The 137487-nt window shown below is 32.4% G+C and overlaps 13 protein-coding genes and 2 long non-coding RNA genes across 25 annotated transcripts; 8 read left to right on the top strand and 7 right to left on the bottom strand.

Annotated features, from left to right (window-relative positions):
• The first annotated feature begins 2323 nt into the window (after positions 1–2323).
• LOC106669824 (E3 ubiquitin-protein ligase TM129) lies at positions 2324–4890 on the top strand. The gene is made up of 6 exons (XM_014399602.2): positions 2324–2766; positions 3397–3634; positions 3690–3920; positions 3989–4145; positions 4206–4339; positions 4547–4890. The coding sequence occupies exons 1-6, from the start codon at positions 2529–2531 to the stop codon at positions 4683–4685; spliced, it is 1137 nt and encodes a 378-aa protein (XP_014255088.1). The 5' UTR covers positions 2324–2528; the 3' UTR covers positions 4686–4890.
• A 153-nt stretch (positions 4891–5043) lies between these two features.
• On the bottom strand, positions 5044–8883 carry LOC106668753 (CCA tRNA nucleotidyltransferase 1, mitochondrial). Of its 2 annotated transcripts, XM_014397794.2 has the most exons (4): positions 8773–8883; positions 8411–8712; positions 5853–6126; positions 5044–5797 (listed from the first exon to the last, which is right to left on the bottom strand). In XM_014397794.2, coding segments are annotated over exons 1-4 (1308 nt in total). In that variant the 5' UTR covers positions 8775–8883; the 3' UTR covers positions 5044–5067. The 2 variants fall into 2 exon arrangements, with proteins under 2 accessions (XP_014253280.1, XP_024083576.1); XM_024227808.1 differs by having other exon boundaries at positions 8411–8870.
• Positions 8884–11666: 2783 nt separating this feature from the next.
• On the top strand, positions 11667–19460 carry LOC106668746 (telomere length regulation protein TEL2 homolog). 2 transcript variants are annotated; one of them, XM_014397773.2, is made up of 12 exons: positions 11667–11776; positions 11884–12059; positions 14886–14971; positions 15037–15158; positions 15230–15372; positions 15431–15561; positions 15634–15718; positions 15787–16060; positions 16118–16287; positions 16359–16489; positions 16562–16720; positions 16829–19460. In XM_014397773.2, exons 2-12 carry the CDS (start codon positions 12028–12030, stop codon positions 19213–19215), a joined length of 3720 nt encoding a protein of 1239 aa, XP_014253259.1. In that variant the 5' UTR covers positions 11667–11776; positions 11884–12027; the 3' UTR covers positions 19216–19460. The 2 variants fall into 2 exon arrangements, with proteins under 2 accessions (XP_014253259.1, XP_014253268.1); XM_014397782.2 differs by having other exon boundaries at positions 11682–12059; positions 14886–14965.
• A 3492-nt stretch (positions 19461–22952) lies between these two features.
• On the bottom strand, positions 22953–35921 carry LOC106668926 (attractin). The gene is made up of 19 exons (XM_014398128.2): positions 35643–35921; positions 31458–31661; positions 29823–29951; positions 29036–29406; positions 28890–28969; positions 28348–28483; positions 27592–27904; positions 27206–27502; positions 26964–27134; positions 26717–26906; positions 26519–26650; positions 26244–26430; positions 25997–26164; positions 25777–25920; positions 25563–25712; positions 25336–25500; positions 24851–25269; positions 24675–24789; positions 22953–23689 (listed from the first exon to the last, which is right to left on the bottom strand). The coding sequence occupies exons 1-19, from the start codon at positions 35879–35881 to the stop codon at positions 23556–23558; spliced, it is 3744 nt and encodes a 1247-aa protein (XP_014253614.1). The 5' UTR covers positions 35882–35921; the 3' UTR covers positions 22953–23555.
• Positions 35922–37081: 1160 nt separating this feature from the next.
• Positions 37082–41583, top strand: LOC106668934 (BTB/POZ domain-containing protein KCTD9). Of its 2 annotated transcripts, none has more exons than XM_024227827.1 (6): positions 37082–37290; positions 37352–37473; positions 39814–40444; positions 40499–40694; positions 40754–40887; positions 40940–41020. In XM_024227827.1, the coding sequence occupies exons 1-6, from the start codon at positions 37243–37245 to the stop codon at positions 40964–40966; spliced, it is 1158 nt and encodes a 385-aa protein (XP_024083595.1). In that variant the 5' UTR covers positions 37082–37242; the 3' UTR covers positions 40967–41020. The 2 variants fall into 2 exon arrangements, with proteins under 2 accessions (XP_024083595.1, XP_014253626.1); XM_014398140.2 differs by having other exon boundaries at positions 37083–37290; positions 40977–41583.
• A 524-nt stretch (positions 41584–42107) lies between these two features.
• Positions 42108–45025, bottom strand: LOC106668914 (WD repeat-containing protein 54-like). Its single transcript, XM_024227828.1, has 4 exons — positions 44690–45025; positions 42924–43104; positions 42419–42864; positions 42108–42353 (listed from the first exon to the last, which is right to left on the bottom strand). Exons 1-4 carry the CDS (start codon positions 44906–44908, stop codon positions 42222–42224), a joined length of 978 nt encoding a protein of 325 aa, XP_024083596.1. The 5' UTR covers positions 44909–45025; the 3' UTR covers positions 42108–42221.
• LOC112127223 lies at positions 44998–47397 on the top strand. Its single transcript, XR_002910466.1, has 2 exons — positions 44998–45074; positions 46268–47397. It is a non-coding gene; the product is annotated as an uncharacterized LOC112127223 (long non-coding RNA).
• A 564-nt stretch (positions 47398–47961) lies between these two features.
• Positions 47962–67742, bottom strand: LOC106668901 (C-terminal-binding protein). Of its 4 annotated transcripts, none has more exons than XM_014398071.2 (10): positions 67414–67742; positions 53288–53520; positions 52413–52639; positions 52086–52335; positions 51913–52012; positions 51577–51717; positions 51312–51515; positions 51029–51234; positions 49301–49343; positions 47962–49234 (listed from the first exon to the last, which is right to left on the bottom strand). In XM_014398071.2, the coding sequence occupies exons 2-10, from the start codon at positions 53495–53497 to the stop codon at positions 49227–49229; spliced, it is 1389 nt and encodes a 462-aa protein (XP_014253557.1). In that variant the 5' UTR covers positions 53498–53520; positions 67414–67742; the 3' UTR covers positions 47962–49226. The 4 variants fall into 4 exon arrangements, with proteins under 4 accessions (XP_014253557.1, XP_014253566.1, XP_014253548.1 ...); XM_014398080.2 differs by having other exon boundaries at positions 49301–49305; XM_014398062.2 differs by lacking the exon at positions 49301–49343.
• Positions 67743–71217: 3475 nt separating this feature from the next.
• LOC106670082 (macrophage erythroblast attacher) lies at positions 71218–75987 on the top strand. Its single transcript, XM_014400098.2, has 8 exons — positions 71218–71420; positions 71475–71660; positions 71716–71920; positions 71976–72159; positions 72227–72318; positions 74588–74738; positions 74880–75072; positions 75129–75987. The coding sequence occupies exons 1-8, from the start codon at positions 71382–71384 to the stop codon at positions 75228–75230; spliced, it is 1152 nt and encodes a 383-aa protein (XP_014255584.1). The 5' UTR covers positions 71218–71381; the 3' UTR covers positions 75231–75987.
• A 2738-nt stretch (positions 75988–78725) lies between these two features.
• Positions 78726–91595, bottom strand: LOC106667799 (casein kinase I). Of its 4 annotated transcripts, none has more exons than XM_014395994.2 (9): positions 90890–91112; positions 90478–90621; positions 90376–90411; positions 83705–83811; positions 83072–83437; positions 82926–83004; positions 82675–82749; positions 82233–82593; positions 78726–80417 (listed from the first exon to the last, which is right to left on the bottom strand). In XM_014395994.2, the coding sequence occupies exons 1-9, from the start codon at positions 90929–90931 to the stop codon at positions 80389–80391; spliced, it is 1239 nt and encodes a 412-aa protein (XP_014251480.1). In that variant the 5' UTR covers positions 90932–91112; the 3' UTR covers positions 78726–80388. The 4 variants fall into 4 exon arrangements, with proteins under 4 accessions (XP_014251480.1, XP_014251472.1, XP_014251462.1 ...); XM_014395986.2 differs by lacking the exon at positions 78726–80417 and adding an exon at positions 81544–81675; XM_014395976.2 differs by lacking the exon at positions 78726–80417 and adding an exon at positions 91378–91595 and having other exon boundaries at positions 81938–82593; positions 90890–91147.
• Positions 91279–95951, bottom strand: LOC106667821 (isocitrate dehydrogenase [NAD] subunit beta, mitochondrial-like). Its single transcript, XM_014396022.2, has 8 exons — positions 95822–95951; positions 95695–95757; positions 95536–95637; positions 93179–93502; positions 92953–93117; positions 92669–92878; positions 92450–92605; positions 91279–92367 (listed from the first exon to the last, which is right to left on the bottom strand). Exons 1-8 carry the CDS (start codon positions 95861–95863, stop codon positions 92284–92286), a joined length of 1146 nt encoding a protein of 381 aa, XP_014251508.1. The 5' UTR covers positions 95864–95951; the 3' UTR covers positions 91279–92283.
• Positions 95952–97786: 1835 nt separating this feature from the next.
• On the bottom strand, positions 97787–105810 carry LOC106667787 (4-hydroxybutyrate coenzyme A transferase). Its single transcript, XM_024227829.1, has 8 exons — positions 105270–105810; positions 102521–102673; positions 100867–101015; positions 100389–100479; positions 98723–99127; positions 98507–98644; positions 98300–98431; positions 97787–98242 (listed from the first exon to the last, which is right to left on the bottom strand). Exons 1-8 carry the CDS (start codon positions 105436–105438, stop codon positions 98058–98060), a joined length of 1422 nt encoding a protein of 473 aa, XP_024083597.1. The 5' UTR covers positions 105439–105810; the 3' UTR covers positions 97787–98057.
• Position 105811: 1 nt separating this feature from the next.
• LOC106667829 lies at positions 105812–108249 on the top strand. The gene is made up of 2 exons (XR_002910468.1): positions 105812–105974; positions 107087–108249. It is a non-coding gene; the product is annotated as an uncharacterized LOC106667829 (long non-coding RNA).
• Positions 108250–109797: 1548 nt separating this feature from the next.
• On the top strand, positions 109798–115039 carry LOC106670466 (TGF-beta-activated kinase 1 and MAP3K7-binding protein 1-like). Its single transcript, XM_014400853.2, has 8 exons — positions 109798–110064; positions 112986–113229; positions 113495–113627; positions 113692–113929; positions 113993–114146; positions 114222–114321; positions 114377–114560; positions 114631–115039. The coding sequence occupies exons 1-8, from the start codon at positions 109971–109973 to the stop codon at positions 114789–114791; spliced, it is 1308 nt and encodes a 435-aa protein (XP_014256339.1). The 5' UTR covers positions 109798–109970; the 3' UTR covers positions 114792–115039.
• A 2421-nt stretch (positions 115040–117460) lies between these two features.
• LOC106669352 (histone-lysine N-methyltransferase NSD2) lies at positions 117461–130621 on the top strand. Of its 2 annotated transcripts, XM_024227815.1 has the most exons (21): positions 117464–117769; positions 120050–120162; positions 120548–120852; positions 120920–121311; positions 121463–121614; positions 121692–121801; positions 121874–122276; positions 122340–122728; positions 122974–123083; positions 123145–124190; positions 124260–124584; positions 124735–124941; positions 125003–125131; positions 125204–125511; positions 125570–125698; positions 125775–125920; positions 126019–126327; positions 128093–128303; positions 128364–128583; positions 129718–129872; positions 129935–130621. In XM_024227815.1, the coding sequence occupies exons 3-21, from the start codon at positions 120560–120562 to the stop codon at positions 130088–130090; spliced, it is 5190 nt and encodes a 1729-aa protein (XP_024083583.1). In that variant the 5' UTR covers positions 117464–117769; positions 120050–120162; positions 120548–120559; the 3' UTR covers positions 130091–130621. The 2 variants fall into 2 exon arrangements, with proteins under 2 accessions (XP_024083584.1, XP_024083583.1); XM_024227816.1 differs by lacking the exons at positions 128093–128303; positions 128364–128583; positions 129718–129872; positions 129935–130621 and adding an exon at positions 126435–126892 and having other exon boundaries at positions 117461–117769.
• The last annotated feature ends 6866 nt before the right edge of the window (positions 130622–137487 follow it).

The following is a 137487-nucleotide window of genomic DNA, read 5'->3' as shown; positions in this document are numbered from 1 at the left end:
AGAAAAATAAGTAATTGTGAAATTTTGTAATTAGGTTGGTCAGTTGTAGCTTTATCATCTCTGATCATCCTGGTTACCTATTCTCTCATTGGTCAAAAATGTGTTTTTATAATTTAGTAAAATGTGAGGTAAAGAACACTGAAGAAAGTGAGATGCTGAAACATGTCTGGCCAATATGATATTATTTTAAATTGTGATTATTGATTGTGTAAAGGTCTGAAGATTTTGTTGCAAAACTGCTAGCAACATTTTTTTCCTCTTGGTAAAGTAGGAGTGCCAGTGTAGAGGAGAAAGCGATACAAAGTCAATTGATAAGATTGACCTGTATAATCATAACAGGAACAACTAACATGCTGAACTGCCACAATGGAAGTGGCACCAGGTCTTCCACCTCATTATTGAAAATGGAATGACCCAGACCTAAGAGAAAGCCACCACAAGAACCTAGAGAGAATAAAATTAAATGACAAAGCTATCTGAAGAAAAACTCAATTTGATCTTTACAAATAATTGTAAAAACCAGAGATTTTCAGAAGATTAAAATTTAAAATTTAAAATGAAAGTCTTCATATTGTACACAGATATATCCAGAATGGGAAAAAGTAAAAGCAAGAGTAAAAGTACTTAATCCCTTCTTAGTAAAACTATGTCAGATAATGAGATAATAAGAGGCTGCATGCTCAAAATGGAACTAATCATAGATAGGGAAAGAAATGGACACAAACTGGATTCACCAGGTGCAAAACAATCAAAAACACCAGAATATCAATAAAAACAAAAGTCCACTTCTCTCTCAGAAGATAAGAGTTAAGGAATATAATAAGCCTTTATATTGGCCATTACCAATTTTAATGCCACCTAATAAATAAATAAAATTATGTCCTTGTGATTGCAAAGCATAGGCTAGAAAACGATTCAGCCTCTTCAGAAATATTGACGCTTAAAGAAATAAGCAAACAGGAACCCTAGAAAGTAGTAAACTATCTTAAGTTAAAAAGGGTCACACCTTTTTTGAAATATAGAAGGGACAATTTCACAATAGAACTTTTATGTTGCATTGGAAGAAAAACAGAACAACCAATGACCCCTAAAGAAGGAAAAACAAAAAGAAGAAGCCAATAAAGAAACTATGTTCCTTATACGTATGTACCCAAGATATTTCTAATGCCTCGGAAAAAGTAATTAAGTGGCCCTAAAGTACAGGTAAAAAAACAAGTTGGCATAGTGATATATTTGCGTAAAAAGTGCAGCACTCACAAACATAAGATAAAAATATTAAAGCCCAGCAAACAATCAAAAATATTGATCTATAAATAGTACAGACAGAAAGACAAAAGTTAAGTAAATCCCTCTCAGAAATTGTAAGCCTCTTCACTGACCATTGCACATTAAAATGTAAAAAATGTGCAAAATCAGCAAACCACTTTACAATACATCCTTTGTACCTTTATCAATTAAAAAGGCATAAGATATACTGGGATTCAAATCCAGAAGTGCTAGTGTGGCAAATACGAGTTGGATACCTAACCAATCCGCCACCGCAGTTCCTCCCATGGCACAGTAATCCCTAAAATTCCTAAACATTGAAATATCATCTCAAAAAATGTGCATAGCCAAGAGAGGTAAAAAGAAACATAATAATTGGAAAATATTATATGTAAATTTTAAAGCTTTATTTAAAATTAAAAACTGCCATTTTGGAAAGACCTAATGTAATTATAAAAGTAGGGGACCGCGGTAGCCGAGTGGTTAGCATGAGAGACTCTCACGCCGCGGTCATGGGTTCGATTCCCATCGTCGCCTCTGGCCCTTTTTTACCGATAACCCCCAATTTGAACACACAAGAATTCGTACTATGGCTAATATGCAAGATCATAAGGCCAATAAAAAAAAAAAAATTTTTAAAAAATAAAAGAAAAAAAAGTAGAACTTGGTAAGTTGCTCAACTTTCCAAGTTATGAGTATAAAGTAGGGTCATTATAAAATTCAATTAGATTGTAGCTATCAGGTAAATCTTTAAATGTTAAGAGGCTACAGATGCAAAAATCTTGATTTTGTGTCACAAAAAGTTAAATGACTTTTTTTAAATATTGTATATGTATTAAAATCTTGATGTAAGACAAGTTGCTATTTAATGTCAAATTTGAGTTATGTTCTGCTTTTCCGCAAATACACACACTATCCTTTTAAACGTTACAAATAGAGGTATAATTGAAATGTTTAATAATATATAATATTGGTTAATTTATTCTGCAATCTTGACATCACGAACTCTCATCCAGGGGGCCTCGTTGCGCATTGGTTCCACGTGTTTTGCCCACATACAAGGTCCTTCATCCTTGCTATAGTTGTAGCTTATGCTTATCTATAGTTATACTTCACGGTCACAGTTCTAAACTTTACAGTTAACAGTTTGCAGTGGCAGGTTACTGATGGTTGACGAACTGCAAATGTTTGTTTTACAAGTCTGAAACGTTATTTGGACACGTAGTGGAAATGAGTTAAAACAACGGAGAGTGCCAGGGAAAATGAGCCAAACCTACTCAACCAACTATAACGTACTAGCTACACCCACGGCCCTTTATACACTCTTCTACTTCATTGTTTCGATATGCTTCGTCCTGAGGACGAGGGAATTTGTGTTTGCCGGGCTGACAGTGGAAAATCTTTTCGACTTCTTCCTCAAAAATGAAGACATCGACTTTATTGGCTATCATGCTAAGAGGACGGTCATCACTCTTTGTCTTCATTCCTTACTCCCTTTAGGTGAGCCGTTACAAGGAGAAAAATATTCAGAATGTAACAAAAAAAAAGAAAGGCATGGTTCTATGAAAATGTCCTTGAACTTTGGAAAAACATTTCCCCTGAGCTTTTTTCTATTTTCCTGGCCCCCATGCTGAATTGTTATGAGATCACTTGTTGGGTCTGTCTTCACTCGCTGGTTTGTTGAATTACTCAAATTCATCATTGCGACATCTTCAGTGAGGTGAAGATCAAACTTGTGCAGTTCAGCATGAGTTCACTGACTCGCAGACCAACACCCATCATCAACTCTAACTGGGTATAGCTAATAGCTTTATCTGGTAAACATTACTCTATTTAAAAGTAGTTAAATCCCATAGGCAGCGGTAATAAATAAAATCAAAGTTCCTCACTGAAGCTGGCGAATGCCAAAACACATTTAAGTAATTCAACAAACCTTCGAGTGAAGACACCCAATAAGTGACCGTATGCCAGTTCAGCATACCAGACCAATACCCACCATCACTCTTTTCCTGTCCCCTTACAACTATTAATTCATACACACATTTAGTTAATGTTGTTTTAGCTTATAATTAAATTTTTTAAAAATCACTCCTTTAAAAAAAATGACTTCCAAAATCAATTTTTTTACAGGTTATTTAGGTGGTGCTGCACTTTTTGCCGACAAGAATCTGCTGTACCAGGACAATATTTGGTTCACAGCGTTTTTCCTTTTCAGCATTGTATTCCCATCATTGACATTTACCACTGCATACTATTGGACGGTGAATGAGTTCAACAACCATCCAATTGTTAAGACCCTTAAGCAATTCTGTGACAACCGCACATCATGGAAAGCCATTGCGGCACATATCGCTCGCGAATACCGAAGGTACTATTTATATCGCTTAATAATTAAGCAGCCTGCTCACAGTCCTCTCTTGCAGAGTGGACAAGATAAATCTTCAGACGAGCACAGTCTGCAGGGTCGTTGTGACAGATAACTGGATTATTAAAATTTCCCCTTATTCTTTGGACATCGCGCACCAAAGAGATTCAGTTTTGGTCTTGTGCACGACCGATACCCACGTATTATCTCATGAAGGCAATGGTTCTGTGCAATATGTCAATATTGAAGTAAAATCAACAAGACCTGGAATCAATTCATTTTTTATAAGGTAACCCATTTGCAATATTTTAACAAGACTGTCGATTAAGAATATATATATGTATATATATTTTTTAGATGTAATGCATTAGACTTCAATAATATACAGAATCGGGTTCAGATACCGATTTCTATTATAGAAGGAATTAAATTTCATAAAACAAAGATTGAACACTTTTTGGATGTTTTCAAGGAAACTGTAGAAAAAAATCCACCCTATAGCCCCCCACCACAGGTAAACTTTACTTCCAATCTATGTTTCAATATAAATGTTTAATTATTATTATTATTTTAGCAAGAATTGGAAAATTGCATCGGATGCATGGTGGCTCAACCTTCGGTCAAATTGGTTAAATGCTGCAAAACTCCTGAACCTTGCACAAACTGTTACTGCAGGCCTCTTTGGTGTCTTGATTGCATGGGGAAATGGTAATTACCTGAAATCAATTGCATAAATCTTCCTGGTCTGTCTGACATGTTGAGGTGTTTAACTTCTTTTGTCAAAAATTACGCAAGCCGATCACTAAATACGTTGAAACGCAACGTACCTGGTGGTCAAAACCAAGTAGAACAGACAGACCAGAAGATCATTGATAATCCAACTACCTCAATAGCTCACAATAAAATCCTTATTAGGTTTGCCACTCGCCAAGAACAGGATCATCCAGAAACCTGGCTCTCTTCCGTATGCACCTGTCCTGTTTGCCGATCGATATTCTGTGTCCTCGATGTATGCCCGATTAAGTTACAACATGAAAATCAAAGTGAAACTTGAAAAAGAAATTTTGAACTTCTTATATCTCTACATAAATTCTGAGGACTTTTTGCTACTTTGTTTTAATTCAAATCAAATAATCTCATATATTGTTAAATTTGTTTAACACAACTTATTTATATATAATTATCTTATTGATCATAAAATCATACTTTTTTATCCCTCATAAAATATCTTCTTCAATAAAGGTATAAATTTATTGTAACCCACGCAACACTACCAAACTATATAAGCAACCAAATCAAAGCAAAAAGACAGTATCTATTAGTTTTTAATAAAAATAAATAAAATATTTTTAAAAAAATTATTTTGTTTTTTGAAGGTTAATACTTTAATAATGAGGTTTAGAAAATTAATATCATATAAAAGTAAATATTTATTTTCAAACTGCTGATTTTGACAAATTAATTTTGTGTTTGCCTGCAACTGCAGGGACATTGTTTAATAATGTCTTTTTATCATATTTGAAATTACTATCTATCCATATTTGCCGTAAGTCTGTTAATACTTTTCCGACAGATTTTCCATGAGGGACACCTTCTTTTTTCAGATCGACTCCGCTTACAGGAAACTTTGGAATCTGCCAACATTGTAATTCTGAGAGAAGATCTAGGTTGCACTTGTATTTAAAAAATTCAATGAGTTGTTTTGACAGCTTGTCACTTTTCCCTGATGCTTTCAAGACCATCTCCTGGTAGTAATGAAATTCGTTTGGGGTGTCGCGTTCTTGCACGATCAACATCGACAACTCCTGTTCAAAAAGTGAAAGCCTGCACCTTTTGTGGAAATTAAATACGTCCTCCTCGTTATACAGCAGGCTCGATATCAATGAGATTGGATGAAGATTAAAATGTTTACCCATTTCATATACTTTTATCATTTCTGATACGTTGGGCTTCTCAGGCAGCCCGATATATTTGTGAACACCTACTTGGATCATTTTCTGTACAATTGGTGATACAAAGTTTCCTGAAAGGATTTTTGAAACTTCTTGCCAAATCCTTTCTCCACTTATCTTTTCGAGTCCTACAACATTTTCACTTATTGCTTTTATGGTATCTTCATTGTGATCATTTGGTAGCTCTGCTATACGGCCATAGAAACGAAAATACCTGAGATTATAATACGATTATTTAACTTCAATTATAATAACATAATTTCAATTACCTTAAAATCCTAAGATAATCCTCTTGAATCCGTTTACGAGGATCACCAACAAAAACAACCCTCCTTTTCAATAAATCATCATATCCGTTAAAGTAATCAAACAGCGTTCCATCAACACCAAGAAACATTGAATTAATTGTTAGGTCTCGACGATTGGCATCTAACTCCCAATCCTTTGTGAACTGTACCTCAGCGTGACGCCCATCAGTAACCATATCTACTCTAAGGGTTGTTATTTCAAAGTTCTCATCACAAATCCTTGCCGTTATTGTTCCTTTAAAAAACAAAACATAATTTACTCACAAATACCTTTTAGTCAATAGTTGAATATAATCAAACCACCAGAACCTTAGGAAGAAGGTTTAATGAAAAACCATCAAAGAGATTGACTATTCAAAAATTTATTTACAAAATCCAATTTTAAACGTAAGTGGGAGAATTTACTGTGTTCGATTATTTTCCATTCTTTCTGGAATAATTTTATTAAACTTTCTGTGAATCTGTGCATGAAGAAAAAATCAAAATACTGTTTTCTTTCTGCCAGGTTTTCCTCCATTGAATTTTTCTCATTTTCTTTTTCCTCTCCTTTTTGCTGTTAATACTACTTTTACCATTTACATTTTTGTTGTTACAATATATCTTCTTCTGTTTTCTTATGATATTTTTTATTAATTGTTTTTACATAATATATCCAATACTTCTTTTAAATTATTTTTGTGGTACATAATACCATCACTTAATACTAATACTTTTTTAATTTAATTTATAGCCATACTTATTTTTTGATTAATTGGATGTGATGAAAAGTAGTTTAACAAATGTATTGACCGATTCCAAGAGACTAGAAGTGCCAATAGGCCTGGAAGTGGATTTCATCAGATTTCAACCCTGAGGGAGGACAGAAATATTGGCATTACTGCAAGACGGAACCTTTCTGTAATGCCTGTCAGATCCTAGATGAAGTACAAGATGTTTTGGCAAGGCCTTTATCAAGTTGGCCTAACATCATATACCTTTTTGAGACAATCTGCAGCAACAGCAACAGATCGCCACCAGCAACTCAGGAGAATATGTTGCAGTGAGCACCTAAATGAAAACACCAATGGGAATGCTGTAATGTTTACAAATCAGTCGTGTTTCTGTTTGTACAGTGATAGCAGACGCTGAAAAATCTACGGAACAGGGGATGCATACAATGCCCCAGTTCGTGCTCATTTCAGTGTAGAGTCTGGAGAAGGTGGTGTAATGATCTGGACTGAGATTTACCCTGGAGTACGATCTGGATTCCATATCGTTGAAGGCAACCCCACCGCAGTCCATTATGCCCAAGAAACTATCGAGGAATACATCCCTCAAACCAGGCGTCATTGGCAAGGATTTTCAATTTTTGGATGACGCCAGACCTCATAGAGGCAGAGTTATTCATCAATATATACAAAACCTGTAAATTTCTGCCCCTTCCCCCTTGTCTCCAGACCTCAATCCCATTGCACACATGTTGGATGCATTGCAAAGAATTTCGATCACCAACCACAGCCAATTGACCTGCAACAACTGAGTGCAGCATTGCAACATCTATGGAGTGAAATTCCTCATGAAATTAGTGACAACCTTATTATGCCTTACAGATGCACAAATTTTTAGTTAACAGGGGACATTATACAAGGTATTAATTGTAAAAAAAATTATTGTATCCAATAAACAAAATTGTGGAATTAAAGGCTTTTATTTTGTTATTTTTCAAAATAACTTAATTAAATTTTCTTTCAGTAAAAAGCAATAATTTCTAATAAATTTTAATGCAATTTACAATAAAAATAAAAATGATAGGGAAAGTAAATACTACAAAATGGCAATATACCTATTCATTTTGAGCAGTTTATTTGCACGGACTCACAGAAAGTTTAATAAAAATATTCCAATAAATGGGAGATTTTATTTGTATTTTAACTTACCTCTAATCCTTTAAAACGGACCAAATATTGTTGTAAAATGTAGTGGAGGATTGTCTAAGAGATAATTAAAAAATATTAAGGGTGGCCACTTTTTTTTTGCATCTCAGTGTTTAATGTTTTTTCTTCAAAATCAAAATGTAATGTAGGAATTTCTATAACGTGTGGTATTTAGTGACAATCAATTAATGATTATTTGGAGATCATGAGATGAGATACGGTATGACGTAGGTTTTAGAAAAACATTTTGTTTATCGTGCTAACGTTTTGATCTTTATTGAGATCATCTTCAGAACTGAAAGTGAGTGTTTTCTTTCGAGTGTTGAGAGTGCTCTGAACACAACACTCAGCAATGACACATCTACGAAAACTTGAGTCCTGAAGATGATCTCAATAAAGATTGAAACATTGTCAGGATAAAAAAAAATGTTTTTGTGAACCTACATCACACCAGACTGCATCTCACGATCTCCAAATAATAATTTCTATAAACCATTATAATTAGTGGTCTCAGTGACCAAATTACTTCTTTCAATTAATCAATCTTTTTATGTAAGGTTTTGGTTGAAATCTCTAGGTTAGTAGACAATAGAAAAATTTTCTTACCATGTTTTTCCCCTTTCATGTTGATCATCCTAATTTCTTCCTTGTTGAAGAAAGTCTTCATCTGGTCCGGAGTGGCGGTTGAAGCAAAATCAACATCTTTTGGAGCAATGCCGAGAAGAAGATCACGAACAGCACCGCCTGCGATCCTAATCTCGAAGCCGTTTTTGTCGAAAATTTCGACCAACTTTTTGAAACCGTCCGTAAAAAGGGATTTGAACTCTTCAGAATTCACTTTCATAGTGAACAAAGAACGTATGACCGGCTTGCTTTTCAACACGTTTCTTAGCAAACCTGGTAAAATCCTGAAATAACAGATTTTAAATTGGACACTAGAAGACCACACTTTTGGTTGACCTTCTTACATAGCCAGTCGAAGGAAACAAAGACCGGGATCTTAACCGATGTGATAACAAAAAATTCAAGAAAATTTCAAAATATAATATCATAGAAGGCTTTTTACTGTTAAAAACTTTATCGATAAAACGTAATCGATGCAACTATTCAATCTGGTTATAAAATATGATCTAAAATAATTATTGACGTTTTGAATAATGCTCCAATAGTTTATATATTGTTCATAAAATATTTCAGATTATACTATCTTCTGCTAACATATCTCACTTCCGACTTTTCGTTATTTACTATGGATAGGGTAAAAGAGGCGGCCATCTATTCCTGAGTAGATGTATTGTTTTTCTATTTTTTTACTCTCTGTTCAGCTTCATGTTGTTAGTCGACCTCAATAGCATTACCAGCGGCTCCTTTATGTAGGATCTTGCGACTTTTCTTCTCCTAGTTTCAAGAAACTACTACAGACCCTCACAAAAACAGAATGTGTTCTGCAGGCTTTTCTTCCTGACAGTATCTGCACAGTGTTCCTTCTGTCAGAACTCCTATCCGATGTACAGGTGGCAATGTCAGGAGTCTAATGTGTCGTTCCGGAACAACAATCATATACGAGGAAGGCATACTTCCACAACATATGTAACAAAAGTGTTGACAACGCTGGTGTAATCTGTATGCCAGCAGCTTGGAAATTCAAATTTTCCAGTTTTTCACAGTTGATTTCTCTTTAAGATCTGCAGGGTAATGAACTGGTTTCTTAATTTCTAATCATCCTAATTTGCTTATCATTATTGTTTAGTCTTTCAGACATGTTTTGGCCATCTTTATAGTTGACCTATGTGTTATTTTATTGTATGTGTCCTTTTTAAAGTTTGTCTTGGTCTACTTATCCTTACTGTTAGGTCCCTCATAACCATTTCAGCATTCTACCATCTTCATTATGGCTATTTTTCCAGGTTTGATATGTAAGACGTGTTTCAGTGAATCTTCAGTAGTTGGTCTATGTTATTTTATCATATGCGTCCATTTGATAGTTTCCGAAACAGCTTATTTTTAAATCTTCTAATTCTATTTTTTACATGATGAACCAGTAGTTTAGATGTTTCAAATCATCTTAGTCTAAGGCTGTTAGATCCTTCATAGTTCATACCAAGCCTCGCCAGTGCTCCTTAGTGTAGAATCTTGCTTGCTGTTTTTCCTCTCCTAGTTGTAAGACTGCCTATACGTTCACAAAAACACAAAACGTGTTCCAGTCTCCTCTTCCTTCTGGCAATGTCTGCACAGTATTTCTTCTGTCTGTATTCCTGTGTGGTGCATGCGCCTTTTTAGGTGACAGTGCCCTGTCAAGAGTCCAACCAGAATCCCAGTTCGGTTGCAGTTGCTTTCAAGTAATTCCTTTGTAAGTTTTGCAGATGTTACTTCTATGAATCTCTCTGCATACCTCATTCCTTGGGTATTGTAACACCAGGTTTTGAACATATTGAGGATCCATTTTTGTACGTTCTTTTTTTTTGTGGCTACATGCCGCAATAGGGTTCAGGGCCGAGAAACTTTATATTGGCTCTTTTTGTGGTCATTTCCACTTTCTCATTGCCACTATGCCCCGAATGCCCAAGGACTCATGGCAGGATCAGGTCATTTGTGTCACTGACTTCTGCCAGGGCTTCCAAACAGTAACATACACTTTGTGCCTTCATCTCGCATGAAGCTAAGGCCTGGCCTTAAGTGCTGCCTTCCAGTTAGAGAAGATGGTCTTTCAGGTGTTCCTAGCCTTATCCTTTAGTCAGTTTTTCCAGTGCTTGAGTTTTTCATCCTCAAGCCAATTTTCCAGTTCCAACTTAAGCACACATTCTGGTGGAATCAGTTAGGGTTCTGTCCCATGAGTGAAAGTGCTTCCCCTTTTTTGGCTATTCTGCATAACAAACTATTAAAGTATTAATGGTATTAATAGTAAATAAAAAATATGTTACAAGACAAATTACAGTAATAGGTATGATATTTTTATTCAACGAGTTAATTCAAGTTGCAATAGGTGTCATGTTTTGTTATAAATCTCTCTTTTAACTTTTTTTAAATTCTAGCAGGAATGTAGTTTAATTGATTAGCCTGGAATTGGAAGTTTTGTAAGAATATTTAGTACATTTATGATAGAATAAATAATGTGTATGCTCAGAAGGACCCTTCTGTGGTGTAGGAATGCACAATACCAATGAGCCTCAAACAGAAGGATACAAATAAAATGAGGGAACAATGGAACTCGCTCATTGTACACAAACAATCCAACAACCTCCTAACAAACTTTAGAAGGGAAGAGGTAACAGAATGTATTAAAGGAAGCAGGAAAAGACTGAATCCTAACAGGATTCTTATCAGGACACTGTAAACTAAATGGACTTCTGAAGAAGAGAGGCAAAAACCAACACAGCAGACACCTACTAAGTACTAACAAACTGTGATGTTACACTTGCCCACATAGGAAGTGTTTGGGACGTACGACGTAATAGAAGAGTGTGTGTGGTGAGTGACCGTTAATAGATAATTATTCAGAAATAGAAGAGATTCAACCAGGCCTACTAATAAAGTTCCTTGATGAACAAGGAATTAACGGTGTCTTTTAAGCAAAGAACGGGGTAACAATAGCTTTAAAGGGCGCAGTATAATACACCACCAATTACTACATCTATCTATGCTCAGGAAGAAACCTAGCCAATCTAGGCCCTAGATTCTAGGGTATGCGGATTGCTGATGTGCTCAATTTGTTGAACAATAGGAAAGAGAATTGGATATCGTTCTCATTTTTCATCAAATTTGAAATTATATTAAATGGTTAAAAATAATTGTTTGTCAGTAATAATTAAAGGATTTTATTATGTGAAATTGTGGGCGTATTTCGATCAGTGTGCTTTCGGCTTTCATTTGACGTAACCTGTGTTTCGTTAAGTTGGAATTCCGTCAGCTGTTACTTGTCGTCGTCCGACCGTCAAATCCAACCTCCGTAGAGATTTCACCTTCGTCTCGGCCGTAGTTATTTTTTTGTTTTCTTTTATTTTTTTACCTTTTTTTCCTTCTCGGTCTTTTTGTTCTTCTTCTCACCGGTGATATTTGCCTTTTCGCCTCTGTTCGAACAGGAATTCGTACCGCGGGGGGTTTTCGTTCCTGGTGGCCTCTTAGCCGACAAGCCCGCTTTTTAAATGTTCCCGGATTCGAAGGACGTCGGAAATTCTTGATATTCCCAGATTTGCCTTGTACCCTAAAACGAAAACTGTGCGAAAATGTGGAAAGTGAGGGAGCTAGCGGACCGAGTGTAAGTATAAAATATTTATATTTTATAATAATTCTAATTTAAAAAAAAATCCATTTTGACAAGCACGGAAAACTAAGAGTAAAAGCGTTTTGATTTTGCAAGCCACTCGCTCATTATTAAAACCCTAGATTAACATCAACAAAGACCATAAATACGATAAATAAACGATATTTTCATTTTATTTGATAGAAAGTTACATTTATGTGTATATACATTATATCATAGTGGCCTAACATTGCCATATTGTGCATAAATGACGTGCTCTAGAATTTATTTTTGTGTTTAGGTTTGAATAAACAAGTGAGTCAAAGGTGAAAAACACACAATTCATTTGGTATTATAATCAACAATGTAAATTGTTCTATTGTTCTTGACAGTAGTTACTATTCTATTTTATGCGTTGAGTATTTTCTTGTCACTTTTCTTCACCTAATGCACTGGTGCCGGAATCCGAACTGGCCGATCTTTATCTGATAAGTGACACACGTGTAACATGATATCTCACATGATCATGCCTGGTCTTATCTGTTTTCAGTTGGTCTGTTTGCTATTTTGTCAATCGTGTCCTTTAATGAAAGTTTAGAAAACTTGAATGGCCGGAAGGTTGCCTGGGCACAAAACAGCCTCTAAGATCATTAAAAGTTCATGCGGGGCTTGGCAGACCATAGAGGAATGGAAGATCAGTATGATAGGAGGCGATCAAGCGAAAGGAAATTTTTTTTCTCCATTTTTTTCTCGTTTTTTTTTTCTCTCCTTTTGGAGAATTCGTTGATTGCAAAGGGGGGAGAAGTTCTCCCAACTATACTTAATATTGAATTATGTACTATAATTATTTTTTAAACAATGAACATTATGGTGAGGTCTGCAAAATTATAATCTGACAGATACATTTCTCAATTTTTTTCCATTTTTTCCAATTTTTTTCTATGAGTTATTTAATCAGTCTTGTCCTTCATTAAAAATTTAGAAAATATGAAAGGTAGGAAGTTTGTCTGCTTGCATTTACTTTCCTCCTTTCAGAGGCGATTAAGCAAAGTAAAAGTTATTTCTCTATTTATGCTTCATTTTTTCTGAGAAATTCAGTGTATGGAATGAGGGGTGAAGAGGTGACCCCCACTTATATAATAATGAATTATTTGCAATAATTGTGTTTTTAAACAATAAACATATTGTGAATCATTGTGATGGGTCTGCAAGGACAATTGCTCATGATCAACCTGTCCTGCCTATTTCGATTGCCAGATACCTTTTTTTCCATATTTCAGTCTGTTTAAAAAAGAAAAGAAAAACAAATTCCAACCACTAAAGACCGTTAAAAGCTCCTAGCGCCTTGGCACACCGTGCAAGGAATGGAAGATCAGTGTGATTGGAGGCAATCAAGTGAAAGGAAAATTTGTTTCTTTATTTTTTGTCATTTTTTTCTATCTTGAAGAATTCCTTGTGTGCATTGAGGGGTGGAGAGGTCACCTCCCACCTGTAATAATGGATTTTTATCAATAATTATTTATTTTATTTATGTTTAAATAAACATTGTGGTGAGGTCTGCAAGGTCCTGAACCTGTAACTTGATTTCATCTTGGCCTGTCTTTTTTTATTTCTCAAATACATTTCATTATTTTGTCAATATCAGTAAATGATTTGTATTAAAACTGATGAATTTTTGATCTTGTTTAACTTAGTTTACACTAAAATGATGCATATGTACTTGAGTGAATCTTTCAAATAAAATAGATGCGTTCAAGTGAATTAAATGGAGTTAACATACATACATATAAAACATTCAACATTTGTGGTTTAAATGTTCAAGGTTTTAGCTCTTGACAGGGTTTCGCAACGTTTTCAACCACCACAATATCATTGAATCAAATGATCAAAAATAGTGATAAGACATTTTAAAAGTACAAAAAATCCCATAAAAAAGATTAACTTGCAATAAATGTTTTTAATTTTAGAACAAACAGAAAATTAAAGATAACATATCATGTGATTATCACATAACAAATAACAGGAGTTATACATTTGCTATGCAGTATTAAATCAATGTAGAAAATTGGAATAAATTTGTCAAAACTTGAGTAATACATTGTTTATATCTGATCATCCTGATGCAGATGTACTTGGCATTTCACCAAACATCTTCAATGTATCTGTATTCAGAATATTAAAAACTCATATTTTAGTTACTAAAATAAATAATAATTTTATTTTAATTAATTATACTTCTTTTCTAAAGTCTTGATTGAGATGAAAAAGTTAGTGTCACGAGCGGGATTCGAACCCTCGACCTTCAGCTTAATTACATAATTTTATTTAGAGAAATATCAGTAGATTATTATTTTTATTTTTATTAGACTGTGAGGCGTAGTGATAAGATAAACATGTGAAAGATCCGATAACTATAAAATTGTCTATTTAATAGATTATCTATATGATCTACTTAGCAATGAACTATATTGTTATAGTTGATAATACAGTGTTATATTAAAGAAAAAAATAAAATAGCATTCTTCATAAAAAATACAATAAAAATAAGATAAAATACAATTAATGAAACCTTAAATTTTAAAAACAGGAATATTTTGAATTATTGAACAACAGAAAGTCAAAGATGATATGTTTGTTATTGGTATAAATTTGCCAAAATTATAACAAAAATTAACTTCACTAATAGTTAATATTTTTTTAATTTAATGTTAAGAGATAATAAAGCAGCTTTACAGACCTTGACATAATATCTCATAATTGAACACATTCAATCATTCAGGAAAATAAATATTGTGTTACCTACTGTTTACACTCTAAAAAAATATCGGTTTTATATTTAAGGACCAATGTTGTTATGAACTATACAGAAGTAGAGGCTAAAGTTAGAGAAGCTACCAATGATGATGCTTGGGGTCCCACAGGTAAGGGTAAAACATTGATACACTTTTTATGTAAACAATGAATGCAATTTTAATTAAATATGAAATTCTAGGTGCATTGATGTTGGAGATCGCTCAAGCCACGTTCACATTTGAGCATTTTCCCGAAGTGATGACAATGCTTTGGAAACGTATGCTTCAAGACAATAAAAAAAACTGGAGAAGGACTTACAAAGTAATATTTTAACAAACAATGTTTAAAATTTAAAATACTTATTATTATTAATTTTTTTTTGTTATTTATAGAGTTTACTTTTATTAAATTATCTAGTGAGAAATGGATCTGAAAGAGTTGTAACATCTTCAAGAGAACATATTTATGATTTAAGAGGCTTAGAAAATTATGTTTATGTAGATGAATTTGGTAAAGATCAAGGGATCAATATTAGGTGAGAAAAATGGCTAGTTTATTTGAGACAAGTTAAAAATTTATTATCTTTGTATTAGGCACAAAGTAAAAGAGTTGATAGATTTTATTCAAGACGATGATAAACTTAGAGAAGAGAGGAAAAAAGCTAAGAAAAACAAAGATAAATACGTTGGACTTTCTAGTGATGCAATGGGATTGAAAGGCATAGGTAATTAATTTTTATTTAATTAGTTTTGTATTGCAAGGAATTCACTGTGTTGAATTTACATTTTCTCCACAGGTGATAGGTGGGATGGTGGTAAATGGGGAAAGGAAGAGTATGATTGGGCAGACTCAGATAAACGAAAAGACGAATTTGACAACAGGTATGAAAGTGAGAAAATTTTTATTTTAAATTACAAAATGCTAAAACAATATTTTGACTTCAAAAAAGCGATGAGGGCGAGCGTTACGATTCAGAAGGTGAAACACCAATGCCTCGTGCAAAAGAATACAGGGATTCTGAAAAAATAGACGAACCTAAATCACTTGATGACATAAGAAAGTTATGGTATATGAAAAATCATTCTAAACAAATGCCGACTAATTCTCCGTCACCACCGCCACAACAGCTTCTCCATTCAAGCAGTAGCAGTAGTAGTAGCCCAGCAAAAAAATTAAGTCCTGTTAAAAAGATCGATCTAGGAGCTGCTGTTAATTACGGAAAGGTAGGAAGACGATTAAATTGTTTTTCTTCAATTTTTATCTTATGTTTATTATTTTAGTCTGAAACAACGACAGAAGCTAAATCAAAACCAACAATCGAAGATGTCCTTGGTGATGATCTGTTTAATCCTAGGCAAGATCAAACAGCAGACAACGAATTTGGAGATTTCACAAATGCCTTCCCCGTTTCAACAGATTCAAATCAAGTCAACCCTCTGAAATCTTTAACGTAATTAAAAAAAATTTTTTTTTTTTGCAATTAATAACTCATTTTATTTATATTGTACTGAAATTTAATAGAAATCCAGTGCAGACGGAAAAAGATGATTTTGCCGATTTTACTTCTGCCTTCTCAAACGAGCAAGCTTTAAATAAACCCAGCCTTGAAACAACTCATTCACAGCCAGTATCATTAGTAAACGGCACTACTTGTTAGTATTTTATTTTAAATTTGTATTTTTTCATCCCTTTAATTTAACTTTTTCAATTATTTATTTTTCTAGTTGAAAATAAAGCTCAATCAAATGCCGATCTTTTGCTTGGGCTAAGTGTCAGTCAGACTTTGAATACATCTACATCACCAGCGTTTGGCATATTAGACTCTCAACCCCAGTCTCTTCCCGCAGCCATGAATCCGTTGGATTTCTCTGCACCACCTTTAGGTATGTTACCTCTTTCTTATTCTTATTCTGTCACTTCATTTCTTCATCTTCTTCTCATGTAAATACTTTTAGAGAGAGAAGATTTTTGTTCTTTTGTAAACATTGCAGTTAAGGAGTGCGAGCTCAAGAAGATTGGACCCAAGTGGTTGGAAGGGATGAAAGCTTGTCAAAACCTGGATGAAGCAAAAGTCTTTCTAGTCGATATTCTAGAGTTTTTGCCTGGCCCTTTAACCGAACAGAAGCTAATTGGTTTAGATGTAGAATGTTTTGACTCAGAAACAATTTCCTCATTTTACAATAGAGTTTTGAATATTGTTTTAAATCTAAGTGGTTTCAATGAAAATGATATGGTTTTGAAGTTATTCGTATGTGAGGGAGGGTCTTCCTCGATGTTTAGTACATCAATGGGCATTTTATTAGACCATTTTAAAATAACACCAAGATTGTGCAAAAAATCCGATGTTATCCTTGACATATTATTTAAACTGGTCTATTCAGAAGCATTTGTGAGTTGCTTGTGTCTGCAGTGTTTAAAAGAGAACAGCACTGTGGATTTAGTATCGTGGGAAAAATTGGTGAGAGTTTTGACAAATCTACCGGAAAAAATTTTGAATATCGATTCTAATGTTGCAACATTTTCTAAAACTAATTTTTCAAGAATTTTATATTCTCATTTAAATAAAATCATGGATTTATTGTTTAATACTGGAAATTATACAAGTATAGATACTAGGCCACTCGCTGTGTTTTTCAGTAGACTTATTTTTAATTTTCAAGATGATGAATCTGTTGAAGTGTTTATAAGATCGATGACTAAATCATCTGAGGAAAAGTACGATTTTGATGTTTATTTCAGTACTGTTTTGCAAAATGTTGAAACTTCATCTGTTGAAAAGGCTGCATTGGCAATATTGAAGTTTTCCAACAATCCTGTAAAACTTTTAAGCCAAGACCTTATGAAACTTGAAAATTGGAATTATGTAATTTGTAAAAAAATTATTTTTTATACTTACCATTCTAATGATGTTATATCGTCAAATTTAATAAAAACGTTAATGGGTTTTAGTATGTTGAAAAACATTTTACTCGAGCTGACGGGAATATGGTCGGACAAATCGGCTTTAATTCACACTTCATATGAACAACATTTGTATATTACAAAATTAATGCTTCTCTCTATTAAACTAATAAAAGATGACATTGACGAAGACGTTAATTTTAAAAATTCATTAATATCAAATTTGTTGAGAGGCGTACCTGTACATTTAGAATCAACCGTGGATAACGTTAGGGCAATTGGGATGATAACTGCCGAAATCATGCTTTCCAATATTAAAACTGAATCCGAAGAAAAATTGGAGTTTGATTACAGTGGAATGAAACCGAATCAAGACGAAGTGATTAAATATCTCAAAGAATTAGATTTTGTCACAAACAATGTTGAATGTAAAAAACAAAGTTTCACAGAAATAATAGTAAAAAATGAGAAACACGTCGAACCTAGTTCTGAAGGGTCTACAAATGATCAACACATCGATGATGAATTTGAACCTTATGATGTTACGAATGATGTTAAATTGTCTGTATATAAACGACCGAAATACCTTCGTGATCTTATTGAAGGCCTTGGGGAGACAAAGGATCACGAAATATTTGTGGAAAGTCTTAAGTCAGCAGAAGAACTAATATATAAACAGTTACCAAATGATGATGTTTCTCTTGCTATCCAGTTAAGCCAGATACTTTTGTGCTTACAGCAGAATTTCCACTGTGACAATTTTGAAGATATGAAGTTCAAAGCTTCTGTTGCAATACTCCTTGTTTATCCACAAGAAATAGCGGAATACTTATGTGCCCAGTTTCACGCAGAAGTAGGAAAATACTCCATATCTCATAAACTGTTTGTTTTACAAGTTTTATCAACAGGGGCCATCGAGATGTCCAAGCCGAAAATGGACGCCACAGAGAGTTCTGAGGAGAATAAATTAAGGTCGAGAATAATCGGTAAAACTAGAAAAATAGCCAGTCCGACTGTAATTCTCAAAGGGAGTGCAAACCGTTTTGTTAAATGTGCTGGGAGTTTCTTTTTTCCGTTGATTCGAGGCGATGGCGGTTTTAAAGTGCTATACCGACCGACTCAAGACAGTCACGATGACACTACACTTCTCTTAGTATCACTTTTAAAAACGCTCTCAGTGATTTTAGTGAGTGCGGTGAATATTTCCATAGCGAGCAAGATGGGCCGTGAACTGCTTGAATCAACTTGGAATTTGAGGTACCATTCCGAACCGAAAGTGAGAGAAGCGATCATTTCTTGCATTTTAGCCGCTGCACTCATTCTACCGTCTGATATGGACTACTTCGAAGATCTGACCGAAGCTAAAATGTGGCTAGTCGACATAGCGAACAAAGAGGTCGAAAAATCAAACCAAGTGTTTGCTGCACAAACTGCCATTTATATAGACAATAAATTTAATTTGGAAAATCTGATTTAGTCTGTTAAGTTTTTATTTTTATTTTATTTACTTTTTTTTATTGAACTGCTGAAGATAAATATAATTTTAAGTCCTACAAAGTCTACAGTTTTTTTATTTCTTTCTCAACACAATTTCTACTTTTAAGCGTGGTTTCTTTTGACACAGCAAATTGAGAATTGTTTAAATTTCAAGACAGTTTATCAGTAGTAATTAGCAATAGGTGACCACAATGTCGATGCCACACCAGTAAAGACTCTGTTAAAATGCAGGTGTTGGAGACAGCGGGATCTTAAAGCCCATGAACACCACAACTTCTACTGGAGCTCTAAATAAACCGCCTACTACACAGGTTGAATTAAAAGTCTAATAATAAGTCAAAAACAAGAATCAATGTTTACGTTTGTATGATGTTTTAGGTTGGAAATACTTGGAGTAATACAGGTAACCTAAATATAGATTTAGAAGGATTGAGCCTTACTAATAAGACTGGACGAGGTAAAACAGTACAATCACCTTCAATAAACCAGATGTCAAATCCATTGTCACCTACAACTGGTAATTGTGTTAATAATTTGAAAGTGTATTTACCCTAATGTTATATGTTATGGTAATGTTCTTGTTTTCAGGCTCTGTAATGTTTGGAGGAACAAACCGAGGGTTTCAATCTCCACCTAATAAGACGCCGTCTCAAGGTTTCATGTTTCAAGACTTTACCAGCTTTAAATGACTAACATCATAACTGGCACTAAGTTTGTCACCTGTATGAGATTCATATGGCTCAATTTTACGTATTTATAGAAAACAAGGAATGAAAAAAAATCCTATTTGGAAAAAAAATGTACATAATTAACATTGCGCTATTTGATCTTCCAGTCACACATGAAATGTTGTTTTCATTGCAAATATATATTGTTAAGAAATTATGATCGCATGTTGTTTTGTAAGTTATTTCAAGAAGTGTATATAACGTCATGATTGTCCATCATTCCTTGAACAAAATTCCTTTTATTTATCTTACAACGTTAGATTTATAATTGATTATATTAGCAATAATTCAGTATTAAAATAATTTGTTTCTGTTATTAAATGTGTATAATTTCTTAATTATTGTTAATGTTTTTATTTAGTTTATCTTTTTGAAAAAGTTTTTAACACTTCATGAAATTATAATAGTATGTAAAAACCATTTAGTTTAATTTTAGCTGGCTACACAAGCGAATTAACAAAGTAATCTAAGAGCTCATAATCAGTCGTATAAACCAATATTACCAATGACGACTTACTAATCATTGCACCTTTTATTTTTAGGTTCTATCGTAGTGATGATCAAATATTAAAATCTTAATTTGCGACTTTGGTTGTTTATTAATTAATCATTTAAAGAAATTTGATGCATTTCATATAAAAAAAATAAAACGAGAAATTATTTTTATTTTGTTTCAATGGTGAAATTGTTAATAAAACTGGTGGTGGTTCAGTTCATTCCTGTTTTATATGTATGTTGTATATTTACAGAATATATAAATATATATCTCCTTTTATTTTCAGTTTACATATTCATTTATTTTCTATTTATTTATTTTTGCTAAATGAAATTATTTAGAATATTGGACAATATCAAGCCCAAATACTTAGACAATTTTATTGATTACATGTGTCAAATTAAATATTTTTGGGGCACAGTATTATTCCTATCTATATTTTTTTTTAAATTGTCTCAGTTCTTAATACTAGAGAAATTTTTAATAAATAATTGGTAAGTACACATGCACGTATGAAAATACAATAAAGCCAAATTTCTTGGTATAAAAAATAAATAACAGTAAAGTGGGGGTGTCGGTGGCCGCAAAAGTTTAAGCTTTGACTTGCACTCACCACAGTAAAGGTCCTGGATTGCCCCTTTATTTGAACTCAACATACAAATGAGCTTTTTTCAAAAACACCAACACCCCGAGGGTTCATACAACCTCTTAGTTAAAATACCCTCGTTAAATTTAAAAAAAAAAAAAAAGGCAACTGTTAAGGTTTTGACTGCCCATCATCTGAAGGTAAAAGTCTCAGGGTTTGAGTCCAGTTGCCTTGCATTTGATTTTGAACACGTGGCCTTTTTTTTCAAAAACGGCTCCCTGGGGGGTTGATATGACTTCTGTTGTGAATTCCTGACAAACCTTAACCCACGAATTTATATTTTTGGGTCAAGATCATATATTCCTGCCTGTTGAGAAATGTTACTCCCTGAGTCCTATTTGACAAATATTTTGGGTATTTCCCTTTCACGGCTTTATAAAGAGAGCAAGTTAGACCATTCGATAGAACGCTTCATGTAAAACTACGAGGTCTGGCAACCTTGTCTTAATTTCTTTAAGAAAGACATCATAAATGTCGTAGTGCATTGTATCACCTTACTTGAGTGAACAAAACATAATAAAGGATGTATTTTAAGTGTAAGTTTGTAAATAATGTTATGCAGAAATTCACTCGTTTCGTGGTACGCTTGACCAAGTAATATCTTACAATTAATTAAGGTTTTTAGTTGAGATAAAAAAGTCAATGGCACGAGCAGGATTCGAGCCCATGATCTTCGGCTAGATACGCCGCTGCTCTACCACTTGAGCTATCGTGACCTCGATCCACTCGGACACTAACTTCCCATCTCAACCCCACCTTTTGAATTTTCTCTCCTTTTTGCCATTTTTCAAATGTCGTGTAATCTATTTGATTCTCGGTGACAAATGACTAGTTATGCAGAAAATAAATAAAAAATTATATATAATAAAGAAATTGCCCTGTATCGCTTCATAAATATAGAGAGATCATTTGACAAAATGTCATATGCTATCGTTATCATATGCTTTGACTATACAAGGTTATACCCAATGCCAATTAGCCAAAAATATAACTTGGGAACAAAAAGCTTACAATACAACCAATGAGAGGATGCTCCCAAGGAGCAGTACTAACTCCAACCTTATGGTTTCTGGTGGTGGATGACCTCCTACATAACCTAAACATAATGGGGTTTGAAGCTAACGACATTGCTATTATAAATAGAGACAAATTTGATCAAACTCTGGTCGGACTAATGAAGTCTTAAATTTAACTTTAATTGAAAAATGGCAAAAAGGAGGGAAAATTGGAAAGGTAGGGTTGAGATGGGAAGTTAGTGTTCGAGTGGATCGAAGTCTCGATAGTCGATAGCTCAAGTGGTAGAGCAGCGGCGTATTTAGCCGAAGGTCGTGGGTTCGAATCCCGCTCATGACACTGACTTTTATATCTCAACCAATACTTTACATAGAGTAATTAATTGAAAAAAGTTATTCGGTCAATCAGACCACTGACTCTAATGGACTTAATTAATTTAACACTGAGTTGGTGAAAAGATAATGGTCTAAATATAAACCCCTCAAAGCAATAATTGTACCATTCACCAGGAAAAAGAAGCTTAATCTTACAAACCTAACAAATTTTCATTTCCTGTGTTTTAAACAAGAGAAATTTCAATATCTTAAATAACCATGTGATATGGGGGCATCAGTGGTCACAACGGTTAAGGCATTGACTGGGCATATTGTCACATAAGAATCCAACGACCCTCCATTTGAACCTGACATACTTACAAATGAAGCAATGACACCATGAAGTTTTAAATAGCCTCACAGTTGAAATACCCCCATAAAAAAGTGATATAAATCACTGAATAACCTGCTGTTGAATGGATTAAGGAATAATAATTGGGCCGAGCCCGACACAGTTGATAAAAGATGGTACATTTTTAATAAAGAAGATGAAAAATGAATATTTAATTCAGGCATAAGCAGACTTCTAGATCAAATTTCTTTCTTCTCTGAAGACTTTTGTCTGGTTATTTTTTATTTATTTGTAAATAAAGAAAGAGAAAGAAAATGCATATTTAAATGTAATATTGTTTATCTTTTTTATTTTGTTTCAATAATAAAAACTAATCATAAAAAAGTATATCGCGCTACTTATGAATTATGTATATCACATAGATCCTTGTTAATAAATAACGGATCAAAATAAATTTCTCTCACTCTCTCTCTCTCTCTCCCAATTTTCTTTCTTTTTTTTCTAATAATTGAATTGGAATGTGTTCAAGAACTGTTTAAATATTAAATTAAATTGAACATGATAATAAAATTTTAAACAAAAGAAAACAATGGGACTAAAACATTCAAGATTGGAAGACTAAAACTTACATACAAAAGAAAAAATTGGCAGTGTAAAAAATTTGTGAGCTATTTACAAAAGAAATAAAACAGTTTAAAACTGATGTCATTAAAAAAGTTACATATTAGTAAATTAAAAATGTGATTTTTTTATAATATATACAAAAATGATTATATGCAAGAATCAGGATGTTGGCTAGAAACTGTTTTCCGTGACTTTCCTTTTGTATCACCTTTAACTGCCTCAATACTGACTTTGCGAGGATTTCCAAGCGTAACAAGAGCAGATGCAATTGCCAATCCAGCTTTGAACAAACAAGAACAATATAATTATTATTTAACAAACAAAAAAGCAACAGAAACTTTATGTATATATTGAGATGTGGGCATTAGTTTTTCGTTTTTTCCAATTTTGATTTTCTTCCTTATAAAGGCCATTATTACCTGCTAGCCCAGTTGGTTCTGGGGTGAAAAAATTCCTATTGAATGAGACTATTAAGCTAGAAGGCAGGATGTTGTCTAGAATGAACTATGACATGAAAGCAAATAAAATTCATTTTAGGCATTGCTTGCTAGTTGCTGGCAGTCCGATCTTGGTCATAGAGCAGCAAATGTCCGTTAAAATTTATGTAGAATTTAAAATGATAGTGGTTCCAATATTTTCATAAAGACCAGCCTCGTTGTGAAATGCCTACAAGCTTAATAGTTTCTGTTTTCATTATTAGAAATAATGAAAATGATAGTGTCACTGTCCTTAGCCCACCGGTCTTCAAGGAAATTTGAGATCACTTGTAAAAACTTAAACATGTCTATCTATAGGCATATTTAAGGTTGTTTTGCCCTGAATGACCTTTAAATGGGTCAAAAGATTGGCAGTAGCAACGAAATTTGCTTTCTTCTACAATCCAGTGTTTGTAAGCTTAAAAGCAACATCTTATTAGAGGACAAATTAACTATGGCAGATTGTCAGAGAAATTTCATGTACATCATACAACGATAGAAAGAAGAATCCGATCTCTGGGTTATGCTATGAAATTGAATGAATGAAAGGAAGACTGTGCGTAGCTTGTGTCTAGAACAACATTGAAGGAAAAACATTTTTACAAAAAGAGAATCTTTTTAATACCACAATGTTGGCAGCATGTTATAGAAAATGATGGAAATTGTGTTAAGGATTAAAACTGAAATAATAAAGTCAAAATTATTAAAGTTTGGCTTTTTTTCTAAAAAGCAAAAAAAGCTTATGCCCACATCCAATATTAATATTAGCTTAGAAAGTCAAGACTTCACCTGATTGTCCATATGGAGTAAACGCTCCTCCACCGGTTGGAAGTCTGACTAGAAGTGAAAGAACGGCTGCACGATTGCCAATGCAAGGCTCAAGAGCAATTGGGCTTGGACACTCCTTAAAAATAAACACAAATAAATTCTGACCCACATGTACAGTTAAGAGCGACCGTTAATACCTTTTTTGCGGGAGAAGGAGAAGTTGGAGTGTTGTCATTGGATGACTTATTTCTTTTTTCAATTTCAACTAATACTTGAGAAAAGGGGCGACTAGCCATCTGTTCCATTTCAACAAACATACGCTGCCGCCTTCTATACAAGTCATACTTTTGTTTTATTTTCCATAAAAATATGGCTACCAAGAGTAACAAAAGGAAACAAGAAGAAAATGTTATAAAGAACTGTTGTAAATTTAATTTAGGATATTGTGAGAATGAAATCTGAATCCATAGAGGCGGCTGGAAGTCATAAACGTAAACATAAAATGTTGTCAATGACACATTTTCAACTTTGCCAAACTTGTGATCATTTTTGTTAAAACGAGTCCTGAAGTTAGAACAGTTGTGATTAGATACAAATGGCTTTTCAGGTTGATTCACTAAAAATATTATGACAGTCAATAAGTAAAATGATGCAAATTATTGTATTAACTTGATTTATTAACCTGCTTTTATAGTTATGTTCATTTTAGCCATAACTGAACATGTTATACTAAAATCAGCATCAACATCTGCTTTTGTAGGCTCATTTTTAAAATTGATCTGTGTATAATGTCTATCATCTTTTTTCGATAAGTTAAAAGTAAATTGGTAGTCTATTGTCAAATCATCTAAAATAAAAAATGAATCACAAAAATTTATTATAAGGCAATGTGCCAGCAAAATAACTTACAAAAACATGAGCCGTGATTGGTAGGATCACCATGATAATGATTTGGACCATCACATTTTTCACAATGGTCTCCAACAATTCCTTTGGTCGTGCAGTAACATTTTCCAGTATCAGGCACGCACAAAGTGCCATGATTGTTACATTCACAGGCTAAAAGTTAACATTTAATATTTGACGTAGCTTCAAATACTTTAAGTTGAAATAAATAACGTACGAGTACAGTTCCCTCCGTTAACTGGGTAGCCGTAATATCCAGGAATACATGTTTCACAATGTTCTCCATATGTGAGATTAGCACAGGGTTGAATGCATACGCTGCTGTTGTTAGCACATGTACTGTGACCATTGCATTGGCAACCTTTCAAGACAATAGGTTATTTTGAACAACAAAATTACACTTATTGAGATAAAAATGAGTTGAATATAAATCTTACTTGGACAATGTGTGAAGTACCAATGGTTTTTAGGACAAGTTGGAGGAGGATTATTACCCCCAGGTAAGCAAATACCTTTTCCTGTTCCTGTACCATCATCACACCAACCGCATTCTGGAGCATCTCTACATTCTGAGCACCATTTATGAGACGTGCAAGCGGATTCACCTACATATTACAACTTGTTAATTAGGTAAACCCATGCATACTTCTTTTTTAATATATAAATAAGGATTAGATGGATAACCTGGTGTGAGAGGGCAGCGACTCCTCTGAGTTGACCATTCTCGACATTGGCCGTAAGGGAAAGAAGCAGTATAAGCATTTTTATCAACGCATCTTTGTTCGTTGTGGCACCAAATGCACTCCTCCTGGGTGCAATTTAAGCATGAAGTTAATTCGCTACAACTAGGCGCACAGTGACTGACCGATTCCTAAAATTTGTTTAAAAGCAAAAGTGTTTAATTATATTGTGTGGTAATAACAGCAAATCGAATTTACTCGATTCACTTTTGGAGTTACCGTATTATTAGCTAAGCATTGATTATATGTCTTCCAATGACAGTTTGGCTGCACAATACACGTTTGACAACTGTGATGGATCGGACAATTAGACCCTTCTTCAACCAGACATTCTGAGCTTAATGTTACTGCCTATATTATCACGACAAAAACCAAAACGTTACTGACATGAAAAAAAATCAAATTGTTTTTACGTACCCTAACTGTGTTGTATGCAGTAGCATGTGGGGGTATCGGTTGTTTGCAAACATTATCATGCGTACAACTGTTTAAAAGGGGACACCACCCACAGCCCAAGGATGTATGAACACACGATATACAGTCAGTCAGCTGGTTGCAAGTTAACATATTAGCTGCAACTGTGGATCTACGTTCTGGTGGACATCGGCTGTAAAAATTAATTTTTACTATGGTTAAATGGATTTTAGACTCACAAAATACTTACTCGTAATAACTTTCATCTGGATCAAAATTAGGATTGACAAGAACCTCCTTGGATATATCGAGAACCGAAAAACATTTTGCCTCTTTTCTGTCCCATATGCATTTAATACCTGGCCTAGTGTTTAAACAAGCTATCATCGTGGTCAGGCTTTTACAGTTTCCTCCTGTATACCTAAAATTTATTGGTTTTTAATTAAACTGGGAACGAAATATTTGTTTATGACAAAAACAAAGAAAAAATACTTGAGGATATCATTGAGCATTTGTCCATCAAATCCCCCGTATATATACAAGGAATCTGAAAAAACTGCAGCAGAATGACCAAATCTTGCTAGATCAGCAGTTAATGCCGATGGAACATGAAGAGGTGACCAAGAGTCACATATGACATCATAAGCGAGTGCTTCAGCCGAATAGCACTTAGCACCCTGGGATTGCGATGTGTCGTTATGTGTATTTCCACCAAATACAATCATTAGTCCATTAAGAAATGTGCCAGTGTGTAAAAAGCGTGCTGAAGGGCCATTGCTCAACAAAGTCCTACAACACAAATTAATTTTTTATAGAAATAAACTATATAATCCAGTTTTGTGTAACACATACGATGAACTCTAAATATAAAATCATACCAAGTATGGGAGTCAGGCTCGTAGGAATACAGTCGATTAGAAAGAAGAGGAGTGGCAGGTGATTCTGATATGAAGCCACCGTACACGTAGATTTTTTCAGTGAGAGAATCCCAAGCACTAGAATGCCCATAGCCTGCTTTTACAGGGAACCCTTTCGTCTTGACTATGCTCCATTCTCGAGTACCAAAATGGTACTCCTGCACAGTGTTCAAATAACCATATATCGGAGAATGGCCAAATATTACAACCATTCTCTCCAATTTCCGTTTACCCATTACAAGTGTAGCTGTATGTCCTGCCGACTTTAATGGACCTGCAATATATCAAAAGAGAAACAATTTCTGATTTAAACAAATAAACTGATAAGTTGAATTAAAATCAAAAGTCTTATAATAATAGAAAACTCATTGCAATACTTAATGAAACATGATTCTGTTCCAGTTAATTAATTTTAAACTAAATTAAAACTATCTCCAGTATAATGATAAGAAAAGAAATGAATGAAAAGCTACAATATTTTACTTGTTTCATAATTTATTTATTTGGAAGATGGAAAAATCAATCATTCATAATTTGATTCTGGATACAAATTTTTATGATATTAATGATCACTCAATTACACTTAGGAAGAATTGCGAGACGAAAAGATAATAAAAAGAAAGGATGCAACAAAAATGTTTTTCCGGTTTTTACATTATATTCAAACTTTGATATTTTACTGGTCAGTAAAACCAATAGAATGGATAAAATGCCTACCACAGAGGGATGTTGTGTTGCATGGTTCAGCCCGTACAGTGATGTTCTCCCACGACTTAGCACTGACATCAAAAGCCCAGAGTTCATTGCAAACCACTCCACCATTTTTAACCCCTCCATAAATATAAATCTTGTCCTGTAATAATAATAAAAAAATTACAATGGAGAATCAAATTACAATTTTTGAGAACAGAGATTAATATGCATTCGCTTTAAACAAAAGTTAAATGTAGATAAGTACTTTCTCGTGATAATTTAAATATTACACTTTATTAGTTATTAATTTAAACATATTGTTAATTATATTTCAATGTTACCATACTGTATGAACATGTTATATAATAAAATATACCCACCAACAAAAAAATATAAACAAACTTGTAACTTTTTTGTACTATCCAGGTTAATACAACAAAATACAACTTTAATGAACACAGGGAAATTCTTTTTTTGTTTTTTCTTTTTTAAATACCAATTGCCAAATGTAGCATATTTTGTTTTCTTTCTTATCAAAAAATTGTAAACATAATTATTTTACTTACTCCAAAAATAACTGCTGAATGACCATATCTAGGAGTAGGTGCCGTCTTACTGTCCATGTGATTGGTTTCCCATACATTTCCTAAAAACATCATGATAACATGATTATCAATCATTTTTAACAATTTTTCTAAACTGTAGTACATACCAGTAAAATCGTATGTGTATATCATGTCGGAAGTGTTGTAAGACTCCCCTCCAATAATGTGGAGGGAATCTCGCCAAACGACAGCTGTGTGCGATGCTGAACCTTTTGGGAGACTCCCTCGGGGAGTGACAACCTCCCAATACCCATGGTCGGCAACTTGCGAACAGTCTTCACCGCGATACTTAGGATTACACTCACATTTGTGTTTGTCGGCTTGACACCTCCCGTTTGAGAAAGAACAATTATTTGGGCATATTTTAGTATCACAGGCTTCACCAGTGTAAAAAGCATCACAAGTGCAAACCCCTTCAAGACAAACACCGTTCCCAGAACAATTTTCACTTGAAATCCTACTGGGGCAGGAATTCAACCTGGAACATTTTTTTACACCGTAATATTTTCTTCTAGAGAAATTAAAATGTGATAATTTTGAAAAACTGGATAAGTTCGTTATTTATCTACTAGGAAAATTGATTAATGGTATCTACTTCCTCTATGAATATTTTTGCTGACAACCATTAATTTTTTTATCATCACGATCATTTCAGACAATTTTTTTTCCCTTTGTAACGTCAGAAATAATAAATAATGAACTCCATTGCGATTAAAAGGGTTTTTATTTTTAACAAATATTTGTCAAAAAACTACAAATCAAGCATGCATGTATATGCATTTACATTAGAAAGAAACTTGCAATTGTTATGTTCAATAGTAAATGATGAAATAATTTAAAAAAATTAGTTCATAGATAATTAATTTATGACTATTCTAAAATGTCCATAATTACCTATATGATATGTTGAAACCTGACATGTTATAAGCGACATCGCTATAAAAATGTATAAGTGCATATCCTGAGTTGGCTACTATTTCTGGAATCCTTCTAATTTTGTAATCACCTTTATACATTAAACCACTGTGAAACAAAAACAAAATACATTTAAAAAAAGATTATTTTCTGTTTTTAATAGCTAAAAGTTATATAATTACTATTTAAAAACGATAATGTAAAAATGTAATTATCATATTGTTTTGCAATATTTGCAAACAAAAATAGAACAGTTCTACTTTTATCGTACACTTTGGATTTTCTACAATGAAAACAGGGAAATTATTATTATTTTAAATGCTGAGACATGCCATTTAAGAAATCTCAGGTGGACAATGCTAAAAAAAAGTAAAATAAAAATTTAAATACAACAAAATTTTAAAAAAATACATTTTTCGTACGGGATACAAAATACTTTTGTTTTCTTTTTTTAAATAACCAATACTGTGAGTAAAATGTAAGCTTCACTTTTTTTTCACTTTCATTGTTCACTCCTCACTTCTGACGCAAAACTAAGCTAATTTTAGCAACACATGCAAAGTGACTAAATTGAACTTATCTGACTATTAATATGTAGCTGGTTTTGCTTAATTAGAACCCTACTTGATTGTCGTTAAAGTCGTTTGTTATTCAACAGTACAAACATTTGATATCTCACAAAAAATTAAAAAGTAGTAGTAAAAAGTCCCTTGACTAAGTAAAAATGTTTGGAATGTTGTAAATAATTAATAAACTGAGTTAAGGATGAAACGTTTTTATAAGTATAATGGTTATTTCCATCCAGAAGGTTTGTTATAAGTGGAAAATAAGAACAATTTTTTTTTTGTACTGAGTGGTAACTGGATTCAGCTGGATACCGAGGTGCCCTCGGCAGTGCCAGCAAGAGGCTGAAGACAGTCAGTCCTGGGGGCTTTAGGAGCTCAGCAGACTAGTCATGACAGACGGTGCAAGTGAGAGGAAAAACCCGAAAAAGTTGGTCTCCTGAAGTTTGGCTATTTTAATTTTTTATTTTATAGATTTGCTTTAATTTTTTTTTTTTTTTTTAAATTAATAAGTATACCATTTTTATTTTCAACTTACTAATATAATTTGTATAATTTTATTTTATCTTATTTTTAGGTTCACTATTCGCAAAAAATAGTATGACACCCGATTTGTTATATTTTTTATATCAAACCCAGAACAAACTTCTGCACCGAGCTTCAGGCACCCATAATTATCTTTGGTCTGTTGTCACAGAACCAGTGACAGGTTTTAATTAGTCATACAACACAGCCATGTGTGCCTTTGTTGTACAAAGTTTCCTTTGTTTAAGACAAATACGGACTGAACAGACAATTGTATGACTGTATTATAAACAAACAGGAAAATAATAGAATTATATAAGTACACAATAAGTTAACAAAAGACAAAGTAGTAATTGGAAAATCTAAATTGGTAAATATAGCTGAAAATCATATTAAACTGAAATTTAAATAAATAATAAAAGCAATCAGCCAAAATATACTTTTAACCAACTTGTCTCATTAATTCTAACTCCTATAACAAACAAGGGAATAAATTAATTTTTTTGGAATATATTAACAAACTTACCTATAAACAGCTAAAAGGGGAGAATGGACTGAATCACCATCATAAATGTAAAGGTGGTCCCACCCACACTCTGTAGCAAACTCCTCAATATGAAGACGAATGGAAGAGTTTGGGACCGCGCTTCCGTCAATGAGCCAGGAGCATTTTACATCAATCGAATAGTTACCGATGCCATCGTGAATGTAACCACTAGTGCCTGATAGTCTGTGAAACAAAGGAAACAAAAATGTAACAGAATGAATCAAACATATGCAGTAGAACCCTTTTTAACCAAACTAAAGGGGGGAAGGTGTTTCTGATAACACAATTTTTCGGATAATCCATGGAAGCTGTTGGCATGCGGTAAAAAGTGTAAAAAACAAATTCCAATTGAAACTGAATGATCCATGTGTTTTACATACAAATATGAAGTTCTGTGTAGCCAAAATGTATACCAGAGAAAAATAATTTCAATAATTTTTTTGTGATTAGTTAGCTTCTTTGTCTTGCAGTTCTGCACTTTGCAAGTGTATTCATGAACTTTAAATTTAGATTTTACCCACTGTTGATATCCTAACATCATAATTAGCGGCTAGTTAACCAGGTTTCAGTTAAGCTAAGTTCGGTTAAAAAGGGTTTAGCTGTACTTTACACATCATTTTATACTGTAATGAAGATTATTATTATAATATATTTTTTCATAAATGTAAATTTCATTTGAATTTTTGATCATTTCCTACCTACTCTGGTCTACCTATTCTAACAAATTTTGGCATAATAAAATAAGATCAAGCTGCAGGTTCATCACAGAGTGTGACAATTCACATAAATTTGGAAGTATTATAATAAGTATTACACTCTGAGTGCCTGGTTTGCCTAATTAAGCTGTTTTGTCTATATGGGTGTTCCAACATTGTGCCATCGATATAACTAAGTCTGTCGGGTAAAAGCTGCAGCAGGCTACACCACAAGGCTTAAAAATTTAAATATGTTTGTTTATTGGAAAGGTGAACAAGAAAAATGAACCATATTGTGTCAATTCGGCTGGAAAGAAAATAAAACCATAATCTGTTGTTTCAATTATTATTTTATACAGCGTGATTATTTTTGATCATTCTGATCTGCCTAATAAAGTTTTTTGTCATCAGATATTCTGCATTTTCCTCTCTTCAGTAGTTGTTCTGTCAGGTACAATCAATCTAGAGGTTTATTGCTCGCATGACATAGCAAAATTTATATAGCTGTCATCTCTGATCCTCCTGAGCTGCGTAATATCGATGGTTTTAGCTGCCAAACATATCTCACTCACTAACTTCAAAGTTTGACTACGTGCCCAATAATTTTATAAAATGAACTTATGGTCTTCACTGAAGATTAGAGAGGCTGAAATGTGTCTGAAAAACCAAAACCATTAAAATGGGCTGACAAAAATAAATGGAAAGGACCAAACTAAAGGTTTATCAGCCTGCAGATCCCAAGGGAAATATCACAAATTATATTGTGTCAATTTGGCCAGAAAGCAACTAAAAAGAGAGAAAAAGAGCTGACTAATCCTGTTGTTACTAAGATAATCATAATCCTTATTTTTTGAACAAGTTTCTCAGTAAATTTAATATGAAAAGATCTTAAATAAGTTATATCACCCTGGTCTGCTTAATTAAGTAGTTTTATATATCAGACTATCCAACATTTCGCCATTTTCAATAGATGGTCAAACAGGTTAAACGATGATCCGATACAGATGCTACTTATATAAATGTTTATTAATTTTAAAAAAAATCACCAATGAAAAGGAATCATAATTATGACAATTAGGCTGGAAAATTAGTTAAAACTTATCCTCTTGTTTCAATTATGATTTTTTAAAGCTTGATTATCTCCGATCATACAGAGTTCCCTGATGTCAACGGTTTTGCCAGTCAGGCACGTTACAGCATCACATCATCTTCAGTGTTTGATCTTGAATACAACAAACTCGTATCAAACATCTGCAGTTAATTATGAGGTGTAATGTACACTGATGGATAAAACGAACCAACCTTAAATTTTTATGTATTTAGTTTTATTCATATTTTGCAAACAAAAAATAGGTTTGGTTGTAAAAATAAGACATTTAAAAAGAAAATTTTATTAGCTAATTATTTTTAAAAAAATAATAAAATAAAAAAGAGTACAGAAAAAAAAAATTAAAAGAAACTTTTTGTCCCCTTTAATACCAAGTATTTACACCTCTGGCATGAATCATGTTGTTAAATGCCTTTGCATTCCTTGGAAAAGATTTCAGATAAAATCCTGAGGAATTCTTTCCCATCATCAAGAATAGCAGTTTCCAACTTTTCTAGGGTGTTATAACCTGGGTTTAGCTGTGTACTCGTCGCTTAAATTGGTCTTAAATGTGTTTGATTGGGTTCAAATCTGGACTTCATCCTGACCAAACCAATCACTCAATTCCAACCTCATTCAGGTAGTGCTTTATGCTATGCATGCTTTATAGGGCCTGGCAATATCCTGCATAAGCAAGAATCTCTCACAAATGTGGGGAGGTGGGGTAATGATACTACATATTGTAATTACATCTGCGATGTTTGAGATCTTCCTCATGCGGGCATCCAAAAAAATGACTGCCCGGAACATCAATGACCCATCATGGAATGCCACAAGAGGAACTATACAGCATGGAGTCTACCTTTCTTCTGAGTGTCTCCATATGAAATTAGGCTCGCATGAAGTTTTGCTAAATCTCACCATATCTGTAAAAAGAACTTGTCCCCAATCTTTCTATGTTCAATTCATCGTAGAACACATTCGTGAGAATTAAAGCTGGGACATTTTCTGAGGTGTGCAAGAGCAAGGTATTTTCATTGAACCTTCTTCTTACAGTTCTGGAGGAAGTCGAAACATTTCTGACGACATCAGATTTCTTATCCCATTTCCTGTAATGCTGCAGTTTTGTAAGGCCTGATGACAAATGAATCTGTCGTCTCTCCCATCTGTAGACCTAGGTCGATCCTGTCCTGGCCATTTAGTATGAAGCCAAGCCCTGTTTTTCTGAAGCGCCGAAGAACCCTTCTTATTGTAGAGTAATCTACTGTCAGTCTTCTAGTGACTTCAAACAGACTGTATCTTTTCACTAATAATGTTATGACCCTGACACTATCATACCCTCAAATGCCTGACTGGAGCCATTGTTCAATTCTTAAAGGTTTAAGAATAAGAATAATATCAAATGAAATCAATGAAGGAAAAAGATAAACTGAAAGTGATTTTTAGGCGTAGTAGAATGGAAAGGCATAATGCTACTTTTTGCGCAAATTGGATTAATCAGTTCAAAAGTAAATAAAAGAAGTAAACAAGGTATTATTTATTAGAAAGATAATGGATTTAATTTTAAACTAAATAAATTGAGTGTGGCGTTAAATTTGTACATTGGTGTAATTTTCAAAAACCTGTTTGAAACTGTCTGAAAAGTTGTATGTTATTCTTACAGGATTATCGCCCAGCAGCATTCTTATATCAAATTTGTGTATTTTTAAAAATCTGATTTTACATTTTGATCATACATTTGTATCGTTCGGCCAACGTTAATTCCAATCAGTTATATTTATTTTGTTTAATTTCTTAATCCTTTTTTTCACTGCTTATCAGAGTCTCTGAGACGACGATTTTATGTAAAGGAAAGCTCAAATAACACAGCAGATCAAAGTTCAAAACCTACAGAGAATCCAGAAACGTCCAATGTTAAACATGAATCCTACGAGAATTTTTTTTCTCTAAAATATAGAAAAAGCATGGAAACTCTCCATTCAACACGTCAAAGCCGAATAATGGGAAATTTATCAGTTTAAAATAAATAAACAAACCGTACAAAAATACTTTAGTCGTAAGACTGTCACGATAAGAATATTAATTAACATATATAAAAAAATCAAAAAACAATACAATAAAAAAGTGACAACGAAAAGGGCGAGAGATATATAGACTAAAAATAAACTAATAACAAACTATCAGGTCAGAAAGAGTTCGAGATTGGAATAACTGGCGAGCAAGGTACAATCCGAATGTGCTCTGGGTACACATAAAACCGTGCCATTTGAAAATAATTCGATTAAAAAAGGAATAAAACATAAATGAGTATGTAAAATATATTGTTTGTTGTTTATTTTTTCTAAGTGGAAAGTTAAAAACCTAAAGGTGTGGGATACTGACTTGACTTTTCCAGTACACCACTGACAGGAAGCTCCTCTCCAGCCGTCAAAACAAACACAAGTACCGTTTACACATTCACCGTTAATACATCGAACATCCGAACATTTAGAACTTAAAGCTAGATTTATAAAAAACGAATAATAAAACGTCACTACAACGAGAAATATGCGGAACTTATTGAATTTCCGTCTGTACTTGGATTTGAAAAATAATAAAAACATTTGGACAAAATTTGACATCTTTCCACGGTCATTTCCGCGAATGGACTGCCTGCCTAGGGCATCGAAAGCTTAAGCTTTTTAGTTAGGATTGACGTCACAGTCCCAAGCGACGGGCGACCTTATCGATAACGAGGAAAAACTAGCTGGCCAATTTTCAACAGGTTTGTCAAACATTATGTTCCATTCGGTGAAACACAAATTTGAAAGAACAATTACAACGTACGAGGTACAATTTAACAACTACAAAAGTTATTTATCCTGAAGAAATACTACCCTAGCGGTAGTGTCATCTACTGATAAGGAGGAGACTCGTTTCAAACACAAATAAGCCCTAAACAAAATTCTAAAAAATTGTTAGTATTTTCTAAGGCAAATAGTTAGATAAGTGTTTTTTTCTTTATGATAACGAAAAGCCATAGAAAAGGACAAGGTTGACATTAACATTCGGCCCATTGCCTTGCTATTGGACAAGATTATCAAAAAAACCTTTAAGAATCGAGGGCACTATTACTAGCTGGCCTCCTAATAACTTCAGATATTCTCAACATTTTTCATAAATCATGGTTGCTGCATAGATATTTAGCCCACTGTCATTGAAATCACAATAAAAAAAATTAAATAAGAGATAGCCTTGATCAGCAGAGAAGCTCTTGAGTACTAAGGGCACACAATAGGTGCTGACAGTGAACCAGAGTCATTCTCCTCCTTATCAAAATAGGCCATACATGACTGACATATGCCATAGAGCTGAATATTCTTCGCTAAATAGAATTTGATGCAAATCTCAGTTTTGGACTTTTCTTTAAAATAACAATTATATGATTCAACTTTTCACGTAAGCAGGTATAACTATTAAATATATGATTATATTGTAGTGGGAAATATTTTTTGCAATACATTGATTTGATAGATTCATTAGATAAAATTATATTAACTTATATCTAGTAAATAAAAGTAAAAATCAATAATAATATGCATATAATTTTCCGTATTGTCAAACTAATAGTTGTTGTAAAATATAAACTTATACATATTATAAATTTGCCCGTAATTACACAAAATTATTATTTTAATTACGTACTTATTATATAATTTATTTTTTGAATGAAAGGGTTATTTATTGTTATTTAAGGTAAATTTACAAGTTTTTAAATTTTGGCGACGAGGAAGTCTTAGGTCGTCCTTAATATTTTCACAGAGCACTTATCAGCGCTACAGTCACTCATAAACGGCACTCACCAGATATCTGGCAATTATTGTAGATCGTTTTCTCCGAGTGAACAGTGCATTGTTTTAACAAATCAAAATTACATACCAGTCGATGGCTTTGAATCAGGCTTAGAAAACAAGCCAATCCTTGCTTAATTCTACATACTAAAATGAAAAGGGTTATCGTATTCAAGAATGGAAGTGATGTCGATGGAAAAGTATGTTTTCAATTTCATTTTTAAAATTGATTACAATCCTCTAATTCGAGCGTTTATCTAGGTCCTTTTGGTCACCCATTCATTAGACGAGCTGCTTAAGGCTGCTGGGCAAAAATTCGGCATCTCGGCTAAAAAGATATTCACTCAGAAAGGGGGTGAAATTGACGACATCAAATTGATAAGGTACATTTTTCAAAAATTTTCTGATTTATTTATCTACTGTGCTTATTAACTTAGGATTATTTCTAAACCTGACACTGCAACGTTTTTGTTTAGTCATCAAATTTTGCCAACATGCCTATTTAATTTTATACTCATCAAATTCATGCAGCATATAATTCTCTAAACTGAGACTATGGTAACATTTCTACTCAGCCCTTTTATTCTATTCTACAAAGCATTCTGTACAATTAAATTAGACTAGAGAAGGAATGGCCTCTGTATGACATATACATTGCGACCAGTATTGGTCTGTTGTGCGTTTCCAGTGTTGTCTAGAGCCTCATTAAGCTTAAGCCTTTTTACCAGATCCCAAAGCTTTTTCAAGGATCCGTGTGTGTATCCTTCAGGTCCGGGTTTTTTCTCTTCCTGGAGTAGGAATCTCAGCCTATTTAAGCCTTCACACCAACAAAGGTCATATTCCAGTTGTTCTTATTCCTGGCTGTTGCACAGGCTTGTTTCTGCTTTTTTCATCTATTATTCTAGTCTTAACACATCCTAGATTTAGTTCTCCCAATAGTTTCTGCATTAATTTCTGATCTTTTGACTATCTTTTTTGCACTCCTGTTCTTTTTTTTCTTTTTTTTACAGTGGATACCAGGAACTGGAGGAGGTCCCTTGAGTACTGCAGTTGTATAGCTTATTGTACTTTATTCCTGGTTCTTCTTGGTATTTTTTGTGAGCTTACAACACACATGAATTAAGTCCCTAGTGTGCCAGTGTTCTATCGAAGAAACTCATTCAGGATCACTGATATCCGAGCCTGCCCCAGACCTCCCATTGATGAGTGCCGTGCCAATTTCTTTCAGTTATGGCCATCGATCCCCTTAGGTGCCAGAAAAAAGTCCAGAGGTGGCAGTGAGGATCGAACCCACAACTGCTGGATCTACTAGCCTGTGTCTGATGCCTTAACCGCTTGCTACCGCAGCTCCCTTCATTTCCATTGATCATAGGACTTTTTTTAATCTGTTGTTTTAATCTATTTAATCAAAATTAAATCTAAGACATGTTAGGACTAGAAGGATAGGTGAACTGCTAACAGGCACTTCAGTTCTCATAGGCATATAGGCTCGGAACGGCAGTGTGCAGATATCGCTTTGTCCTTTGTTGGTGTGAAGACTTATTTAGGCTGAGATTCCTATTTCTTGGAGAGGAAAAGCCCTGACCTGAAGGATACACATGGGAGACCAAAAAAACATTTGGGATCTGGAAAAAGCCTCAAGCTTAACGATTGGCAAGTTATCAATGAAGATGTACTATAGACCTATAGTGATCTGCATGTTGTAAAAGGCTCAAGACTCCTCTAATCTTCTTTCTAATCTCTAAGCAATCTTCAGAGGCTCACGTTGCAAACCTCACACATAGCTGATTTTCTATTATAATAACATTGATTATAATATTTTCACCATTTACCTACCTTTTTGTTCATACTCACTGAGTGAGGTAGTCACTGGATTTGACAGGTTAACTGTGGACACTTGTGGAATGGTATATTGAACAGGTGCAAACAGTAATTATGTAGAGTGAAACAAAACAGCAGTCATGACAGCAAAGTCTGGGATGCCCCAGTCAATTTTACACCCATTGATGTAAAATCCTAAATAAATATCATAAAACATGTATAGTAGTATCATAGGTCCTGACAGACAAATTTAATTTTGAAAAAATTGTGTATAATTAATTGAGTAATTATACATTTAACAATAAGCTGAGAAAAGTAATTAAAAAGGTAGTATTAATCCAGAAAAATACCGGTCCCGCTAGTGTAGTACAATCGTTAATAAAAGTTTTCTATATGAAGCCACGATTTGCTTACAATTGGAATAAATGGGAAGTTTGTGGCATGGGCGACCAAAGTCACGGTAGCTCAAGTGGTAGAGCAGCGGCGTGTTTAGCTAAAGTCGTGGGTTCAACTCCGGCTTGTGACACAATTTTTCATTTTGAGAAAATTGTGTAAAATTAATTGAGTAATCAAGAATTTGTGTGAATACGTATAACTATAACTGTATCAGTAGACCTTAGAACCTAACTTCAGTGAATAAATTGGACAACACTGAGCTAATATAATAATCATGGTCTACCATGCGGAGAGGTGATTCTCATGTTTTGTCAACTGAAATATGATTCTAATTAACCGTTTAATATATCTTAATAGAAAAGACTACAATACAGAATATTATGGATGTATATTTAACAGGATGCTGTTTTAAAAATTTGTAATTAATTGACAATAACAATTATTTTTGAGTTATGAAATTTATGTTCTTGTTGACATTCTTGAGAGGTAATGGTTTATTTTTTTAGGGACGATGATATTCTTTACGTATCTGGTGGCGAGGGTTTCATTTCTCAAGTTGATTCTGTCAATAACAAACTCAATAGCCTTTCACTCCAGCAAGAATCCTCAAATGCCGCCATCATTGCGGCAACAGTTGAAATGAAAAAGGAGAACAAACATCCTGGACATTGGATTACACTGAATGTCGGAGGAAAGTATTTTACGACATCAAGAAGTACACTCGTCAGCAAAGAGCCGAACTCGATGTTGGCCAGGATGTTCGCAGAAAGAGAATCTGGGTATTTCATGAGCCCGAGCAATGTCGACGAAAAAGGAGCATACCTCATTGACCGCAGCCCGACTTATTTTGAACCTATATTGAACTACTTGAGGAATGGACAGCTTGTATTTGATAACAACGTTAATCCTGAAGGCATTCTTGAAGAAGCTCGTTTTTTTGGAATCGATTCAGTAATTCCACACCTGGAAAGCCTTGTATCTGCTGGACAACAGACGAGAGACAATCTTCCTTTAACAAGAAGAGATGTAATAAATGCCTTGATCAAGACATCATTTAACACTGAACTGAGATTCCAAGGTGTCAATCTGGCTGGATCTGATCTTTCAAGATTGGATCTCAGATTCATCAATTTCAAAGTACATACTTTTATAATTTTAAATTAAATTTTTTTAATGTAAATTTTTTTTTAGTTTGCATGTTTACACGGATGCCGAATGGTGGGTGCAAACTTGAGCTATTGCTGCCTTGAACGAGCCGATCTGTCTCATGCAGTATTAGAAGGAGCACAACTCTTAGGAGTGAAAATGCTTTGTGCCAACTTGGAAGGAGCTAATCTAAGAGCCTGCAATTTTGAAGACCCAACAGGAACAAGAGCAAACATGGAAGGTAAATAAGTAAAATAAAATCTTACTTTACATTAAATAATTATTTTAATTTTTTTTCAGGTGTCAATTTGAAAGGAGCAAATTTGGAAAGCAGCAATATGGCTGGTGTTAATTTGAGAGTAGCTAATCTAAAAGGGGCTAATCTTCAAAATTGTGACCTACGAGCAGCTGTTCTTGCTGGCGCAGATTTACAGGTATTTTTTTTTCCCTTTTATACCAATTATTTTATAACAAGCGTAAAAAAAGGACAAAGTTATCAAAACTGCTACTTGATTTTTTTTAGAACTGTGACCTTTCGGGCAGTGATTTACAAGAGGCGAATTTGCGTGGAGCTAATCTCAAAGACGCTTCCCTTGAGTTAATGCTGACTCCTCTCCATATGTCACAGACTGTTCGTTAATACCATTTCCCTCTTCAATGGGAAATACATTTATATGTCAAGTGAATAATAATCATTTTGGAAATGTATACATCTTACTTCCTATTTATATTGATTTGGCTGTGTCATATAATTTATGAATTTTTGTGATAATAGTCTGTACTTATATAATTGTACTTATTTATTGTTGGCTAAATATCTAATTAGAGTTTTTATATATTTTTTGGTGGGGAGGGTATGGTATGGAAAGTATTATTTTTTGCTGAATACTGTGATTATGGTCTTTTTTTTAATTAGACTTACTGCTGATTGGTTTTTAACTATTCAATTTATGTAAACTATTACGCATTTGATTTTGAGACAAATAAAATTGAATTTATGCTTAAAGTAGAAAAGTAATGTAAACCATACATTAAAAATGTATTGATTCATTATTGATCTGAGATGTAGACTATAACTGATTATCTTGCATTTTAATTCACTGCAAATAAACACAGACATTTACTGTTTATGTTTAATAATTTCTACATTTTTCCTTAAATTTTTCTTTTAAATTAATTTATTTATTTATCGATTTTTTTAATACTCATAGTAGTTGTATGTTTATAAATTGGGCAGGAATTGTTGTGTGAAAAAAGGTGGAAATCGAACCCTCAACTGCAGGGTATAAAAGCCGACATGGCCCAACCAACATGACAATCATTCAGCTACCGCGGTCTATCAGAAACCTTTTATTTTATTTTTTTAAATAATATTCTGCTTTGCTTTTTTATACTATATGTTGAACTGGCACTAGATTCATCTCACTGAACATCATACAAAGCGGAACCTCCAAGTGTAGACTGATCCAGTGCTAATTCAACATGAAATGTTTTTCTTATTAAATGTTCGTAAATTGTAACTTTTAAACAATTTTTAAAAAAATTAAGAATCTTAAGAAAAATGATCTTACATGATCTTGTTAAAAGAAGACTATTGTAAACTTGGAATTAAAAATATAACACCGTTTTATTGGGACCCAACACTGAAGATGGTAAAACCAATAGAACAAACCAGTGAATATAGGCAGACTAAGACTGATCAGTAGCGACCAATTTTAAACAAATGCTTAAAAGTAAAATTCCAAACTTTATTTAACTGTGAAATCTTTTACATTTTGAAGCATTGAACAAGATTACTGTCATAAATAGAAACTGCAAATATAGAGCCCGATAAGGTCAGAAATTTACCTCCAACTAGCATGCAATCTTTTACCTGAGAAGAGAATTTATGCACAACCGACTGAAACAAAACAGCCCAATATGTTTTAGTCAGAAAATGTTAAATTTTAACATGGAAATACTTACAATATTATCTTGTTTGACAATTTGCCAGATTTTAGCAAAGGAATCTTCAGATACAGAGAGGACAAAGCCAGATTCTGGAGCGACGTCTATTGCCGTTATCCACTTAGCATGAGCGCAGACTTCAGCGGAGAGTGTGACCTCCCTCCTGTTCTCGTTTATCGAAAAGAGCCTTATATGGCCGGAGCCGTATCCTGTAATAAGAATGTTCCTCCATATCTGTATACTCGTGCATGCCGAGCCATAGCTGGCGATGTTCGCCCATTGGATCATTTCTTCCGGCGTTATTGAAGAGAGCACAATTGATCCGGCATCATCGCAAGAAGCCAGAAGTTCCTTACAACAGGCCAAGTCCGCTATCGGCGAATTGTGCATCTGCTTTCTGTCTATGAATATCAAGTTTCCATCGTCGGCAATCCCAAACATCCTGAGAACACCGCTATTATTACCTATTCATTTTTAAAACGGTTAGTCTGAGCTTGGCAACGCAATGATAAATTGACCATACCGACACAAACGTAGTCTCCCGGAGGATTAGCTAGGCCCCTGGCAAAATGTTCTCTATCCTCTGGAGAATCATTGCAAGCATGAGAAAATCTCAAAGCAAGAGTACTTGAGTCAAATATTTGAAGGCCTACAGTTGAAGCGACAACAAGACATGCTTCATAATTAAGGTAACACCACATAACCTAGTTAAAATGTTATTTTAAGAATTCAACATACCATCTCACAGGCGATTCTGATTATTAAATTCATTAGAAAACAGCAATTTTATAACATTAAATTTATGAAACTAGTACCCTGAGAGGCAAAACAAGTTACCTACTTATTTATGATACTTATATTTTCAAATACTCTTAAGGACAAAGTTATAAAATATATCACAAAATTATTTTTGTACTCTTCCAGTAAATTTATATTTAATTTCTTAAGTGTTTGGATTGTTTTACTGTCCTTGTGATAGCTCATTCTAAAGGGGTTTATGCAAATGCTGGTTATTGTAAGCAGCAAATTGAACTGCTTTTCAAAACTTAAAAAGATGCATGTAGTGTAAGCATTGGCACTGACATTTACAAAAATAAAGTCTTCAATAAATTACACAAAAGCAACTATTACAATTCATCATCAATGTACAGCTGATAGAGGCATGCATAAAGTTGAATGCGAGCGGCCAACCAAAAAAAAATTACAAGGGTATTGAAACTACGAAGTTATATAAACCCTCGGGATGCTGGTGTTTTGGGTTAAAAATCGGTACCTTCACATTAGTGATGAGTAGATATATTTGACCTGCCTCAGGGCTAAGATATAAAGTTGATACATAAATTATAACAGAGACCAACATTAGAAATGGATAAGATATTTGCACATCTACTTTCATGCACGATAGACTGCACTGGTCATGGTGCACAAGTCATAAAGAGGCTGGCTCCTACATAATCACCTACTTTTGATGACAATGCAATTAGACAAATTAAAACCATTTAATAATTAAAATAAAATTTGCTGGACAATAACGTCGACATCAGAAGCTTCCAGAATGCCCTGCCTAACGTATTTCACCTCCATCTCCACAGCTTGTCTAAGAGCTATTCAAAGTTCTCAGAAAAGAAGACTTAACATGCTCAGTCTCTTTTGAAATTTTGAGCTGTGTGAAGTTCTTAACAAATGGCAAATCTTCTCCACCGAAGGTCCAGCAGGAGTCTTCACCTTACAGTGTGCAATCCAACCTTTTCCAGTCAGATGCAGATAAACTTATATCCAACAGAGATATGGCCCAATAACAAATTAGTGATCAGAGCTAAGCTTTCTCAAGTACCAATTCTTCCATAATGACATAAATCCCCTTGTACAGTTAGTTCTTGTATTCTGGAAATGTTGAATAATGTAGGTAGTAAACTTCTGCATTCAATAACGCTACATTTTTAACTAAATCTGTGGTACATAAAAGCATATAACATAAACATGCATCTCATGAAAGAGCTGAATACCAAAACAATAAGTTAATCTGCATACTCACCCCACCTTTATTAATTAATAAGGGGTGGTGATGATTTAAAGAGTATTATCATAATCCAATTATTAAGGGTTTGTTTATTATTTGTCCTAATCCTTTAAAACCGTAGATATGATTTTGTATTATACTCAAAGATTTATGTAATACAAAAATAAAACATGGGAGGCAACTGTTTTTGCCACTCAGCGTATGTTAGATTAAACAAATGTGTTACGAATATTTTTTACATAAAAATAGAAAGTGTTTGGAATTAATACCTGGGTTACAGTTGCGGAATACCTATCAGCACTGTCAGTACAAGATATGTACTGCGAGTTAATGTCTTGCGACCTTGTTGGAATTATGTTAATATATCCGCTATGTATTACGCCTATCGCTTCTGAAGATCTCGAAGGGTCCAGGAGTTTACAGCTCAAATTGTTCGGCAGGGCTGAAGCAGTTGCCACAAGCAGAAGCGTCTTGTCTTTCTCGTACATTTCTTAATACAGAAGAAGCAACTAAAAACGACACTCGAGCAGGTTTTGTTTAGAAGCACAGTCTCCATAGTTACTTGTCATATCAAACAAAGCATAGTTAATGGCAGTTTCTTAATAAAGATCACGAGAATTGTTGCTTGCAACTCTTAAATGGGATTAAACTAAGGTGATATAGCATTTTTCAAATTAAGATTGCTAGTATATACTGTATAATTATATTATATTTTTAATAAGAAATAAGATACCTATTGGATAATAACAGTAGGTCAATAAGCTAAATTTTGCAGTACTCAATGAATAAAGAAATATAATTTAATACGATGATTATTCGGAGATCTCACCATCATGCTAATCCTCTAGCTGTTCATCATTATTACCAATTTTTTATTTCCTTGTCCTTGCCCATTCTTCTCTTGTCTAAAAAATATCTATAAAAATTATAGTTATTTTATTCCTTTTATACAATACCATTCTGATAATTTGCATCATTTTAACAACGCAAGAAAAAGATAAAAGCGGTAGAAAAAATAATAGTGGTAACGATTATTTGGAGATCGTGAGATGCAGTCTGGTGTGACGTAGGTTTTAGAAAACATTTTCTTTATCGTGCCAACTTTTCGATGTTTAGATCATCTTCAGGGCTCAAAGCGTTTGTTTCCTGTGTAATTGTACCATTCTTGTGTGTCGTGGTGAGAGTGACACTAATCACCACACATAATTTAATACATTATATGTATTATGAAACAGAAAAATGTACTGTAACATTTAAAATAAATAAATATCTAATTATTACATACATGTTTTTGTAATGTAAAATTATATATACAGTTATTCAGATATCGATTAACGGTCACTAATCTCTACACATTATATATACACTAATCATCATTGAAAATTAATAGGACTAAACTTTTGAAATATATGAAATTTGTCTCATTTTGAAAACTCTTTTTTTTAAATGAGGATTTGTAATAGCAGAAATCATATCAATCCTCGGGGTGGAGGTGTTTTTAAAAAATGTCCATTTGTAGCATAGAACTGCTGTTAAAACTGAACTGCAGTTCAAATGCAGCTGCATTTTTGAACCTTTACCTACTATGATGAGCGCCATGTCAACGCCTAAGCCATTATGACGCCCCCTTTGGTTTGTCTTATTTAAAACTGACAATTACACTCGAATTTCGTGTTAAATCTTCTGTAAAATTTGAAGAAAAATAAATTATTAACTGATATTAAATGTTATGTTTATTATTTTATTTAGTTAGCATTAAATTTGTTTACAAAGTTATCATTACAGGAAGTACAAAAAATTTGAACAACTGCCATTTTGCAAAAGTAAGTAAAGTAATCCCTGTACAGGAGGGCTTAAAGTCCGTCCAACTACTCATCGAGTCACGGATGAAGGCTCAAACCACTTAACAATTCAGGATTGGAACCAGATCTGCTAGCCTGACAAATCCTAACCACTTGCCCACCTTGGTCTCCAAAGCTTGAGTATATTATTTGGTCATCATTATGAGAAGTACGAAAATGTATATAATGTGGATTCACAACTGCAGCAGTACTACACAAATAAAAGTATAATTTGTAATTACTACAGAACAATTACATTATACAAAAATAAGGTAGAAGGAATCATACGTTACCTAATCCAAACTACATTTTACACCACAATTCATTTTTTTATTCGGTTATTTGTCTTTTAACCTATAAGACCCGGAACGCCGTGTAGTAAATATTACTGGATCGACTTCTGGTTTTTAAAGTAAATAACATATAAAAAATAAAATAAGTATGAAATTCAAGGTCAATAACGATGTAGGAAGTATGATAACAGTGAAAAATATGGTCCAAAGTGTGGGACTAGGAATTAAAAAAAAAATAAATTACTCACAAATTTACAAGATTGCATATATTCAATGAACTGTCATCCTCATATTCTCTCTCAAAGGTATATCATTTATATATATTTTAAATTTAACAGTTGTTCTTTTTTTTCATGTTTACATATTGTATATATATATGTATACACATACATACATAGCATCATCAAAATGAAAGTATTATCATACATACCCCATATGTACTATTAATTGTTCTACAGTAGTTTCTTTTTTTCTTCTTTTTCATCAATTGTAATAGCTAAGGTTTTTTTTTCGATACACATCTATACACATATAAACATGTATATATGTATATATACATATATAGACGTATGTATATATGTATGTTTATATATTTATAGCATGTATAAACCTAAGAGAAATTAAAAACTACGCACTAAACTTAATTATTTAAAAAATTATTTATATTTATTATTTAAAAAAAAAAGAAAAGAAAAATAAAAAGCTGAAAATTAACACAGGAGTTTTGAAATTTAGTAAACAATTTTTTTCTTTTTACATTAAAATGGACAATTTTCAGGGCACAGTCAAATGATAACATTTTACATCAATTAGCAAAAAACATTTTTCATTTTGAGAGAGAGATAGAGAGAGAGAACCATTAAAAATAATTAAACATTGTGTTTGGTTCCTCTCTCTTTTTTCCTTTTTGTTGCCATTTTTTTTCTTTTTGGAGTGCCCATAATAACAAAAATAAAAAATAAATCTCACAAAATTTAAAAATAATGCCTCTTGAAATATTTATAAACCACATATCAGACTGACCATTATGTAAAGCATCACCGATAAAAAATAATAACAATAAGCTTATTTATATTTGATATATATATATATAATTTTTTTTAATACAAAAATTGTTTGTTTCATAAATTGTGTAGTTTTAAAGAAAATAACAAAACTTAAAAAATTGGACACAGAAAATTTTGTTTGCCCTTTTTAAATAAACGTTCAAGATTTTTTTGTATTTTTTTTAAATATTTTCTTTGTATTATAAATATTTATGATCACCACAGAAGTGTTTCTTTTCAATGTTTTCCTCCCCATCAGTTTCACTCTCTTCTTTCTTTTTGCCTCCATAAGTCCTTTTGTGTTTTCCACTTACACGTTATGCTCACTTTATCTTTTAATTTATAATAAATAAACAATAAATAAAACCCCTGTGATGTTTATTTGAAAGTATTTTACTTGCGCCTCACCCAAATCTGAATATACAATAATAATAAAAATACAATTCCGACAAAACCTAGGCTGGAATAAATTTTCTACTTATATACAATACAATTCAAAATTATATAATGGGAACCACAAAAGCTGATTTTGTTTTTTTAAATATCTATTTACTTTTAGTTAGTTTTATGTATATAATTATTATAAAATAGGTTTTTTTTTTGTTGATTAAGTAAAACCTTTTGTTGCACCCACTATATCATATACATATATTTGTTTTAGAAAAACTTCATAACCTTGTATACTGCCAGTGGGTTATGTGTTTAATAGCAGGATTTTATTTTTTTAAAGAATACAGGGATATGATACAAGTATTTTGTTGAGAGTTACAAGGTTACGAAATTTAATTGCCATCCCAAATAAACCATCTAAAGGAACAATTATATTAATGATAAATGTGATATATATAATAACAACCGAGGTTTGCTACTATCGGTGAAAAAAAGTTAAAATGAAAACCATAGTAATTAAATTTATTACAAGTACAAAATATATTAGAGGCACATTTTATGGAGTTATTTTACTAAGTACATTTTCAAATATTTCTCTTCTGTAGTATGTCAATTGTAGTGAGAACATTTTTAAATTTTTTTTTTCTTTTTTAAATGCGATTCAAAAACGATTTTAGGAAATTTCAAGAAATTAAAATGAGAAATTTTCATTAAATCGTGTTTTCATCACAATTATTATATAAAAACTTGTGACTAGCTAGCTGTTTATATTTGTAATGTAGTCTGTTTCGTTTTTTTGAAATTACCTAAAAATAAAAGATAAAATGCCTTAACTTTATAAATTTGTTGCTGTCCTCTTTTCATAAAAGTCTGTACACCCTAATAATTCTTCCTTCTTTTTCTGTTAATATTCACACACAGCAGACAAAAGACACACACTGAATATTTGTTTTTTATGATATTAGAATCATCATGCTGCAAACTGTTATCACTTTGAAGAGCTTAAAGTTGTTCATACAAAAAATAAATTAAACAAAAAGAAAGAAGGAGAAGACAACGACGAAAAGGAAAGAAAAGAATAAAGTTCTTTCCCCTTTATACTACTATAACTTCACTTTTCACAATCTTCTTGTAAAAGAAATAAACTCGTTCACAAGCCTCTTCAGGGTTTCAACTCTTCAATGGACTTCAGAGGGTTCAGGTTTCACCACATGGTGGTTTGTTGGATCTGCACTGCTAAGAGGCTGAAAAAATATAAATATTTTAAACATACATTTAATTTAAACGTATTAAATAGATTTATCAATTACCATATCTTAAACGAGAGAAGTCCGTTACATCAATATTTGTTTCCTGATAAAATATTATAATTTTTTTATTTAACATCTTAGAATGTTCTCTATGTTACTGAATTTACTATTCCGTTCTACAATATGCATATCGCAATAAATTAAATTCTTCTCTCAAATTTAAAATGCCTTTAATTTTCTCTAAGATGCTTCACTTATCTCAAAAATGGATTTTTGTTCTAAATCAGACTACATAATTCATAAATAATTCACTCAGTGATATTCTGAGTGTAAAGGTGAATTTTTGGGGAGGGATGTAATTTCAAAGTGGTATTCATGTGGTGTTACTGTTATTTTCTATCCTCCAGCAACTGGAAGAAAATTAGCACTATTTATGTAAACGTCACTGGTAGAGGTTTGGTGCCAAAAATAACACCTAAAACTGTGAAAACCATGAAAAAATATACTGTTATCAAAATTTTACTCGTGACCAACAGAATCGGTCATGTCAAAAATAATTCCAATATAATAATCGTTTTGCTGGTTTACCACTGGAGCCAAATGATATTTCTTTTGCTGAATGATATTCTCTAGTGCTATACCTATATGTTTTGATGTATTGAATCAACTCTGGTAGCATTCAGCAATCATTCTACAAATTCTGAAGAAATAAAAGTACAATAAAAAAAATTATTTAGTAAACAATTATTACTTCTCAGAAATGTTCAAGGTGACGTTTTTCCACGTATAGGTTTATATAGAACTTGTAAGAAAGCTGAACATGATTTTCACACTATTTTCAGTTTTGTCCAGATTTAGAATATCCCAACTTATCTTACATTTATAAATCTTATAAAATTAAAAATGAAAAGTTAGAGAGCAGCTACATAACCCACACTTAATTTTGTTATAAGGTAACACCAACTCATTGTTAGAGATGAGAACAGTTTCTATATATTTTATTATTACAAATCAGAATCCTATGAATCTGAAAACTATATTTAAAAATGGGGAAGCAATTACTAACACCACATTTTTTATTTTATGCTTCTTCAATTCTTTGCCATCAGTCTAAATTTGTTCAAGTATACTGCATTTAAGCATAATGGATTTACATATGGTTTAAATTTTAAAATATATTTGTTTCATAATGTATTAATAGTGTTGACTTTTAGTGTTTCTTACAATTTGGAAATTTCAAAATTGCTAATAAATCATAAATTAAATGAAAGAGGATAATGAATAATGCAATTTTCTAGCAAAATTAAATGTGTATTTCACAAACTGTCGAAACTTTTGTAGGTAAATTCCTCTTCTTATGTGTAATTTAGATTATATAAATGGTATAACTGTCAATTCTTTCCAATTATTGGTTTTACAAATGGATAAATGTGTATACTTCAGTTTAACCACAAGAATTTAAATCCCTAGAATTCATCACAATTATGACCAAGGGAACAGTATAGCACGTTTTAAATTTTATTGTTCTCAAATTGTGTCTAAACGTTATGACTGAACTTATAAAATTAAAAATGAAACATTTAAGTTTTATAAATATATTTTTATGTACAAGGATTTTGCAAGTATTAAAGTAAACGTGGGTAATTTAATTGGTTCTGCTGTTTTGATGGCATAGTTATTGGAGAGAAAAAGATTAATTTCAATGGAAATGCACATAAACAGTATTCCCAGAATGCTAAGAACCACTGGATATTAAGAGTATATCAATTGATTTGATTGAATACTTACAATATTGTGTGGAATCTGCTGCTGAGGTGGTGGTTGCTGGGGTTGTGTGGGAGGTTGAGGAGGCTGGGCTGCGGAATGAGGTACAGTATCATGAGCTGTAGTTGAGTGGGCTTGCTGTACCGGAAGTGCTGACGCTACCACACCCGCACCTGAACCTGCACCTGCTGCTGCAGCTGCAGAGGAATAATAGCCACCGTTGATGCCAGCTGAAAATCATACAAGTAAGAACGATTCCTTTTAAAGTAATCGTACTGGGATTGAAATATTCCCTTACATGACTTACCGTCAGGTGCGGACACGCCTGGGTACCCAACAGCAGTTGGGAAGTATTCTTTGTTCACACAATTTCTGAGGCACTCTGGTATGCGACCAACAATCGCTCTCCTAATTTCTGAAGCGGCCATCTCCCTGAGCTCCGTACACGATGCATCAGAATAGAAGGCTGCATGTGGTGTTACAAGAAGATTTGGAGCATCCTTTAATGGTCCTGTAACATTTTATATTGTTATATTCTTGTTTTGCTATGTTATTAAATGGCAATTTATTACGTTGGTCTCCTTGGAATGCATTATAAGGCTCAGATTCATGAACATCAAGAGCCGCAGCACGTATCCTCCCTTGCTTCAATGCAGTTGCCAAGGCTTCATCATCAATCAAACCACCTCTAGCTGTATTCACCAAAAATGCTCCTAAAAATACTCAGTTGATCAGACTAATGTTACATTATTGATTAATATTATTGTTTCAAGTATTATTTTAATTAGAAGTGTTACACTATTTTGAATACTTGAAACGGAACTAGAACACAATAAATTAAACAATAAACACAAGAATTTTAATTTTTAGATTACATACATTGTTTAGATTTAATTATTATTACTAACCTGGCCTCATTTGCTTGATTGTAAAGTCATTAATAAGGTGGTGATTATGTTCATTCAAAGTACAATGAAGCGAAACACAATCTGATTGGAATAAGAGATCCTAAAGAGAAAAATAAATTAATAAAAATCTACAACTTAAGAATGATAATTTACTTAGCATAAAGCATTATTACCTGTAAGGTATAAACCCTTGTAAGACCCAAACTTTTTTCAATACCATCCGGCAAATATGGGTCATAAAAAATTACATTAAAACCAAAGGCTTTTGCTCTGAGTGCTACTGCTGAACCGATCCTGCCGAGGCCAATTATGCCAAGAGTGTCACCCCGGATTCTTGCACAACCTTGTGCGGCTTCCCGTACCTGTTCAGGCCCTGTAAACTTTTTGCCTTCCCGTACCATATTTGCTAACCAATATGTCCGCCTACAAGACAAAAAGATTATTTAAAAATATATATATTAGACCAACATGTTATTAGTATTTATTTTTAAAAAATTCACCTGTAAAGATTGAGAATAAGACATAAGGTTGTATCTGCTACTTCTTCGACACCATAACCAGGAACATTACAAACAGCAATGCCCAATTCACCAGCAGCTTTGACATCAATGTTATCAACACCACTTCCTATTCGAACAATGATCCTAAGGGTTTTAAATTTTTCCAAATCTTCTTTCGTTAGAACTATGGTGTGCCACATTAAAGCTCCGACAGCTTCATTTAATACCTAGAATATATAAAATAAAAACTCATACTTGAAAGTAGGTCGTTGACTTCTTAAAACAAAGTTTGCGTATCATTCTAACAAGTTTTAGTATATTTATACTATGCAATGAATCTCAGAAGTTATATATCATGAATCGTCTATGATTCACTAGCAAACATTTCTGCTCAGGTTCTGTCCCCTGCGCTTAATTTCATCATAGATTCCAACTGAATAAGTAAAATTTATTAATTTCATTGTTTTAATTGGTCCTATTGCTAAACCAGAAGGTTGAGGGTTCGAGTCCCGCACTAATCTTTTCACCAAAACCACACTTTACATAAAATTATAAATCACTGAATAATTGCTTAGGTTCAGCAATAGGACCAATTAAAACATAATATAATAATTACTTGAAAGACCAATACTTTGCTAACAGCTCCCTGTGGCCTCTTCAAGTTTGTCGAGAATCCAAAACGATTAAACATAATTTGAATATGATGCAAAAAAGAGGGGAATTTGAAAAAAGTTGTAGGTTGAGTGTGGTATCTCGGGGGTACAGAAGTCACAATAGCTTAAGTGGTTAGCACAGTGATGGATTTGAGTTTCTCATTTGTGACACTAATCTTTTCATCTCAACCACCCTTTACATAAAATTATAAATTTAATTACCTTTTCATGGATCTCAGAAGTAGACTGAGCATCACAGAATGCAACTGTGGCTACATCTTTAAGTATCGGCATTTCAATGGAACAGTCACGCCCATCGAGGAGGGCGACAAGTGGTCTCGTCTGCATGGGCCCATTCGCAATGGGACCTCTGAGTGCATCTAACCTTGGGCGTTTGGCCAGCATTTTCCGCTTATCCATTATATCACGCATTCATCATACACCACTTATTGTCCCTGAAAAAGAAATATAATAAAACAAGTGGCCAGTTGGGGCAATAGCTTCATTCTACTGTCAGAATCATAGATCAAAATGATTTATGAACGTGGAAAACGGATTGAGAATAACAAAGTAAACTGTAACTGTTATTCATTCATGACAGTTTTGTTTTCTCATGCTGTTATGGGTTATTTTAGTGTCCTATCCTGACTCAACACAGGGTTAGATCAATGGGTACATGGGATCACGATGAGGGCTTAAAACAGAAATTAACTTTGGACTGCTTTGACGATAGTGCACAAAACAAAGATGTGTCGATGACCTGGCAGTTCTTGTGAAGAGAGGAAAACTCCAGCTAATTCTTCCGCTGTAAGTTTGTTAAATCTACGCATAACCATTGGTATCAACAATATATCTAACTATCAACAAAACACAAAGTTAAGTTTGGCCAAGATTGGCTGTTAAAACTGCGTGGTCTAGTTTTTTTTTTTTTTTTTACTGGGCATCCTGAATTAGCTTTCGAGGAATCTATAAAAAAAAACATAAATGACCATATGACGGAACTTCACCCTCACACGTACAAAGTAATACAATAATGAAGAAATATAATACAAAATAACACAATATTAGGGTTTTTTTTTTTTTTTTTTTGACTGAGAAGTACTGTAACTGCAAGTTAATGGCCAATGGTTGAAGCTTTAATTCCAGCACGTGCCCCCACCTTTCATATTTTAATTACTTTTTTATCATCCTCTCAATTAATAATTTATGGTTTTGATGTCAAGGCCTTCTTTTAAGCTACCAAGAAGAAAAATCTGTGAAACGGTTTGGCTGAAATTTTGATCGACATTTACAATGATATATAAAAATATAGTTTTTGTGTCAATCTAAAATTGTGATTAACCAACATGGAATTGTTATGGTTGGATAAATAGAGCAAATAAACAGAGATATAAGAAGAGATTAGTCTTTGATATAATCCATAGTACTTTTGTAGTAAACAATTAAACGTTTTCACAAAAACATTTTTATCTGAGATCACTTTTAAAATCACTAATTACTATCAACAATAAATTCATTTACCAATTCCAGTCTTCAAAATATTACCTTTGGCTTCATTGAATTCTACAATATTACTGTTTATACAATACTACATGACTTTAGTCAATACAATTCTGAGACCCTAGTCAAAAAGATTTATTTAACATCGTCTCTTTCAACCCATTTTAAAATTCTGGTCACACATCAACTTTTCAAATAGTAAAAGTGGATTAAACAAGGGAGCAATCGCTAGGATAAAGTGAAATCCAGAAATAATGCACCTGACAGAAAAACAAAAAAAACAGCAAGAAAGGCAAATAAGGATGGCAGATCACCATTTTATCATTCAGACTCAACAATTTGGAGACATAAAATGTTTTAAAGTAAATTTTTGTAGATGGCATTGTAAAACTGCATTATTTCTATGGGAAAAATGTGTTCACATTTATATATAGAGTGTACCATGAACAGACGTCAATATTTCAGGAGAAATTATAAATGTCATATAGGATTAAAAAGTCCATAGTCTGATTCTCAATTGTATTCAAGATATTTCATTCCAAATTAACGTTTAATTGCTAAAAATTTGATTTTTCCGTTAGATAAAGTTTAAAAAAATTACATGAACACGACAATTAATGGATGACAAAAAATTAATAGCTTTATCCCTGGTAAAGTGCATCACATTTAATCAATTGAATACTGAACAATATTCAAATTCTTCTTATCTTCATATAATATAAATCTTTATTGTAGTTAACAAAAATAAAAATGCCAGTAATGCATGCTTTTTAATATTAATAAACTGTATGCTAGATGATAATGGGTTGGAAATAAATAGTTCCACAAAATCAAATGAACACCATCAAAAAACTTGTATGCTAGAAATTATCTGTTCTTGCAATATTAAAGTTTTTCAAAAGTTTAGAAATAAGTACTCATGGTAGTTCTGTTAGAAATTAATATATTTATCTCTGGGAAATATTTAATCATTTGAATGCTAAAAAGTATTTAAATTCTTCTTATCTTCATATAATACTAATATTTAAATTATAGTTGCCAAAAAAAATTGCCGGAATGAGCTGTATGCTAGAAATTATTTCTATTCTTGCAATATCAGCTTTTTTATGTATATGATAGTTTAGAAATAAGTGATCATAATTAGTTACCATGCAAATCAATAGATATGTCTCTGGTAAAGTCCATCATATTTAATTAATGCTGAAAAGTATTTAAATTCTTCTTATCTTCATATAGTACAAATATTTAAATTAAATTGGCCACTAAATTATTGGCCAATAATGAACTAGAACAGTAGGAATAATTTTTAATTAACTGAATACTAGCAATTATTTCCATTCTTGCAATATTAACGTTTTTTATATGGGATAGTTTAGAAATAAGTGCTCATGGTAATTCAGATGGAAATTAATAGATTTATCTCTGGCAAAGTTCATCATATTTAATTAATGCTGAAAAGTATTTAAATTCTTCTTATCTTCATATAATACAAATATTTAAATTATAGTTGCCGAAATTGGCCAATAATGAACTAGAACAGTAGGAATGATTTTTATCAAATGTATGCTAGGAATTATGTCTGTTCTTGCAATATTAGCTTTTTAGAAGTACTCAGGTTATAAGTCTCATAGTTGGTTTCCACGAAAATTAATAGATATCTCTGGCAAAGTACATCATATTTAATTATTTGATTGATGGTCAATATTAAGTCCTTATCTAAACTGGTTGGTAATGAAGTACAACAGTAGGTTTGATGTTTAATGAACCATCTGAACTGTATGGTTCTGGGGTTTTGTACATGTTGATCAAACTGGAGGGGAGTAATAAGTCCATAATTTATTTTGACTGGGAAAGAAGAATCACATAGTTTTACAAGAAATTAAGAGACAAAAGCCAATATATGGGAATCGTGGTGTTTAAAAAGAAAATGGTGATAAACTGGTAGATATTGTGTTGAAACAGTCTAAAGTTTTGGAGGGGGATGCTCATAAAGAGGAGTAACTAAATCAAAGTTGCTCACAACTTGTTCTCTAGACTTGTGCTCGGGAGTGGGGCTGAATGAAACTGCGTCAAAAGGGGGAGGAGGCAAAAACAGGGAAAGAGGAAACTTCTTAAAACTAACTTCACTCTAACTGGGAGAATGAGAAGAGAAAAGAGGGAAAAGAGGAACGGGTAGAGATGGAATGGAGAGAAGGGGGCAAAGAGAGTGAAGGGCGCCGCGCAAAGTTGCAATCATCAAGAAGTTGCTTTACCGCCCCCGCCCCCGTCCCGTAACAATCTCAACATCATCCCAGTCGCCCACACCCGCCGAACGGCCCTGACTCTTTAACTCCTTTCTCCTTATCTAACACCAATAGTCCTATCGCCCTTTTTTTCTCTACATTTCACCGATTTGACGAACTATTAAAGACGAATTATTAAAATAAAATAAAATAAAAAATACGAGGCACCTACACAAAAATAAAACAGTTTGGCCAAAGTTTCAAAGTAAAAAATCTAAGTTCATATTATTCAAATGTCTATTGTGTACATTTTTTTTTCTACGTCCATTGCAGCCATCTTAAAAATCATTGATATTTATTTCGCCACTACAAGATGTGGACCTTAATGTATGCTAAAAAAAATAATAAAAGAATTGCAATCACTTGCCATGCTTCAGGGTAGTATTGCACCTTACAAGTGAGTTAGATTTATTAAGTGTGGTTGTATACAGGCTTTCGAAATTGAAATTTCTTGGATAAAAAATATGCAATTAAAGCTAAGTGTCTGTTTGTTAGGTCCATTATTTTGCATATTTTTTATCCCAGAAATTTTAGATTTAAAACCTGCTGACAACTGCATTAAGTCAACAAATGTAACTCCGTTCTAAGGTGCAATACTGCCCCGAGGATGGCCTTATAAAGGTCGAAAGTTTGGCAAGTGATTGCACTTTCTTTTATCTATTTTGACCGTACACCACATAGTAACTAAGCAATAATTTAACTGAGTCTAATTAAAGAAAAAAACATCTTTTCATTATCGTAATAGTAACAAACAATAAACAAAAGTTGAAGTTTAACTAACGTAGAAAATTATTTACTTTACAACGTTGTTTTTAACTATTTTCTGTTTCTAAACATATTTCTTTATGGAAAACACAAAGTAATAATGGGTCAAGCAAAAGAAAAAAAAAAACATTTTCCATTCAAACAATTACAATAATTAACAAAAGTTTAAGTTGATATAACGAGGATATATCAAGTTTAAGAATTATGAATTATTTATTTTACAAAGTTAGGACTATTCTCGGTTCACGGCAGCCATTTTGTTGTTCTTCATTCTAACTGCAGAACAATAAAAGATTAGTTCGAGTAAAACTTTTCCAATTATAATAACCAGAAACGTTATAACGATAATTTCAAATATAAATTTAACTATATAATTTAATTACATGTATGTAATCGTATTTACACTATTCCTAACAAGTTAGATTCGGACAAAATAAATAGTGAACGTCTTCAGTATTTTTTTTTAATTGTTGCCGATGCATTTTGGGGCCAATCTGGCTTCCCTCTTCAGGGCTTGTTGGAGTAATAATAAACTTGATTTAGAGTTTGTTATTAAGGCTACAAAAAAAAGGCAATCAAGCAAAAAAGAAGGAGTTATATTCCTAAAAATGCTCAGTACCCGGCAACTGTATGCAAGTTTCTTTTCATTTCCGACACGGTTGTGTTGTGTCCACATGATCGGATTAAGTGAAACTATTAGCAATTAAAATAACAAAAATAAAGAAGTCAGTGGTTTAAAATGTAGAAAATAAAGGCGAATATAACAGAATTTGTAATGTTCACAAGTATATTCAACCGACTGACAAGTTCCGTCTAACAGCAATTATATTTTATTGACTGAAGTAAAACAAAAACAAACAAAAAACACATTTCTTGCTGTAGTAATTAAAATAACAACAAACAATTAAAGAAAACTTAATGGTTTAAGTGAAGGTCCGCTGTTTTACAACCTTTCTCGGCAACGAACTTTCAAATCCCCGATTTTCATTTCAGAAACAAATTAAATAAATAGTGATTGGGGATGTGGAATAAATATTTCTTTTTGTAACAAAGACAATCACAATTCATAATAATTTGCTACAATAAAGTATATTTTCAGTTATTATTTTTACAAGGTTCCGAAGTTCCTATGCTTCGTACAAAACATAAATAATGTAGGCACGGGTCAAGCAAAAATAAAACATTACTTTACTGTTTTAATAATTAAAACAATAAACAAACAAACAAGAAGTTTAATATGTAGGCACAAATAAATTTATTTTACATTGTTTCTATTTAATCTAGGTTCCGAGCGGCCATCTTATAAAGTTCCTCCTCTTCATTCCAAACACAAAGCAATAATGGATAGGGTCAAGTAGTTTAGATTGGTTAAACGAGAGACTTCAGAACAGTGGCCGGGGTGGAAGCAGATGCAAATAATTGGCTTGGCTTAACAACAGGCAAAGTTCCTTTTATTTAAGATGCCCGGGCAGGTGAAAGGTTTCTTAAATTGGCTCGCCAATTTGCTTTTATAGCCAGTTTGAAGAACTGTCGAATCCCATCGAGTTTTGTCCACAAACAATTAATTTAAGTACACAGCATATCTTTTCATTTCACGATAGGTCACGCACATTTGTAAAATTCATGTTCGAATTATCAATTGTCTATAATCTGTTTAGACACTAAGTTCTAAACGTATAAAAAGTTTCATTTGAAAGTATAGCACGTATAGGAATGAGGTAATGCTGACCAAGTACAATCTATGGCCAACCTTTTCTTTGTACAACTAATGCAAACAGGTACACTGTAAGGCAAACTTTTCAAGTTCTGACGACGTCTACTTCACTTCACAAGAAGAGATTGACATAAAATACGACCTGGAAGGACAGTGTCCACAGGATATCGATTTCCCCCCACTGCCATCTCTTGAGCTATCTTCTACTCTACTCCGATCTTACAAAGCTCACTAAACTGGTCTCGATCTTCAGAACTCCGAGTGGTAATTTATTGTTCGTTAAACACATACACGACCCATTAGCCCCACCAACAATAAATATAGGGTACTGCCAAGATTTACCAACTTGTGGCGGTAGTGCTGAAGTTTGAGCCAAGTTTAATCTCAATCCATATTCAACGAGACAATAAAAGTTTGATTCAAACTGAAATTTCACATACCAGCATTCAAATAAGCAAAGCCAGCATTGGATTGGATCTAACTTTAATCAAAAGACACATAATATGCAAAGAATGTTGGGCATGAACTTATATTTGATTGACCAATTACCACAATGAAATATTGAAGCTACATGTGTATTTTTCTAAGAGCTTATAGCATTTCCATGGATGTTAGAAGTAATTTATATATAAACTATGTATACACAAAACAAATGGTAAAAACAAGTAGTCTTAGCAATAAACCTAGGTAACGTTTTGTTCAAATATACAAAAACGTCTGGAGAGGGAGTGGATTTTATATAAGAAAAGGAGAGGAAGTGAGGGAGGGAGAGAGAGAAGAGAGAAGAGAGAAGAGAGAAGAGAGAAGAGAGAGAGAGAGAGAGAGAGAAGCGAACGAAAGAATTAGAGCAAGAATAAAAGAGAGAGGAAAGGGAGGGAAATGTGTAGATTGAGAGATAGGTGATATTAGTGATGATGATGATACTAGGTTAGATATCAGCTAACTTGATCTCTTGTAACTCATTCATTTTAACAATTTCAACCCCAAAAAACACTCACTTATCATCAGTGCGTCAGATTCAATCAATACTAGTCAATTGTTAATATGAGAGGAATAGTAACGGTTCAATACAGCAAGAAGGGTCCCAGGTAACCGGAAATATACCGTTACTTGACTGGTGTTCGACACGTGTGAGCAAACTTTCACCTAGGCGCATAACAGAAATTTATAGTTTCCTTATTCCGTTTTATTTCACATTACACACCATATAAAAACCGAATACATCGTACAGTCGAATGTTAAAGTATTTATGCACATTGAGTTGAAATATTTGATAATAGTGGACCTATTGAAAAATAAAAAAATCAACGTTGATTTTTTTCTTTAATCGAGTTCTTTATGATCTCCTATAAAATAAATATGACATTTTTAGTTACAATTGAGTGAATCAGTTGCCCTCTAATGTTGTACAATATAAAAATGATTAGTCATTCCATTAATCTTTTTATCAGAGATAATTGCTTGTATTAGTAATTTGTACTGTTTTATCACGTGTACTTCATTTTTTCAAATCAATCCCATTTCATTATACATTTACATGCTAATTTATATATATTTAAAACAACAGGATATTGGGTTTCCAATCATATCGTACAATCTCATGTCGTTATCTCCATAGAGGTAAAATACAATCCCTCAACTACAATAGGCAGCAATACAAAAAATTTAAACGCCTGGGGTGATTTATTTTATTTTATATTATTCAATTTATAAAAAGGGAGGCATTAATGCGTCAGAAATTTATTGGAAAGTTGTCCAAATTCGGAATAAATAGACTCCGACTTTATTTAAAGTTGTAAAAAGAGTTTTATGAAATATCAGACATTCCATTGAGACAATTAATAGGGCTAAACTTCGCCAATTAAAAATTTTCGAATGAAAATATAAACTTGCAAAAGCTTGAGCGGGGACGGTCAATTTGTTAAATGTTATTCAATTAAATACTGGTAGCTGAAAGCATACTGAACATAGTACGGAAAGTTCACATAATTAGCTCAATGCATTTATGAAATTCAAACTTTAAACGTTAGACAATGTGTAAGGATAAACACTGATGATTATGTAATAAAATGTATGAATCTAAATTTACATGTTTTTTCCACATAAATTGCCAATGAAAATAAAGAGGAAATTAAGTCATATCGTGTTTGAATCATGACATAAGGTTCAACTAAAACCCGTTATTACATAAATTAATCGTTTTCCATTCAACAAATGTTTAATTGATGGCCTGAAGGGAATAGCTCAGAAACATTTAAAATATAAATATTCCTTTAATGTTATCGTGCATTGTTCAATGTTAAATTTTAGGCTAATAACTCGTCAAATTTTAAACAAATTTAATTTTTTATTTAGTGGTTAGAAAAGGCGTAAGTCATAGCAAATCGTCAAAAACTAGGCCTAATAAAAGCTATATTGGAAAAATGTAAGCCATCCAATTAATTAACTTAACTGTAGTTATTATTTGCATAAGTAATTTAAATATAATTTATGAAGAAAGATTAACAACGTGATCTTATGCGAATTTTAACAATATTTAATGAACTGTAAACTTTCTGTAAGTATTTGTTTCTTTATTATAACGTATATATTGATTATACCATATCACACCCTGAGGTTGTCATCTATATAATTAAATAGTTTCTGAATTTCAAACTGACACTATTGTCTATTTTAAATTTTTATTTAGCCACTTTGCAATACAAGAATAAATTAAAATTTTGTAACAAAAAACACCCTGGCAGTAATTGTTAAATAAGTCGAAAAACTGACTTTCCCTATGACATGGCTTTGTAATTGAATCATCTCATTAAAGCAGAGTACACCTTGACTGCATTAAAAGTTACACTTTGTACCAATAATGGGACAATGTAGAAAGATGATTTTATTTCCTCTACGCTTGATATTGGAACTTTATGCTAAATATGTGATGATCGAAAAAAAAAAATCACTATTTTAAGACATCTCATCTCTCTAAGCAGATAACGATAAAGATATCCAACATAACATACCAGTAGCGCGAGAAAAAAAACCTTAAAGAGAGTCTGCAAAGGTTAGTTTTTATGTTCCATGCAAAGGGACATCAAACACCGGCAAATATTCACTCGATGAAGACCCAATAACCCTACAACTTCGTAAATTTATCATCTTGGAACCAAATAGGAGTAAAGTGTATACAAACGACGACTTCAATTCATTGAAAATCGTTCAAGACCTCCCATAATCAACAGAAAGACCCAAAACCCAAAATCTAACTACTTCAAATAAAAGTATATTACAATAATAAAATTATCTTCAGAACAACAGGGAAAACAACACCAATTAAGTGAATGCAAAGTACCAACTACCCACCAATTAATCAACGGAAAATTTTAAAAATTCAATAAAAGACTGCTAAATAAATGAACCAATTAATAACATAATTGGACAACTTTCTATGCACTTTTTAAGTCTAAAGACGTATTGTGAATTATCATTGTGTTAAGCTAATATGTCATAATAAATAACAATGTCATCATCAGATGATAAGTGTTATTATGAGTTGAAAAACATTGCTTTTACATAAGTAATTATGCATAAAATTCATAAAGGAACAGTATAACGTTTAGACGATAATGAAATAGTAGCGGGTTTTATGGTATGTCCTTTTATATATGAAATTTGTAAAGTTTTCTCGTTTGGTCTCTCTTTGGTTTGATATGAGAGAAGCATAAAACGCTTTAACATAAAGCAATAATTTTGATAAAATGATACAATATTTTACAGTTGTCGTCAGATAATGATAATAAAGTGGTTTGAGACGTCCTAATGACAATTGTGAAACATCAACACTTTCTTGACAATTATTTAAGTTTAAGAAGACCATCATAGTCGTAAGAAGTGGACGTCAATAAAGTTTCCCCAGTTCGGCTTGAGTAAACGGAGTAAGTCGGGGCCGGTTGGTGGGGGTTTGAAAGCAAGTGGATTGGATGCACCGAGAGACCCAACAGTTAGTTTACCAGTTGGGTCCGTCCGGCAATTCGAAAGACTTAGCGCGTCGGACCTTTCTCCCCCCACCCGACCCAACAGAAGAATACCCCAATCTAGTGAAAAACCGGCCGGTTGAACCTGAGAACTCTTCCCTCTCCTCGGCCATCTAGCAACGCACGCTCTTGCCTCTTGGACATGACCGCCATTTGTACAAAACCGGTCGATATGCTGTGGGCGGAAACGGAAAGGCAGATGTCTCCTGCACGACTCCCCTCTCACCGGCGGACAATAGTAGCATAATTTCGATCGCTGGGACGTTTTTGTTTGGAAAACGGCAACGCTACGAGAAGAATGATAAGTTTTTCCCCATAGACAATCCTGGGGGAGAAGGGAAAAAAATTTGCACAAAGCTATGATCAATGAACTAAAATCTCCTACAAACCATGACCAGCGGTCAATTTTGGCATTTGAAACCCACGTTTTGGTTAAATATGTCTTATTGAACATTTTGTGTTAACATGAAAATCCTGGCCTGAAAAACCCTAAATGTTTCACCCATTCTGTCAAACATTAAACTTTGGAAAAAATTCACCATTCAAGTTGGCAATAAAGACAAAATAAAAAATAACTACCAAAGCTAATATATCAGTAATTATATATTATATTATTATCAATATGAAATAAATCGCTTAGAATTATCCAATAAATTTATAAAAATAATAACAGAAACATTTACTCATATTAAAAAAAAAATTACACAAACCACTTGTTTCTGTTAGGAATTTAAGTAACTGAACAAATAATTATGGGTTTTTTTCAATGATCTAAGCATCATGGAAAAAGCGATTGCAGGATTTCACCAAAAAATTCGTACAATATTCAGCCTGAAATTTGAACTTGACAAATGGAAACTTGTGTTTCTAAAATGTGCCAAAACCGTAAGGTTCTTTGGGACAAAATCCATTATAGGAGTAATTTATTGAGCCTACAGAACAATTGATAAGGACAGGGAAGTCAATCGAACCTACATAAAAAACACGAAATAGACAATATTTACTTAGTAATAAAAGCATGACTACAAAGTGTGAAAGTGACTAAACTTCTACTATAGCACCTCCCTTCCATTCCCTTGCCATTTATTGAAACGCGAACAAATTAGCAACTTTCACAGTAATGAAAACTAAACAAACCGAGACAGCCGGACTGAAAATACGCCCAGCTTACCCAACTGAAAAAATAAATTAATGCGGACACAATTTGGCAAATTGGTTACGAAACAAGATTTGAGCTATAATGACTGACAAAACTTTTATTACAAATTAATTAATTAAATTTAAAAAAGTCAGAAACTTACAATCAAGTAAATATTACAAACATCATGGGCTTAGGTTTTAAACAGAATTAATCCAATAATAATACATCTATTTTTTTACTTTTTGTTTTAACTTTTTATATCATTTGATTTGTAATGTCCTTAATAACACTATTATCATTAAAAAGTTTATTGCTCCATTATATGACAGACGTTAGTAGAGATATTTTGTAATATTTCACAATGTAACGATATTGCTACTCAAATTGACAGATAAAAGATGGAAATTATAAATTAATTGACAGATAAAAGATGGAAATTATAAATTTATTATTCAATATAAATATGTTGAATTGCCGGCATAATTTCATTTTGGGAAGATTTAACAAACTTTTCAACAGCGGTCAGAAAGGCAAACTTTAATCGAGAGAAAAGTTAATAAATTTTATTTTATAGACTGTTAATGTTAGATAAACGAAGAAAAGTGTATTGATTCAAGCTCGCGTAGAGTCAACTATTACGGGACTATTACGGCTTATTACTCCAGCGTTTTATTAGCAAGTTTGTCAATAAAGGATTAAGTTAAAATAATGGAACCGTATTTAGTAAAAACAAACAAAAAGGGCGTTATTCAATCAAACAAACGATAATTAAAGGCCGATGGTGAAAAAATGCATAGTGCATTTCGGGTGTCAAAAATAAATGAGTCATGACGTTTATTTAGACCGAGAAGATTGGCGAGTGTTATTCTCAATTTTAGACGAGAAACACAAAAACAGAAAATGGGAGGTGGTCAGAAGGGTTGATTTGATACAATATACTGTTCATACATTATTACGACAAAGAAACAGAAACGCTCAGGACCTGTACAGACTAATCGACGACAAGGATAACACAGAAAGCCAGAAAAAACATTAAAAATCATCACTTTCAAGACACAATTTCAGTTTGAATTTCGAACAAGCTAATAAGACAATATTGAGAAATAATGCGCGCTAACATACCTTCCACCCACAATGTAACAAGGCGTACAATAAATATTGACTTCTAGGGTGTCATATAAAAAATGAATTAAGTAAATTAAATAAACGAGAACCGATTTGCCATCGCTTGGGATTTCCTATGATTGTAACACGATAAAAAAAAAGTTCCAATACGATAATTAAAAATCCTAATCATGATCAAATTCCACGATGAACTTAGATTTATACCTGTAATAAGCAATATTCTTACACATTGGACGATATTTAACAAAATGTTGTAAAACAAGGAATTGTATTATATTCCGTGAAGGTATGGTGGTGTTTTATTTAATAATTACTCCATTATGTTTCTGCACCGTTTCAAAAATTGGTGAAACAGTTCAAAAAAATAAAGGAGTAAACATGGAATTGAACAGAAAAACGATTCTTGTTTGATTACTGGAAATTGCTTATAATGAATTAATGAAATAAATAAAAATGAAGAAATGAAGTTATGGTGTGTTTTGCTTAATGATTACTCCTTTATTTTTTCTGAAATGTTCCACCAGTTTTCCAAATATTGGTGGAGCAGGTCAGAAAAATAGTCTCATGGAATAATGGATCAGCAAAACGGTTCCTATTTTTGCGTACTGACGAACTGGTTGAATTTTTTCAAATTTGCGATCATTTGATCACTGTAAATTATTTATAATGAATAAAACAAATTCACTTTCGTTGAAAATTATAATAAATGAAATTAAATAAAAATAAATAAATGAAGGTATGGTAGTGATTTGCTTATTAATTATTCCTTTATTTTTCTGAATTGTTCCACTAGTTTTTCAAAAATTAGTGGAACAGTTCAGAAAAATAAGGAGTGAACATAGAATTGATGAGCAAAACGGTTCTTAATTTTGAATATTCTCGACCTATTGGAATTTGTTCCAATTTACGATTTGTCTACTGGAAATTACTTATAATGAATAAAACGAATTTTATTTTTGTCGAAGATTATACTAAATGAAATTAATTAATAATAAATAAATTAACAAATGATGGTGTTTTGCTTAATAATTAATTGTTCCTTTGTTTTTCTGAACTATTCCACCAGTTTTACAAAAACTAGTGGAACTGTTCGGAAAAATAAGGAGGGAACATGGAATTGATGAGCAAAACGGTTCTTAATTTTACACATTGACAAACTGCAGGAATTTTTTCAAATTTTTTGATCATTTGATCACTGGAAATTATATACAACAAATAAAACAAATTTTATTTTTGTTCAAAATGAATATAAACGTTCTTTTTAACGGAAAATTCCATGTCAGTCTTTGAGACTGAACGAACGGTAAATATGGAGCTTTCGACTGGGGGGGAAAAAACATGAGATTGTAATGTACATAAGATAACCTAAAAAAGTAACCTTATATATGCAAACTAACAATGAGAAAAAAATTATTTCCAATTCTCTTTAGAAAAGGGTGATTGTGAACTAACAATTAAAGAGTTTTAGGTTATCAACAACTAACAGTTTCATTATTTATTTACAAAAACAAAACCATAAAAGAATGCTGAACGAGCCGAGTTTTAAAATTAATCTTGAACTCGCCGGTCAAGGTATCAAAAAGAAATAAAACGAATGTATAGTCGGAAAATGGAAAAATTTTAATAATAAATAATAGGTTTATAAGAGTTTGAGTATGGCGTGTCTAAGACAGGCTTTCCCACTTTTCAACGGAAACTTGTTTATAAGGATCTTACATGAAAAGTGAGTTAGTAAACGTGAATAAGAAGTACGGATGGTATTTGGTTTTAAGTCAGACGAAAAATACGATATCACTTACCTCAGAACTGAGTGGAAAAAGGGTCGAATGTAAGCCACGCTGCTGTCTGTCGGTCAACGGCCGGTTCCTTAACACACAACTTCCCAACTAAAACTATCCCTTTCCCAGGATAAGAAGGTGAAACGAAGAACTCGCGCCGGAATAGAGGAGAGCCGGTGTAAAGTCCTGCACTCTCCGGTCCTGTTTGCTATTTCTCCTCCGCCTCGGCTTTACAGAGGAACGTTTTCGACTTCGGACGAAACGTTACCACGGCGTTCGGGTGCGAGTCCCCTTTACGATTTCGTTCAAGATGGCCGCCAATCGTCTCGCGGAATAACGCAGTGCGCGATATCCTACGAGACCACTACCCCCACTACTCGAAATCAACATTTAGGTGTGTACAATTGATGAAAAAAGTTTAAATTTACAAAAAACAAAGAAGAAAATTAATTAAACAATTAACATTAAAAGAAAATAAAACACTGAAATAGTTTTAAACTGTCAAAACGAAACCCGAAACGTTGTTAACAAAATCTAACTCAAGTTTATAAATGCCGGAGGGGCGACGTCAAAAAAACGAAGCAAAACAAAAACGAAAAGAAAATTATTTCTCTCACAAAAAAAAACTATTTCAACAATAAAAAAAGTTTAATCCTATTTCATTCATGCTATTCCATCTTGCTTATACAAAATTCATTATTGAATTATTATGAAGGCATAAAAATGAATTACGTTTAATTAAACTTTGTAAAAACTTGAATTACCATTATTTCCAAGATTTAAACGTCAGTTGAACGTAAAATAAACAGTAAATGTGTAAATATATACTGCTAGTATGTAAATGTATATTACTGCACTTACAAATATTATTGATTTTTTTATGTCTTGTTCGACCCGAAACTTCCCGCTTGAGAACTAACAAATTTGAATTTTAAGCTGAGGCCGGGAATCGAATTGCATAAAGAATGTAATTTATCCTTTATCCTTATTACATTACGGGAAAATTTCCAAATAGTGCAGCCTTACAGAATAGTTAACATAATAACATTTATGTGCAGTAAGAAATACATATAAAATTTGTAAACAGCCAAAAATATGTCAAGTGCAAAGTTAAAAGTAAGTATGGTACATAACACAAAACAAAATAGAAATTTAGTAGGAACAGCACAAATTATTTGTATTTGTATAGCTTCAAACTACAGCAGGCTTGAGAATCATCCACCCTGGGTGTTGGCAGTCCAGGGTCAGACCTCAACCTTATCCATTCAGCCACCGAGGTTGGGCTCCTGGGAGGCGGGTACTGTCAACAACCAGGTCAATTCAGCTCCCAACCCATCCAGTTCCAAACCTATTCATACTCGCGTTCATGTTTAAATACATTTACTTTTATTTATATACCATTCTTTAATTAGAGTGATGAAGTACTCGATATTCCTCCATCACCCTTTACACAAATTATAAAACTGACCTAATTGAGGGTCGATGGGGTATTCAATATTTTGCCGTCGGCTATGTCACATCATACATTCATGCAAATTCACTCTCAACACAACCTTTACTCATATTATACAACTATATAATTGAGGGTTTGCCGTCGACCCTCTCACATCACATTTTCATGCTAATAAATACATTCACTCTTAACATAAATTATTTATTGCACTATTATTATTGCAAATTATTATCACACTTTATTCAAATTTATTTATTTATTATAAAGGCAAAAAATCAAAATTATACAATATTATAATTGGTCAAGTGGACCAGCGGATTAGTGAATTTAATGAATTATACAGTAGTTACAAATATACTCAAGAGAGATAATAGAGAGATTCATTATGAAAAATAAGTAGTTAAAGAAACAACTGAACTAGACTTACAATAAATAACAAATAATTGGAAGTATGAATTATTAAATAAAATATAGCTATAAATATATGTAGTTAACATAATTGACAGAATACAAACAAAAGTTAACTGAATAAAAATAATTAACAGTAATATTCAAGTTAACTAGCATAATATAGTAATGAATAGAATTAATAAAGCATTGTAAATAGTGATTTATAATTTTATGTAAAGTGTGGTTGAGATGAAAGCATTAATGTGATGAGCAGGACTTGAACCCAAGCCTTCTGGTAAATACACTGCTGTTTTAACCATGCTGTAGGTTGAGATGATTAGTTGGTGTCTTGGGAGTACCGAAGTCACGATAGCTCAAGTTGTTAGAAGAACAGTGGCATATTGAGGTCGTGGGTTCGAGTCCCGCTCATGACACTAATCTTATCATCTCAACCACACTTTACATAAAATTATAAATCACTGAATAATTGCTCTGGTTAAGTAATAGGACCAATTAAAATATAATAAAATTGTAAATATTAAACAGGGCTATGTGTTTACAGAACATCAATGAGATCTGAACATATATATCTTGAGTGCAGAAATTAATTGATTTTTAAAAATGCTAATATTATCTTGGTATGAGAGATGTGGATAGGCATTTTGTGTGCATTAATATATTCATGGGATTTTCTTTTATGTAATTAATCTTATGGTCACAAATGAAGAATATTTTGTTTCCAGTATGAGAACTGGGGTACATTGAAGTTTAATTTAGAAAGTAATTAAAGAGACTCAATTTAATTATTTGTGCGTTAATAAAGGAAAATGATGTCTAGGTAAATTATTCTCTTTTCTAAAGTTAGGATACCAAAGGAATCCAAAATATTAGTCATATATAGCCTGAGGAATTTTAAGTTTATAAGCTGCATATCTCAGAAATTTATTCTCAACCTTTTCTATTTGTTAGTTTTATTTATTGTTATGTGGGGACTAGATTACACAGGAATAATCAAGATGGGATCTAACAAACGAACAGAAAAGTATTTTTGACATAGGTGAGAATTGAAATTCAGCTAACTACTGAAAATGACACCAAGATCTTTAATTTCAGAAAGTTTTGTCAAAGGAGCATTACCTATAGTATAATCATAATTAATAGAGTAGGGTATACGAATACTACCATACAACATTACATTTCTAAATATTTAGCACCGTTGAGTTCTGTTGACACCATTCAAGAGTAGTAATTAGGTCAGACTGGAGATCAAGATTATCCTGAAGGGGTTTGATGGTTTTATAAAGCTCCAAATCATCGGCATAAAAAACCAATCCTAACCACTTATTGGGTCTGTCTTCACTCACGGGATTGTTGAAAAACTCAAAAGTGTTTTGGCATTGCGCCATCTTCAGTGAGGAGTTCCTCAAACTTTTTCCTGAGTAGTTCAACTAACTCAGACTCAAAACAGACCTAGTAACAGTAGCAACCAACAACCAGGAAGCAAATATTGGAAAATAACTACTGAGCTTACCCCAGGATGTCATTCCAGGGTTACACTTCTTCTAACCTCTCCACTTCTTGAGCACAGCTTAGCTGTATAAGAAAGAAATGTGCAAAATGGGCACTATGATCATGTCATTAAAAAAGACTGAATAATGTTAAGCCGTTGAACATAATGTTCCCAGAAAAAGCTGACATACATAGTCATAATCATAGTAGCTGATATACACAGTTTTAATTATAGTAGCTGACAGACATACTCATAACCACGGTAGCTGACTTACATAATAATAATCACAGTCGCTGGCATACATAGTCATAATCCTAGTAGCTGACATACATAGCCATTTAATTTTTTGCCAGTAATTTATAGTTACACTTAGCATGCATGATCTTTAATGCTTAAATACATATTGAAAAAAGCCACAAAGATGACAGAGCACTCTGCTGTGTGTATCTGCCCAATGAAAATAAGTGGTGGTAAGAATAGGAAGCATCATCACATATGTTTTACATCAACAAATACATAATTTCAGCTGCGTCAGCCATTGAGTCCATTAATCTGCAAATGACAGCATTCGACTACGAGAAAAACTGATTCAAAGAATTATTTCTGTTAAGCAGTTTGAAAGAGAGATATCAGGAAATGGCAGATATCAAGGCTTTAGAGCATCCAACCCTTAAGGTAAACTTTTAAAAGGTCAAACGGAATATAAATAAATATGTATATTTTCTATAGGTGCCTTATGAGATCTTAAATAAGAAATTCAGAGCTGCCCAGAAACAACTCGACAGAGAAGTGTCTCACGTTCAATCTGCTGCTGTTGAGGTTGATAAAGGTCTCTCGGTGGATAACTGTGCACCACATGACATCGGAAAGCTTCTTGGCGGAATGGTCGAGAAGCTTCAAGTACTCAAAAGAAAAGTAATAAGAAATAAAAATAATCATATTTTAAAATAATTAATTGATTGAATGTTAGGCGGAAGAAAGTATTTGTGAAGAACTTCAAGCTGGTTATGTCTGTAAAAGGCGTCTTGAGCATTTGAAAGAGCATACGACTGGATCTCAGTGGTGCCGTAAACGTCTTGACCGTATGTTAGTCGAGTATTTTCTCCGTAAGGGTTATTATAGCGCTGCTTCAAGCCTAGCTCGTGCTTCCGATCTGCAGGATCTCACTAACATCGGTACATCTAATCAGTAACAATTATAAATAATCATTTGAACCACTTTCCTTTGTAGATGTGTTTCTTGTATCGAGAGAAGTTGAGAAGTCTCTTATGAACAGAGAGACCTCGAAATGTCTCGCTTGGTGCCATGATAACAGGTCAAAGCTGAGAAAGCTCCATTCGACAATGGAATTCAATCTCAGGGTGCAAGAGTTTGTAGAATTGATCAAGGCTGATCGGCGACTTGACGCTGTAAAGTTAGTGTGCCCATTTGACAAATTTATCCCTTAAAAATATAGTTTATTACAGCTGGCATTTTTTCAGACATGCCAGAAAATATTTTTGCTCGTATGAAGAAGACCAACTTGTGGCAATACAACACTGTATGGCCCTCCTTGCTTTTCCTGTCACTACAGGTATTCTATATTATTACAGTAATTACTAATAATATAACAATAACCAAATATAGGACTAGTAAAATTGGAATTTATTATTCAAGTAGGTTTACATTTCAAGAGTTATTTTATTTTAGTTTAGCTATTTTCACTTTTGGGCAGTGCGCTCACTTATTTTTCAACCGGATGCAATGTAAATTTTATAAGCTGCCTTGGCCACCCTAGTTGCAAGCATAAATTCATATAATAAGCATACATGAATTACGGGTTTTGAAGACGAGAGAAAGAAAATATTTTATAATGATTATTTGGAGATCGTGAGATGCGGTCTGGTGTGACGTAGGTTTTAGAAAAAATTTTCTTTCTTTATCGTGCCAACGTTTCTATCTTTATTGAGATCATCTTCAGGGCTCAAAGTGTTTGTTTTCTGTGTAATTGTGTCATTCTTGTGTGTTGTGTTGAGGGCACTCTCACACTGAAGATGATCTCAATAAAGATTCAAACATTGGTATGATAAAGAAAATGTTTTTTTAAAACCTACGTCACACCAGATCGCATCTCACGAACTCTGAATAAGCATTAACTAATGGTCTCTAAACACCACACATATTTTATAATTTACAGGCAACTGTCTAAGACGTTTCTCATTTATGAGCTCGTGCATTATCCACTTGGCATTACATACTTAATTCTCCTATGTAAATAGAAATGTGTTGTTGAATGTTGATTAACAGTGATAAAACAATAACAAATCAAAAACATTAAATTTTCTGGTTAATTGGTAGATTGTTAAATTGCTTGCGTATGAGGTATTTCTATTGCTTAGTAGTTCTCACCTTTCCTTCTGATCTAAAATACCATTGGTTTCAGTTGCAAGGACATTTGCTTCATTCATTTTCCTGCGAGTCTTGGAACATAACATGACATTGTTTTGCATTCCCAATTTGTTTAGCTTGGTATTGTAATAAGGACTTAGACTTCTCATGGTTTGCTGTTGTTGTTGATAGTTCGTGGTTTGAGTCTTGTTTGCCCTGCCTGCTCAAATTAGTCTTTGGGGCTATTGACATCTAGATAATTTCAGCCCCCAACACTACAAATGTTTGAACATAATTCCCATCTGAAAACACATCTCGTTTTGAGAGTGTGGATGAAAACATGTCCTTAGGAAAGGACCAAGCTCCCCTGGGATTTCGAGTGTATTCTCCCAGAGAGCTTTTGTGTCCCCCCCAGCTGGATAACGCTGAGAGCCCTTCTGGAAACCTTGTAAAAGGATAAAGTAACTAATAGAAAGGATTAACTTATTGAAACTCTGAGACATGCATATATTCATATATTCTGTAGTATATCTGTATAGTATAGCACTGTCTCATGACAGCAGTGATACAAGGTTTAATGAACCCTCCATCCAGGAACTTGATAGGGTCTGAAGCATGATGTCCTCGTCACAGATATGACACTTTGAGGAAGGCCTTCGATTTATCATGTGCAAGTATAAGCTGCACATGCCATAATCAATTGGTAATCACGACAGTAGTGTGAAACTCTTTATTTTTCCAACCCCAGCCTCAATAAACAACGTTTTTTTATTAAGAGTGGAAAAGAGAGATCCTGTATCATCCACTTTTAAACATTATTGTTGTGATCTTTTTCAATCAATTTTGAATGTGAAGACATTTTAGATTCATTTATTGCTATAACTATTTTCAACCATCTAATTAAAATTAATTATAATAAAATACCAAAATGTTGAATTTATTTATAGTTGAAAGTAAGTTTTAAAAAAAATCAATTGTCTCACCTTTAGTTAGTTGTTTCCATGCTTCCTGGATGGGTTATTATTGCTGCTTTAGTCTGTCAATATTCAGTGCTTGATCTGTGCTATCTCCTTTTTTGTTTTTACATATCAAGAAATCCCAGAAATCATCAAGCAAAGGCCAATGAAAGTACATTGATGCAAGCACTTATGAACACTCCTGTTTCACTTTTTATAAATATGTAAAAGTGAAACAACTGCTAAAATAACCTACAAATCCAGTACTGAAGATGGAGAAATGCTAATATATATCTGGCAGGGAGATAGGTATATCAGTAGCAGATCAGAAATGAACAAACTACAGGTTCATCACTTTAGAGGGTAAAAGCTTCAACAAGAAATCAGAAAGGAACTATTTTACACACATAACACTTTTCTATAAAAATATTTTATTTATTTTTCAATTTTTACCATCCAGTTCTTTATTTTGTTTACAATAACAAATATGTACTATTATCTCTGTTAAAATTATTTTAGAGTTGTCGCCATACAAGGAGCTTTTGGATGATGATCGTTGGGTAAGTTTAGTGGAGCAGTTCAGGCAGGAGAACTACAAACTCTTTCAGCTTGCTTCACAAAGTGTATTCACAGTTGCTCTTCAAGCAGGACTATCTGCACTTAAAACACCATATCCTTTTCTAAACATTTACGATTATTATGTTTTCAACGGTGTAAAAAGTAGAATTTTTATTTCAAATTATTTGTATCTGTAGAATAATTTGAAATTGTAAGATTGGTATGAATCCAAACGGTCCTTAACAATAAATACTCAGTGCTACGGCAGTTCCGAGACGCGGAACAAGTGCTGCCCAGTCTGTCAGGATTGGTTGAACGTTCTCGCTGAACCTTTGCCTTTCGCCCACTGTTCACACTCCCGTTTAATCTGTCACATATCGGGTCTGCCTCTGGACGAACACAATCAGCCCATGGCTCTGCCCAATAGCCGTGTCTACGGGCAACAGGTATTCTAACAATTGTAACTTTCAAGTTCAGAATTATCATTCCTCGTTTTTTCCAGTCGCTGTTACAAATGGCGTCAGAAAACAATGGTCAGATCATCTGCCCAAGGACTCAAGACGTGTTTTCTTACCAGAAAGCAGAAAAAGTTTATGTCATGTAATAATCATATTGAAAATTTAACAGTTAAAATTATAGAAGTATATGACTTTTTCATGAAAATGAAACATTCTATTGATTTTTATATAAGCAAAGATTAATAAAGTTTAATCTGTTCAATGATTGCTTTAATATTTATACCTATAGAGTTTTTATAATAAAATATTGTTTCTAAAATGTATGTAGGATCATAATTAAACCATAAAAGTTCCGTAACAACAATAAATATAATTAATCCACCTTTAATGAGAGAATTCTCATATATTTATTATCAATTAACAAAATATTTTCACAGACAATCCAGCTTTGCTTCTTGTAAAATAAATTGTTTTATATACATCAAATATACATCTTTAAAAATAAGTAAACAATGAAGAAGTTACAAAATAGTTTATACTGTTAAATTGATAGTGTTGCTGATACTTTAGACAAAGAAATGTAAAATATTTTTAATCCTACATTTGTATTTAACTTCCTGCTTGTAAGGTGTGAGTTTATTACTACTATTATTTTTATATAAGGGAGTGATTAAAAATAATAATAAGGGAGTGATTAATTAATAAAAAATATTAAAAAAATGTTTTCTATGATACCAATTGGTAAATTAAACATCAGAACTGCTATTTATTAATTAAATATTGAATTCTTTAGTAACAAATTGTGAATTATTATGATGAACATTGGATAGTCTTAAGGACTAACAAATTCAGAATTATGCAATCTTCTTCTATGTTGGTTTAAATAAAAACCTTTTACATCAACATTGCAAAAAAAAAAAATTGAAAAGCAAGTATAGCAATCATCTTGTTTCTGTCAATTTGCCATCATCAGTGGCTTGACTGCATGTTTTTTGTTAGTAATATCCTTTGTGTGCATAAAAAAGCATATAATTAATCCATAAAGACACTGAAAAGACAAATAGTTACCCCCTTCAATTTCTCCCAATGTAGAAAAATGACATAGCTGACCAAATAACACTCAGACCACTGAATGTGGTGAAAAGCTGCAAGATACCTGACACGCAAAATCATCAAGAATAATCAGGATGATTGTAGACCACCCAAACTGTGCGTTCACACTTTAAGTAAATATTAGGTTATTAACTAATTGATGTTTGCCATTTGTTTATTGATGTTTTGTAAAAGAATTTTTAAAATATTTTGTTATTATGGTTCATATAATTGTTAATGTTTTAATATCCAAATTGGTATGAATTTTAGGTTTATCATTTATATTTAGTTTTTTTTTTATATAGTTATCAATAACAAAATTTATATATTAAATTTCCATAATAATATATTTAAAAGCTTTTTATTTGATTTTATAAATTTTATCGCATAATTGGCCAACTAGTTAGTAGGATTTGATTATTTTTTTAAATAAGTGTACCTTCATTTTGTAATCGAAAATTGTATTTTTAACTTTTCAATAAAGTTTGTATAATTTTATTTTATCTTATGTACATTCAAACCTTTAGTTTACCTCATTGTAAGTGCAAATTATATTTTCAGAGTTTGTTATTCCCAGGAAAATAGTGTGGTACCTGATATTTCAAACCCAGGGCAAACTTCTTCTTCAAGCTTCAAGCACTCTTAATTATCTTGAGGTAATGTCACGGAATTCATTACAAAGGTTTTTGAGGTAATTCTGTTTGGAAGAAGGCATTTGGCAGCAGAATTGTGCCTTGGCATGCCAAGATTGCCATATTCAGTGTGGTCATCTGAGCTGTTATGCTATAGGGTTATGAGCAAAAGAAAAATGTTTATCAGAAATGTTTTTTCTTGCCTCTCCTTTACATGCTTCACCTTGAGACCGAGCTGGACACCACGTCATCTACTTAATGAGTCTCCAACTTAATTATAGTAAAAGTGGCTTCTTTTTTCCTTTTAAATGTAAAATAGCTGTTATGTAGTCAAGATTCCTTTAGTGTCTTATTTATAATTATCAAAACTATATTGTTAAATAAAATGAACACAATCCAACCCAATCATATTCAGATAAAGTTGGTTTATGATTTCTAAAAATAAATAGGAAGCTTAGTCATCTCACATCATCTGCATATCTGGTTATCTATTAGCCGAATTTCATTTTGTTATCTTCAGTGGTTCTGTACAGTGTTGATTTATTTAAGCTCAAATCTGCACGTGCACACTTGTACAGAATTGGGCCTATCACTTCTCGCAATCCACCGGCAATTCTAGCCTTTGTGATTTACAACAAATTAACATAGGCATTGAGAATTGGTGTAGGCAGTCAGACCTCAGTGTGTCCAGCCACTGAGGTTGGTATCCAGAGGCTATCAACAGCTATGTCATTTCAGCCTCCAACTTAAAACGTCTCTGATTCACACATTAAACCTATTCTTTAATACATTTTTTCCTGTTTCCATGCCATTCACTCAGGGTGATGGAGCTCTCGATATTCCTCCGTCTCCCTCTACTCATATTATATAAATAATTTAATTGAGGTTGTTGGTGTACTCAATATTGCGCCATTGGCCCTCTCACACTACATTCACACTAATAAATACATTCATTCTCAACATAGGGTCATGAAATTATCAGCATTATATCAATAAAACTTGGGTTGTTTCCTTCAAAAATACCAAGATACTCGCTGCACTGCTCAAGCACAATTAAATACTGGGTGGCATTCCTACATGCTCTCTATATGGAGCCTAGAAATGACATTCTTAAATCATGTGGGCCACCTGGAGCAATCTTTCTCTACATGCTGAACACATACATTGGCCCAAAAGTAAGTGTCCATGTGTCAACCTTGCATAACTTATTCTCAATCGGATGATGATGACCCTTCTTCTAGAGTGAGATCCTTTAAGGGGCCAGTGGGTCTGTATATCCCTTTTTATATTCCTGTTTTGTTTATATTGAGTTAGAATTTTTTTTTTGTAACTACAGAGGACTTTGGTGCAATGTGCCTGACAGTTAAAACCACCAAAATTATGCAGCTAAATATAAGCTTCAAGCAAATGGCCTTCCCTTACACATTTCACATATATGATCTAGCTCGTACAAAACGTCAAATTAAATTTCAGAAAAATTTGCTGATGAATTTAAAAAAGAATATTAGTTTTATTTGTAATTGATTATATGAGGTATAAAAATGTAAACAATCATGTCTTAAAAAGGTGTAATCAGTCAAGTAAGAATCAGAAAAATAATACACAATGTAAAATTTATACAGTAACGCCTTATTCACAATTTAAAGAGCATCAATCTGTTTTTAATACACCTTGTTTATGAATTCATCCATTCGAAACTTCTTCTTTCCATACAAAACATTAATTTGAGAAAAAATAACAATTTTTCAATATTTATTAGCTCTTATAAATAAATTGTTTATGTACCCAAAAACCAAATACACTTACATATTTTTCTTAAAATAATTGTACAAAAATTAAAAGTTATATTAATTGTACAAGGATAACTGTGAAATAAATTAATGAGGAATTTGAAGGGGGAAAAAAAACAAAAAACAATTTAGTTTTGCCCGTCCCTCATATATTTGCTTCTTTTTTCTCAATTTTTGTGTACTCTTTTCCTTTCCAGTCACAAATTACAATACACAAAGAGATCTAAGGATTCCAGAAATGAATTTGGAAACTCCTATTTCCATCTATTCAAACAGGGATAATAGTTGCACAATAAAAATTAAATACAAGTTTTTTTGTTTACGTTTGTTTTATGTGCATGTGTACATCACACATACAAAAATGCACACATATACACCTAAGAAATGTTATTGTTAATTGTATTATTATGTATTCATAGCACATTATTAATATACAAATATTCATAGAACATTTAGATTTGATCAACTTCCAAATCCACTTCCCTCACTTTTTAAACATCTTTTAAAAACATTGACATTTTTTGTTTTAAAGATGGGGTTGTTATTTCAGAACAGAAAGCTTATTTTCTATATACGTAAATATCATAAAACTACATTTAATAAGTAAATTAAAAAAAAGAGAAACAAAAATAACTGGCTTAAAGTAAAAAAGGAAAGTAAATCTTAATCTATATATATTATGATAAAGCTACCAACAAACAGTGTTTTAGGAGAGTATTAGAGTGCAAGTGTAGATGAAACAGAGAGAATAAGCAAAATTAATACTATTTAAAAACACCATCTTATGGTTTTCATATAATTTTAAACAAAAATACCATCTTCTTTTGAAACATCAATCAACCCTACTTGAAATTATGAGTACAAACCATTCAAATACCATATTCATAAGTTAACAAAGCAAAATGTTAATTACACATTTTTCATAGGGGAGCAAATAACATTTTGAAATATAATAAAATTTGTGTTTAACTGTAAGAATGAAATAAACGAAGCTTGACGTAATATCACGTTTGTCAAGGATCAAGTAAATAAATAAAAAATAAAAGTCAATTATAAACTGATAAATTCATTTGCATAACCCACAGGTTTCTTACCATATTACTTTAATGCTATACATATTAGCCTTACATTTATATATTTTTTCTTTTAAGTTAACATCTAATTTTTTAACTATTTACATTAATTAATGAAGGCTTTATAAAAATGTTTGCCCTCTCCGTTCTTTTTTTTAAATACATTTTTATTTTTTTCCCTTTTTTGACACATTTTTTAACTTTAATTTTTTTTTAAATTTTGTTAAATTGGTATGGAAAAATGAACGCTATTTGACAAAAAACTACAATCTACAATTCTGTTTTAAATCTAAATAGACAAACCTTTTAATAATAATAATAATAATAATGTAATAATAAAAAATAATAATGAAAAGGAAGGTGAAGTAATTTTAATCCACAATTGAAGTTTTAGGCCTTTTCAAAGTGTATTTGCTATATGAATATAGTACTAAATGATTGTGTACATGGAATCAAAATTTGGCCAGTGGCAAAAGGGCAATTTTTCATACTGATATCTGAATTTTTGATTATTTTATTTTATTAATGTTATCCTTTTTAATTTGAAGTAGGTCCACTAGAAATTTTCCAGAAAACCGTATGAACCAACTGGTATTCCATACAACTGTAACATATCAATGGTTGCATTTGTCTCGCCAAACTTTATGGTACACCATAATCCTTTCTCAATCCTTTTCCTGTTGGGTACCAAGTGTGGTCGCTCTACGGCTGGTCTCTTCATAGTGCTCGCATCCCTTCACGTATTCCTGATGAGATAATATAAAACCATTGTAAAAACACATTTTAAAACAATATTTACACACAAAAATTTGCCTATTCTAAAAGAATTAACAAATTATCCTCTTTCAAATAAAAGTAAGGTTCAATGAACTCAATATAATGGAGAAATCTTGTAAAATTTCCTCATAAAAATTAGACACATGCACACGCAAAAAGACTATAAATTTGGAGATGTTAATGTCACAAAAATGACTCTGACCTTGCTTAGTCAGATCAACGATTTAAACATATACTGAGTCAGTCAATTCATACGTAATGTAATATGTAAACAGCGTAAATTATGTGGTAAAAGTTATGTTGGTTAGTTTTGTAATTTTTAAAAATTAGATCATACACACTGATCAAGGCAGTTATCAATTTTTAAATAATAATTTTATTTAGGAGTAAAAATAATTATTTAATTCATTTCAAGTTTTTTAGAAATATAAATTTATTAAAAAACACGCCTTTTGTTAATTTTAGTCTTTACATGCAAATAATATATTATGTAATAAACATTATTGTATAACACAATATTAGTTACTAAGCACAGTGCTGAGGAACTGTAAACACAATTATTGTTAAAGCTTAAAATATAAAACTTAGGTTTTATATTGCATTTCTAAAGTTTCATATAGCCCGCCCAATTTCCCATTAACCCCTTACTAAAAAAGGTTGAAAATCAGCAGAATAAATTAGTTTGAGGAATTATTTTCATTGTAATATTTAAAAACAACTTTGTAAAAGTTAAAGAGACACCCAATGTTAATGTATTTTCTTTTTTTAAATCAGGCAAACAAAAATCAAGGTTCATCGAATTCCATTAAAAAAAGTAAAAGATCGACATTTTAACATAGATGAAATAGAATAACTTTTAAAAACTGTGTTTTTAAATTCACATGTGTCAGAAAATAATAACAAAATTCAGAAAAAAAGTAGTTCACGTAAAAGGTCAAAAAAAAGCTACGATGGATGGTCTTTTGTCCGTGAGATTTCTGCAAGACTATCACTTTTGACCGAACTGATCGTATATGATGTTACTAATAAATAATTTCAAAGGCAGAGCTTTGGACTACATTCACGATTCCTTATTTAAGAAGAAAAACTAATTGAGACAGTTTGAAATTAATATTTAATTAGATTCTAATTAAGAGATTTTCTAATATATCGGGAATTTTTTCTTTGGATTCTTCGTTAAATGCAACGACTCTCTCCTGTGTAATGTAGTTCTCACATTTGCCTCACCTGTGGATGGGTAATTCTTCAATAATCAAAAATTATTTGTAAGAGGAAACTAAAATGAAAACTAAAAGCAAAAGAAGAAAAAAAAAATGAAGAGGAAATAGATTTCTTAGAGACTAAAGAAATCTAAATCCATTTGAATTTATGGTTATATGAATTTTATTCACAAAATTTTTTTTGCGAAACGTCTAAAATTGTTGGCATCAATTCAAAATTGGTTTAAAAATTGTGTTACATATTTGTTTATTTATAAAGTACAAAAAGCGAATTTTTACAAATTTTATTCAAATATAAATAACTTGTTTAGCTTTGAATAATAAACTCATTACTCAACTAGTGTTTAAACAAAAAAATAAACTAAGCAATAAAAATGAAATAACTTTTTGCCAAAACTTTTTTTTTTTTATTGTGAAATGTTTTAAACTTTAAGTATTTTTTCATTGTAAATTATGTTTTAATACAAGAAAACTCTTAAGTTAGAGTACTGTGATGGGAGGGGTGTCGCTTGCTGGTACTAGTAGGTTTTGTTTCGTTGAGCCATCGTATCACCGATCGCTCACCTGGAATCTGAAGACCCGACTGTGTTTGTTGCGGGGGCTGAGCTTGTGCACCTGCTCCTCCCGGCTGTGGTCCGGTGGCACCACCATTTCCTCCTGCCCCAGCTCCACCACCAGCTGTCACCCCCGCTCCGCCAGCACCAGCACTGCCAGAAGGAAGCAGGGATACGGCAGCGGGAGGTACCCCAGAGCTATGCTGATTCTTTTGTTTCAGCATTGTCCAGTCGAATGTATAATCGTATTGGTGGTTCAGCGTCCTAAACAGTATTCTAAACAACTGTCTAAGGTACATGTAATCGGGAGCCTCTTCAAATCTCAGCCCTCGGCAGTAATTTAGATACATGGAGAATTCAGCAGGGAAACCCTGTAAACACAAAAGAATGTTAATGTGTGATTTTTTTCATTTTGACATATGAAATTTAAAATTTTGAATTGCAAAACTTACTTTGCATAAAACTTCAACAGGTGTTGACATTTTCTTTTCACTTATTTTTTCGTATTTTTGTTTCTTTGTTGCAGCCTAAAAAATTAAGTTATATTGAAATTTATGTAGCATTAAACTAAGTAAACCACTTAAACACCATTTGACAATAAAACAAAAAATTGAAGTAATTTTTTTATAAATAATAATTTTGAACCTGTTTGGCCTTTATAAAACAACCTTTTTCACAATGTATAGATTATCATAATAATTACCTTAAGACCCTGCCACGGAAGGCTGCCTCTGTTGAAGTACATCATTACATAACCCAGTGATTCCATATCATCCCGACGGCTAAAATGAAATTTAAAAACACTCAATTAAGGACAAAATCAGAAAATTAACATTAACATAAATTTACCTTTGTTCGATACCGAGATGTGCATTAATGGAAGCGTACCTCGCGGTGCCTGTAAGGTTTTTATCTTCTCTATAACAGATGTGCGTTCGAGTTCTATTTTCCCTGAATTTTTTCGCAAGGCCGAAATCAATGAGGAACAGTTTATTGCAGTGACGACCTATGCCCATTAAAAAATTGTCTGGCTTAATGTCCCTATGAATGAAAGACCTCGAGTGAATGTATTCAATTCTGCCGATCATTTGGTCAGCCAACATGAGGACGGTTTTGATTGTGAACCGTCGCGAGCAGAAGTTGAACAGATCCTCCAAGGAAGGGCCTAACAGGTCCATAATTAAGACATTGTACTCTCTCTCTTGACCGTACCATCTAAAACAAATATTTTCACTCCAATACATGTCTACGTATAGGTTAGCAAAGTAGTAAAAATCACATAAAGGCATTAACAAAACAAAGTTTAACACTTTCTAGCTGCTGATATAGAGTATAGAATACAAACATATTCTAGTTTAAAAGTTTCTATACAAAAATGTATTGCTACTTTAAAATAAATATAATTTCATCTTATATCTAAAAACTAAACAAAATTCATAATTTGTGATCATTCCATCATTTGAACAATGACTTCAATTATACCTTATATGAGGAATTCCTATTCCTCCTTGAAGTACTTTGTAGAGTTTGCTTTCATAAAGCAGTTGAGGGTGTCTTGCACGAATTGGCTCTACTTTCACTGCGACCTCCTACAAAAGGGGAAAAAATCAAAATGTTATTTATTCCTGAAACAAACAAAACGCATTCCTTAAAGCTATACAAAATAAGCGCATTGAAAAAATTACCAACTCATATTTTGATTAAATTTTTATCAAAACGGCACTATATACTTTGTCCTAATGGTTAAAATAAATATATTTGTTTGAAATAATATCAATAACAGGGCATATTTTTCTTTATTACTTTTTATACTTCATCATTGATCAACCAACAAGTTTATTTATCACTATTGTTATGGTGTCAAGGTGATGAACCTGTAATGTCTTTGACTGTCTCGCCTGTTTGTTGGTACAGTTGAAATACTAAAATGCAATCTTCAGATTTCATTTTCATTTCATTCCTACCAGCAAGGGTAGGAAGATTGAAAAATTAAACTAAATAAATAAAATAATTTATGATATATAACTAATAAATTGACTAATATATATATTATATAGAACTAATATATATATTTATATATAAAAAATAACAATATATTAAATTTAATTTTTTGGAAAGTCATTTATGTTAATAGAAAATACTTATCTTTCTTTTCTAAATTTAACTTAACTTTAGATTAAACATCTGATAGAGCCACTAACTAAATTCAATGCACTATTATCAAATTCATTATTTATTTTAAAAGAATTTTGTATTATCAGTTACTGTTCTTTCATAACAAAACTACTATCAGGCATTTTGTTTACATACAGGAGAAACTTAGCTACTGATCTTACATTTATAAATTTCATATATAATACAGTATTAAGTGACATATAATAAAGAATTAATACTACAATTAACTTCTTCTTAAATATAATATTAAATCTTTTTTTACAATTCTGAGGTGAGTTAGATTTTAAGGCTTTCTTATGTACTGCAACCTAACTAAATCTATTGCAAATTTACTCTAATTTTTAGGCATAAATCATGGAAACACTTCATTATAGTAGGTCCAACATCGCACATTTCTTTAAGTTTCCTGAAGTGTCAGTTCTTTATTCTGATTCTGTTGATAAATTCAATAATTTTTCAAGTTCTACTTCCTCTTCTTATACAAGTTTATCAAAACTAGTTTATCTCATTCAGTCCCATCATATCCTGACAAATATCAATGTGACTTCATTACTTTTAAACATTGTGATGTGTTAAGCACTCTAACTAGCTTCGAATTAATGATATTTGATCATAACACTCTGAACACTTCTTTACTATCCTTATCCTTACAACTTCAAATCCTAACAGAATAAGCATAACAGAACACTGTTTTACTCTTTTATGATATAATCTAACATAGTACATCTAGATGCACTAACCTACAACAAAACAGGAAGAAGTGTTTTGGGATGTATAATGCAACAATAGAAGAAATTCAACCATTGAAATCAGGCATACTAATCAAATTTCTTGATGTACTAGGGCTCATCCGAGTGCTATAGGTTCAAAGGGTACAGTATATTTCTCACTCCGAATACTAAATCTACATCAACATACAGGGACTAAATTCGATTTCAAAGACCTTAGCTCAGAAAATAGGTGAAAGTGTCCCAGGGGTTTTGCAAAGGAGAAATTAGTTGTTTTTACCGACAGGAAACTCATTTTGACCAACTTTGTATTATTTATTATCATTATTATTTTTTATCTTATAATACAAGCTATTTACAATTTGTATTTTAAAGATTCATCACATTTAAACCATGAGATATTTTTTGACCAACTTCAGGACTGGCTGAGACAAGGAGTCTGTCAACAATTAGTCATTTCAAGATAGTGAAACTGTTGTATTTGATCAAAATTTTACGGAAAATGCAAGGGTGAGGATTTTCAGGAAGATACTCATTACCATACTTTGTGGTGTTGTTCTCGGAGGGGATTTTGCAATGTGAAAGTAAAAGGCGAGGTTCTTAATTCAGGTAAGGGAAAACAACAGGATGAAGATATACAAGTACAGTATGATGGAGTGATGTAAACAAATTTATAATTTTTTGCACATCCAAATGAAATTATTTTATTAAATTTGTAGTTTGGTCATATCCAATCTTGGTCTGCCTGATGTTGGTTTGATCTGTGAGATCCATTTCAGCATCTTCAGTTCTGGTTGATTTCTATGTCGTTTTTGAAGTACGGATTTTGATGATCAGAAACGATCAAACTACAAGTTCATCATCCTGTAAACTTCACGGATCTCACAATTTAATTGATAATAATTGTTAATTTATTTGATTCCCCTATTAAATTTATACTCTTTAGTGTTCTTACAACAGATCACACGTAAAGTCAAACTAATAAAAAATAAAATCGGATGAATTAGGCTATCAGGTTATAAAAGACAAATTTAGACAAAATGAAATTTAATCTTTCTGTCCACAATTGTTTGGTCTGTGGGAAATGTTTCGGCATCTTTAGTGTGTGGTTGAATTCTATGTCAAGTCTTTGATCACCCAAGTGTGTTCTGATGATCAGAAACGATCAAACTTCACGTTCATCATCCTTCAGACTTCATGGATCCCACAATTTAATTATCAAAATTGTTAATTTATTTCATTACCCCATATAATTTATACGCAAAAACTTCTTACAACAGATGTGTGAAGTTGAACATTATAAAAAAGAAAATCGGATGGAACAAGTGTGTAAACCCTGTACAATTAAACGTAACATTTTAAAAAAATATGGTTAATATGATATTCTATGGACAATGTATATTACATAAATACTATTTTTTATGTACATTAAAGGTTAGAAAGAGTCAGTGTCTTTATGAGCTTGCACTCCACAACCAATATTGGTCCTTATCACGTTAAGGAATATATTTACTGTACGTATAAATATTAACTGATAAATTTGTTTCGTTCTTAAAAAATAAATATGTTTATGTAAATATAACAGGGAAGGAGGGGTCAAGGAGATGTGGATGTTACAAGTGTAGTATATTGAATGATGTGAACAAATTAAAATGTTTACAGCTCCTCTTGACAAAATTATTTTATTTTTTGTAGTTTGGTCGTTTCCAATCTCGATCAGCCTGACCTTGCCGGTTTTGTCTGTGAGCGTTTTAGCATCTCAGTCCAGTGTCTGGTTGATTCCCTTCTCAAGTCTTTGATGGATCAAGTATGGATTTTGATGATCGGAAATGACCAAATTACAGGTTCTTACACCAAAAAAAAAAAAAAAATCGGATGAAACAGGCGTATCATGTTACAAAAGACAACTTTGGAGGGGAAAAAAAATATGGACCCAACAAGTACAACAGTGTCAGTTCAACAAGAGTTCACCGACTCACAGACCAACACCCAACATGAACTTTAAAACATCTTGTCGCTCCACACCCTATACAAAACAGGTTTAAAATTTAAAAAATGTAGTAAATATTATAAGCTCTTCTGTGGACAAAGTTAATATGTGAAACAAATCACAAAGTTAAAAGGAGTCGGCCACTTTAAGACCTTGTGCTCGACCAATATTGGTCAACATCATGTTATAAATATTTAATGATAAATTGTTTAGTTTTTAAAAAATAAATATTCAACATGTATATATATAATTAAAAAATTATTACAATGGGGAAATGAACATTGAAATTTCACCCTTTCTCTAAAATCTATTTTATAAAGTAAATTTTAATATTTTTGTTAATATTAAGCAAGAATAGCCAAAAGTCGTATTTTTTGTTGTGATTCCTCTACTTCAATTTAATTTCATTGTTAAAAAAGTGTCCGATTTCACCTTTAGGGCCGACTTATTGTACATATTGGACGTATCTATGTCGTGTCTACCGTCCAATAATTGAGGGGCAATTTTTTTTTATTGTATAAATAATTAATAATTATTTTTTTTAGTTATTTTGTTCGTTTAAAAGAGAGAGTAAAAGAGAACGTTGATGGTAATTGTTCGAGTCAAAATCTTTAAGATATTATTTCGGAAAGTGTTTCTTTATTAAAAATTCTGTCGAATGCGTTGAAAGAGAGAAAGAAGTTTTAAAAAACACGAGGTGGCCGACTGGGCGAGATGGGCCTTTTGAAAAGTAGGTCCCAGATTCTGGGGGTGAGGAAAAGAAAGTGCGTATTACAGCATTGTATGACTAATAAGTGTAAGGGAAAGAAAATTGCGCTGTGTTAATCAATAAAACATTTCTAGGTTAAATTAGGGCGAATTGTGTTGCCGAGACAAAAGCAGATGTTGTGTTGTGTAACAAAAAAATGATGAAATGTCGTTTCTAGAATATAAAATAAAAACTCACTTCTCCGTTGGCGATGTTGATGGCGAGATAAATATCACCGAAGGATCCGCTTCCGATCTTCTTCACAAGACGATATCTTCCACCGATGACAAAGTCTCCGGAGTACTGTTTCGACGTCAAAGACATTTCGTCCCAAAAGAAACTCGACACACAAAGAACCGTCCCGTTTTACAGCCCCGTTCCAATTATAAATTACAGTTTATATTTATATAAAAGAAAGAAAAGAAAAGAACCACAAACAAAATAAACACCGTGGAAACTTTATTTTCATTTATTTTAATTCACCATGTAAAAACAATTTTAAAAAGAAATCGATATTCTTGAGGAATTTTTAGAAGAACCCGATTATTAGACGAAAACGAGACGGGACGACATTTTAGCTAGGGGAAAATCCACTGCACACTGGATCCGTTAACTCACAATTCGCCTTTCGAAAGGGTTCCACTCGTCCTACCACCAGGAGAGTTATCGACGCACCCCTTTTACGCACATCCCGCCCAAAACGCAAAAAAGGAAATAAAACAATTTCTCTTCATCCCATTTTTTTTCCTTTGAAAGTTTATTTTTCAAACTTTTTTGAATTTTACTCTAATAAAACAACACTCATTTGTACATATATATACAAACCAAATTATTCTTTAGGTTTTTCAATGTTGTCAACAAATTTACAAAAACGAAGTCGAGAAAACCAAATTCTACTTATTACTCCAGTTAAAGAACATCTTTGTATATCTGAGCAGACTTTGAAATCCAATAATAATAAACAATAAACCAAAAGTGACATCTATTACAATAAAACACAACTGAAAAACTTAAAACTGTTTCCACTTTGTGGTTTCAATTTCTACAATATATGGGCAAAATACAATTAATCATTAATGTGGCTGGATATCATAGGATAAGGCAAAAAATAGACTTAATAACAATATAATCTATAAACTAGGTCAAAATTATTACAATTTTACCTTCCTAAAGAGAGAAGAAAATGGAATTTATATTAACATCATGTTAAAGATATTGTAAGGAGATTGTGAAATTGGATGGTTACAAACTATGAGAATGAACCATAAAAGCGACATATATTCCAATAAAACATTCTTGATAATAATCCATTTAATAATTATTTTATCTTTGTTTATTTGAGATTTTGAAATGGAAAAATAATACACTGCAAAAGTGACATCTATTCCAATAAAACCAGACTAGAAAATTTAAAATTGGTTGAACATTTCCACTTACTGTGGTTCCAACTTCTACAATATATGGACAAAAACCCTCATTAAAAAAGAAAGGAAAAAAAACTACGTTCAAATTATTACAATTTTACTTTCCTAATGAGAGAAAAATGGGATTTTTATTAACATGTTGCAGATTATTATAAGAAGATAGCAAATTTCATTCCAATAAAAACTGTTCCACTGTTTCCAAATTCTAGTTAATATTCCACTTAAAAAACATTTTATATTTGTATATATGAACAGATTTTGAAACCCAATAATAAACGTGACATATATTCCAAGGAAATATGACAAGAAAATTGTTAATTGTTTCAATATTTCCACTTTCTATGGTTCCAACTTGTTCAACATATAGACAAAATACAATTAACACCCATATAATCTATGAACTAGGTTCAAATTATTACAATTTTACCTTTTTAAAGAGAGAAGAAAATCGGATTTATATTACGCATTTATAAAAATGTAATAAACAACAAAATAACCCACACACTAATCACAGTATATTCATAAAAAAATAATCCAATACAATTATTCAAGTTTTGTTAATTGTTACATGCCCAAAATGTTCACTCTATCAATATTGACTATTTAGGAAACTTTATTAACTTAAAATCTAGCCTTAAAACCCAGTTCTTTTTTATTCAATAGGTAAAATACATACAGGCAAACATCTAAATGGTAAAATCTGTGTGACAGACAAAACCAATGGGAATATGCAAACCAGACTAATTGGAGACTTTCAAGCAGCTGTTGTTCAACATAAACCTTCAAAAAAAAAATTTTTTTTTTGCTTCAGGACACTTTAAACAAAAGTTCACTTCATATGAAAAATCCAGCACTCAACTGCCATCAGCATTATGATAATTAAACGAACATACTTCATCAATATATATTTTTTAGTGATTAAACTTATTATATTATAAATATTATATTCTTGTGCGATCATTATATTATATGCAATATCAAAACTATCAATCAGTGACATTTTAATATGCATTCAATTAAACTAATTGTAACTTTATACTGTACTCTAAAAAGTATTGCTGATTTTTTTATTATTATAACATACTTACTTGAATACCATTGATCGCTTTCCCGTTAAGTACACCCTTGAAAAATCATTTGTTAAAATAATTGCCTTTAGAACAATTAAATAATAATTCAAATTTGCTCACATCTTTTCCAACATTTGGAATTGCTTTCCCCGAGAATACTTGGCCAAAAGAGCCACTCCCGATTTTTTTTTCTAGTTTGTATATATATTTTGGGTTACCAAAAATCTTGTCTGGAATTGCATCCCTCTTTTCCGGTGAAGACAACTGAAAAACTGATATTTTTTAAAATCTGTTATGGTTTAAGTATTCAGTATTTAGGGATTACAGAAATATTTTCTAGACTCTTTCTGTATGTTTTAACAGAAACCTTTTCAAACTTGTTTAATTTTACTATAAAATATCCAATAAACTGAACCAGTTTTTTTAGTCCTATAAATATTCATAATTCATGTGTGTAGTGTGGATTTATTACTAACCAAATGTTTAATAGATGTATGTAGTATATATCTGATATGAAATAGTAATAGCATACCTTATTTCCAGTTTTGGGATATATAGGAGAACATTGAAACATCCTTGATGGTATGTCAGTAAGATTGTCGTCACCACTTACGTCTCTCCTTCTTGAAAAACTCTCAGAATATTGCTTCAGCCTTAACAAAATGAAAATTTGCGTACCATTGTTTTGCTATAAACATTTCTAGAAAAATGGGGTCTCATCACAGGAATTTTTGATAACTTCTTGCCAACTTCAGTTACACTCTTGCCGTGGGTTGGTCTGATGCAGTACCTGATAACGGTATTTTACTACATTTCATATAAACAAAATTTTCCAAATCTGAGCTAATGGAGAATATATGAAAGAGGTGGCGAACAAAAGAAAAACTAAAGTAAAGAAGAATAGTAACGAAAAAAACAAGGTTCACAATTAATGATTTTTAATTTTTAAACATCTGGGGAAAATTCAATGTTATTCTATTGTGTTATTTGACAAAGCTGTTTTTTAATCCAAATACATACCTGGTAACATGTAAAAGTTGTGAGTATTTACAATCCACAGGAATAGCATAATGTTTAATATTCTTCGTCTGTTACATTAATTAGTACTTAAAATAAGAATGTGCCTGTCTTCCTTTTTTTATTTCCCATGTTTCAAAACACATGAAACTTCTTTCAGTCACAAATACCAACTACTATCTAACATTACTGATAGATATTTTTAAAAGTATATCGCTTTGTCCTAAGCGATTAAATCAACTCACCTGATTTAGATCAGGTCAAAAATAATAAATATACAATCCAATGTATGTACAGCTCACGGAAATAGTTTTGTTTTGTTTTCTTGTTCAGAAACTATTACTATACAACCTTTCAAAACTGTTGATTATTTCAAATTAGTTTTCTGTGTCATATGATGTACGCTGAGCAAGATCGAAAAACGATACATCTAAATGTATTGAACAGATGTTTAGTAAAGGTTGTACAGCCTTTTATGCACATTTTCTCTAAATGTGTGACAAATATATGTTCTTTAAGAACAGATTTGAATTATTTCTTAACTATTTGCTTTTTTAATTTTAATAATTTACAGAGGAACGTTTATTATACTACAATTTTAAAAATTAACAATTTCAGAACACGTGTAACATATTAATATCAAATATTCTTTATATATTTAACCAAAACAATACTGAATTTCATTGGTAGTAGCTTATGTTCATATTTAAAATAAATACTCTAGAAATATTTAGTTTCACAGACAACAACAAACAAAATTCCCATTATTGTATTACTTAAACAGAAAAAAAAATTTCTATCATCAAATACTTCATTATTGACTAGTAAGGTCAGGTTTTTTAAATTAGTTGAGTAGTTTCTACCAAAAATAAATAAAAAATATTCGACAATATGTTGATATAATTTTTATTAGCAGGCATGTTGAAGGCTGTTTATTATTGCATAGACATATTCCTTTGTAGTTGACTGACCTCCAAGATCCTTAGTTTTCACCTAAAAGGTTAATATTGCTTATATAAGTAAAATATATTCATAAAGCTAAAAAAATAAAAATTAAAAAGAGACAAAAACATACTTTTCCATCAACATACACTTTAGCAATAGCAGCTCTTATCATATCACCATAATACTGTAGATTTGCATGTTGCAACATTTTAGCACCGCATAGCAACATTGCTGTAGGATTGGCGACATTTTTTCCAACAGCTTCTGAATAAGTGTGTTTTGCACCCTTGACAAATAATAACAGTGTCATGGTAAATTTGTAAGAACCTTATCTACATTTACAACTTACAGGTTCAAAAACAACACATTCAGCACTGTAAGATGCACCAGCTACAACTCCAGCTCCGCCAACGAGGCCTGAGGCAAGGTTATCAAGGATATTACCGTACAGATTAGGCATGACCATTACGTCAAACTGTTGTGGGTGAGACACCATCTGCATTGTGCAGTTATCAACTATCATTGTTTCAAACTTAATTTTTGGGTAAAGTTTCGCCATCTGACATAATATAAACAAATTGTTAAGAATAATCGTAAAAATTATCCACGAGTATACAAAATGTAGTATTGTACTTCATTACAGCTCTTGAGGAACAGGCCATCGCCCAATTTCATAATGTTGGCTTTATGTACAGCAGTCACTTTTTTCCTGTTATTTCTTGTGGCATAGTCAAAAGCGAATTTGGCAATCCTTTCTGATTTTGCTGCTGTCACGAGTTTCAAACATTCAACAACACCCTTAAAAAAGTAAATAAATACGATGTCAAATTCATATGTAAAAATATGATGAAAAAACTACCTTGACGCTTTCATGCTCTAGAGCAGAGTATTCCCCTTCGGTCTGCTCACGAATGATGACCGCATCTATATTCTGATGCCGGAGTTTTAATCCAGGCCAGCTCTTCACGTGCACAACATTGGCATAAAGGTCGAGGTTTCGCCTCAGCTTCATGTTCAGAGACTGGAGTTCACCTGTGAGGCTATAATCAGGCGTTGCTAAAATACCCTTGAGGCAGATCCCATTACGATTAATGGAAGCTGCGACATCTTCAATAGGAGCGCTCATACTCGCATGAACTTCGGAGAAAAAGAACTGCTCAAACTCGATTGGGGCACCTGCGGCCTAAAAATTATTATTATTTTAAGTTATTAAGATGAAATTTAAAAAATAAATTAAAAATAATTTGATTAAAACTAAGTTGTTTTTTTTTCCATTTTATTTTTTACATACTATAATGCAGAGTTTCTACAACTGTAGCATAATTAATTTATTGTTTAATACACTTGGAATAAAAATTGATCTACAAGTGACAATGAACCACTCATTAGTTTCTAGATGATGGTGTCATTGTACATGATATCTAGGTGATGTTGGGAATTGAACTCATGATTATGGTGCCTAATGTGTGGCAACAAAATATAAGCAAGATGAGGCAGGCACGCTAAATCACCACAAAATGGTGACAACCAAAACACATCTGACAGACCGAAACAGCAGGGATATGAAAACCAAAATTATTCAGAAACAACCAAGATACAAAACCTTATTGTGTTCATTCTGTTCATGAAAATATGTCTTTTCTCCAATCAACTTATTTTAAATAGCAATTCTCTGATTATATTTATTTAATTTTTATTTTACATTAAAAAACTGATCACTCATTTATATAACCCCAAATCATTCATACATCATCGTACATACATGTGTGCAAGAGTTGGGCCTATAAGTTCTCGCAATCCACCGGCAATCCCAGCTTTTGTAGTTTACAATCAACGGCAGGCCCCAAGAATCACCCACCCCAGATGGTGACAGTCTGGGATCAGATCTCAGACTTATCTGGTCCAGTAGCTGAAATTGGGCTCCAGGGGTTATCAATTTAGATTATTTCAGCCCCCAAAGCAAGAAGTCTCTAAATCCAAACCTATTTACACTCTCACTAACTCTTAAATAGATTCTTTATTATTTACATACAATTGGAGTACTTGATATTCCTCCATCATTCTTTGCACCTATTACATAACTAGTCTAATTGAGGGTCAGTGGGGTACTCAATATTCTGCCATCAGCCCTCTCGCACTACACAGGCATCCTAATATCTAAATTCGGCCTCAACATACTCAAAGAAACACAAGATGAGACATCCATATAGTATTATACCTAGTAAAACAGCCCTCTTTCCACTAAAAATTGGAACAGGGTAACTAGATATTCACTGCCGTGCTAAAAATCAATCACAATTCTTTCCTGCACACTCTCTATATGGAGCCAAGGTATGACATCCTTCAATTAAGTGGGACACATGAACAACCTTTCTCTACAACATGCTGGACACATACATGGGCTTTGGTCCAAAATTAAGTGTCTGAGTGTCAACCTCGCTGATCAATTCTTCATTGGACGAAGTTGACTCATCTTCTACAAGTCAGGTCCTCCGAGGGCTATAGACAGACAGTGCTTATGATAAGTAAGAGCTTGTCTGCTGATCTGGCTCATCAACGCTTCCACTTACTTTTAATTAGGTTTTTTATTGCATTTCTATCATCAGGGGGCCAGATGTCCCAGACTAAGCAATTTCAATACACTTATGAGGCTAAGTAAGTGTTAGGTGACAGTTTTCAAATGTATAGACAAAATGGCCAACTTGATTACTTAGCAACAAATAAGGAACATCCAACACGTGAATACGTCAAAGATATCATAGATGCTTGTTGGTGTTGTTTGTCATATCTTGGTGGTTGTTAGGAGGGACCCAACAATAGCTTGAAAGCCTTTTCATTTCCACGCCAAATCTATGTGTTTTGGGTATCCAGACTACCACCTTTTTGCAAAGATGCTCTAGTTCACGGTATCTTTTCAACAAGAGCAGAAGAGGGTTGGGAGAGGGCCTGTCATGAACAGCAGTACAGCTGAGGGAGGAGTTGCTGCTGAGTAGGTAAGCAGAGCCACTTTCATCTCGGATCACCTGACATGCCAAATCGCCTACAATTCCACCATGTAAAATAAATTAAAGTATATTTAGGTAGTGAAAGTCTATTTTGTCATTCAAGAAATTGAATACATTCTAAACATAAGGTAAATTAATTGGTACAATTTGCACAATCAAACTTCAAATAACACGTGTACCTGAAAAATTTAAATGTTATAATCATAAATACCTTGAAAACTTCCTGTACGCAGTACATGAGTTCCGGTCCGACACCGTCTCCTGGTATAAGTGTGCATTTTGTTATACCTTCCGGCCTTTTAGTTTTGGCTTTCTACGGGCAGGACAATATATAAATAAGTCCTATACCATTATAAATATTTATAATCACCTCTTCTAATACTGGTGATGAAATGAAATTTCTTGAAGATAAAATTGGAAGATTGGTAGAGATCTGAAATGTGTGCGAGGCAAATTGAGTCAAAGTCATTTTGGACATTTAACGCTTACAGACTTACACTTTGGAACAAAATCTGAACATTTTTCCTTAGCAGGGCCATTCCAACAGTTGTTTATTTTAGTTAAAATAATGATGTAGAACAAGGATCGAACACTAATGAAAATAAGGAGGTTTTCTCTCTAATCTGGTGTTGGTCCAGCAACAGCACTATCTATGAAATTTTGTTTAACCGCTATTTTTAAAAGTGCGAACATATAAATATAAATTCCAAGAGTTTAAATTCTTATTTCAAAACACAACTTTATTGTGGTATTGGATTTAATAGCCAGAATAATATTTTATGCTTTATTTCACTTAAAACTATTACACATAATGCCCATGGAATCAGACATAATTTTAATATCTTAAACTGTATAATAATATGAAAAATGAATATTTGTTGGTTTAAAATCAATTATACTTTAGAATATTAATTTTGCTAACTAATTTTAGTTATATTACGCGTTTTTCACAAAGTACTGTGTGGTTTTCCCATTGTATCATAATATCACTAAAGACCATAAGGAGAACTCTTAGGGACTAAAACCGAAAATGGCCTTTTTGGCTATACTTATACAGTAGTAATAAAACCCAAATTTCACTAATCTAGTGATGAAAGAAAACATGGTTATACAGACTATCGTCATTTCTATTCCTACAGAACTGATTAAATGCACTTGCAGCAAATAGTACATTACATTTGACGACTTCGGACCTCCATCTAGTAAACCAAAGCTCAACAAAATCAAGCTACCCAAACATTAGACAGCCCACAAAGACTGCCAAACCTATGTGTCACTGGGTCAATGAAAACAACCCTGTCAAATGAACTAAAAACACTGCTAAACATGCTTCCATTGCAAATGCAGAAATCGGATGGGGGCTAAACATTTCGGGCCTATAATAATTCCCCAAGAATAATTAATAAAATCAGACACCTTCTTACAAATAGGGACTGACTACATGATCCCAGAAACCCTCTTTACAACAAACTATAGTCTCAACAGGCAACAAAGGAGAAGGAGAAATCAGATACATTGTATGGTATTGATCTAAACTAAACGGAGGAACTGTATCATGCATTTTTTGTACAGGCCCAAAATATGAGTAATCAAACTAATTAGGAAAGTACACCTCTGTTTTTCTTAACTGAAATACATGCTAGCTATCAAAGCTTATGCCTTAGGAAGATGTTACACTGAAAAAAAATCCTCAAAAGATCAGATAGCCAAGCAGCCAATAAAGGACTAACATGAAAAAAAATCATCCAAAATATCCAAAAACTGGGAAAACGCAACACCCTGATGATATCTTGGGTGCCAGGAAACAGGCATTTTGGGTAACGAAATAGATTGGTAAGAGTAGGATCAGTAGGACTGTATAGAAGACCTTGGGAAGACAAATATATAATCCTCCATCTACAAATGGTTCAAAAAAAGAAATGGATAAACTCTGAGGGATTAGACATGTAAGCTTGTGTTAAAAGAATCCTCACCAAAACTGGCAAACTTATTGCTACACTGAGAACGAGCTAAACTCAACAGTAATAGTTCTACATATGGTACTGTTACCTGAGACAACCTTACATATCATGGGTATATTCAATAATGACCCCATTCGTAGGTTATGAAACAAGAAGAAAAAACCCATCATCTTTGAATACGAATCAATGCCCAATGGAGACATAACCAGGTGTACAAAGAAAACCTAGGGCAAGGAAATGTACCAACGACAATAAATGACCTCAAACTTTAAAGAAAAGGATCAATTCAACTGAACTGAGCTAAGAAACTAGGAAAAATACAATACAGCAATGATTGGAGGGCATAACCCCCAATCTAAGATTTTCATCATCATCCCATTGGATAGCCTCAAATAGACTAATAAGTCAGAATTTCTGAATGAATTATTATTATTTATTTATTTTTTTAAGAGATGGTCAGGGAAATTGCACACAATGACAATACTAATTAATTACTAATTATTTATTGGTTTTTATATTTTATTCAAAACAGTCGTGCTTTCTCATTTTCTGAACAATTGTTTATAAAAGAGTATTTAACTTTAACATACAAAATTGTTCTGATAGTGAGCTATAGTTAATATCTATATGATTGCATTTTCACCATGAAATGGAAGCATTTACTTTATAAATTTACAAATTTTGTACTTTTTTTAAATTTAGACATTTTTATTGTTACTCAACATTTGGGGTGTATAAAATAAAGACTTTCTTTATTGCTTTTTGTTTTTTTCTAAGGGCATGGCATAGTTTTAAGTCTTTGGAAAGCCTGCTTTTCAAGGTTCTCTCTGTGATCAGGGTGAGCGATTTTGATCAATGCATACGCCCTCTGACGAAGGGTTTTTCCAAAAAGAGAAGCGATACCATGCTCAGTAACAACATAATGGACATGAGCTCTAGTCGTAACGACTCCAGCTCCTGTAAAATATTAATAATCAGTGACTTTTATATAATTTTTTTTTTCATTGTTTGTACCTTCTTTGAGTGACGGCACAATCTTGCTCTCTCGTGATTTTTTATTCATTGATTGAAGAGCAATAATAGGTTTGCCCCTTCCATCTAAACCTTCAGCAGCACCTCTGATAAAATCAACTTGACCCCCAAAACCTAAATGTAAATTTTATTTTATAACAGATTTAACATCAATACAACATTTAAAAATGTATTTACATAAAAACTTACCACTGTACATTCTTGTCCCAATTGAGTCTGCACAAATTTGACCAGTCAGATCTACTTCAATGCAAGAGTTGATTGAAGTCATAATTGGATGTTGCCTAATAATTGAAGTGGAATTTGTGTAATTAACTTCCTTCATCACTGCAATCAATTACGTAATAATAACAGTACACACTAAATAATTTGTATTATACAAAATTACTCAAATCATATACTTACAAACCATTGGGTTATTGTTGATGAAGTCATAAGTTCTCTGTGTACCAATCAAAAATGATGAAACAATTTTCCCCCTGTGTATTGGTTTCTTGTTGTTTGTTATGACACCTTTTTCGACTAGATTGATAACACCCTCAGAAAACATCTCTGTGTGCACGCCGAGATCCTTGTAACATTCAAGGTGAGCAAGCACAGCATCAGGGATGCTTCCGATGCCAAGTTGCAATGTAGCGCCATCCTCAATGAGATTTTCCCCAATTAATATTCCTATTGCTTCTTCCTCTGGTGTTGGCTTACCACCACCGTGTTGAGGTAATTTGTCATCAACGTTGACTGCAAAGTCAAAGTGGGACTTATGGACAATGCTATCCCCAAATGTCCTTGGCATTTGTTTGTTTACTTGAGCTATAAAATCAAACATTAAATGATTAGAGAATTTGAAAAGTGGTTCATACTTTAATTTAAATCAATTTTTCTCTATTAATAAAGGAGTTGCCTAGAAAAGCAGTAGTCCAGATTACTAGGGTCATCAATGGCTTAATTATATGCCACAAATATGGAAGATCACTGAGGTCATCATGAGCCCAGATCATACAGAACTCTTGGCTCTTATTCCCACCACATACACCCCTGGTATTTTTTGTCATGCTATCCTTCCCTCCCTCCCCTCAAAAAGAAAGAAAGAGAAAAAAAACCATATGCATAATTGTTAAATTCATTACATACCAGCCTACATTAGCCGTCTTGAAATTCCACACCCTAAGAAGGCAAAGTACCTTGGTATGACATCAGATGCATGTTAGTAATACAAAACACACGTTTAAAAAAAAAAATCTTTGCCCATTGAAAGTAAGCTTTTATGTACTTTATCAACAGATCTTCACTCAAGCCTATGTATGGCATCTGGCTCAGGGGCTATGTCAGCAAGACCAACCGACAAATCATAGAAAGATTTCAGAATAGAGTAATGAGAAGCATAGTCAATACACCCAGATACATCAGAAATGAAGACCCCCCCCACAGTGACCTCAAAATGGAAACAGTACAAGAAGCTATCTATATAGATGTTTTAGCCCACCATCAAAGGCTTAGAGGACATGTCAACATAGAAGCAGTCCACCTGTTAGACAGTGAACACCTAGCCAAACGATACAAACACGTCAAGCCACATGATTTATTGCTGGATGCAATGATGTGGTATGGTGTAGCTTGAAAATGAAAAAAAAAAAAAATATATAAATTTTTGTCTATAAAAAAGATTACTTATTTATTGGTAATATTAATAAAATTTATCCACTTCTGAGGATTGGAGGGGAAAAACTATTAAACAATGTAATCAAATTTCATAGAACAATTTCTGTAATGCCCATTAATAAATTGTTCAATAATCAATTAAATGAAATATCTAAAGAACTAAATTTATCTAAACTATGTATGTTCCTTGACAAACTAGGACTTACCAGTGTGCTTTAAGCACAGAATGGGGTATACAATAGCTCTTAAAGGGTGCAATATAATAATATGCACCCTGACTAATTCATCTGTCATCTATACATGTTTTGGTGATCTGGAGTTTGTTAAAGTGCCAAAGTGAAGGCAAAATACTTTTAAATAGTAAATAAAATATAATAACATGTAAAAATGTAATCAGAGCGATTGTCCATACCTATAATAATTTTGGAATGTGTCATAGCAGCTCGAACGCAGTCAACACTTGTGCCTAAACTACAAAAACCATGGTTATCAGGAGGTGAAACCTGCATAAAAAAGTTTAATATTAATTTTTTTATAATATACATAATTGAGTGTACAACAGATAAAAAATCCAAATTCAGAAAACACAACTGAAAAATGTTGATTTGTAATTAACTATTTTATTTTTCAAATCTATAATTGATATTATAAATGTACATTAAAAAATAATGGGGAAGTTGCAATAAAGATTATTTACACAACAATTCAAAGGATTAGAATATTTGACTTTTTTGTCACGTAATGTCCTTTGTTACTTAAGATGATAATTTTGAAATAACTGAATTTAAAACACAAAGGAAATGGAAATTATAATTAAATGTATTAGGTTAATGTAATTCGCCATTTATATTTTCCTCTACAGACCATGTTGTCGTTATTTTCAGACTTACGTGCACAATAGACACATCAGGCTTGTATATCCCTCTATAGAAGAGCTGCGGTATATCTTGGAGGAAAATAGGTATTGCATCACCCCTCCCTTCCGCTACGGCCTTCCTCACGTTGGCTGCCATGAAAAACGACACCGACCTGAACACATCTGAAAAAAATAGAAGAGAATATACATTTGAACGTATTTTCAAATATTTTGAGCTTTTTATTAGCTTTTGCCTTCAGTTCATTGTTTATGAAAGTTAATATTGAAATATGAACGTAACTACTATCATTGCCATATCAAGTGGAGAATTGGGTTGTAGTGAAAGTGTATTTCCAATTTTTCTATTTTTCTGTTTGACTGCTCACCTCATAATTAAATCAGCACTGCTGAAGAGGACACAACAGTTTATTGTAAACTATGGAATCGAATAAATGGGTGAGACATTTTTTTAAATTATAAGCTAAAAATTTAATATTAGCAGTTATTATTATTTTTTTAATTCATGCATATTTTTCACATTTAATATTAAATTAATAAAAGGAATTTGGAGAAATTTTTTTGAAAAATACACCTTTTTTCCCCAACTACTTACATAAATAATACAAAATATTAAATTATTAAAAGGAATTGGGAGAAATTTTTTTGAAAAATACACTTTTTTTCCCCAACTACTTACATAAATAATACAAAACACTAAATACAAATGCCATAATGTAAACTAAAATGATATCAAGCAACTGATATTTTTATAATTTAGCTTTGATAAACATCTTTATATTAAAAAATAAAAAGCAACAATTTATTTAGGGAATGACAGTGGCTGAGTCATTACATTTTGTAGGTTTGTATTTTTCATGCAGTGGTCCTGGGCTCAATTTGTAATGTTGCCTTTGTAATTTATAAATAATTTGTGATATTGTAAAATAGTCTGACCCCGTGTTCATAACTAAAGTCCTTATGATATTCGTTTAATTCAAAATTAAATTATGAACTATACTCTGATTTATGTAGTAAAAGAATTGTATGTATGTAAAACAATTTCAACAATGCAAATATATTGAAAAATCAAATTATTATTAATTTTATTCAAATTTTATTGAAACATGTAGAATGAAAAATGGTATACATTTCAGTTGTTTTCTAAAGTCCAGTATATTAGGCAAAACGAACTTATATAATAGGAAAGTAAAAAAATGTATACTCTTTTGAAAAAATTTTTTACAACCAGGTAGGAAGTAAATCAAGTAAACTTAATTCTAAAATAAGAGTGTTGTAAGTTAAAAACAAAATTATTTATGGATAAACAAACTGAAAAATAACTTTTGACTGCCACTGATCTTAAAATGGGTTTTTGCTTTAATTTTAAAATTAAATGTATAAAATTATCGGTAAAATCATATCAGTTTATATTCAAGAGGGTGTTTGGGTTAATTCCTTTAGATTAAAGTGATTAAACTCTGACCGAAATAGAAATATTTACAATTCTTATCTCATTCTAACAAAAAGCAAACTTTGATTAAAGAATAATGCTACAGTCATACCGATAACATGTCTAACTGATTCATTCGACCTTTTTTTCTTTCTTTTTTTCAAATCTAAGCTATTGTATTACATTGTTTTGAAATTATCATCATATAAAATTGACTGTATAATATTTTGGAAACCACCTGACAATTTAGGATCACAATAGCTTCCTGGCCCTTCTGTATGCATGTGGCAAACTGTGACATCAGTTAACTTGGCCTGCTCTCCATACTTCGTCATAGCGTTTGCTAGGGTTATAGGGGTGGCTGCAGCCCCGCTCAGAAATACAGTGTTTCCTAGAAAAAAAGAAAAAAAAGATAGATACTTAGATCAATAGTAATTTTTACAGTTAAACTTAATATTCAAAGATGCTAAACAAAGGAACAGACGTCATAAAGAGTATAAAAATAAAAAATTCTGACAATTGAATAATATTATTGTATATGAATTGATAGCAGTATTGTATAATATTAAAACCAATCAAATGAGATAATACCAATAAAAGGAGCAAGAAAAAAGGCTTAACAGTTTTTTGTCTGATAGAGACAAAGGAGATCACAAAGATGTAAATGTTTTTATTGCCGTTTTACGAAATTTTTTGTTGTCAGAGGGGAAGAGAGGATCAGGAAGATAAAATATAATTCACATTCCGTTTTTATCTAATCGTAACCTTTTGTTCTGCACTACTTCCTTGCTTTGAGAAATTTCAATTTGGATGAATTGACTTTTTTTACAATATAAAACTAAGTATTCTGCTGATAATTACAAGTCATTCGTATTACTTGTCTGGCCTGTCACACAATGAAAAAAATAATAATAAAAATAAGGAAAAAAGATTGAAAATAGCATGTAATTATTCATTCATGGCAAATACAAGGACAAACATTAATCATGTCATCTTAAAAACAATCACCTTCATCTTCAAGTAAACAACTACATAAAATTATTTCAACATATAATTATTTACAAATCAACACTAACCGATTGGAAATAATAGTTTTACTCACAAACTGGTTTTATAAAGCAATCTGGATTTTGAGCACTAAATGCTCAAAATCTGGATTACTGCATATGCAGTTTGTGAGTAGACTATCGTTTCCGACCAGTGAATTGATAAACCCATTCCACCTTAAATAGTCTTATCAACACTTAATTACAATTTAACTGAGGCAAATTCAATTTATTGTTAATGTACTATTTTTTTTCTTCTATAAAGCGCAGTGGGAAAAATAAAATGAAGGTTGCTTCTAGATAATCTAAGTATTGAGTAACGAAAAATTTGCATATCAATACAATTCAAAAGTCTGGAACATGTAAGGACTGGTTTAAAGTAAAAAGAAAAAGTAAAAAAACTCCATTTGAATTGTAAATGATTCTTTTTATGCATGTATGATAGTATGTAATATTTATTTTTTTCTCTGTAAATAGTTTATATAACAACCCAAAGGATTATTTTGGAGATTTTGCCCTGTTAAAATCAGCCAGGTTGGCAATACGTAACAAGTAATAACTGTGTTAATTGTGTTAAGACAGTTTTAACTTATGCTCTTGTTTTTTTGAAGAAAAATGTGATTTTTTGAAAAAGATATAGCATAAAGGTTTATACAAATTAATTACTGGTACTACTCGAAAAGGGGTTTCCTTCGGGGACTTCTACTGTCACCTTAGCTCGTCTGGTAGATCTGGGGTCTGAATGGGGTGCCTGCAACTCCTTGCAATGGGGGGAAAGAAATCCTCTTCCAGACCTTCCCGAAATGAAGAAACCCTTCCTGGCTCACCCACAGTTTACTCCTTGAAAGAACCCCCTGGCCCATCCATATATCTCCTATCACTATATACCACATCATAATTATCTTTGATAATTTTTGCCAGAACCCTCCATCAAACCCCCATAGACCTCCAATCCATAAGCAATTCAACATCAACAAACAAAATTTTTAGCTTTTTTAACTAAAATGTGTAACTTCATATCCCTTAAATTCTTGTTTCCTTTACTAGCACCTCATGTTGGCACTTGTCCGGGGCCTCAGGTGCTGGTCAGTGTTGGGCTGAATCGAGGAGTGCTACCCTGGACTCTGAGGTCAGAGAATCTCCAGTGAGCTTGGAGATGGTGTTGATGGTGACTATACACCGACGCCTCCTCGATAAAGCCATGCTTACAATGTTAAGTTTAAAAGTATCCATGTCCTGTATTTTTACAGCCTGAGGCTACTGTGGTTTGCAGGGCTTTGCTCTGATGAAGCCAAACTGTACCACTGATAATGTACAGACTTAAGGGTAAAAGACCAATAAGGCTTTACAAAATAAAAAGGAAAAACAACTAAGCAAATAGGAAAGAAATATAAAAATGTGTCACATCTATTGGTATACATTTCAGTTGTTTTCTACAGTCCAGTATATTAGGCAAAACGAACATATATAACAGGAAAGTAAAAAAATGTATACTCTTTTGAAAAAATTTTTTACAACCAGGTAGGAAAAGATAAAGCTGTGTAATACATTTTTCTTTTAATCGTGGTATAAAATAAAGGAATGCAAATGTTCAATAGTGACATATGGGAAATCAAGACAATCAAGTAATAAAATATAATGAGATAGCATATAGTTCCAAATTGATTGAAATTCAAGGACAAATAAGGTGGTGAACCAGCTTTACCCCACTTTCATGTTTATCGAGTTGCCTCCTTGACAGTAAATTTTCTTATTTTTAGAACGCTTACGTCTGTAAAGTAAGCCGCCTTGAAAACAAGAAATAATAAAAATAGCCTTTGAAGGCAAAAAAAAAAAAAATAATAATAAAATGGAAACCAAACTGGGGAAGAAAAAATTACAGAAGTCATGCATTTTCGATTAAACATAATTTTTTTGTATTAAATAAAGGTTGGATTTTACCTGATTCTATGCATTTGACGGCTTCCTCAGGAGTGACCCATACAGGCTCTCGGTTCAGGGGCTGTGCGATTTCCCGGCTGTAGCCGAAATAATTCCTGGCTAGCTTTTTCGACGAGAAAATAGGCCTCGTGCGAAGAACGGAGCTCAGTCTCGGCACCACGCTCGTCATTGTCGGCTAAATAAAACAGAAAAAAAAAGCCGAAACCCTACGAAAAGAATTTAAACTATAACGACGTAGTATTAGGATGGGCGTTCTCGGAACTACCGTCTTAAAACCTGCGAGCTAACTGAAACCTGAAAGTCTGAGTAGTGAATAACTGATAACTGGGACAGCGTGATCCAAGTTTTAGGCTCGGTGGAGGGAGTGGAGAGTCTAACTATTTACAGACGGAAAAGAGCCGGATCGTCTTTCCATGAAACCTGACGAATGTAGCACATTTACTCACTAATAAACCACCCGTTCCCCCAAATTTAATATTTTTTGTCTTAAAACCGCTCACAGTTCCACCATCATTCAAAACTAAAATTGTTTTTAATACGGGACATTTTTTTAATATAAAGTGTACAAAAATAATTACTTAAACGCCAAACAATATGTCGTTTTAAATCAATAAATCACCTTGAGTAAATGTCAAATGGTAACGACTGAGATTCAAACCCATATGCCTTATAACTTGCGCTTACTTTTCTTATATTCCCATTAAAGTGAGTATCCCCAAGGCAGCATCTTAGGGCCTTTTTTTATTAACAATATACCTTTCCCTATCTGTACTATATGCTCTTTTGTTGACGACACAGTTATCATGTCATCTAATTCTGATCCCCAGTTATCCTACCCAATTTCATTTAAACCTCTACAGAGTTGGTCTCATAAACGGAGAATAATATTTAACAAAACTATATCGACGAATATCACCTTTATTACTCTGAAAATCCACTTGTTCTACAGTCTATTTCAATGGAAAACTCATTCCAATCTCAGGTGTTGTGCACTACCTGGGACTATACATTGACAAAAGATTAATATGGAATCCCACACATGACTGAAAAGACAGAAAACTACCATAGATGAAACTTAACACACTACGAAACACCTTAGTAACAAACTCATCATTTACAAGACCCTCCTGAGACCAGGATTAATATGGCTATATGGAATTGAAGTTTGGGGATAAACAAAAAAATCCAGTTTGTACAAAATTCAATCCATCAAAAAAAATTAAAATATTAAACTTGAAAAAAATATTTAACTTAATTCATATCAATTAAAACCACTTACAATTGCACGGTTTGTTTATGCTCATTAAATCCATTAAAAAACTAAAATTGTTTTTTACATGCCAATTGTTATTATATAAAATCTACAAAAATGAATAATTAAAACACACACTTAGTGGCGTTTTAGTCTTTCCATGAAATCTGGCAGAAACAAAGCATATTTTCTCCACTAATAAGCCACCCATTCGCTCATATTTAATATTTACTTAATTTATTTCTATTAAAACTGCTCATAATGCCACCATTTGTCCGTGCACATTAAATCCTTTCAAAAACTAAAATTATTTTTCATAAGCACATTGTTTTTATATAAAATCTACATAAATGGATTATTCGAAAACCAAAACACAATAAATGTTGTTTTAAATCATTAAAAACATCTTAAATAAATTTATAATTGTTTTTAAGTTAATGTAATTTATTCAATTAAACATATTCTGATGTCCCACAGGGCTCTCATTTAGGACCATTATTGTTTATTTTATATATTAATGATATTGATTCTTCCATTTCTAATGTTAACTTTCTTCTTTCTGCAGATGATCTTAAAATTTATCAACAAATTCCAAGAGCTCAAGACACAATTCTTTTACAGAAGTCTCACTCAGAAATAATTCATTGGTTTCATAAAAATGGTTTCAATATAAATGCTTCCAAAAAACCTATGTAATATTTTTCTATCTAGATAGGCACTAAAAAAGTTTGTTCTTGTTATAATATTATATTGTTTTAAATGTTAATTTTGTTAAAAACTTAGAAGTCACATTTTAGCCCAATATGTCCTTTCCACTCATTGATAGTAAAAAACTTTTAAGTTGCTAGGCTTTATATCTCACAATACCCAGAATTTTAATATTATAGCCTTTAAGCAACTCTATTGATCCCTTGTCTGTTCTAATCATGAATTCTCCTCTCTATCTGTATCCATATCTTCTCTGTCAGAAACATTGTTCAGAAAAGTTCGAAGCAAATTATTAATTGAATCTTCTTCAAATTAAATATTTCTTACCGTTCATATTTCCTTATTTCCTATTTGTAACTAACTTATCTTTATTAGAATCTCGTGTTTATTTATAAATTATTACATTAATCAAATTATTATCCTTTACTACTTACTCAATCCTAAATTTTTGAGTTCCACTCAGTAATCAAAGACATTCCATTTTTTAATTCCTCGTGATTATCTTCTTCATTCTGGTATCAACAGACTCCAGAAAATAGTTAATAACTTTATTCCAAAGTTTCCATTAATAGATATTTTCAGTAATTCCTTACAAACCATCAGATCATATCTTCTAGCTATTCAAAATAATTAGTTTTAACTATTTTTAAAAAATTATAATTGTAAGTTTTAATTATCACCGCTTAGTGGAATAGAGATTTCTTCGTATGTGGATTTTCATAAGCTCAAATCTGTACGTACAAATTATATAACTTCCTTTAGTTATTCGTTCTTTCAAAATTTTTTTTTTTTTTTTTTGAATCTGTCCTGAGTGCGGCCTGCGGGGGAAGCAGACGCCCGACCGAGGAGCCAGGCAGCACGGGGTTCAAAACTTTATATTATATTTGGTTTACCCAAGAAACCTAAACCCATACTTGTTGATGACTACTGCCTTATTAATATTATTCCCTCACTGACTAAACTATGTAAAGCATTTGAGAAGATTTTATTTTAAGAAATATATGTATTAATTGACTTCTATACCCTTAAATTCTCTTTTCAACCTGGCTTCTGAAAATTTCATAGTTGTGAGACAGCTCTTCCCAAAATCTCAGATGATATTTGCCTAAGCATTGATGATAATAAGTGTACAATTATTGTTTTAAATTTATCCCTATTTGCTTAGTGGTCATAATTTACCATATTAATATTCCAGTTTCTTCTGTTTTTCTTTTATTTTCATTTCAACCAAAAACCTTAGATAAAAAGAACAACTAATTGGAATTATTGTTTTACTTAATTTTTCAACTATAATCGGCTCCATGAATCATAATTCGCTTATTTGGAAATTGACGCATCTTTTTGGGTTTTCTTATACTGCTTATTGTACTACCTCAACTCCTCCGATTTCTGACAGAGAGTTTAGAGCTTCAAATTATATCTCCTCTTCTGTCTCAACTTTAGCTGGTATACCCCTAGGCTCTATTCTTGTACTTTTACTCTTTTCCATGTTTCTAAATGTTCATCCATTAGTTCTTAATTTCTCTCAATTTCCATTTTATGCTCATGACACTCAGCTTTACATTCAATGTCCTACAAGCAACACCTCTGAAGCTACCTCTCTGCTCAACAGGGATCTTCATTCTCTCAACCAATGGTCAAGAAAAATGGCATTCTTTTAATTTAAACTCTAACAAATCAAGTCCTTATTAATTTCCAATAAAGCCATTAATACAGATTACCCATTAGTCCTCATATCAATGGCTCCCTATTAATTTTTATCCTAAAGTTAAGAGCTTTATTATGAAAAAGGTCTACTCGAGCTTTCATTATAATCGATGCCTTAGCTTTTTCACTCTACAGAAAACTTGAGTTCTTAATAAATCCCCAATAATTCTTTTAGTCTCATATTGTAGTGTTATGTTTTCATTTTCCTTAGACTCTCAATCTCTTCATCGCCTTCAAATTGATTATCATTCTGCATTCTGTTATATCTTAAACTAGATATCATATTTCTTCCCATATTAATGTCTTCAGCAACCATAACATTCTAAGCACTTATAAATTAGAGTTTTAATATACATATTTAAAACAAAAACCTTCAATATCTATCAACTTTTTTTCCAACTTCGTTAACCAAGTGCACCAATCATATGCCAAGCCTTTAACAAACATCTAAAACTTTAGCCTTATCCTTCAGAATTGCAGGGGCAAAACTTTGAAATTTTCCTGCTTCCCCACTGACTTGTTTCAAGTCCTTGGCATCTGAGGTTTTAAAAAGACATAAATCATCCCCCTTTCTACCCTCTTCCTTTTCTTTTCCCCATTTCCTTTTTCTCCTTGTGCTTTTCTTTCATAATGTGGTTTCATCGTGTGATTATAAATGAAATATTAAATAATATATTATTGCCATTGTTTTGCACATTTTATTACTATTTTACTATGTTTAAACAACTATATGTTCATGTATGGGGGCTTAAAGCCATATTTGTATGTTTATAAATATATAAAACATTACTGGTTTTCCTCTTGTCTTTGTAATTCTTTAGAATTGGAGCAGAAAACAGCTTTTAAAAACACAAACAATTTATCAAAAAACAAAATTAAATCCTTTTTTTAGATTAAAAGGGTGTCTTTATTGAATAAATGACTTACGTTGGAGGGTTATTTAAAACCGAAAATATAATTTTTAAAACTAAAAAATATTAGTAATCAACATGGGTTGAGGTTGCAATCGTCTAGAATGAGAATCCTAATCAAAAATGCCGATAACGACGGAGCTGGACCGTTCTAAAATTTTCAATTTTACTGGGACGCACAGTTGGACAGAAGACCTACCGATATGCAGAGAATCAGGTGGGCGATAAGAAAAAAAAACGCATTCGTCAAGTAAAATGTACAAAAAAGGACAAATATGTGTACATAAAAATACTTAGAAAACATTGTCAGTTTGTTGCCAGTTTATGTACAATTTTTTATACTGATTATGGATAGCAGAAACTGGAAGATTTCCCTCAGAACAGCTTCACAGCTTATCGTACTCCTTCCTGTCTCCATTTTGGGAGATCTCAACAACGCAGTTAATTGAGCCTCTGGTGTTCTTCTATCAAAAAAACATAACTGATTCAGGGTCTCCGAAACCCAATCCTGTTGACCTTTTGTTGCGGCCACCACATTCCTTATGCTTCAGACAAATAAAAATCCAGAGACGATGGTGGATCAAACCCATGATCGCAAGATCGGCTAGTCTGACAACCATTAGGCTACCTCAGTACCTTTGTAGGACGAATATAAAATCAAACTTGACTTGTTTCATTTAAGATTTATTTTATTAATTGACTACACCAAAAAAGTCTTTGTAGACCCTTCGTACACTTAATTTAATCCAATAATAATTGTTTTTTAATTTCTTGGTTCAAATTGGTAATTTTTCTAATTAGGTGGTCCATTAAGTAAATGAAAAATAACACTAAAATATATAAAAAATTATATGCATGGAGGCGAGGAAGTTAAATGCACAAAAATAAATTTTCATACAAGTAAATTTATTTGTCGATCAGAAATGACTAAAGCTGTTACCTCGTTTGTTGTGGTTTGATTGAAAAGAAATGAAATTATTGTTCAGATTGAGCGTCACAAGCGAAGTGTGTCTGGCATGTAGAGAAAGGTTGCTCGACGTGTCCCACTTAATTGAAGGGTGCAATTTCTTAGCCCCGTATAGGGCGCATGCCTCATGATGTGAGAATCATGCTTGGGCACGCAGCAAGAATCTGTTCTGATTCTTGGAGAAAACAGGGTTGCTTTATTGTATATAGTAATGACAGTTTTGTACCTCTAGTATGTGTTGTGCATGAATGTATTTATTGGCATGAATGTGTAGTATGATGTTGAAATATTGAACACCCCATTGACCTTCAATTAGGCTATTTATGTAATAGTTGTAAAGGATAATGGAGGGATATCGAGTACTCTACCACCCTACCTGTGTGAATGATTGAGTGAAATAATTTTTATTTAAAAAAAAGCATACAAATTACATCTTGAATGGTACACAAATAATAATGGCATGTCTAAACCTGAGCAAATGGTATGTAAATTGAAAAGTATGTACTTAATTGTAAGTGAGAGTGTGAATGGGTTTGGATTTAGGATTGCTGAAATGATCAAGCTGTTGATAGCTGCTAGCTGATAGATGCTATTGCACCTTCAATAGAAGAATTGAAGGGTATGTAGAGGCTGCGAATAAAACTACAAATAAATTTTAAGAAAACAAATATTGATAGTAAGAATTTTTGAGATTAACTGTCAGGTTGGTGCACTGGGTGCAATATGATTCGAATATTTTAATATTATTTTGTAGTCCATGCGTGGTATCTGCCAAAATGACATTATCGTCTGCATAAAGTAGTATTTTTATGCTAGCGTTGCCTATTCAGACTCCACATTCGAGAGTCGAGGGGAGATCATCAAGAAAGAGAGCGAACAGTACATTTAACCTAAAAAAAATTTGATAAACCTTCACGCCCTCGGACCTCTGATGCTGTTTGTATGAAAAGGGATTTTAGAATATTCAAAATTTTGGAAGAGAAGCCATAGTTACTAATTTTGAACAAAAGTCCTCTACGATCTACACTATCAAATGCGGCTTTTAAGTCCACGAAAAAAAAATTTTTTTTGTTTAGGCCTGGCCAGTTTGATATTAATGATATTTAACAAGACAAGTAGATTATCACTTGTACAGTAACCTTTATGGAAATCCATTTGACATTCACTCAATAAACCCTTTCTTACTACGAAGGCATCAATGTGGGATAGGACTAGAGCAGAGAAAATTTTTGCGATCGAGTCCAGGCAGGAAATACCTCTATAATTATTTACATCATTGACGTCGCCACTTTTGAATAGGGGGATAATGATTGATTTTGAAAAGGATGGAGGAGTGAGATCTGAGGAAAATATAGAATTAAAAAATTGGAGAAGGTATTCACGAAAGGCAGATGGGGAATTTTTATAGAATTCGTAAGGAATTCTGTCAGGACCTGGGGATTTATTGTTTTTAAGCCTGGCAAGGATAGATTCCAGCCCTGCAAAGATAAAGGGGGCATCCAAAATAGGGTCAACTATATGTGGTTCGGTGTAGGAGATGAGGGTTTTGTTAGTAATGACAGGATTCAATAGTGACTTAAAATGTAGCGACTGTGCTTCGAGAGAGATATTATTTCCACAAATATGTCTCTTTGTTTTGAAAGTATTTATAGCTTGCCATAACTCTTTCAAATTTCTAGACAATTTTATTTGTTCAGCTGCTGAAAGGATGTATTCTTTTTTTCTATCAGCGCAAAGTTTTCTGTAGGAGGTTTTTGCACGCAGATAGGCTAATAGATAGTATATAACAGATAGTAAGACATCAGCAAAAATCCTCCTTAGTTATAAATAACAATGTAATAAATCGAGTGAGAGCATACCATTGCCTAGGGACGTTGTTCAAATGATCGGACTGCTGAGATCAATAAAAGGATCTAAATGGCAAGAGCGACGTTCGTAGAAATTCCATATTGTTATGCAGTAGAATCAAGGACCTTAAAAACAAGCCCACATATTGAAATTGGAAACATTTGAGATGTGTCTTTATTACAAAAAACTATTACTAACTTAAGTAATCGGTGGTGTACTTAGTATTTTCACAGTTGACCCCTTAAACCAGATGACATCTTAGAGTCATATTATTATTCATTAAATATAATTGTAATGATATGTAAATTTTAAAATAATTCTAGGTGTTGGATATGCCTGCAATCAAATGTATAGCCAGGATAATCACATGTGGCCTGAACATCCATTCGAAGAGATATGCCTTCATTCAGGATCGAGTGAAGACTCTTCTGTCTTTCTTTATGGCGTATTTGATGGCCATGAAGGAATTCAGGCAGCTGAATTCACAATGCAAGGACTTGCTGCTGAACTTCTTTTAGGGCAGCTTGCTGGAAAAACTAAGGATCAAGAAATCAAGGAAGCATTCAGGTTTTCACAATATTTGTATAAAATATTATTATTTAAAAGATAAAAATTGAGATCTAATGAATTGTCATTTTAATTGCCAAATCTCTGGTTATTGTATAACCCAGTTCTTTATATGTATTTAAAGTTATTTTATAAAGTTTTTATAGCCTTGTTCATGGTGATGTAATCACAAACATTTCAAAGTTATAATAACTTACTTTTGTTAAAAAATGCTACCAGTGTTTAACTGTAGTATTTTTAACATTAACCCTTGTGTACTGTTTAGTCAGGCTTTCCTTTCGGTTGAGAAAAATTATTTGGAATCTCTCGATGATAAGGTGGCCCAAAGAACGAGTTGCTTATTTGATATACCCGAAGGACTCAATCAGTTCGAAGCATACCAAAAGTGTCCAAATGTTGTAAGTGAAAACAGTTTTTTGACTTTACTGAATTGCTAATGATGCAAATTATGAATAATTTCAGTTTGAAAGTATACGAAAACTCAACTCAGTTTTATCATGTGGCACGACAGCAGTAGTAGCCCTTGTAATTGGAAAACGTCTTTATATCGCAAATGTGGGAGACAGTCGAGCTCTCCTGTGCAAAACGGATTCGCACGGTGTTCACAGGGTTTTGCAGGTTTCCGTCGACCACGATCTGTCAAATGAAGATGAGCTTCTTCGCTTAGATACACTTGGGATAAAACCTGACAAAGGAATTAGTAAGATTCATTTTTGAAATAAATTACTTAATTTAAGTACTAACGATTGGTATCCCTGCGTAGAAAGATTGGGCAATCAAGATAATACTCGATGCATTGGTAATTATCTTGTGAAGGGTGCTTTTAGAGAATTTGAAGAGCTGGCTTCAGCTTCAGAAGAGCCTGTCATTGCAGAACCTGAAATCCAAGGGGGTATTGAATTAGATGACTCTTGCCGGTAAGAAAATTATTTAATGTGTGAATATGTATGAAAAAAATAAATATATTGAATAAGGAGTTTTTTCCTCTTCAGATTTTTGCTATTGATGTCAAAGGGCCTTTATAAATCTCTAGAAGAAGCAACGGGGACTACTCAAGTTAATAAAGACATCGTGCAAATGGCTGTAGCAGAGGTGAGTATATCAAAAGTGTAAAGTAAGATGCTCACAAATTAAACAAACAATTTAGTTTAGGGAACAAACCACTCTGACAGGTGTAGCACAAGCTGTGGTCGACAAAGTGGTCCGGAAGCACACAGACATGTCTATGTCAGGAGTCAAACCTGAATTGATAAAACGGGATGACATATCATTATTGGTGAGGAATTTTAATTTCCCGATGCCCCATGCAACACCCCCGATGCATTTCAAAGGTAAATAATACCTATCCAAAGTGCCAAAGTGTTTACAGTTATATGAATCAACACTTTTTCTCGATTTTAGATACCCTACAGACAATGTCTGATACAAACAGCTCATCGACATGCCAAACGAGAACAAATCCGCCTACAGAAATCAAATCTTATATTGATTTTTCAGAATTTTACAAAAAAGTGGGTGAGGCAAAAGCAAATGGTACTCTTCCCAAGGAGCTGTATTTTTAATTAGAATTTATGATGCCTTAAAAACATCACTTGGTTTGAAGTTGATTATAAAAAAAATAGTAATAGTAATATTAATAAAAAAAAAAAATAAAAGTATTTTATGAAACTAAAACATTATTTAAAAAAAAAGTCAGTTTTATCTAAATTGTTGCATAAGTAACTCTTAAATTTGGTTAATACAATTAGAATTATATAGATGAAACGGATTCATTTATTTTATGACAGACTGATTATAAATTATTTTTTTATTTTATCAAAGTAAACTGTTTTAATTACTGTTATTTATTTTGTCTCTGTTGAGCTAAGTGTACAAAATTGTAAAAAAAATATATATATAGAAAATTAACTAATTAACTAACTATTCATCTAGTATTATTGTACATTATGTTGATTTTTCTTGTAAATTTTTTATCATTAATAATATATGATGTTTATTAAATTTTTCAGAAGTTTCGTTATATTCTTATCATCTGCCTTCTATGAACTCCTAACAGTAAATATTTTTATATTTTTGTTTTAACATTGGCTAGTTGATATTGCAAGAGCTTGTATTATATGAAATATGTTAAATTTTTTATCAAATAATTTTATTAAAAAAGATACAAGCAATGGTATGTTTTAAATAAATAAATCTGTTATGAATTATCCTGCCCATTAAGCTTTACATTGTGTTATGGAATATAAGTTTTTGAAAATGAATACCAATTCTTGTTGTACTATCATAATTAATTAAATAAGAATGTTTACGGATACTCAATTTAAGTAATTAGAAGACTAAAAATATCATTTCTGTTCAATTCACATCTTGGTGCTACTTGTAACGTAAAAGCAATAACAACAAGTGTTATTTTTGTTACTTATATTGCTGTTCTTGACATACTTGTTCTAAAATACTGAACGTTTCATGTCGAACGATAAATGGTTACAATAAAACATGTTTATAAAAGAAAATTAAGTAGTTAAAAGAGCAAGCTCAGTAGAGAAGAAATGCTGGTTAATATTATGTTGGATGTTCTTTCATGTACTTTGGATGATTTGTAATAACATTTTTCTTCTGTACACGTGTTTTATTTAAAGGTAGAATATATTTTCAAATTTAGAAAAAAAGCTGTGACACAGCAGAAAATGTTGGTAAAGACTAATAAAAATCACTCAAATCACACAAAAGAGATCAATTTTATACAAACATTACATTTTGATACTGGGCCATGACAGCCATGTGTACAAAGACATAGCAAAAATGAAAAAGCATAGTACCAATTTTGCAATATGTTTTAAGTGAGTTATCTTAATTTATCTGTGCACTAATGATGAGCCGCTGATTATCAGTACTGACCAAAATGCTTGTTCTTGAATCAATGAACGATTACTAAATTACTTATAAAACAAAATGAAGTAATTAAAAGGGTCAATTTTGTTTGATAAATTCCCTTCAAAAAAGTTTCTTTTGTAAAAATGATAACACCCATTTTGGAATACATTTCAAGTTATTTTATCTGTTCACTTGAGCCACTGATGATCAGTATTGATCAAAATAAGAGACTATGAGCTAGTCAAATCAATGAATAAAAATAAAAAATGAAAATAATTAAATTACAAAAAAATTACACTAATCTCAGTCTTTATTAATTTCTGAAAACCCTTGTGGTGTCATGTTTGTTTTCACGACTTTTCATTTTCACCTAGTCACTACAATATTGCACCACACTTTATGTGAGTATATTTATTTTGTTTGACATTTATATTAAATGTACTAAAAAAAAAATAATAAAGTTTCGAAATTACTTCTTTCCTGACTGCTCTTCACTATTTCAAAAAATTATTCAACAACTGTCGCTTAATAATACACATTATAAATAATTAATATTTTAATGAATATATTTTCTTATGTTTTATTATTATAATTACTATTATTATTTTACTCTCTTTATAAAACTTAATATATTTATAATATATGTACATATTAAAGCTTACCTTTAAATAGATAAATAAATTAAATAATATTGTTGGGCCAAAGATGATCATTATTGATCAAATTACTTGTTATCAAATTATATTTAATAGGAGTGCATAAGGTACTTAAATATTTAGATAATTAATTATTTTTTATAAAGTAATTAAAGAGCCAAATTTAACAGATAAAACAACTTAAATAGTTTTATGACAAAAACATATAATAATACACTGTTGGTATTCTTTTTTAAGCAATTTAATTAATTTAAAAAAATAGATTACTTATGCAGCCTTAGTTTTGATATATTTAAAAATTATAACACATCACTAAAAAGTGTGGTGTTTATCAAAAAGAGCCAAGTAATTTGTTTTTATGACATGTCTTCCTGATAAGAGTTTATACTTTGTTATATTTACTTGAGTTTTATACAGTACATAAAATTAATTAATAAATGTAAAATTAACCATTATTCGGCGTTAAAATTAAATATTTAACAATGAATAAATGAAGTTCGTTTTGTCACACCTGTGCCTGTTAAGTTAGCATTATTCAATGGCTGAAAAAATAATTGTAATAATTATATTTATTGATTATTTTTTTATATTTTATGATTTTAAGGCGTATTGAAATAAATGCAAAATTTAATTGTTCCTTATCAATTTCAACCCCCCATAAAATAGTTGGAGCGGTAATTTGAGGGGCTGATACATGGTGTATGGAGTTGATTGTTGCCAAGCATACCAGTTCGGTTTTCTCCCAAAAACCTTTTTTTACCCAACCCTGGAAATCGGGCTGTGGATTTAATTTCTCATCCGTTCCGATAAATTCTAAGGATTTCCCTTCAAAAATTGCCCTTTCTCCCACCTTCGGGCTCATCCGGCTTTTTGACAAATCTGATGCAGTTTTTAGCGGTTATGTTTTGTTGTAAGTTTGCCTGAGGAACCTTCCTGGAGTACCCATCAGTTCAACTTGTATTTTTATTATTAAACGACATCTCGGATTTATATCCAATAACAATTAAATGGTAAATAAACAGTTATTAATTCTGAAATTATTAATTTTAAGCAGTTTGTTAATGTTGAAATGGACGTAATGTATGCTCCCTTTAGTCAACTTCTACCAGGTTCATAACTTACTACACCCCAACCATAGCCTAAATATTTCTAAACATCATATAATTTGTTTTAAACTATTCGGCTGAGTAACAATTGATTTATTGTATCGTCCAATTGTATTTTACTCGGGTCGTTTTGCATTTCAGTTGATTTGGTTACAGCACTCCTAGAAACTAGTTAAACATTCGACTCTTTTACTTCCTTTTACTAAAAAACAAACAACTAAATCATTTTGCGCCTTGTATTAAAATAGCATGCCAGTTTCATAATATTTTTTTATGTTAAAAATGTTTTTTATGTAATCATAAATAGCCAGAAAGTAAGCGTTTTTTTCTCTTTTGTTTACAATAAGTTGAATCTTTTAGTTTGTACAATTCTAATATTATATTATTTAGATATTATATTTCCACAATCAATTCAAACCGAAAATGTTTATACTTAACAACTTTTTATATCTACTAAAAATATTAAAAATCCTTGAATAAAATTTAACAAAGTAGTAAGCTTTATGTACAGCAGATTACACTAGATCTTTTAAACTAAAATGAGAAGAGCTTTTTTTTTGTTTTATTTGTAAAAGGCTGAAAGCACTAATATTTTATTAATCAATAAATGATTTTAAAAAAATCATTTGAACGTTCCTTAAATTTTGTTTAACAAAACTAAAACAGTCTTTATATTTTCAAGTAATGCATAAAAAATGTTTTCTTGCTTCACAGAACTCTAAATCTTATTGAATCTATCTATGCAATTTATAAGAAAATAAAAAGCATATTTACAATAGAAAATGAAAATAACTTGTATACCTTTCTTCTTTTTATTGTGGTTAATTGTTTACTTATTTAATAATTAGAATTGCTTCTTAATATACAGCCGACTTAAAAATAAACTCATGCCTGAAGTGGCATTGTGAAGGTCACTCACAATGCTCACCTTCATTATTATTATAAAAATAATAAAACTAGTCAAAATTTCAATAAACATTTACTATTCGCATAATTAAATAAATCTCCAATATGTGAAATGTGTATTGACAATTTGATCAAAGTCAATTTAAACTATAAAATGAAATATTCTAGATTAATTTTTTTCCGTGTATAATTAATATCATTATAAGTTTTAGTTTCATGTTGTTTTTACATCCATAAAGGAAAAAGGTTGTATGAATAATCTTTTAAATTTTTTCGTAATGGTAAAATGGGAAAGTGTTAACTATATCTTAACTTGAAAATGAATATATTACAATGTTTAAGTATATAGTATTTGAATTCTGTTATAATTTTTAGAGGAAACAGAACTGTAGTACTTTATAGATAGCTTAACTTGAGCTTTTTTGTATTGATTGATTTGTATTGAGACTGTATGTGAGAGTCCTCAGAGGGTCTCACTTGTAAAATGGTCATCCATATCCGATTAAGTGTGAGGTTGACACATGAACATTTACTTTTGGGGCTGAAAAAGCTGCTCATTGTGTCCCACTTAATTGAAGGATGTCATACCTCGGCTCCATATACAAGGGCAAAATTGTGCTTTAAAATGCCATCAAGTGTTTGGTTCTCCTGTTTTGATTAATAGAGGAAACAGGGCTTTACTGTGCATAATATTTTATTGATGCCCATCTTGTGAATCGTTGGTGTATTGAGACTGAATGTATTTATTAGCACCTGTGTAGTGCAAGAGGGCTGACGGGGGAATAGATTGATCCTCAATTAGTTTAGTTACATAATATGTGTAGAGGTTGATGGAGGAATATAAAGTACTCCACCATCCAAATAAGTGCATGGTATATAAATAGAAAAAGAATTGAGAGTGATTGTGTTGTGGGCTGAAAAGACCTAGTGTTGATGATAGCCCCTAGTGTCCAATCTCTGTAGTTGGATGAATAAGACTGGTCTGACTTCCAACACCCAGGGTGGGTGATATATTGTAAATTACCCAAAAGCTGGAATCGTCAGTGTACTGTGAGAAGTGATAGGTTCAGCTTTGTACTCGGGTGTAGGAGTAGTACATCCGTGTGCAGAATTGAGCCGATATAAGTCAATAATCAGTATAGTATTTGAATTGTGATACTAAACCATTACTTTTTTCATACTACATATATTAATTTATTTAAATTATTTTATGCACTGAAACCATTTTTTATGTATAAACAATTTTTTCTTCTTATTATGCTACTATTTTCTTTTCAGAATTATCTGTCAAAAACGATTTAAAAATTTGCTGATGAAAATAATTTTCTCCTCCAGAAGAAAAAATCTACAGTAGGAAGAGAGAGAAAAACGAAGGATCTCTATATTTTTAGGTAAGAATTGAAATTTGCTTCTATACTTAAGTAAAATAATTTAAGCATGGACGTATTTTTTCATTTTATAATTAACTGCTTTCAAATATTTTATTATCTATTATACAATTATTTTTAACTTATTTATTTATTTTATTCTTATTATTTTAATGGCCTTATGTTCTTGCATATTAGCTAGAGCAGATAGTTTTGTTGTAATAAATTTCATTATGTATTGGGGGGAAGGGAATGTGAAAAAGTCCAGGGGCACAGTGGGAATCAATCCCATGACCACGGGGTCTACAAGCCTAGCCCAATATTTTTAACTTACTGAAGACCTTTAAGATTTTTTATGCCCATTGCGTGTTGAAAATATTGTAAACTATGGCAGATTTCCTTTATTTAGATGGTTTAACTAATGTTGAGCACTCCTGACCTCATAAAGGGGATGGATGAGGGTGAATGCTTGAATGTTAACATCAGTAAGCTGATGAATCAAACAAAGACTGAGTGGAAGAGGTCAAAACCAATCAGGACCTACAGTAAAGCATCACCACCAATGAACGATACAAAAAGCCGGTATGGCAGGTCGCACAAGCCCCGACTATCATGTGATTTTGTTTCAACCGACCGAAAAGTCAGTCAAATCCTTAAAGTTGATTTTGACAACCAGATGCATTACTTCAAATCGACACCATGTAACTCATACAGGTGAGTTTTTCTTTTTTAAGTTTGTTCTACATTTCAGTTTGTATAATAATAATTGAAAAATCTACAGGGTATCAAAAGCAGTGATGAATACGCCTTCTTCCTCTGGAAGTGGCAAAACAAAGGGAAGGCCTAGAAAGTTGGTAATGGAAATGGGAGCCAAGTCTGACCCTGGACCTCAGATTCAGACACGATTGCCGTTAGCGAGAAAACCATTTCCGAAGGAACTAAAAGACAGGGAACTTCAAGCACCAGCACCAACCTCAACAGAGACCATTCCATTACCTTTAGAACTTCAACTGAAAATGGAACCTCCAGATATTGATGATGATGTCGATGATGAATTACAGACAGACGATCTTGTAATAGGCGACCTTGCCTGGGCCTGTGTAGGAGGATTTCCCTACTGGCCATGTGCAGTCACAAAGGACCCTTTTGAACATGTTTACACTAAACTCAAGTGTATGTATTTGTAATTTAAGAAACTTGAGTTAATTATAAACCAAATTTAGTGATAAGAATAACAACAGCTTTATCAAATATTCATGATTTTTTAAATTTGATTTCTTTTATTGCGATGATTTATCTTCAATCATGTGTGTTTATATTCTAGTTCTGGGCAGGGGTAAGACTGGAAAAGAGTATATACATGTCAGGTTCTTTGGTGACAATGGGAGACGAAGCTGGGTGGTTAAAAACAACACTATGCCTTACTTGGGTATCGATCATTTTCAAGCTATGGTTGTGCAGTTTTCAACCCCTCATGTAAACAAACTTTTCTTTAAAAAATGTCTGAACAAAGTAACCAATAATTACAATAATTTATCATTTTTTATTTTTAGTATAAGAAAACTGATTTGAAGCTTTTCAAAGCTTTCACGGTTGGTGCGAGTGTAAGAAAACCTTGGCAAGCGGCTGTTAGTGAAGCCGAGAGTCTAAGAGAATCTCCTAGGTAAGATAAAATCATCTACTTAAAAAAATAAATAAACAATATTATTTTACATTATTTACTTGATTTATTTAGGTCAGAGAGATTACAGTATTTTGTAAATCTGTACCCCGTGGCACCAAACAAATTCAACACGTCAGTAATTATAACACCTGAGAAAAGGGTAACTGAAATAGAACCAACTACACCTTTGCTTAAAAGGAAACACGAACATGTCGAGGAGAATGGGGCTGCATTTGCTAGTGCAGAGGAGTTGCCCGAAACAAAACGGCCTAAAGTTAAGCATGTGAGCTCTATGAGTCCAACAAAATCAAGTGTGCCTCTGGCCAACCAGTCATGCATTACTGAAACACCGAAAAACAAGATTATTACCAAGAGACGAAGGTCTTCACATGGGTTTCTTGCGCAGGTGATAAAACAAGAAACAGTTTCATCTGAAAGTGCATCTTTGTCTGATGCAGATACACAGATAAAAGAAGTAAGCATATAATTAAAATGATACGCATTTGTTTTCTTATTTGCCATGATTTAATAATTACAGATTAAAACTGAACTAGAACAACAACAAAACAAATCCTTAGACGCATCCACGAATTTGCCAAGAGTGAGGAGGAAGTCAGACGCCCTGAAAAGGACTCAAGCTAGCAAACCTAGAAGTTCTGTGAAAAAAGAGGACAATGAATATGAGTACTTTCCGTACAAAAAGAGTTATAACAAATCTCTAAGGGACAAAGGGTCTAAAGAGAATAGGAAGTCATCCAAACCTACCAAAGAAGAAAAAAAATCGAAAAAATACCCTAGTGGATTTGAAACATTTTCTGAGAAACATTATGATCGTATTTCTGATGAAAATCCTCACCTTTCCAATGATGATGTTGTTAAATATTTGGAAAAAATGTGGTTAGAAATGTCAGACCTTCAGAAATCAAGGTATCAATTTCAATTTATATTCTTAACTGTGCTTGTTTTTAAACATGTTTTGCCCTGTCATGTCAAATCTTAAAATTATTGGATTTTCAAAGAAATATCTTTTTGTCGCTTGGTGAAGCTTTTCTTTGGATAAACCAAAATTAATGTAAAAAAAAAATCTATTTTAACAGCATAATATTTGAGAAGTAGAATTTATGCTAGTATTTACTAGATAATCCTAACATTATTGCTCTATTTGTTTCTAGATATCGCTCAAGATTGGCTGAAGATCAAGGGAAGGAGGTATATGAAGATGAGTCAAGAAGTCAGTCTCCTCAGCCAGTAGTTATCTCTAACAGCAAGGCAATAAAAAGAGGTATTGAGATTTATGCCTTAGCTTTTGGGGCAACTTATTTAATTTAATTTATTTTTTGTAGGATGGACTCTTTTTAGTGGGGTAAAAACTGACAAAGTGTGTCATATATGCCTTAAAGGTGGTAAAATTGTCAAATGCCGTGGGCCATGTGCTCTTCCTTTACATGTAGAATGTTCTGTGCTTCCAAGGCACCAAGCATTTGTTACTAGCCCTCAACCAAAAGAAGAACGTTTGAAGAAACGAGGAAGAAAACGAAAGTATAAACTTGATGACAAAGAAGAAGCAAATGAAAAGAAGGAAGAAGAACCTGAAGCAAATGAAAAGAAGGAAGAAGAACCTGAAGCAAATGAAAAGAAGGAAGAAGAGCCAAAAGAAAATAAGGAAGTTGAATCTAATATGATAAAAGAAGACATAAAGCAAATTAAGGAGGAAGATCCAAAGGAAACTGACAAAGAAATCAAGGAAGATAAAGAGGAAGTGTCTAAGGCAAATAAGGATAAACAATCAAATGGAAAAGAATCTAAAGAAAATAAGAATGAAGAACCTATAGAAAATAAGGAGGAAGATTGTAAGGCAAGTGTGGAAAAAGAGCCTAAAGAAAATAAGGAAGAAGAACTTAAAGCAGATAAGAAAGAAGAGTCTAAGGATAAGGTGGAAGAAAAGCCAAAGGAAACCACAGAAGAGCTTGAGACAGATGAGGAAGAAGCATCTAAGGATAATAAAGAAGAAAAGCCAAAGAAAAACGCTGAAGAGCTTAACACCGATAAGGAAGAAGCATCTAAGGGTAATGAGGAAGAAAAACCGGAGAAAAGCATAGAGGAGCTTAAGGCAAATAAGGAAAAGGCCAATGGTGATTCACAAGAAAGTGATATGGCAGAAAAAGAAATTGTTATAACATCTGAAGAAGAAGTAAAAGTTGAATCTATTAGTTGTCACCTTAATTCAGACGAAACTACTGTCCTTAATGGTGAAGTGGGTTGTGACACAGTAAACATCTGTTTGGCAGCAACAGAATTGAGCAATAACTTAGAAGTTGATAAACTGTCAGTTAATAATACAGACTTTAAAACGGAATTAGGAGATAAGGAAAATAAAAAAGGAACACAGGTTCGAGTTGTTTGTTTGTACAATTTTTTTTATGATTTGTTATAATGTTCAGTTGAAATTTTATTTTAGGATGTTAAAAATAAGGGTGAACAAACATATAACGGTAATGAAAGTAACAAAATGGAGGTTGAAGTGACTACTGGACTTCCTACTCCACCACCCGAAATGGAAAAACTGGGTGAGACGGAACCCTCTGAAAAACCAATTTCCGAAGTGTCTGAGGAATATTCTGATTCAGGAAGCTCATCAGCTTCTTGCATGAAAAAAGGGAATAAAAACGATTCCAATGACGAAAAGAAGAAAGGTTGGATGTGTAAATTATGTAAAGAAGGGAAAGATGGTCCTTGTTTTGTCTGTGGCAAAGAATCTGGCAAAGTGTACAAATGTTGCACAAGTAAGCAAACAAAAGATCATGTTAACAAACATTAAGCACTTTCCTAAATTGTTTTTAGCTTTTAGTAGTGACTAAGTTGAAGATTTTTGGTATTGTGAAGTAATTATTGGTTTTTAATGCTTTTTAAATTAATTATTTTATTTGTTAAAGGCCACTGTGGTAAAGTGTATCATGAAGAATGTCTTTTATCCTGGCCTCAGACGCAGGTGTCTACTAGCTCCAAAAGTAAACTTGTATTTCATTGTCCACAACATGCATGTCACACTTGCATTTCTGATAATCCATCAGCTAATCCACTTCGTTACTTGAATGACAAGCTGGTTCGATGTGTTCGCTGTCCTACTTCGTATCATTATGGTATAAATTTAATGTAAAACTTTCCTCACATATGAAAACTCACATTTTAATTTACTTCTAGGTAATTACTGCATTCCAGCTGGATCAGAAATTTTAAGCAGTACACAAATAATGTGTCCGAAACATTATGTTCATGAGAAGAAAAGTCTAGCCCATGTAAATGCTGCATGGTGTTTTCTTTGTGCCTCTGGTAATCTTTTTGATTATTCAAAAAACGCAATTCAATACTTAATGAAATTAATTTTTTATATTTATTTATTAGGTGGTTCATTGATATGCTGCGATCTCTGCCCAAATAGTTTTCATTTAGAATGTCTTAAAATCTCACCACCTGATGGTTCTTTTATATGCGAAGACTGCGAAACTGGAAGGTACCCACTTTACGGCGAGATTGTTTGGGTCAAATTGGGTGTTTATAGGTGGTGGCCTGCTAAAATCCTGTTCCCACAAGAGATACCTGATAATATCCGAATGTTGAAGCATAAATTGGGGGAATTCGCAGTTGAATTTTACGGATCTCATGATTATTATTGGGTCAACCGGGGGCGTGTTTTTCTCTACCATGAAGGGGTAAATACAACACAAATATCTGTGGAACAAAATCAATTTTATTCATTTAAAATTGCAGGACAGTAGCGAAAGTATTGTGAAAAATCGAACGGATAAGCTTTTTATGAAAGGTGTGGCTGAGGCGTCTGAGGCTTTTAATAAGTTAATCTTGGAAAGAGCTGATAGAGAAGCTAGTCGACCTTTACAGGTAAGACGAACTTAAAACTAACATTTTAATTTAGTGTAAAGTGAGTAAATTTATTATCTGTTTTTATTATTTTTAGAAACCACCGAAATATATAAAAATTCAAGTAAACAAACCATACAGTTCAGTCAAAAACATTGAACTAGATTCAAATAGCATTACTCCTTGTGAGTGTGATCCTAAGCAAGATAATCCTTGTGGACCAGACTCCAACTGTTTAAATAGGTACTTTGTTTAGGCGGAAAAATATCATACAAACTTATGAAAATCTTAATATAATACATTTAGATTATTTTAGTTAATTCCTTGTGTTATTTTTACAGGTTACTTCTAGTAGAATGCAACCCTGAGATTTGCCCTGCAGGTGAAAAATGTTGCAATCAGAATTTCGAGAAGAGACTTTACCCTCCCTTAGTCCCGTACAAGACTGAAACTAGGGGTTGGGGCCTCAAGACGTTGGTCCCCTTGAAGAAAGGTGATTTCGTTATTGAATACGTTGGTGAGATAATAGACGAGGAGGAATATCAAAGGAGGCTTGAGCAAATGCAGAAGACAAAAAGTGAAAATTATTACTTCCTCACAATAGACAAGGACAGGATGCTTGATGCTGGCCCAAAGGGAAATATGGCAAGGTAAAATTATTATGAACATAAATTTTAGGATCTTTAATTATGTTTTTAAATTATATTTAATTACCATTCAATTTGGAATTTTGTGATTTGTTATACTTCGTTCGCAGTAGTACCTGACTTTAAGCAAAATTTCTCTGAGTTGAGCTGAAAACAATTGATATTGGGCTATTTGGATAAACTTCATCGAACAAATTGTACTTATGAATTGGACTACAATTTTGGTTTTTAATAGTCTTAACTATTTGTATGTATAATAAAAGATTAAAAATAAAATTAGCCTCGGATACCTAAACTATTCATGTTAAAAAGTTAGAAAAGTTGACCAAAATTGTGCCTTTCAAATTTGTTTCCAAAGCCATTTAAGTTTATAATAATTGGTTTTTGATAAATTATATAACTGATGTCTGATTAGATTAGTCATTTATATTTTGATTATTAACAAAAATGTTTTAAGAGCTAAAATATGATGTAGAATTATATAAACATTGTTATTATTTATTTTATTTGTTAAGCCGGGGCTACCAACAGTGGTCATTTCAGTCCCCTAAACATTAAACAGATTAAACATTTTATACTTACATGTACACACATGAACACTTATTCATATAAATATACATACTTAACACACATATACATAAACTTACACACAGTATATGCATTCCTATATATAAAGGACGACCACATTTCCCTTAAGAAATGGAACAAGCGACCCAGCAATTGACCCGCCCATCTGAGTACCTTCTTTATCTCAGAGGCCATGCCTTCTCGCTCCCTGTAATGGGCCAGGGCATGGCACTCTTCGATGAGATGACCCAAAACCAAGTGTCTATGCGTCAGAAGTGTATGATTGATTCTCAAACGGGTTAGGACAATCCTTTCCTTTCATTTCAGACACTCAGAGGGACAATGTTCAATCACGCTCTTAATTCATAAGTGCTACGCAGACAACCCGGCTCAATGCCAACGCTCTATTACAGTTTTTTATTTTTTTATTTTTTTTTTACGAGGGTTCGCAACAGCAGAGTTTTTAACTACAGTATGAGCGCCATGTCAAAGACTAAACCTTGCGGCCACCGACGCTCCCTCTATTACAGTATTCTTTACTGTTTACACAATGGCACTGGGTCAGATCATGGTAGTTTGGTATGGAGGGTGAGATATCCCAGCTTTCGCCACCTCATCTATATGTTTTTTGCTCTCCAGCCCGATGTGTATGGTTACCCAGATCACTAACCAGAGATACTTCCAACTTAGCATATTTCTCCAAACACAGGAGCACAACAACAGGGTCTGCCGAGAATTATTATTACATTTATGGTCACAAGAAAATCAATCAATCATACTAATATTGTTCCCATCAACTTCTTCAGCTTTTCATCTTTAGATCTTCCTGGTTCCCTCTTAAATGAATTAAAGATGTCTATGGAGGAAAAACTAAAAGTTATTCTCGATTTTACCAAAAACTAGTTTTATTTTTACTTAATAGTTGTATAATAATAGTTTAAAAATTGACATATTTGTAATTGTTAAAAAAAAGTTTAGTTGAATTTAAAATTTAGCCTATAAATATTATTGAAACCTAATTACATTGTAAAAAGTGATTGTTTTAAATATAATGAGATAAATAAAGTGTAGAAAAAAACTCCTTGATTCAAAAGAGTAGGGTGTAAAAAAACTACTCTTCCATATAAGGGTGGTCATCAAAAATTCAAAATTTCACTCACTGTTGCTTTCAATAATTTTGATTTTAAATTGTAATTCTTAGGTTTATGAACCATTCTTGCGATCCAAATTGTGAAACTCAAAAATGGACAGTTAATGGTGATACTCGTGTTGGACTGTTTGCTCTCAAGGATATTCCTGCCAATACAGAAGTCGTCTTTAATTACAACCTAGAGACAATTGGTAACAACAAAGTCGAGTGCAACTGCGGTTCTTCGAACTGTGCTAAATATATTGGAGCCAAGCCTACCAAAGTAAGGACTTATTATTAACAATTTGATACAAGCACTTTTTATTTTATTTTGTTATTGCAGATCCCTGTTGAAGACAAAAAGGTGAAAGTTCCTGTCAAGAAAAAGAAAGTGGCCAAAAAAGACAAGACCTCGACAGGTGGGAAATTTAGTTTGCCCACGAAAGTAACAGAAGATAACTGTTTCACGTGTGGAGAAGGAGGAGAACTCTTGCTCTGTGATATGGCAACCTGCCCTAAGGCTTATCATCTTACGTGTTTAGGATTAACAAGGCACCCTGCAGGTGAGTTCATTCGAGGAATTATTCTATTTATTAGGTCCTATTTCATAAAATAAATTTTACTAATGTTCTATCATTTCTAGAGATTATTGATATTTAAAAAGCTTTGTTGGTTTTAGTTTACATCATCTTATGGTAGTTCTGGTTTGCATTTGTATTGTGCATGCAGGATGGTGAGCATGATATGCGCTTTTGCTTCTTGCAATGAGGTATTGAGAGTATAACGATAAATCAGAGTATCGTGCTCACCCCTACCTACGCTCAAGTACTGTGAGCGTCATATTGCACTCTAGTATTTTCACTTTTAGGCTGACTTTTCTATCTGGATAGAAATAGGGATGGGCGCAATACACACTCTCTGTATCTGCATGGACATAGGGATGAGCATGATGTCATACTCTCAGTATGAAGGGGAAATAAGAGCACTGACTGCCCTGGATGGGATAAATGAATTATACAAGTGTGAAATTTTGTTTTTAAGTATAATTAATTCAATAAAGCACTCTTAATATATTATTTTCCATTTTGAAATTATTATTACATTTTATAATTATTGTTTAACAAATATTAAATTATGCAAGTTGTATTTTTGAAAAATTCAAGTTTTTTTTTTAATTGTGGCCTGTGCTGTAACAATTATTTTGATGAATTGTGATTTTGAAAAAGCAACTAATGCATTTCCAGGGATTTTAGAGCATTTGCTGTAAGGTGACATATTTGAACTTTGAAGTTAATGAGTGCAATTTGCAGTACCCTTGGCATTCACGCTCGCTCTAAACCTTGCTCTCTTTCCTGGTTTATAGCTAACAATTTTCAAAGCATTAACACATTAATTACGGTAATGATTTGTAATACTAATCACAAAATACGGGATTTTAAAGTGCATTGTAACGAAATATGTCTAGAACAACATACAGGGGAAGGCTTACATTGTTCTCATGTACCCTCATAATTTTGGTTGCTCTCATGTTTCTACTCCAGTCACATATTATCAAAATTTTATATCTCAATCTCATTTTATTTTATTTAATATTTTAAAGGAAAATATCAATAATAAAGAGAAGAAAACAATTTTTTACTTACCACTTATGATTTATTTTACTATAATTTTGTAAAATTGTTGATTTGTTATCACAGGAGGTTGGGTCTGCCCATGGCATCAATGCAGTATATGCTCAAAGCCTAACGTCCAAAGGTGTACGCTTTGTATAAATTCCTACTGTCAGGAACATGCGAAATCCAATATCTCCCTCAATAAGACGCATGGGTTGCTTTGCTTCCATCACCACATTGTAAGTAGTTTTGTACCCACTCTCATTGCATTCGACTAATTTTTTTTTTTCCATCCCTCTAGACGGATAGTGGCTCTGAAACTGAAAAAGGTGAAGTGTCTGAAGACGAAGACGAGGATGATATAAAACTGCCGAGAGCTAAGTCACCTTTGAAAAAGACAATTTCTTATTCGAGTTACTCAAGGCGTAGTCAGCAACTAACAAACGGACACCTTTAATTTAAAGCATATGTATAAAATGTCACGGGACAAAATGAAGAAGTACATATTTTTAGTTTTAATCATATTTAACAAAACTGAAGTGTCATCAACACTTTCAATTAGTGCCTGTTATTTTGTTTGTTTTAAGAATGGACTTTTTACTAAAGTGAGACAAGAGAGAAAAATATGTTAAATTAATTATTTTAGCATTTCTATTTTTAAAGAAACAAGAACTATTATTATTGTAGTTTACAGCCCTGTTTAGAATGCTTTTTACAGTGTACTTGTGGTTTTATGATTTTATAATAGTTGTTTTTAGTTGTTCTAAATATTGAAATAAGTGTACAAAGAGAGTTGGTTAAATTTAAATAGGTAAGGGTTCAAAAGTGAAAGGTTAGATTACAAAATAATTAAAATAAAATAAATAGTTAAAATATTGCAATGTGTATAGATATATCAGTCAGTATATATGTGTGAAGGAGATATTAAATGTTCTAATCTCCAAAAAGACTTTGATAAAGAAATTTAAATAAATAAAATTTAAGACTCTGATCGTGTTGATGTTACCAAAAAGGTGTTTACAAACACTCTTTAGGTTTTTAAGAATATATAATTGAAATCTCCTTTTATAAAAAAAAGAAAGAAAAAAACGATTTTTGTATAATGAAATGCAATGTTTCGATATAGTGTTAACTATATTATTTATATATATATACATTTTTTTAAATTTTGTTTTTAATATCAACTTTTTTATATTGGTCCTTTGAACAAAAATTTATTATACACAATAAATTATTGTAAATATTAAAAAAAGCATAAATAACTTTCATTACATGAAATCATTATTCAGTTTTTATCAATTTTTGAAAATTTAGGCACATAAAATTGTAATATAAATTGAATTTGTTTTTAAGGATAACTTTGGTTTACAAAAATGATGGCCCGGTAGATAATACTAAATTTATTATGTACCCGATATTTTATACGATAAATAAATTATAATTTGGTTAAATATAAATTTATAGTATTTGTTTTATCTCAACTTCTGTCTGGATGTTTTTCCTGTTTTTGAAGTAATTTCTAAGAAAATAATAAATTAATAAGAAAATTATCAATGGAAAAAGGTATCACCGATTAAAAGAATATTTAATTTAATCTACCAAGCATTAAATGTGTACTTCAGGCTGTGAATCTTACATGAGAACAATTATTTTCAAAATCATGCTATCATCTATATTTGAATTAACCTCAATTTAAGCACAATTCTAACAAAGTTGTTTACAATGAAATTTTTAATTTTTCACATAACAAATTTTTTGAAATATTTATAAAACTAAAATATATTATATTACACCTATGACAATTGTGAAAATTAAAATAACAACTAAATAAAAACAGGTGAAATAAATTTTTTTTTTTTCTATTTAGAATATTTTTAATGAGAAATTGATATTTTTATATGCACATACATTTTATTTGTCTATCTTACATTGACTGAAGTTTCATTATTTAGAATAGAAATTAATTTATTATTAACTTGGTTATTAAGCATAAGCATCGCAAACTATAACAGGAAATATGTGATGACCATATTTATTTCAACTGCTTAAAGAGTAAATATAATTTAAACCTACAAAATTCATTGTATAAAAATAAACAATTTTGAATACGACATTCTTCTTTTTTAGTTCTAATTAAGTTTAGAATACTGGGGAAGACCTAGAAATCAAGTTGATGACTCGATGGAGTGAAACCTTAGGAACACCATCCCTTGTCAAAAGACCAAAACAATGTTTCTATGTTTTAGGAGCCATAAATAATTGGTATATTAATTAACAGAAAAGGAATTGTAAATAAACTTATGTAAATAAGATGAGAATTTTCTACACATATTTCTCCTTTTATTTTACAAAACAGCAAAAGGAAGAAAACATTTGTTTAAATCTCCTAGAATTTCTCGTAGTATACTTTTTTTAATGCTTATTGTTATAGTATCATAATCCTTTTATTTATTTATTTTTTGTATATTGGACAATTTAAGATATTAAAATAATGTATTCTGATCTCTGAATTGGAATTAAAACTATTTAGAGCACTTTTACTCATTTCTATATGATTATTAGTTACTGTTTTATTTATTTATTTACAGGTTATGCCCAGTTATATGATAAAATGGTGAATATTTACAGGTTAGATACAAGTGTTTTCAGAAATGAAAAGATTTAAAGAACAAAACTAAAATATTAAAACAAAGAACAAAAAAATAAATAAACACATAAATATTAAAACTAATGAGGCATATAGTGATTTTTTTACAATAACACTTTAAAAATTGAAAGAAAATATATTATTACAAATGAAAATTATTTTGCGTAACAAAATTAAAAATGCCAAAGGAACTGGGAATGGGAAGGGAGTTGTTCATTAGTCTTGGTAGACGGAGTGTTTGAGTTAGTTCATGGAATAGGATGGTTTTAGAAAAAATGAAATGTCTGATGTATCTGGAGATATGAAAATTAAGTAAGTGAAAATCAGAGCAGTCTATTGAATTGTGGAGTACATTAATATAATAATATCTCTATTGAATCATCTGGAAGTGAGAGTTTGAAGTCCTATAATCGGAAGAAGTAGTTCAAAAGGTGTGTCTCCATTTCTTGACATGTCTCTTGTCTCCACCTAAGAGCATTTATGTAAATAGTAAGGTATAGACTTGATATAATATACATATTTGACACATCATACTTTCATACAAAACTATTTTATAAATTAAACTATGTTATATTTATTTATATTAAGAACCATTGTATTAATGGGGTACTGTCTTGAACAGATATAAGAGAGTTTTGCAACAGTGTGCAATCAACAGGAGAGTGAATTTGAAAATTTTTACATCATCAGCAAGCAGAGAAAACCGCGTATCTGAAAAATATCATCAATTTGAAAAGAATAGGATGAAGAAGCAAACCCTGAGAAACACCAGAGGAAATAGGAAATTTCTTGGATATTGCATTATCCAATTTTACAACTCGGAATCTATCAGCCAAGTAGAATCTATACCATTTTATTGAATACCAGATGCAAACAGTTCATCACCAGAAGAGAATAATTTACGCTTTGGAGAAATCTAGATATACAGTACAGATTGGTGGTGGTAGAGCCACCCATACGAATGGCATGCTATTTCTGAATTATGAACCTATCAAGCTGTGGACACACTTTACTAAGTAACAAGGCTTCAAATACTTTTGTTAGTACTGACTGGATGCAGATGGGTACTTTTTTTACATCAGAGATCACTAGCCTTATGAATTGGTTTTATAAAACTAAATTTAAACTAAGCATGCTGGTTAATACAGAAGTAGGAGCAAGTTTACTGGATTTACATATTATGGGAGGTAATTTGTCAGGTCCAGAGCCTTTTTGTAATTAATTTCTTGATGATTTCATCAATTTGAAATCCAAAAGTTGACCGATTGATAGTATTCAGAGAGGGTGTGTTTAAAGTGAAGTTGTTGAAACAGTTACTATTTGAAATGGGTGATAAAGAATATACACTAGAGTAGTTAGCAATTAAATCATCCTTGTAGTTAGTTATTAGAAGCGGAAATACTATTTAGGTGAGTGTATGATAGCCAATCGCTTTCTATAATTGGGGATTCAATTTACATCAAGTAAATATCAATAATGTTGGTTAAGGATCCCAATCAAACTTTGATTTATAACAAGATATTGAAAAATTATTATTTTGTTAAGTGGCATTAATTTTAGTTGGTGCTGGTTTTTGATCTGTAAGTCGGTAAACTCATGCTAAACTGGAATTGGGTGGAACAGCGAACAGCTCCTCACTGAAGATGGCGCAATACCAGTGAGTATATAGTTCAATAAACACAAGAGTCAAGATGGACCTAATAAGTGACCCATTCAGCACGGTGTTAATTTGTAGTTGTTGTTAATCACGTTCATATATATCATCTTATGTTTTAGATTTATTAATTGATTTTAACTTATGATAAATTAAATGTGTGCTTTAATTTCGAATTGTTCTGCTTAGAGCTCCTTGCGACTGAAACCAACGAGAATAAGCTCAAAGTTGATGGACGCAACGTATCTCAGACAACTTTTGTATTTCGAGGGTTGATACGAGGGTCGGATATAACGGTAGTTGTGGTGAAATTAAAATGTATCGAATGTCATAGCGGTTTGATAATATTATTACCAGATTTAAACACGGTCGCCGAGCACGTGCCGGATTTTATCTTCTACGCCGGCCGTCTTTCCCTTTGATCGTGCGGGGGCATTGCTGAATAGCAGCATTAAAAGATAATCTAGGACATTCGTTTGGATCGTTTGACACTGGTTACTCCTGAGCTCATGGATGGTTGTCTTTAATTTGAATGAATAAAAAAAGGAAAATCATTAGAAACAAGTAAATAAGATTTCAGCTAAATCCTAGGAAAAAAAAATTATTTCTAAACAAAAATATCGCCTGGAAAGTTTTTGTATTATTTTGTATTCAAAATTCATATACTTTTCAAAATGCCGTTTGTTTCTAATGAACAAAAACCCTTTGGTAAAACTGAAAAAACATGGATCATTTTTTTAAATATTAGTTTCAAAAATATAAAAATGTTTCTACTGTTTTTTTTATTTAAATCATATAATTAATACTCCGATCATCCTGGTCCGTCTTTTCACGCTGCGTTTGTCTTTAAGACGTCGTATTGAACGGTTGGTCTGTAGTCGTGTGTGCGTTTGTAAAAAGTGAAACTACATATCACCACAATACTTCAAAATTTAACTTTTTCTAACCATCCCTAGTTAAAATTTAAGGTATATTTTATAGTTTTAGTTATTGCATATGTAATAAATGGGAAATATAATAAAATGTGTATGCATGAGGTGAGAGAGCAGAGAGAGAGAGAGAGAGAGAGAGAGAGAGAGAGAATAGATAGAGAGATAGATAGATGAGAGATATTAGAGAGAAAAAGAGTAAATGATGGTGTGAACTGTTGATGCAAATAAGAAAACGAGTGAAAGAGCGAGTGAGAGAGAGAGAGAGAGAGAGAGAGAGAGAGAGAGAGAGAGAGAGAGAGAGAAAGAGAGAGAGAGAGAGATATATAGAGAAATAGAGAGAAAGGGAGTAGGGAAAAGATAGATGATTAAATGAGGTAGTGAGTAGGAGGTGTGGTTTTTTTAGGGATGGTTAGGGTTTTTTTTCTTTTTTTTGCTGAAGCTCAATTTCAGCCATTTTGTTAAGTCATGGCTTGTATGTTAAATTTCTAGGCGGTCGTTTGAAACTGCTAGAAATATGTACGCTTATATATTGTAGTATTGTATCTAGTAATTCTATTAATTACAATATATATATAATGCAGGGTGGGCGACCAAGACCCGAGGGGTTAAATGCCTAGGTAGATTCGTACCCCATCCCTAAAAGGTCCGGGACCGGCTCACGTGTCCTGCATAAATCTCTTGGACTTGTTCATAAACCCCAAGATTTTGGACCATTCTATCTCGGGGAGTGATTTGGTAATGTCCGCTCCGTCAAAGATTTCAAATCTGGACCTAGCATACCTATCACACTCTGTGAGGTAGTGCCTTGCCGTTTCTTCTTTTATTTCGCAAAAACGGCAAAAGGGATCTAGTAGAATACCCATTACGGAGAGGTGTCTTCTCAGTGGGCAGTGGCCCGTCAGGATCAGCCTCCTAATTCCCTTCCTTGAGATAGAGAATAGCCATTTCGATTCTGCTGGTTTGATCACCTTAACGATCTATTGCCTGTGTATAGGTTACAATAAGCTAACCCAAAGATTAAAAGAAACGTGAAGGATGTAAAAAAAGAAATACATATTTAAAATAAAAAATAATAAATAGAAATACATATTTAAAGTTTTTGAACGATCTACTTTTATTTATAAACTATAGTATCTAGTTAACGTAAAAATAATATAATTTTGAGATTTATTGCACGTCAAAAACGTGTACAGACTTGTTTCAATAGCTGCCTAAACATGTCTAATTCTCGAATTACTGATATGTTTATATTGAAAACAATCATCCGGCTGCTTCAGCTGTCCAATCCCCACAGCCGTGATTTTTTTCTTTTAAGGACTGTAAAGCGACCTTTTGACAGACCCCAGATGAGCAGCGAGTTTAAAGGGACCACCTGATGGATGTAATCATCATCACGCTGTAAAAAGCTTTTGAAAAACCAGCCGCGTGCCTTGGATTTGCTAAAGTGCTCTTAAATACCACCCCCACGGTGCAGAAAAAATTCTGGCCTAACTCTTAGGGTGCAAAGCATTTTTCAAGAAAACTTTTAAAAAAAATTCTGCTCTATTTACAAGGAATAAGACCTGGATAAATGTATAAATAAAATGGATAAATTTTTAAAAAAATTAATTCTATTAAACCTATTTTGGGGGATGCCCGTTATAATCCCGAGGAAGTATTGAGTTTTAGGTTTAGGAAGTGCCATCGGAAACTCTTCTTCCTATCCCCAATTTCCGTTCGGACGGGTCGGATACTTTTTACCCCTTTACCAGCGAGTGGGTGTGTGGAAATAGCCAAAGGGGTGAGTTTTAATTATGTCATATGCTTGCTTTAAACCCTTCTTCCTGCCAGAATATGTAATGTTGATCAGACAGTAATCACCTCTTTTTCTTTATTATTGTTGTTAATGGTAAGTTAATATTATACAAAAAAGCTCTTAATTACCACATTGGTGGTTTTGATATTCACTTAAAAGTAAATCTCAATACTATTTGACCGTATTTTAACAAAAGAGTGAAATAATAAAAAACATCTAGAGGAAAATAAAATTTATCGCTTGGGGGAGAATTAAGTTATAATATTCAATTTTATAAAATGGATGGCCGTCGATTTTAAGATTTAGAATCTTTTCAACTTTTTCTGAGTCCATAAACAAAAATCATTCTTTCTCTTTATCTATTTATGTATCTATCTTTCTCTAACTCTCTGTCTCTCTCTATCTTTCTATCTGTTTATACATTAATCTATCTATTTCTCGGTTTCTCGCTCTGCCTTTCTATCCGTCAATAACTTCTCTTTCTTTATTTTTTTCGATCATTTCTCATTCTTTATCTTCTTCCCATTGTATTATTCTTGTACTCACTCCTTCTAACTCTTCCTTTATTTCTCTCACTCTCTCCCCCTCCCTCCATCTCTATCTCTCTCTCTCAGAGAGAGAGAGAGAGAGAGAGAGAGAGAGAGAGAGAGAGAGAGAGAGAGAGAGAGAGAGAGAGAGAGAGAGAGAGAGAGAGAGAGAGAGAGAGAGAGAGAGAGAGAGAGAGAGAGAGAGAGAGAGAGAGAGAGAGAGAGAGAGAGAGAGAGAGAGAGAGAGAGAGAGAGAGAGAGAGAGAGAGAGAGAGAGAGAGAGAGAGAGAGAGAGAGAG

The sequence above is a fragment of the Cimex lectularius genome, unplaced genomic scaffold (genome assembly GCF_000648675.2).
Source record: "Cimex lectularius strain Harlan isolate CLEC.00 unplaced genomic scaffold, Clec_2.1 scaffold209, whole genome shotgun sequence".
Taxonomy (NCBI): Eukaryota; Metazoa; Arthropoda; class Insecta; order Hemiptera; family Cimicidae; genus Cimex; species Cimex lectularius.
Note: the sequence above shows the minus strand (reverse complement) of the source record. Positions and strands in the feature narration are given on the sequence as shown.

What these genes read in the sequence shown, in the direction of transcription:
- LOC106668926 (XM_014398128.2), bottom strand. Translation starts at nt 35,881, where the DNA reads ATGTCAAATTTTGTCCAAATGTTTTTATTATTTTTCAAATCCAAGTAC. An exon ending in CAACACAACATCCCTCTGTG is followed by an intron (nt 27,905 to 28,347) that starts GTAGGCATTTTA and finishes GATATATTGCAG; the next exon opens with GTCCATTAAAGTCGGCAGGA. An exon ending in AATGCTTAGCTAATAATACG is followed by an intron (nt 26,431 to 26,518) that starts GTAACTCCAAAA and finishes AACAAATTTTAG; the next exon opens with GAATCGGTCAGTCACTGTGC.
- LOC106667821 (XM_014396022.2), bottom strand. Translation starts at nt 95,863, where the DNA reads ATGGCCCTGCTAAGGAAAAATGTTCAGATTTTGTTCCAAAGT. An exon ending in TTCAGATTTTGTTCCAAAGT is followed by an intron (nt 95,758 to 95,821) that starts GTAAGTCTGTAA and finishes CACACATTTCAG; the next exon opens with ATCTCTACCAATCTTCCAAT. An exon ending in CATCACCAGTATTAGAAGAG is followed by an intron (nt 95,638 to 95,694) that starts GTGATTATAAAT and finishes TCCTGCCCGTAG; the next exon opens with AAAGCCAAAACTAAAAGGCC.
- LOC106670466 (XM_014400853.2), top strand. Translation starts at nt 109,971, where the DNA reads ATGCCGATAACGACGGAGCTGGACCGTTCTAAAATTTTCAATTTTACT. An exon ending in AAAACCTGACAAAGGAATTA is followed by an intron (nt 113,930 to 113,992) that starts GTAAGATTCATT and finishes ATCCCTGCGTAG; the next exon opens with AAAGATTGGGCAATCAAGAT. An exon ending in ACCCCCGATGCATTTCAAAG is followed by an intron (nt 114,561 to 114,630) that starts GTAAATAATACC and finishes TCTCGATTTTAG; the next exon opens with ATACCCTACAGACAATGTCT.
- LOC106668901 (XM_014398062.2), bottom strand. Translation starts at nt 53,497, where the DNA reads ATGCGTGATATAATGGATAAGCGGAAAATGCTGGCCAAACGCCCAAGG. An exon ending in CTTATTCTCAATCTTTACAG is followed by an intron (nt 52,336 to 52,412) that starts GTGAATTTTTTA and finishes TTTGTCTTGTAG; the next exon opens with GCGGACATATTGGTTAGCAA. An exon ending in CAAGGGTTTATACCTTACAG is followed by an intron (nt 52,013 to 52,085) that starts GTAATAATGCTT and finishes TTTTCTCTTTAG; the next exon opens with GATCTCTTATTCCAATCAGA.
- LOC106669824 (XM_014399602.2), top strand. Translation starts at nt 2,529, where the DNA reads ATGAGCCAAACCTACTCAACCAACTATAACGTACTAGCTACACCCACG. An exon ending in ATCGCTCGCGAATACCGAAG is followed by an intron (nt 3,635 to 3,689) that starts GTACTATTTATA and finishes CCTCTCTTGCAG; the next exon opens with AGTGGACAAGATAAATCTTC. An exon ending in CTTGATTGCATGGGGAAATG is followed by an intron (nt 4,340 to 4,546) that starts GTAATTACCTGA and finishes AATCCTTATTAG; the next exon opens with GTTTGCCACTCGCCAAGAAC.
- LOC106667799 (XM_014395976.2), bottom strand. Translation starts at nt 90,931, where the DNA reads ATGTTTCAATGTTCTCCTATATATCCCAAAACTGGAAATAAG. An exon ending in AAGCGATCAATGGTATTCAA is followed by an intron (nt 83,812 to 90,375) that starts GTAAGTATGTTA and finishes CCCCTTTTGTAG; the next exon opens with GAGGTCGCAGTGAAAGTAGA. An exon ending in ATAGGAATTCCTCATATAAG is followed by an intron (nt 83,438 to 83,704) that starts GTATAATTGAAG and finishes TATTTGTTTTAG; the next exon opens with ATGGTACGGTCAAGAGAGAG.
- LOC106668934 (XM_014398140.2), top strand. Translation starts at nt 37,243, where the DNA reads ATGAAAAGGGTTATCGTATTCAAGAATGGAAGTGATGTCGATGGAAAA. An exon ending in GAAGTGATGTCGATGGAAAA is followed by an intron (nt 37,291 to 37,351) that starts GTATGTTTTCAA and finishes GCGTTTATCTAG; the next exon opens with GTCCTTTTGGTCACCCATTC. An exon ending in AACAAGAGCAAACATGGAAG is followed by an intron (nt 40,695 to 40,753) that starts GTAAATAAGTAA and finishes ATTTTTTTTCAG; the next exon opens with GTGTCAATTTGAAAGGAGCA.
- LOC106670082 (XM_014400098.2), top strand. Translation starts at nt 71,382, where the DNA reads ATGGCAGATATCAAGGCTTTAGAGCATCCAACCCTTAAG. An exon ending in TTCAAGTACTCAAAAGAAAA is followed by an intron (nt 71,661 to 71,715) that starts GTAATAAGAAAT and finishes ATTGAATGTTAG; the next exon opens with GCGGAAGAAAGTATTTGTGA. An exon ending in GCAGGATCTCACTAACATCG is followed by an intron (nt 71,921 to 71,975) that starts GTACATCTAATC and finishes TTTCCTTTGTAG; the next exon opens with ATGTGTTTCTTGTATCGAGA.
- LOC106668914 (XM_024227828.1), bottom strand. Translation starts at nt 44,908, where the DNA reads ATGTACGAGAAAGACAAGACGCTTCTGCTTGTGGCAACTGCTTCAGCC. An exon ending in GGGAGACTACGTTTGTGTCG is followed by an intron (nt 42,865 to 42,923) that starts GTATGGTCAATT and finishes AAAAATGAATAG; the next exon opens with GTAATAATAGCGGTGTTCTC. An exon ending in TTGTCAAACAAGATAATATT is followed by an intron (nt 42,354 to 42,418) that starts GTAAGTATTTCC and finishes GTTTTGTTTCAG; the next exon opens with TCGGTTGTGCATAAATTCTC.
- LOC106669352 (XM_024227815.1), top strand. Translation starts at nt 120,560, where the DNA reads ATGTTGAGCACTCCTGACCTCATAAAGGGGATGGATGAGGGTGAATGC. An exon ending in ACACCATGTAACTCATACAG is followed by an intron (nt 120,853 to 120,919) that starts GTGAGTTTTTCT and finishes AAAAATCTACAG; the next exon opens with GGTATCAAAAGCAGTGATGA. An exon ending in AGTGTACAAATGTTGCACAA is followed by an intron (nt 124,585 to 124,734) that starts GTAAGCAAACAA and finishes TATTTGTTAAAG; the next exon opens with GCCACTGTGGTAAAGTGTAT.
- LOC106668753 (XM_014397794.2), bottom strand. An exon ending in CATGAAAGGGGAAAAACATG is followed by an intron (nt 6,127 to 8,410) that starts GTAAGAAAATTT and finishes TGTTTTTTAAAG; the next exon opens with GAACAATAACGGCAAGGATT. An exon ending in GATTATCTTAGGATTTTAAG is followed by an intron (nt 5,798 to 5,852) that starts GTAATTGAAATT and finishes TTATAATCTCAG; the next exon opens with GTATTTTCGTTTCTATGGCC.
- LOC106667787 (XM_024227829.1), bottom strand. Translation starts at nt 105,438, where the DNA reads ATGACGAGCGTGGTGCCGAGACTGAGCTCCGTTCTTCGCACGAGGCCT. An exon ending in TGGGACAAGAATGTACAGTG is followed by an intron (nt 98,432 to 98,506) that starts GTAAGTTTTTAT and finishes ATTTACATTTAG; the next exon opens with GTTTTGGGGGTCAAGTTGAT. An exon ending in TGTGCCGTCACTCAAAGAAG is followed by an intron (nt 98,243 to 98,299) that starts GTACAAACAATG and finishes AATATTTTACAG; the next exon opens with GAGCTGGAGTCGTTACGACT.
- LOC106668746 (XM_014397773.2), top strand. Translation starts at nt 12,028, where the DNA reads ATGTGGAAAGTGAGGGAGCTAGCGGACCGAGT. An exon ending in ATTAGTAAACGGCACTACTT is followed by an intron (nt 16,490 to 16,561) that starts GTTAGTATTTTA and finishes TTATTTTTCTAG; the next exon opens with TTGAAAATAAAGCTCAATCA. An exon ending in TTTCTCTGCACCACCTTTAG is followed by an intron (nt 16,721 to 16,828) that starts GTATGTTACCTC and finishes TAAACATTGCAG; the next exon opens with TTAAGGAGTGCGAGCTCAAG.